The sequence below is a fragment of the Haemorhous mexicanus genome, chromosome 4, assembly GCF_027477595.1.
Source record: "Haemorhous mexicanus isolate bHaeMex1 chromosome 4, bHaeMex1.pri, whole genome shotgun sequence".
In the NCBI taxonomy this organism is placed as follows: Eukaryota; Metazoa; Chordata; class Aves; order Passeriformes; family Fringillidae; genus Haemorhous; species Haemorhous mexicanus.
Window position 1 is genome coordinate 11,454,695 of NC_082344.1, and position 144,179 is coordinate 11,598,873.

Consider the following 144,179-nt stretch of genomic DNA (forward strand, 5'->3'; position numbering starts at 1 on the left):
ACCATCTAGTGGGGATCGCTGGGAGAACCAAAGCAGGGAGGTAGAGAAGAGCAGCTGAGGCGAATCCAGCATCTTCCCAAGTCTGTAACGCACCTGCAATTCGATGAAAAGGCTAAAAAGTCGATTTTAACCCTATTAACCCTTCTCCTGTGGCGAACGGGCAGGTGTTTTCCTCAAAAAAAACCCACACTACCGAAAAAACACTGGCTTATAAGATATCGGCTACTAGTGTTGCCTGTTGCATTGTTGGTTATGATTTTTACAAAAGAGTAGGTTACAAATTAGCAGTCTCACGGTGAATGCTGCTTTTCAGGGAGGTCCCAAACTAAGCAGGAAGACTTGCTGGAAAATATTTTATTTGAGGAAAAAAAAAAGGACAGGACTCTTTAAAAGCAGTCAGGAGTCTGTCATGCACAGGGAGCAAAGGATGATACATGCACTGGTTTTGGACTATGAAAAACAGCCCCATATCTGGAAAAAATTGTATTTCTTATAATTGAGCCTCCCACTGAAATACTATCACTACAATTGCAAATGAAAACAGCAGAAAATCACTTTATTGGTATTTTTAATTTTTTTTTAATTTTTTCCCCTTTTTCTTCTGAATTTGGGTTTTTTTGTGGGGAATTCTGCTTGTTTTTTGTTGTGGAATTCTGAGGATTTTTTTCTAATTGGGTTTTTTAACATAAATAAATAAAACCAGCATTTCTTTTTCCTGAAGTTTCGTTAAACTTCAGGAGGATTTCTGTTCTAGGAGAAATATCTTTTATCTTCAGGCCTCCTGGTCCCTCCCAGTACTAGGATTTAGCACATAAGGAGAAGACACTTTTATAGACAAAAAACACAAAATACTACACTGGTGGGGACTTCTCAGTCAGAAGCCTGTGTATATGTGGCTGCTACAAGCCATAAAATTATGTTGCTCCTCATGGTGGTATAGAATAATCAAAGTGTTGAAACTAGAAAAACATGATATAGGTGTATAAGTGTCCTTGGAGTCTGAAGGCATCATAAACTACTCATGGTTTTATCTTTTTACTACCAGAATCCCATAATGCCTATGTAGTGGTTTCCCATCAGTTTTTCCTCAGTTGGCTTTTTATTGGTAATGGATAAAAAAACTCTCATAGCCATGGCTGTAATATTCCTCTATGTAGCACCAGTAACCAAGAAAGTCTGATTTTATTTCTTTTTCAGGGAAACTGGTGGGTTTTAGTACTTGTTACTCTTTGGCACACATGAATGAGAAGTTAATATTCCTTTCAACAAACTAAAAATTAAAGGTAAACCAAAGAGCTACTTAAATCGTGAAGGATTTCCCCCTGACATGATGATGAATATTCCAAAGAACCCAGTTCTATATAAGTACAGGAATTTTACAGCCATTCAATGACATAAGTGTAAAAACCACTGCGAAAATGAAGGCAAATGAAACTTTGTATATATTTGCTTATCAGACTTCTAAATACTTTTGCCTCTTTTATGCTGCTGTCTTCTTTTTCTTGCTATTGTTTTTTTGTTGTTTCTGTATTTGGCTACTGCCACTAAATCATCTCCTGTTTGTTTTCTAGAACATATTTTCAGTCTGGAGTAGCATAGGCTACTTACATTTAGGTCTTCTGATATTGATTCTTGCTTTGGTTTTGGGGTTTTATTTTCTTACTTGCTCGATGGTTTCCTTATAGCGTTATACTTCAAAACATGCCAGAATCAGACTTTTGCAAATAGATCAAGTTGTTTGCAATTATATGGGTGCATGATACCATATTCTTTACCTTCCACTCCAGGAGAATTAAACAGCCTGTTCTTTTGGTTTCATGGAGTTTTGGTTTGCATTCTCCGAGGATTATGTAAAATATTCATCCAAGTCTAATCTAAATGTGATATCCTGGAATTTTATTGTTCACAAGCACATAAAAGGTCTGATCCTAGCAAAACTCTATCTGAACTTGAGTTTATTCTGAAGTCACATCACCTCCATGATGAAATTTTTTTGTTTGTTTGTTTTTCCAGATATAGAATTTTAAACCAAGTGAAATTGAACTCCCATTCAACCTACCATCAGTGCAGTCACCTGAAACATTTGGAAGCTTAGAATGGTGGAATAAGCATTTATATGTGTGAGCTTTAAGGTAACTTGAATGCCACGCAAAAATAAGTCCCATGGCCCTGGAACATTTCACATTCCAAAAGTCTGAACCACCACAACTGAAGCATCACCTCAATTTACATGTTTCCATTTGTTTGCAAACAGATCACAGGGCTTTTCTGTTAAACCCACCCAGGAGTGGAAATATGGACACATTAACTCTAAGGGCCCCCAATTCCTGCTGATGAAAATCAGCTGATGTCAGTGGAATTGGGTGATTTACACTGTTTGAAAATCCGGCCCTCTGGAATTTTCTACCAAATAGAGCTGGAGTAGCAGTTGAGTAGCTAAGCATAAACTTACAGATAGTGACCATATGTAAAACAGTTGTCCATTTTGTAATTGGGAAAGTAAGAAATAGATTTTTCAGATAAGGCTTAATTCTTCATCTTGCACAAAAGTGCAATCATCTGAAATTTAGATGCTGAAAATACTGGACTACAACTTGCCTTAACACGCAGAACTGCTTCAGGCTGGATACACACAGACCTCCCCAGCACTTAAGCCATGACAAACCCCCTGGAGTGTTCACCAGCAAGTGCTTCCCTCATCACTCAGGGATATGCTGAATTTCTCCTGCTGAAGTGGCTCTGCTTGCAAAAGGGATTCAATGTTAAATCAGTGAGGAACCCAGCTCAGGGAGATAACATCTCTCTCTCTTTCTCAGTAGTGGTAGAAACCAAAATCCCCTTAAGCCCTCAGAAAGCTTAGCCTGACACTGATAACCTCTCCAAGTGAGTCCAGAGGAGGCCCAGGATTGTGATCATTGGCTGGAATATCTCTCTTGTGAATAGAGGCAGGGAGAGCTGGGGGAGTTCTCCCTAGAGAAAAAAAGCACACCAGGGTGTGCTTAAATTACCTTCCAGTACCTAAACTGACCTACAAAAGATCTAAAGAGGTATTTTTTACAAGGGCAGGTAGTGATAGGAAAGGGTGGAAGGGCTTCAAACTGAAAGAAGGAAGGTTTATATCAGATATTAGGAAGAAATTCTTTACTCTGAGAATGATTAGGCACTGGAAGAGGTTGCCCAGACAAGCTGCAGATGCCCCACCCCCAAAAGTGTTCAAGGCTAGGCTGGATGGAGCTCTGTACAATCCAGTCTGTGAAAGCTATCCCTGACATTCTCTGATGCTTTGATTCATAGGATTTTTCTGCTTGTTTGCATTTTCAGAGCAGGGAGGGGTTGGGCAGCTATCACTGCTGTGCATCCTGAACACACACAGAGACCTTTCCCTCTCTTTTCTGAGTGAGGCATCTAAACATTTCCCTTGCTTTCTGCTGGGCAAGCTAAACAGCTTCCTACCCAACATGCTGGTTTTTATAAGCCCCAGTCTTAGGATTTTAAGAGATATTTCCAAATCCAGGTGGTGCTATTCAAGGCAACACAGGTATCAGAAGGGCTCTGGCTGTGTTAACAGATTCCACTGATAACTGGGCTGGGCTCTGTGTGCCCAGGGAGGCTGTTGATCCAACAAAGCCATGCTCCACCCAGTGCTCTACCCAGCCATCTGAGCAATGCAAACTGGCTCTCCCTCTGCATCATCTCCCTGCATTGCAGTACTAAGTCCACTGGAGAATCTAATCTTGTTTTTTTTCTGTGGCTAGAAAAGGTTAATTTGCCTCCTGGTGAGACAATGAATTAACTGGATATTTTTTCTTTTGGGGCAATCTGAATCCAGACATAAAAATTTTTCTCATGTTCCTATCACCCCCTAAAATTTGTTCCATGTGCCTTCTGAAGCTGTTTGTCTCTGCTTCAATCATCACACCAAAATAATATGGTCATTTCCCAAGTGCCAGCTACTGTCATCTCCTCAGCAGGAAAAAAGGGATCTTTGATCTGAGCTAATTATTCATCTTGCCCCACACCTACTACTGCTGTTAAAACACATAACACATCAGAAGTAGATTGTGCTATATTTCATGAACATTCACTGCTGGCACTAAGGGACATACCCATCTGTTATTTGCTCTCAGCTTCGCTTACTGATAAAACAGGAGAGACAGAATGCTGATGGGCTCTTTGAAGCAAAAGGCTTCACTCTTTTACAATTAAAGTCTATAAATTATTTTTTTTCAATAGACAGCATGCAGCCTAGCTCAAGTCAAAATTACTTCTACTAAATTAAAACTAAGTACTCTGTACTTTTTTCTTTTTTTGTGTCATGTAACTTTGAGTGATGGAACCTTACAGCAGTGTGACTTTCTTTAAATTGTATTGGACTTTCTCCCAGCACAATCTGCCTTTCTGTTATCTGGATTTCAAACACCTGCTCTAGTCTGTTTTTCAGCTGTGTCATTGTAGAAAAATCTGTGAGGGGGTTAGTGCACTCTGGCTCAGGGACCCAAGGAGGGAATCAAGGGCAGAAGGCAGAGGGCAGACAGTGCAACTCTCTGTAGGATGGGGGCTTTGACAGATACTGTCCTTTCAGGGGTTCTCGCTGCTAATTTTTGTGGCCATCACTGATCCCAAGAACTTCCCAGTACAGAAGACAGACAGCCTGTAACACACCTGGAGGGAGTCACAACCCACTGGTAAGAGACATGGTGTTAGTTATAAATTTTCACCAGGCTGAACAAAGACACCAGACACGTGTCAGGAGCTCTTCTGTTTTCTTGCACACCACACTTCACTAAGTTTTCAACTCCCACCACAAACTCCTGAAACGTGCTGACTCACAAGCCACAACACACCTCCAGCATCTTAACAGGGATGGTTTTCACCTCCAGAAACACGCAGTAAGGGATAGAGCACAGATTTTGTATAGGTGAATTTTGTTTTCAGAGTGTGAGTCACTCCCTCCTTTTTGTCACTCAGAGCAGTCACCGCACTCCCAATTCCCATCCATCAGTGCATCAGCTCAGATTTAATCCCAAAAGTATTAAAAGTTACCCTGGAAGATCTCCAGTTTTGCCAGACACATAACCTGGCATCAGCTCATCTAATACACGTTGCCTGTGTCACCCCTCGTGCCCCAGCAGTGGATCTCTGGCCAGCCCTGGAGTCCCCTTCATTCAGCACAGGAAAACCTGGCAGTGACCTCTCTGAGGAACAGAAATACTCAATGTAAAGGGACATCAGTGACAGGGGACCTACAGTTTCTCTTGATATGCATCTCAAAGCAACATTTAAAGCTTTCTGGAGGAAAGTTAATTTTCTGATGATAATTAAAATTTCTGCATGCTGGTATTCTACAGGCAGAAAGTGCAGGAAGAGCCATCCTCTGTGATTCACAGTCAATGAGTTCTGAGCTTTCAGGATTCAGATGCACTATCCAATAAAGTGCAACAGTTAACAGCACCTTCTGTGTGCTTCTCACCATATCTGAAAAAAAGTCATTGTTCTGGCAAGGTCATTTCTACTACTTGAACCCATTAAACTGCTTAAGGAGAAAAAAATAGCCTGCTAAGCACAGAAAATTCAGCTCTATGTTCAAAGTACCTGAAGAGTAAATAACCTTGTTAACTTTGGGACAAATTTGCTAACACAAACATCTCTGCACAACCACTGTCATTTTGCTCAGTGGGATCAACATATAGAACACCTACACTGTAGCCTCGTGGGTATGCACTCTCCATAGGACATCCCCAAATAACTTGAACAGCAAACTTTTACTGTTCTTCTTCCCCACACATTGCCCTATTGTCCACAGCAATCTACAACAGGAGCAAAATCTCAGCAGGTCTGTTGACTGGTGAATTCTTACTGCTTTGTGAGGCTGGAGGTCTTCATGAACTGAGTCACTGTGCCACAGACATCATCCTAAAATATCCTAGAAAAACACTTCAGGGAAGAGCATCAGTGCTCCCTGATTACATTATTATTTTATCTTTCCCATACCAACGAGCCTTTAGAGAAGGCTGATGAGTTCTGTCCTACTGTCATGACTTAACTCCATCCATCAATTAAGCACCACACTGATGCTCACTCACTCCCTTCTCCCCACTGTGGGAGGGGAATCAGAAAAAGACAAAAAAGCCTCATGGATTAAGCTAAGAAGAGTTTAATAATAGAAACTAAATAAAATAAATAAATAAATAAATAAAAATAACAAAAACAATTATAGTAATAAGGGGGGGGGGGGGGGGGGGGAAGAGAAAGAAATAAAATCCACAACAGACAAGTTGCACATGATAAAATTGCTTACCACCCACTGACCAATGAGCAGCTCATTCCCAAACAGTGATTGCCCTCTTTTTGGGTGACCCTCCCCAGTTTATACTGACCATGACTTTCTAAGATATGGAATAACCTTTTGGCCAGTTCAATTCAGCTGTCCCAGCCGTGGTCTCTCCCAGATTCTTTTGCACCTTCTCACTGCAGAGCCTGGGACACTGAAAAGTGCTTTATTTAGGGTAGGCCCTACTGAACAGGAGGGTTATCCTGGTTATTCTCATACTAAACCCAAGCCACAGCACTGTACCAGCTGCTAAGATGAACATGAACTCTTTCCCAGTGTAACAACTGCTCACTTTGAAAATTTAAAAAGGATTATTAAACCTTGACAAAAATACAACAAAAGGACTACATAAGGAAAAATTCACAGCACTAGGAACTACTCTCATGGATACCACATGGCCAGCTCATCTTCAAGAGGGATGCTCAGTCTTTTATACCCATGGGGGGGGATGCATCAGCCAGCCCTGGCCCCTCCCAGAGTCTGTCAGTCCGCTCTTCTTTGCCATTTATCAGTGGAGACTGCTTTCTTGTAACTTGATTGGAGGTCAGGTATTGCCATGCCATACCCCCTAAGCACCCCCTGAGCTTTTCCATTCCCAGCTGCCCCAGGTAAGGGACACGTGCAGCCTTCTTTGTACCTGTCCTAGACAACCCCGGCTGTCTGATGGTCACAATACAGGGGGAAAGGGGACTATGGGGGGAACAGAGGACATCTAAACTACAATAACATAACTACACATCACTAAAGCTTCTCTTAATATTCACACAATAGTCATCCCTTAATTGTGAGAGCCAATCATCTCATTATCAGTCCACCAGCCTGAACCAGGACACTTACTAGCACCAGGGGTGTGTTTTGAGATCCTTGAAGGAAAGCATAGCTAAAGTGCAAGCAGCAAGAAGTCTGGGCCAGCAGAGGAGCTGAGCAAGCACAGTCCAGGCACCAGGAGTCTGCCAAGGAGCTGTGCTGTTCTTCATGGAGGGAAAGGCCTCACAGCTGCAGTAAGCAGCTTCATCTGGTTGATCCCTAAAGAGTTAAATTTAAGTTGGAAAGAGCTGAAGGCAAATGCCATGCCAAGTGCAGTCAGCCCCTCATGTGCCTCTGGCTGCAGGACTTGGTCTGCCTGAACACCCTGCTGATGGGTCAGCTGGGTTTATCTGGACTTTGGGGGGCACATTGATGTGTACAAAGTCAGGGTAACCTCACAGTGCAAAAATCTCAACTGCAGTACTGCTTTGCCTGCAGCAATCATTGTTATCTCCTCTGGAAGTATATCTGTCATTGTTGCAGCTGGACATAATTACATACCAATTTGTCTACACTTTGGAAAACAATGTGTAGTTTGCAATAGCCTGACCTCACTCTCACAGAGTGCTCTGACTCCATTGTTCTTCTACACACAGCATGCTTGTCACAGGTTTGGGGTTTTTTCTTCCTCTTGGGCAGAATAAACAAAACACACAACAAAACCTTTCCTCCTCCAGGCAGTGGGTAGCCTCCTCTGGGCACTGTGCTTGTGGTGCACAGTTCCTCTCCCTGGAGGCAGAAAGGGCCACCTCTCTCTACCAGTCCTGCAGCATTTCCCAGCCACTAGAACAGAAAATGGGATTTGGCAGCATCAGGTCATGAACTTTGTGTCATATGGAAAGTGCAAGCTCCTCTGCCCCTTCCCTTGCCTAAGAAAGTTAACAAAGGGAAGCAAGGGAAGTCATGCACAACAGAAGTAAAAAATGCTGGTGAAAAGTAGGCAGGAATACCTACCTTTGTGCATTATTTACAATGGGTTAACAAATGGTTTTCATCTCTGGTCATCTAATACATCCTGTCTTGAAACACTTCTATGTGCATGTCCATTTATACAATGTATATACCCTGGTAAAATTAGCTATGTTTTTAGCCTCTTTTCATGCCAAAAGCCAGCTGGGAGAAATACTAGAGACTTTCTGGGTAGTCTGAACTTTTCATTTCTTCCTTTCAAACAAGGTCTATGGATTCCCTTCAAGTGTGAACACATTCTGTCATTCATTATTGTATGAACATCCTTAGGGACAGCATCGTGCAATTAGAACCCCTTCTGCCACCTTCCTTCCAGGCCTGGAGATATTGTACTATCCAAACATCACCTCATACATAACTCATTCATTTAATTCCTGGCAGTACACTCACTCCTTACCCTTCTTCGCACTTCCTAAAGCGTTTAAATACCATCTTCAAACTATTGTTGTGAGACTAGCCCACAAAAGAGCACACAGGAATTAGACCAGTTTTTGGAGATGCCGTAAAGATGGCTTTTCTTTGACCCATAGCAATGTTTTTCATGGTCTTCTGGCAGCTCAGTCCTTTGAGAAAAGGAGGCTCAAAAACAAGCCTTTCCTAAAAGAGAGCCGCAGTTTATTGCTTTCTCTGCTGCGTTTCAGATGTTTTCAGGGCCTTACTGAGCATCTTGGGTCATATGATTTCCTTTTGCTCAAGTGTGTCAACAGCATATCAGCTCTGTTCTGGTGGTGCTGCACTCAGCATACAAACAGTGCAGGCAATGAATTTCAAAACAGAAATGCTGGGAGCTACAGAGAATATTCTTGGTTTTTGAAGTGTTGTCACAATGCTCAAACCTTGAACACCTACAATGAAACATCTGCTTATGAAAAGAAAGGTTATTGTTTATAACAGCAAGAATTTCTATTGTAAAACAAAACAAAAAAAAAAAAAATCAAACACCTGAGGGAGTAAAATATCAACAAAATATCAATTCCTCCTCAAGCAAACCTCTGGAGAAATCAGCTATTTCCTTACAAGAGGTACCACTTAGGAGGGAAGCAATCTCCACTTTTCTTTCTCAAATGAATTTTGTGCTTAATAAAAGCTTGAGCATGTGATTGCATTATACTTCTTAGACTTGCCAGTGCCTAACTATAGTTAGTCTGCTTCCAAAGCCTGTCAATGTACCTATTTTCTCTGTTGTTAAATAGACTGTTTTGTGCAGTTTCTTCCCTCTGCACAACAATGAGTAGACTGGGGTGTGTCACTCCAGTATTGTCATTAACAGCAGGCAGGAATCAGGCCATGCTTTGCTGGTGCAAAGCCAGACCAGAGAAGTGTCTTAATAAATGCCAACACTTTTTTGAGAGAATACCCCAAACAAAGCAAGCCAGGAAAATTCCAGAAAAATATATTTTTATTGAAATGTGTGGGATTTTACAAACATCAAATATTGGTTTTTATTAATTTTTTTTTTTAAACAAAATCTTGATTTTGGTGAGAGGGGCCAGGAGAAGTACGACTGGTTTCTTGTCAGATGAAGCAACCCTTGGGAACCTAGGGTCTGTTCTGAAAATGTCATTGCTGATGAAAGCCCAGCAATTATTCTATGATTCACAGCCCAGGACCAGGTCCCACTTGCTGGCTGCCGCATATAAGAGGCTATACAAGTTTCTCAAAAAGTTTTTTTCCTCCTACTTTTCCCTAGGTTTTTTTGGGTTTTTTTTTTTTTCGGTCACAGGTTTATCACACATACTTCCCTCCCCATTCCCCCAAAAACTAAAAAATAAAAGCCAAAACAAATATCTCCAAAGCCCCAGGGCTTCTGAATTCCTCAAAACTGCAAAAAGAAATCTCTGTTATCTGCTCACTCTGCTCTCAAATATTGACTTCTCCAGAGAGTTCACAGTAAGTATGAAATGCAGGTCTACACAATGCAACACCCAGGGTGACCATGTGGTTTAAAATGAAATTTCTTTGGTGACCCTACAAGCAGAAGAAAACCCCAATAGTAACTGAGCAATGTTGCCTGCTCTTAGGTATTTCTCTCATTTGTTTCTCTTTTGGTGGAATACACTATAATTTAAATATTGCACTGGAGTCATCAGCAACACTGTACTGCCTCATATGAAATGAATTAGGCTCCTTGGAGAGTTAGTTTGGATTTAATGCTGGGTTTAATGGTCTAGCTAGTGTGGTTCTCTGAATAACCTGACTGTCATTAAAACTCACTCTGTGTGAAAAGATATGAAGATCCAAACCAGATGAATCAGTGCTACGTCTGCAAAATTAGTGTAGTGTTAAATTCTGGCCCTCAAAGAGTGCAATGCAGAGCAACTGCAGGGATGACTTATGAGGCAATTTTTCTGTATTAATTTAGATGACATACTCTGCCCTGCAAACATAACTCAGGCATTCTTCTGTCCATGTCACAAGTACAATCTGCTGAGTCAGCTTTTAGTTGGCTCTTGATTTCAATGCCATAAATTTCAGCAGCTGGTGATAAAATACGTACTTGTTCTTGCTGAGTAGAGCCAGAAGTTAGTTTTACATTTCTCCAAACCTGGAGCTGGATTTGGTATTACAGTGGTGCCTGTAGGTAAAAGTAATTAATTGTTCCTGTCCAAAACTTTTCCATAAAAAACATTCACCTTTTATATACATAAATTTGCAAGTGTTCGTGTTAAAAAAAAAATCAAAATGTTTTAGACAAGCCGAAAATTCAAGAAAATCTGCCTTATAGTTGGGGTGAGCAGGCTGTAGTATTGACAGGCCTATATACAAAGAAAACTATAGTCTCTTTCTGTTTTAAACCCCAATACTTTTGCCTTCTGCATTCCTTCAGCAGTGGCACTTGTTTAATACAGTTACAGAATCACTTTGGTTGAAAAAGTCTTCTAAAACTGAGTCCACCTGCTAACCAAGTACTGCCATTGCAAAACCTTGTCCTTAAGTACCACATTTACTCATCTTTTAAATATCTCTAGGGATGGTGGCTTAAGGGCTTTTCTGGGCAGTCTATTCCAAAGCTTGGTAACCCTTCCTATAAAGAACTTCTTTCTTAATATCCAATCTAAATCTGCCCCAGTGCAAACTTGAAGACATTTCATTTTGTCCTATTTGTTGTTACTTGGGAGAAGGGACTTATGTCACTTATGCATGTCAAATTCTAAAAGTAAAATCTTACCTTACTGTTATTCTCAGTCTAATAGGAGCTTTGGTTGCTCTTTCTGTCATTTCAATGCTTTGATTTGCTGGCACCATGTGTGCTGTCTGCCATGCCGTGAGAGTGGTTTGCTTTCTCTTTGAGAAACCACAAACACTGCCTACAGATTCACAGATCTTTGGTGGTAATAATGTCCAACATCCCCAGTTCCCTCTGCCCTACTCACACACTTAGTATCAGCCTGTAAGCCAAACTCCATTATGGACTGGAGTCCATGCAGTCCATCCATCCCAAATAATCTGTTGAGATCCCTTCCAAGCCAATTTTTCTCATTTGATTCTTGAATACAAATACAAAAGTCCTACAAAGAAATGAAGCAACATACAAAACAACAGATAGAGGTATAAAGAAGGGGAAGAAACCAGGATAGTTTTAATCCTGAGATAAATTTTTCTACCATTTGAGATGGTTAAGTACTTCACAGACATCACTAGAAAAATGTCCACTTCCTAAGGCTCATTTATAAAATGCACTAACATTGAGAGAAGTCTTCCAGAATGACATTCTTCCTCTCCTCACAAAATGTGCTCAGGTTTTTGATGATATTTCATAGAGCCAGCCCTAGAAGAACTGATTAATTGCACTCCCTGTTCAATGGGGTAGGTGAAAAGTTGGAATGCAGGCATCTGGCCTAGCAATACCAATTAGGATTGTAAAGTGACTAATGAGATGAGTAATGGCTTAAAATTTCATCTTTCCCAGAAATGAAAAGTGGAGGGAGTTAGTTGCATTTATGTGTCAATTCCTCCTATACAGAGACCAGGTGGCTTTTAGAACTTGTTCCATTGATTGTCTCTATTTTTTTCAAGTTTTTTTAATTGACATTCCAGAAAGGGAATTCTTCTTTCATACCAGCCGCATAACTTATCTCTGCAAAGTTTTACATTTATTTCTTCCCTTTCCTTTTCCCTGATCTCTTTTTTTATGACTCAGAAGCCAATTTTGCAAAGTTTAACTGTAATATAGCAGCAGAATAACATTGTTCTTTTGCTTAACCTGGTTTGTCATTTATACTAAACAAAAATTTGGCCCTCAGAACAGAGGTTGCAAACAGGAGGTAAATGATGGGTCTGTACAGCAAGTTGAAAATTTTGCCTTCTACTAGACCCTTGATCTGTCCAGGGTCGTGTGTCTAAGTCACACCTGAGGAAGCACTTAAGCACATACCTGTTTACGGGAGGCAGGAGTGGCTTGCTAACTCGTAATGCACTACTCAGCTGGGGACTGCATCTGCAAATTGCACATTTATCAGTAAATCTGAGTTAGTATTTTAAGAGGAACTGTCTGAATAGCACACATGTGGTACAGAAATTGCCATAGCACCAGAAAGAAAAGATACAGCAGGGTGATGATAATCACTATTATTAGTATTTTTATCAATGGAAATGATGAGTAAGTAGTAATAATGTATCCCAGTGTTTTGATTTTTAAGGGTTGTTTTTTTTTTTTCTGGGATTAAGTGTTTCACAAAAGTCTGCATTATATTTTCATATATTAAGGCAATATTTCAAGAAGGAAGGCAGGCTTAATGCATGTTCCACAGAGCTCTTACCATCAGGATATTTCAACACTTCAGCCTCATGCTAGGATAAATTTGCAGAGTGTTCCAAGGTGGCACTGCTAGTAGATACTGTGCCAGGAGGTGTCCTGTTCCCTGCTGAATCCATGAGCAATCCTTGCAGCAGCGCTGACCGTGCTCAGTGTGCCACTAGGAGCTTTTCCAAGTGGAATTAGAGTATTGGAAAAGCAAATATTTTACTCTCTGCTTTACACTTTTTATCCATTGGCAGTTATTATGGTGAATAAATAACTTACCAAAGAATTTAGCATCTCCCTTTCAGGGAGGTTTCTGTTTCTTGTTTTTCTAGAGTTGTAATAAACAAGTTTGTTTCCCTCTGTTGAGGAGACAGCTTGCAAGACTGTAATATCTACAGCATTTAGGAATAGGACAACTATATTAATTCAACCTTATTGCCCAGGCAGGATACTTGCACCCATGGAAATGTGTAACAACTGAGGCACAGCACCAGGGAATCTGAATCCTTTGCTCAAAAAACTAGTTGGTTTTATACACTTCTTGAAGACAGTTTTTCCTTATGTGGTCACGCTGCCATGTGCTTCTCTGTGCTGCCATGTGCATCTGCAGGCATGTCCCACAGCTGTAACTCAATTCTATCCTGTCTGTTCCTACAGGAGTGCTGGGATTGACCATAGGGAGTCATCTCCTGAGTCACTAAGGAACTTTTGAGGTTTTACATATTGGGTCAGGTATTCCATTTCCACCAGTCTTCTTTTGCTGCAGTTGAAACCATGATAAATGTGATCAGTTGTTAATTCACAGTGAAACAGTGGGTGGAGGGAGCCAGTTGCCTGTACTTGGTGACTCAGAGTCTTCAAATCTCTGGACAAGAGGTCTAACTCTCAGTTTGGAAGAAGTTTTAATGTTTTCAATATATTATTCTGAATTATTTTCCGTTGAATGACAGATAGTGTGTTAAATGACTTGACTTTACAGCCGTCTGTTAATAACTTCATCTGACAATGGAGTGCTAATAACAATGGTAAAGACAGAGAGTAGGCTTATAGCAAAACACCTTCTGAAACATTGAGTTCAGGTTAAGCTACTATAGCTATAAATAAAAGGAGCTAATCTATGACTTCTTTACAGAGGAAAAATACCACAGCAGAGCTTCTTCTTATGGCCTTTCTCACTGTTCTTTTTGTGATTGTTCAATGACTTCATGCACTTCAGAGAAGTGCAGCAATGTCTACTTTCCACGTCAGGACTTATAAAAACATTTCAAATTCACCATGAGTGGCTTGCCTGTACAATTTTTTTCTCCTGGTACTGTTGGCCACAGTAGGCACAGTCCTGATCCATGCATTGCCAATGGGAAATGGGGAGTATTTGCCTCATATGAGAGGAAGATGTAAACCCTCAGGTGGGATGAGATTCTGTTTCTATTCCACACTTACAGGTGCTTATGTTTTCACAGGTGGAAGGCAGACTGAAAACCACTAGCAGATCCATTGGAGAAAAGGGGGTTTCTCACAGTCCTGCCCTCCTTATTCCCCTCCACTTATGGGCATTGCCTAACACCTGAAAAAATCCTAGAATAGTTTCTTGAACTATATCAGATTGCTCAGAGCCCCATCCATCAGGTCTTTAATATTTCCAGGGTTGGGGCATCTTCTACCTCTCTGGAAACTTGTTTTATCACTCTTAGTGTAAAAATTTTCTTCCTTATATCTAATCTAAACAGAACCTGTTTTAATTCAAAACTATTACTCCTTGACCTATTGCTATAGGCCCTACTAAAATGTATCATAATGTAAATCACATTGTTTTGAAAAACAAAAATTTCCTGTCACCATTCAACTAAATAGTTGTCATAGGTGATGCCCTTCATTATGAATAGAACTAATCACATTTTCTTGAGAGCAACAGTTCTCCTCATTCTGGAGAAAGCCTTCAAAGACTGTCCTAACTTTCTTACAAGCTCCTTGTAAATACTGAAATGCCTTCAATAAAGTTTCTAAACAACCTTCTCTCATGCTGAACAGTCTGACTTGGTTTATCCTCACAGGAGAGGTGCTACATCCCTCTGACTATTTTTTTGCAGAGAAGAACAAAGAAACCTCCTCCATAACAGTGAGTTATTGCAGTTGATGTTCATCCAGGGTCTAGACCCCACACCTCTCTCCTTCTTCAGCACCCTTGGTCTTCTTTTGGAAGCAAAGCCTTTCACTTGTACAACGCTTTCTGACTTGCAGATGGAACTTTGACTGCAGCTGAACTGAGAAGAGTCTCTGTTGCCCATTGAATTGCCCTTCCCATAGGTATCCTGCAGTTCAGACACCAAAGTCTGACCCAACTACACCATCAGGAGCTGAGGAACCAAGAGGGTTCAATTCCAAAGCATCACACTGGCACCTCTGCTACAAAAATATCTGGGTGTCTGTGTTTGCATGCACGTGTGGGAGAGTGCATGCAGCCCCCAACTGCTAAGTTATACTTTTTTCATAACTTCAGTCTGAGACAAAAGAAATTGTCCCCCAAAAAATGATGAAAGTCAAAATTATGTTCTAAGTGGATCGAAACAAGCTCAACTGAAATAGATGTGGGAGTTTATCAGACCTGATGTAGTAAAACACTATAAGATCACTTCCAATTCATGCATATAAGGCTGAATTTTCAGCACAATTTGATCATATTGCTAGGGATTAATGGGAACTTTTAGTAACAGATTAGGGCTGCAAAGTATTCTTTTTCTAAGAAATAGTAGATTTTCCTCTTACTGCTTGCAAGATTTTCATGCCGTCTTTCTTTTGATCAGAACACTAGATGCTCTCTGAAGTGCTTACTTGTTTCAGGAAATAAACCATCAGTTCATTGTCTGCAGCATTTTGAACTGAATTGGACCAGAGAGAAAGAGTATGGGAACAGAAATCCCTTTTCTGGCCATGACTGTTAAAGCATTCCTCTTGGACCCCTTGTTGCTGCCTCTGCCTGCATTTATCACATAAGGGTTTGGATAAAGTGAAGCAGCCTCAGGAGAAGGGATGGAGAGACCCCAGCAACACTGCTGGGGTGGGAACATCTGAACTCAAGGCCCCCATCGCTGGCACTGACCGCTGTACAGTTGCCACCTTCTCCTTCAAAATTTGTGTTTGAGGTTTACTGAAAAAAAAATTTTAAAAAATAAAAGAAAAAAAGAAAAAAACTCATTTTCCTTAATTCCATGGCTATAAAATCTGCAATAGGTAGGTCACTCCGTCTGCCCCAGTGACAGACACCAACATACTTTTTTGGAGAGGGACTGAAACACCCTTTTTTCTGCATTCTCCCCAAATGTTTTCTTCCCTCTGCACATTATCCTGGCTTCTTACTCAGGCATGTGCACTGCTAATTGGATGGATAGTCTTGGGTTGGGTTTGTCAGTACTGCTTCAAAGAATAGGATTTATTTCTTCTAAACTCTCAGTTGCCTTGGCATCTGATGTGTGACTTAGGTTCTTCTATAGTCTAAGAGTGTTCTTTGTGGTCAGTGGGGAAAAAACAGAGTGCTCCAGAGGGGGTGAAGAGAAAACCCACCACTCTCAAAATGCTGTGAGCTGAGAAGTGTCAAAGGGTGTGAAAGGCAGCCAAGTCCAAAAGTGCTGGAGAGACAAGAAAGTACAACTGCACTACAAGCAGAAGGCAGACAGAGAAAAATTCATCCTTCATACACCAGACTAGCTCACATTGCCTCCTGGGAGGAACAGTTTTTCTCCAGTGACTACAGGGACCTTCCAGTTTTGCACTAAGTACTGAGTTTTCAGGTGGTTAGAGGCAAGTGAAATGAATACATCTTCAAAGATCAAGCATCCACAGCTCCAAAGTTAGCTCTTAATTTGCTCTTATTTTTTTCTGGAAGGCTGATCATGCAGATGGAATATAACTTTTTTGCTGCAGCTTGATCCACTTAAGGGAGGAAAAAAAAAAGAGCAAAGGAAAATATTCTCCTGGCCATTTACACATTTATGTATAAATAAATGTATCCAAAAGGAGACAGTCCTTGCAGAGCTTTACCTTTCTCTGTGGGACTCCTAAAATACAAGAAAACAGAAGCAATTGCCAAGAGAAATCTTGTCCTTTTGGACATGAGGAGAAAAAATAAGACTATAAAGTTATTATAATCATAACATTTTATGAAGACTAAAAAGAAAACTATAAGGTTTGTAGATTAAAAAAAACACATGTTTTGAGTATGTAAAAATTTGGTAATGTGGGGAGGTACTTTGTGTACCATTACACAAAGGTTACAGAGTTTTTTGTAGCCCAGGCTGAAGCTGGTGCATAATCTTTGAAGTGATACCTATTATTTTGATACAGAGACATTCAGCAAGGAATTTAGTGTGTTCTGGGATTACAACTACCAGAGCACTTTTGGCACCACAGTGAAGAGAGCTGAATATTCATATTCTGAGCTATAACATTCAGAACAAGAAACAGAAAAACTTGAGATGAAATTATGACACAGGACAATAACAGGTCTTTCCTAATTTTTTTTGTAAAGCAATATTTAACAGGGTCGCTTCTGCTTTTTAGTTGCAGAACTAGCCATAGTTCATCAAGAAAATGGAATTCCTACATACTTATATTTATAAAAGTATTCTGCTGAGGTACTCATAGAATCATAGACTCATTTGGGTTGGAAGGGACCTCAAAGATCATCTAGTTTCAACCCCTCTGCCACAGGCAGGGATGCTTCCCATCAGAAGGGTGTCCAGAACCTCATCCAACCTGGCCTTGAACACTTTCAGAAATGGGGTTGGGAAAGAGATGGGATGGAGTTGAGCTGTGGGCTGTGGGACCTGCCTGCAGAAGCACATGGGGGCACAGAGAAGCGCATGGGGGCACAGAGAGGCAGTCTCCACCAGACCCTGGCGTGAGGAGGTGTCACACAGCAGAGCCCTGTGGGAGAGGAGCCTGCTGGAAGCTGACAGATTCCCAAACAGTGCATGATCACCCCATAGAAGGACTTTTAGAGGGTGTGTTGCTCACATAGTGAGAATTACCATGTAAGGAAATACTGTGCCTTGTATAAAAGCAGCTAATTTCTTTGAATAAATGATTTAGATTCCCTGCTGGTGTGGGTCCTTGCCTCAGAACTTCACAATGGGGCAACCTCAGCTTCTCTGGGCAGCCTGTGCCAGAGCCTCACCACCCTCACAGGGAAGAATTTCTAACTAATATCTATTGTAAACCTACCCTCTTTCAGCTGGAAGCCATTCCCCCTTGTCCTATCAACAGTTTGTTTGTAAGGAAATCCTGTAGTTGTTTACAAGAAAAAACACTGAGTACCAAGGACAGCAGAATGATGCTGAAGGTTTTGACAGAAAGACAAAAAAAGGGCAGATTGAATTGCAGGACTCAGAGCATTACCAATTATTATAAATAAACTTAATGAAAACCTGAAAGAAATTATGAAAAATAGGATTTTCTGGACTGAAACTTTTAAACATAAATTGTTGTCTTTAAAAAAAGCATATTGAATATGTCATATAATAGATAGGAAAACCAGCTGGAGTCACAATCAAGTTTTGTAACAACAGAAGCATAAATAAAAAAGCAGCAGTGTCATGATACTAACCTAACCATTTTGTTAATGAAGAGCAAAGGATTTCTGCAAAATAGGCTGGTAATGTAAACTCCACAAATCTGCCTAGATTTCAGATAGCTGCTTCTGGAATGCTCCTGGTCTGCTCCCAGCATTGCCAAGAATGTAAGAATATGAACTATGTAGAAAATAAAAGCAAAGCACTTTATTTTAATGAAAAAATCTTTTAGGAATGGACTTGAACTGCTAGCAAAAATTTTAACGTGCTTTTGGAACCCCATGAGCAATATGAACACAGTTAAGAGGAAAAAGAATATTACCTTTTCAAAAAGAGTCTATAACTTCTAAATTATGGCTCTTTAATTTCCTCTTAAATTTGAATACTCAGTTGCTCAGTTTAAAATACATCAAATTAGATGTATTTCCAAAAGAAACCCAAAATCTGTTGCTGTCTTTTAATTTATTATTTTATTACTTCAAAAGTGTAATTGTAACTGAAGTTCTTTGTGCATGCTCTTCCTGTTATCCTTTTAACATAAATGTTTGGAATTGAATCATAAAATAGTTTGGGTTGGCAAAGACCTTAAGGATCACATTATTTCAACCCCCTTGCCATAAGCAGGGTCACCTTTCAATAGATCAGGTTGCTCAAAGCCCCATCAAACCCGGCCTTGAACATTTCCAGGTATGGGACATCCACAACATCAATAGGTGCCTTAGGAGAACAGAAACAATATCATGTGCCTGTCTCAATCAATCAATCACAATTTTTTTATGGATATAATTCCTCAGTTGTAGACTAAAGAATTCAAAACAATATTTCTCAAATACTGTTGAATATGAGTCGACTGTCAAGAAACCACAGTTTATTAGTTGGTTCAATGTCACCCACACTCAAAAGCATTAGTTGCCTGAATGTAAATATGGGGAAAAAAATGGAAGGTAAATCAGATATTTTTAAAGGTTTATATGAACATTCATTCTCTGCTCATACAAACGAATGCCACAACATCTTGGACCTCTTTTCAGCTCAGTACTGGTCATTATAACTCGTCCCAGGCAGTTTCAGCATATGAAACCTTTATGCCCCTAGGTTTCATAAAGCAGCCACCAGTTTCTTCTGGAAGAAGACATGGGTCTGTATCTCTGGCATCCCTCTTTGAGGGGACTTCAAGCCTGTAGTTTCCTCTTTAAGACACCAGGACTTGAAATTCATAGGGGGAAAACTCTGCCCGTTCTCTCCTATAGGTGATGACTCCGTTGGCACACTGTCCTGATCCTCTCAATTCAGCCTGTCTCCCTGCTGTTTCCTTTCTCCTTTTCTCCAGCCTCCTAAAATAACCCAGCTTTCCCAACTGCCTTCATGAGCTGAGCCTTCTTTTTTTATTTTGTATTTCCTGAGATGTTTAGCTCTCCAGGGAGCTGAATTACTTATCCCCCACGGAGACAGGAGCACAATACTGACAGCACCTCTATGTTCACTTTGGAGCTGAATTTCTTTTATACAGTCTATTGGAGCTTGATATAAAAGACTTCCTGCTTTTAGAGCTTCCAGTAACCTACACTTGTCACAAACATGGGCTTCTGGGTATGTTCTCAAAAGCCACCCATTTTTTCCCAGACTTTTTTCTCACTACATTCCACAGTTCCACTGGGTATGGGGCCACCTCTCCACGGGAGCTGATGACTTTCCCAGGTACACTGCACCTTTTCCACCACCCAGACAGGGAAAACCACTCCAGCCAAATTTCTTCACGGTGGCAGCACCTGAAAGATTGATGCTGGAGGTGCTCGGGAGTAGAGACAGAAATATCAGTCCCAAAATTTTGGCAGCACAACTCCCCTCCCCTGAAGCATTCACTCTCCCCAGAGTTTCAGGATTAGTACACAGAACTCTTATGCATTCTCCCACTGCAAAGCTTTATTTCTTCTCTCATGCACACATATTTGTCTGCTTTTATTTGGGAACAAAATGTTGTATATAAATGTGGAGAAATTGTTGGGTTTTTGTTCCTTAAATATTTGCAGTAGTACTTCTGAAGCATCCCTATCATCTGACAAAAAAGGGGAATTTAATGTAAACCCCTATTTCCATCTCTCTCCCAATACTGCTGCTTCCTCTACAGAAACTGTTTGATTTTTTTAAAATGAATTTGGTATTCATGAAAGAGCACAGATTGATAGACTAGACAGTGATGGCCAGATTTCTGCACAGAACTCAGATAAGCAAAACTATCTCAGTTTTAAAAAGGGTTCTGGTGGGATTTTAGTTCTAATCGACAGGGAAATGTTTCCCCCGTGCACAACATGATGCAAGGCAGAGTCCCTACTTCTTCCCAAGTTCATTTTGAAGGCTTGTTGCTTGTTTGGAGTGCTGTAAGATAGCAGGCTCCCCACCTGGTGACTTTGGGAGGCAGCTTCATGAGAGACAGTGGCCAATAATATGGTCAAACAGTGATTTTTATAGCTGATCTAACATTAAAAAGCTGATTTACTGCCTGAGAGATTGAATCTTCTCTTTCATTAGTTTAGTTAGAAAAAAAAATGGAAATTGTTGTATTTTAAGAGCAACACTGAAAAATATGGATTGGATGAAATACAAAAGAAAAACTTTTTAATTTTGAGTATCGGTGAAGAATATCCAGTCTTCCAGTAGTGGTTACACCCTCTGAAGGACTTCAAAGTTTGCAGCAGCTTTTCTACCTACCCAAGGGCTATCTTCACATGATCTGGTATGCACAGTCACTTTGATATGAGTAAACACAGGTGCAGATTTACATCAATCAAAAAAAAATCTGTTTAATGTTTTTCCAACAGCTCCTTTTTTTATTATCTTTTCCTTTTTTATCTAACTTTGTTCCAAGACCAAAATAACAAGCCATCATCCCATGCATGCACAGTTATAGTGTTTGGCAAGCCAGGGGCTGGTCTGATACCTTGACAAAAAGATGTTCCCTTCTTAAGGAAAAGAGGGTCTGTGTTCTTTTGTCTCATTCATATTGGAGAAAAACAGAGTGTGAAGTACTATAGGTTTGCTACAAAGAGCTTGAAAGAACCTCTTGATTATCATTCACTGCTTTATAGATCTTTGTTAAAAGTCTTAATTTCAATTATCTAAATGTTTTTCTGGCTTGTGTGTCATTTGCAGTAAAATTACCAGGGCCAGATTTACTGGTGTGCACCATTTGCTGTGTGCAATTCCAGCCTCAGCTTTATGGCTGCTTTGTGTTGCTGGAGTGGTGCACTAAGCTTTTTAGTGATTCTGGCTTATTGCCTATTCCCCACACATTCCATATCAATTTATTATTCCATGATGGATAGCTGTGTGCTTGCTGCAATTTACTTTAGAAACAGTATTAAAAAAGAAGTTGGCACGCATTAAATAATGCTTCATTGATTGTCTTAAACTTGCAAGACAGGAGCGCAGCTCTGCACCACTAGCCCTAAGGAATACATCCATACATACATGTATATATATATTCACAGAAATTCCTTTGTACTGTAAAAGAGAAAGCCAAATGAATGCCATACAAGCCAAATATAAATGCATCTCAAATAACATCTTGAAAAAGTGTGAGAAAACCCCACACAATGTGCTGCACCACTCTGTAGGTTGTATGCAGGCACATTCATAACACGAATGAACTGCAATTTCTCCATGAGAGCAGCTTCCAGATGAGTTCTAGTCTTATGACAGATGCACAAACCCCTCGCCAGCAAGGCAGAACAGGGAGATAGTCACAAACTGCTGCTCCTTTCTCCCTCTGCCCAGACAAATTTTTGGGTTTCAGGTCCAAAATTGGTGTTCAAGACCAGAGCCTTGGTGCAGACATCCATTGCCAAAAGCCAAACAGCAACCAAATTCAAATTTGTATGACTAGAGAGTTTCTGATACTTGAGTAAACAGTTTTCTCTGAGGTAGGAAGAACATGAGTGTTTGGGAGACCACCTAAACTTTTGACTAACACATAATGATTTCATTTCTAAAAACAACAGTCTTAGTGAGTGCAGAGATGAACTATTTTATTACCCACACGGGTCTGCTTTAGAAAAAGGCTTGATGTTTCCATTTTGGAAAGGTTTTTGAACAATTTTTGTTTAAAATATGGGTAAAGGAATAAAAATGGGGAGGATGGATTCAACACAAGAGAGAATTATTACCATGAGCTACAACCTGGAGCATTTTAGCAGACACATGCCACTAAATAAATGTGACAGTGGTGCAGCACTCTATGCTGTCTTCTAAGCCAGCCTGCTTTTCATCATCCAGATGCCTCTATAGGATCTAAAGTAGAGCTGCATGAGACTTGCAGTCAAATGCAGGGCTGTCAGAAAGGTATGATCAATCATCTCTGCCAACCTGACAGTACAGGATCTGATTTATTCTGCCTCTGACTCCTATATTTATTACAAAATCAAAGGTAGGGCTTAGCATTAGTACAAAGCACTGGAGTTTTGTTCAATAGTAAGCTGTTGCATGTGGAACAAGCATCAAATCCCTTGATGTTTAATGATTCATTTTAAATATAACTGGTACATGAATTAGCAAACAGAGATGGGAAATACTAACAGCAGCCAAAAGTAATTTATGAATATTGAATTGCACTGTGCAGTACATGTAGAGAAAATACAGTGAGAATTCCCTTAAAGCTTCTTTGTCTGCCCCAGCTTTTGAGCAGAGCACCTGAGGGAGCTGTCCTGAATATAATGCTTAAAAACAAAGGAAAGAAATATGAAAAAGAAAAGGAAAAAAACACACAAAAGAAAAAAAAGGGAAAGGGGGGGGGGGAAAGGGAAAAAAAAAAAAAAAAAAAGAAAAAAAACCAAACTCAGGAAACCTGAAATGTCCCTCTAGAACAGCAAAACAGATATTTTTTAATGAAGCTATTGGTAATTGAATATATGCAAGTAATTAAATATACATGGAAGGCTAATCATAAAATTCACTGCTGTGCATGTAGTCTTGCACTTGTCCAAATCTCTCGCTATCCCCACAGAGTTTTCATAACCTTGAGTGGGGTTTATCACATGCCCAAATTTTCTAATTCCAAGTTGGCCAAGTCAGGATCTCTAATCAGGTGTTGGAGTGCAAGTGCAAGGATTCCATTAAAACACCACATCCTTGATACCTGAGAGGAGCTGAGTATTTGCTGTGATAACTTTAAAATCCTCCAGCTGCAATCTGCAAGCAAAACTATATGAGCCTGTTGGGAGGGAGCTGCTTGGAACTGCTGTAGAGCTTTATGTGACCCTAATTTATGACTGTGTTACTTTTCAAAAGTACTGTTACAGCCTGAAAAACCTGTTTTCTATGACATGACAGTTTTCAGGTGAGGAAAAATAGGAAGTTAAAAAAAATCACAAGCAAATTGACAAGCATAGCACCCAGCTTAAAATTAAATACAGATGTTTCAAAAAGCTGGCTTGCAGAAGAGACACTGAATAGAAATGCTCTCAGTGAAAATGTATTTGTAGCCCTCAGTCAGGGTGACTGCAGAAGAAAGCACTGGGGAAATCATCTGCCTAGGAGGTCACGTTTATACCTCTCAGATTTTCCTCACTTTCTCACAGAAATTTTGCCAAATGTGGAAGCATGCACATATATATAGAAGCTAAAACATCTCAGGTTTTGCACTCCTTGCGTGCTGGGCTTTGTCATAAGCCCTTCTGAAAGCCTCCATCCAGTTTAAGCCAGAGATCCTGCCTTGATGCTTTTAAACAGCTTGATAGCCTGAAAGCTCAAGTTCCCAAAAAGAGTTATTCATCTGCACCAGTCTGACTGCCTTGCTATGCATATTCATTGATGGGTATCGTTAGAAATCAGCTGGAAGTCATAATTAAGACAAGCCAGCATTGCTAGCAGCAAATTACAGACGTGCTTTAGATCCAATTACACTGTAATGACAGAGTGGCAAAGAGATATTGGCAGCTGAAGCTGCATCAAACTGCTTTCTTCAGGCAGAACCAAAGGTACAGGGAAAAAATAGAAGATCCCATAACATTTAACTTCTCTTAACTAACAGGGAGGGGGGAAAAATAAAAATCACAAACACATACACCCACAAAACCACATTTAAAAAACAGCACAATAATTCCTATCTAACAGTTTTACAAAACATTTTAAGTACAAATAAGAGAGGTGGTTGCAAAAGACAGCTTCTTTTTAAAACCCAGGGTTCCAACTTCTCTTGAACAGAACAAGCTCTGGGCTCAGCAAAGAGCCTGTCTGGAGCTAAGGTCACCTGCTAAGATCCAGTTCCAGGGGTTGAGTTGCACCACAAAGGAAGGGATGGCATTTCCCTTTCAAAGAAGATGTAGGTGAATTCCTGGATCTGAAAAAGGCCTGTAGAAAAGCTTAGCAGTGGGAACATTTTGTAGCCTGGGTTGGGAGCAGAGAATGAGCTAGAGGAGCATAAAACTGACTCTTGCCACAGCAATTTTAGAACCATGTTGGATCATCACCAATAGCATATTTAGAAAATATCAAAGCTTTGATATATATCACAACACCGTAGACATTCCTGTTACAGGGAATATGAAGAGGATTCAAATTCTCCTGATAAAGTTAATCCTTCATTGGAAGAGGTGTTTTATCCACTTGGTTCTTTGCACTTCAAAGAAAAAATAATTAAAAAGTTTCTTTGAATAAAAAAAGAAATAGGAAAGCAAATGAAAATAAAAATGGTGCCAATTGTTGACAAGTTCCCCAAGAGTTCCTTGGTAAAATTACCATAGAAAACAAATTAAATATGGACTAACACACAGAAGAAAATTCTACAGGCTTCTGAAGGCAACAAAAAATTTCATGGGTTTGCCAAGTCTCAACAAATCCCCAGAGGTGTTTAAGGCATGGAGATTTTCCTCAGGTACTGCAGCACCACCAGGAGGTTCAAAGAATGCAGGGGGAGATTCAGGGGTGAAAGAAAAATCACAAATGATGTTTTCTACGGAAAAGGCCCAGGGATATCTCAGTTTGCCATCTCCCTTTGACAGTGCTAGCCTTCCTTGAGACTTACTTATCCTGCCAGGGGGAGAGCCAGGCTAAAAGGGACTCCACAGCACCTTAGGCAGGACACAAACTGCCACGGGTACAATTAATAAAATATTAATTTTTAGGATGTTTGTCTAGCAGAAGAGTCTCCAGACTTAGGCAGCTGCCCAATAACCATTAGGGGTCATCACACATTGTCCTGCACTTCCTGACCACTCCTGCCTATGGTCAAACACCAGACTTTGTACTTTGCGTCCTTGGCAGACACAAATACAATTTTTGTGTTGGATTTCAGTATATTCATTACCTGCTCCATGCTCTGCTGTCCAAGCTATCTGTGGCCTGTTGGTCATTAAACACAATATTTGATAGGTACAATGAAAAAAAATGAAATATCTAATTCCTCCTAAGAAAGATCAACACCCGTTTCTCGAAGACTTATGCTAATGAAAATCTGTTTGGATCCTGATATATGGCTAATTCTTTAGTCAAAAATTCTGGAGGCACTGAACATAATGGGAAATCCTCTTTATCTTGTTACTTCAACACCATTATGCACCCTGTGGAAATAGGTAACTACTACTTTCTTCTGTAGAAAAATATTTGAATCTTATTCTTAAATCAAAGCTTGATTTTCTCGTGAAAATCAAAAAAGCAGGAGCATACACATTCAGACAAAGAGTTATATTTATATACATATAGTGAAAGGCACATGAACTTTTGGCAAGCAAAGATTTTTGGGTTTTTTTCCATTCCGATTTAAAAATATGGAAGATGCAGTATGGTCAAAAGAAGCCTCTGTTTCAATTTGAATTGAAAAAAATTATTCTTATGGGGGAATTGTGATGCTCCAGATATACAAAGATACAAAGGCATGTCAGCCCCTTCAGAGGCTTCAGGTGCTGAGCAGTTTCTCTTTTCTATTCTAAACCTGACCAGTATTTGCTACTTACATAAGATGCTCATTTCTCTTGCCTTAAGTGACACTTTTACCTATACCCCAGAAAAGTGACAAATTCAAAAAAGAAAAAAACCAGCAACAACTACCTAAACAAAAAGGAAGACATCTTTTGGCACATCCAGTTGATATAAAAGTAGAAAAGGCAAGAAAAATAAGAACCACTGAATATCTCCACAGAAATGGTCTCATTGGCTGACCACCTCAGGCCCTAATAAGAAAAAGTATATATAGATATATAATTCTTCCTTATGCTAGAAGAATTTCCTCTATGACTCTGACAAGAAATACTTGACAACCTTATAAGAAAGCTTAATGCTTTAAGAAAATATGTTTTTCCTCAGTTTTCTGAAGACATGCCTCACTTTCAAGTGTAATAAAAATCCTTAATACTGATTTTCAGCATACAGTGGAAACCTAATCACTTTATTTTGTACTGCATTTGTATGTGCTAAAGAAACTATACCTGAAATTAAAATCCCTGTGCACCTTCAAAAACCCCAGATTTTTATTTTTCATGTAATTTTTTTTTCCTTTCTAAAGTATAAAACTTCACAATCAACAAGTGCTAGGATTTCCCTTGGGATAAATTAACCCTTTACATGAACTAAAGCTGGTAAAGATATGTTCGCTGAATCAGGCTTCAGAAACATTTCTAAACCTTAAAGACCACAACGGGAAAATAAAGCAACATTCAGTTATATTTATGGAGCCCATTTATTTCTACAAGTTAACACTGCCAACAATCCAATTTTCAAGTAATGTGGCACAACAGGAGTGAATACATGGAAACAAAATAGTCAGAGTGAAAAAGTCACATCCGCTGTCACTCTGGAAGTGGTTTGCTCTGGATCCCATGCACTTTGCATTCATTAGGGGAGGGATGGGTTAGGTGCTCTCCTGCAGGGTGCCAGACAGTTTATTTCTGTCAGAGAGGAGCAGAGTTTGTGTACTTTAAAGATGCTCCATGATGACAGAGGCCAACCTCAATGAACGGGGATGGCCTCAAAGGCAGAACTGTGACCCAAAGGTAAGTACTACATAAACACACCTTCTGTCAGCACAAAAAACTCTTTCAAAATGTTTGCCTAAAAAATATTTCAAACAACACTAAATTACTGTAAACAGAAAACATTTGAAGAAAAACACTATTTGCAAAATGCTTTCTGTGTCTTAAATTACTGCTCTTCTCCCGAAGCAGTTACTTGCATTTCCCCACTTTTGTGAAATTCCACCACAGAGATACAAAATCAAAAAACATGTATACATTTAAGACACATTACTGTACACCTTTAAAGCAGTAGATATTCTGAATATATACAACACATATACAATACACAGTCTCCCTTTACTGTAGTGGTCTGGCTACTAGTTGTGCTTTTCTCCCAGTTTAGGAGATTAAATGTTGCTTAGTTCCATAAGAATTTCCATGAAACATGACTTGCTGAAAGCAGGCAGCTCAAATAGTAGTGCGTTCAATAGTTAGGTGTTATGTTCTTAACAGAGTGATAATAAACCTTAACCTTAAGGTTGGGTAGTCATTAAGAATATAAAATTCAATTTCTAAGTATTAAAAAACTTCTTCAGCTACACAATTATCTTTTAAAAAGGGCAAAATTTCAGCTCACATTTGAGCCAAAGTTCAGCTCAAAAATAGCTCTGGAGATTAATTTCATTTCATTTTATCTCTTTTGAAGGCCTTTCTCTGTTTCTGCTGAGATAAAACCCATCAGAACACAGGAAAAGCACATGTTCCAAAAGCACATCTTCAGCATTCCAAAGCCCTGTTAACTGGAGTGTGCTTGAGTGAAAAGCCCACAGATGAGGCACACATCCTACTCAAATCAGCAAATCTACTGTAGCCTGCCTTATATCTTATTCATAAAAAAGTATTGCATTTACTGCCACGTCTTTACCATGTTCCCACCAAGTGACATCTATTTCTGCCCACCAACACTGATATAAAACTTTAAAATCAGGTTTGCCTGACTGATAACTGCAGGACCATATGCTCCCAGAAAGGAAATACTCATACAGCAGCAGAGGTGATCTTCAAATATTTTTACTCACTTGAAGGTCAGTGCTCAACTTGCTGGATTTTGTGTGTGTAGGTACACAAACACTGGTAAAACCAGTGATCAATTCCAGCCTGGTAAAAAAGTTAATGTATAAACGTTAACATGCATAAAATTACTGCTAAAATTCCCATGCTAAAATCTTTCTGCTCCCCTGGCAGAAATATTGAGTCTCAGAAGATGTTTCTGTTGGCTATGGTGTAAGAACTCTGGAATGAAGAAGCCTTGAGTTTGCCATCACAAAGGTCTGAGGTGTGCTTCTGCATCTGTGCACTGAGGCTTCCAGCAAGTCAAAAGAACTCAAATCAGGCTGTCAAACAGAGCGATGGGAAGAATGTAGGATGTGAAACTCAGCAGCTTTGCTCTGGTGAGAGTTGAGATCTCCAGGGACAGAAAGCAAGATCCATTCTTCACAGCACACCCAGATATTACACATCACTTAACCTATCTTCAGTGACAAGGCAAACAAAATCCCAGTATGATGAACTTACAGTTTGTTAAAATAAGACACTGTACCAAATGAAACAGTAACGAGTTCCCTCATAGCACAAGTTCTTGCTTTCTACATATGGACAACCGTGTTTAAAAAAATGTTGCAACAGCATCATAGAAGACAATTCTGGTAAGGGACTTGCTCGGTATCCATTGCAACTGTGGCTTGTTCCTCCAGTTTGCAGCATGTTGGGAAGGGGGATAAATCTCCCTACTCTTTTTGTTTCAGGTAGAAATGAAACACCAAGCCAAAAGCTGTCCATGATGATCATGATTTCTGATTTTCCTCTGCTGGGATGACTTCCAAGAGGATTTGCAATGTTGTGGTTACTCTGCCTGCAAAGATAAAAGCATACACATGGTAAGATTTTGCAGGAGAGATGAAGAAGGAGAAGCAGTCAGGAAAATTATCTTAGCTTCTCTACAGGCAACTTAGACACATAGACTTCACACAGATCATATATATCACATCTACATATATCATTTAAACTTGACATTTTCATATTAACTGTTTTCTGTGCCTCTGATCCAAGGCTATACCCAATAGAAGGGTATGGATGTATAACCTTATTCAATAAAAGTCTGCATGCTTTTAAAGGCTATCTTAAAAAATTACTACTCTGCATAACTGCTTAGCTTTATCAAGATTTTATGTTGAAATAAAAGTCTGGAAGAATTCAAATAACTTAATTTATCTGTGCCAAGACCTCCCTAAGCAAAAAAAAAAAAAAAGTCACCCATCCAAAGTAACTTCATGTTTTCTTTTTTTTCTTTTTTTCACATTTATTTCCTTCTTGTGCTTTTGGTAGTTTTCTTTTTTAGGGTGCTGATGTGTAAATGGCACAGTTAATTCACAGATAGCACATCCAAAATAGTAAAAGAACATTTTCTCCCAATTTCTTTCACTTATCACTCTTCCTCAATATCCTATTTTAAATAAGCAGAAATTGTTGCAAAAGAAAGTCCTCATTTTCCTTGAATGTCTGGCATGAGTGTTGACATTGACACAATGCCAAGAGGGTAAAATAGTGCAACTCACAGAAGATATGAACTGAAACCATTTCTCTGATCTTTCATCTAAGGCAGATTCTACCATCCTTTCCTCTTTTCTCTGGATGTCACCAGTTCAGTGCAAAGCCAGGTTGCCCTTAGACTATAAACTGATAGGGGCAGAGAGGCCAAGAGTCTCCAGGCTTTGCATTTTCCTCCCATCTGCCTTCCCTACCCGCCATGGGGACATCAGAGCTGGGCTGAGTGTAGCAGGGAGGAAAGGCAGCAAAAGGAAAACAGCAGGACTTCGCCCCTGCCATCCCAGCCCTTCCAGTTTTGAGGACAAGCAAAGGGAAAAAGAGAATTTTGCGAAGATGAGCAGTGGCATGACAGCTCTTGGGAAAGGGCACAGCAGCATAGGGAAATCCTGGGCATCTCTAGGAGCTGGCTGTGATTTTGTTCACCAAAGTGGACAGACCCACCAGCAGCAAGACCTTGCCCAGTTCTCCATTTCCATGAAGCAGTTTTTGTATCTCCTGGGATGAAGCCACAGCAGAACAGAAAAGTTGGAGGAGCTGGCATTCTTTGCATTTTTTAGTTGCAATGTACTCAGAATAAATCAGTATCGGGAGCATTTTCCCCTATGAAAATGTTCCAATCTGTTTCCAGCCAGTACCTCTATGTTGTCTGCTTGGAGCAGTACCTAGAGTTACAGGACCAGTTTCACATTTGTGACAAGACAACTTCACATACGATGGCAGTGCAGATAACTTCCCCAGCCCAGTTTAAATCCTAATTTTCCCTTTTTAAGAGAAGAATTCTCTGCAAATGGGTCCCAGGGGACAACACCTATAAAAAAACCCCAGACCTTCTCTCCACACAAGCACCACATAAAGTTTAGGTGAGGAAAGAAAGCAGGAGTTTTATCATATATATATGACTGGACATGAAATCTGTAACAACAAAATGTTGGGAAAATCTCCCATGGATCCCACCACAAACTCGACAGAGAGAAGCAAATTGAGCATATTACATATTACACTTTGTCCTAAGTGAACAAGTGTTATCCTCTGGTGTTGCTAAATAACCCTGGCAGAGATATTTTGTTATGTAAAGAGATCTTATTTCCAGCAAGGGCTCAGCCATAACAAAAAGTAGGATTCAACTTTTTACCTCTTTGCAATTCAACCCACTGTAAAGGAATAGATGTTTTCAAGTGTGAGTCTAAGGTTGGGTTTTCAGCTGAGGAAGTACAGAGAGCAGCATTCTCATGCTGGTGATGCATCCTTTTATACACTGATCTGCTGCTTAAGATTTGCTAGGCTCAACTTTTTTTCATTTCCACATTAGTTTTACAAAAAGAAAGAATGCAGTGGTCAAATGAAACCTGTACTAGCTGAAAATTATTTGTCCCAGCACATCTAGTACTATGGCAGAATTCCTTTGGAAGAGGAGACAACACAATGTTATTCTCACTGCAAAATACCATCCCAGAATCTACAAACCCTACGAGCTGTAAAGATACCTTTTGTAAATTTCATAAAGAGAATGGGCAATGTAAATGCCCTAAGTACAGAACAAAGGCTTTCAGCCTTGGGAGAGGATTCCTTGGGTAATCCATTCCAGGGCTCTGCTGGTGTAATCAGCCTGAAACTCCCTTCAGAAATATATGTATCTTCAGACTGGCTCTTTCATCCCACTACTCATTCTGGCTGCTCTCTATCCCTTTCCTCTGATCCTTACAAAGCCTATTCAGGATATTCCCTCTGGACTGGTCTGTATCCATGGGTATTTGCACCTTATGGGGTTTATGAGCAACATCCATCTCTCTCTGCCAAAGCACAGCTTGGCAGATGAACCAGTCAATGCCTGAAGAAGGTGACTTTTCAAATCCCCACACCAGCTGCCCATGTGCTGATCTGGGCACACGAAACAGCTTGGGAACAGTATTGGTAGCACAGCAGTGTGTTCAGACCAGCAGGCTCCTACTTCCCCTCTGGTACCACAGGAAATGCTTTGGTCAAGTCTAAGTAGATTGGATTCATCACATTTGTAAAAGAAAAAAAAAAAAAAAAAGTCATTTATATTCTTATAGAAAGTTAGCCAGTTACTCTGGGAAAAAAATCTACCTCTTAAATGAAAATCCCATTTTTTTATACTGTCCTTTACCTCATGCCTATGTAAGACATATTGTTTCAAGGTTAGAATATCAAGCTTGCAGCAATTTCTTTTCAATATCTCACAGAGGTACCTTAAGTGAAGTTATCCTCAATCAATACCTTTTGTAAATGTTTTCAGGCTATACAATGTCTCCCAAATAATGCCAGCTTAAGGACTCCACACAGGAGTTTTATTGCTTCTTCTTACGGAAAAGAAAAATCTGTTTGTTTCACAAGTAAATCTCCGCTCTGCTCCAGCTCAAAACTGTCAGCATCAGTTTTCTGTCATTATTGTTGTTATTTTGGGGATAATAATTGCAGAGCAAACAAGCTGTTTCCCTCACTGACTGGCTTCTGCTGCATTCCTCTCTGAGCCAGTACACCATGTCCATCCATAGATATGACACTGGCACACAGACTTCTTTCCAGGAGGAGAATTTTGTCTTATCTCAAAAGTTAGAAATCATTCACCTTCATTGTCACAGCTGGCAGAAAAATCTTCACATCTATCCAGTCTACCTTAAAGAGAATATTCTTTCTCTTGCTCAAGTAATGTAGTTCAACACTGTCATCCCGTGGCCAAAGATTCAAGTAGCTGTATTCCAAAACCTCTGAGACACGACAGAAAATGTCAAAAAAGCTCCTGGATTTGATAAGGGAAAAATTTCTACACCCTAAATGTCAAGACTGAGAGATTATAAATAGACTAAACCCCAACCACTTAATAGAATGTCCTTCTGCATACAACTGCTTTAATTTGTGCTGGAGATTTCTACCCATTCCGGGGACAATGCAAGTAATTTATAACTTTTTGGCTATAAAATTAAGATTTTCCTAGCCTAAACTAACACCCTTTGCTGTAAATACTTTCTGCCCTACTGCCTATGGACTTCCCAGCATGTACTGAGAGGGAAATTCACATATTCTACAGCAGATAGGATATAACTCTATAAATTATTTATATTAAGAAAATACATACAACTGGTTATACTGTAATTACATATAAAAGCACTATTCTTTTCTTGTGAGCAGCTCATTTTAAATAATCACTTAAGACTGAAGCACAGAAGACAATATGCACTTTTAATTCAGCATCTACAGAAATCAACTACTTTCAGTTAAAGATTTCACAGCTTGAGTTTTAGTTTTGCAGTAAAAGAAATTTTCTTTTTATTTTGTTTAATAGATTATACGTCATTCCTGAAATATCTTGCCAATAGTCTTATTTCATGTTTTAAAAATTCCCTTTATTTTAGAAGCCTATTATCCTAGCAACAAAAAATGAGAATGAAGAGCTGTAATAAATGATACTGACTTCTAATTGAAATATTTCAAATAATCCTTCTCTAACTTATCAGAACTTCCACAAATCCTTTCAAAGCTTTTCAGAAACGGTACAGAAAGTATTCTCAGTGTATTTCAGGCATAAAATACTACTAGCCAAGTCACACAGAAGTCATTCTTCATGAAGCACAGAAATAATTTCCATAGAGGCATGTCAGCCATGGTATATGTTGCTATCATCCTGTCAGGAGCCACTGCTAAGGACAGTATCCCCATGCCAAACCTGTCTGAATCTTCCAGACACTTCCAGTCCCATTCCAAACACTCCTCAGTGGTCCACAGATACATGGTGTCAGTACGGAACACCAAGCTCATCCTGATATCACAGCTATTTTGCACAAGATTCCAAACAGATTCCCCAAAGAGTGCAGTACTGTCTTTATTAGCACAGAGGCAGAGTCAGGAGAAGATGATGGGGATTTAAAAGGAATTAGATGTTTGTAGGGGAGGGCATGAAGAAGCATCAGTCATTTAAAGTCAATCACTGGCTGAAGAACAGCCTTGCTGTGAATGAACCTTATTAGTTAGGGGACATTGATTGCCCCTGGCAGAGCAATGCTGGAGCATATGCCCAAAAGCAACTTGTGTTGTCACCCCCCAACTCACAGCAGCTGAGAGTGTCAATCCAAAGGATTTCATAACACAGGGAGAGCACTAAGAAACTCCTGGAGTCAGCGTGAAGGACAGAAGTCTCACACCAGGACTTACCTAGAAGCTTTCTGAACCACTTTGGCTTATTGTCCCATACTATGAAGAGGTAGTAGGCAGGAATGCCAGTCAGGGTTATTGCAAATCCAATCCCTGTGTTCACTGGGTCAGAGTAAAGTGACAGTGCAACCATGAAGAGGCAGGTGAAGGAAAACAACGCTGGAATAAATAAAGGAACCTGAAAAATAACCACACAAAGAAACATTAAATAATGAGGTCTTTGTAAAGTATGAGTAAGGCATTTAATTTTCCATGAAATGCAAATTGGACATTTGTCCTGTCCAGCAGTACAGGACAGTTCTGGAGAAATAAGGGTATCTAGAACAGGCACACAAAATGTCAGTGGCTGCAGAAGCCAGGCCCTGCCAACTGCTATGCAGTGAGTACCACAGATGTGTCTTAATTACACTCTAAAACACTCCAGTGTTTTACTTCCTTTAAAATATAAGGACTGTAAATAAGTTACATTGTAAAAGTCCTTCCTCTAATACCTCAGCATATAAGCAACCAGCTCTAACCACAGCAAAGATATCAGTTTTGATAATTAATTACCCATTAGAAAACATTTTAAAACACAACTAGGAGCTCAAGTCACCTTTTAAAACTATTAAGAGCATATTGATTTTCTTCCTAAGGTAAAAATCAAAATCTAGCAGGAAGAGAGCAAATTAAACAGCAATTTGACTAGTGATAAAGATATTTGATAGTGTTATGCACCTGATAGTGATTGAAAAAGCACTTTCTGACTCTGTGACTGATGGCATTGCCAGCGTCACCCTTGAAAATACACAAAGTAACCATATCAAATTTATTTGCTCAATTTTCAAAAACACCAATACAATCACTCTCTTAGCAAGCCTCTGAAGGAAATGCCTACAGGCATGGCTTTTGAGACACTAAGTGTAATGGAGAATTGGGAATTCCTTGGAGATTGTTCTCTTCCTTACATGCCTCAAAGCATTACTGTTCCTCTTTTGTGTACTGTCAAAGCTTTTTTTTTTTTTTAATCAAAGCAAAATAGGTTGCATTATTTACTAATATACCTCCTTATTTACTAATATACCTACGAGAATGCAACAATACACATTCTTAGTTCTTCACAAAATAGTCTTCTTGGCAGCATCTAAACAGGGATATATTTCCCAAGTTTTTGATGATGGATATTATCTTTCTGGATACACAACGGGACAAGTTACTTTGTATGATGTTACTTAAAACAAGCAAGAAAAATAGCAGAACTAAGGTCAAAATAGATACTATTCAAGGGATTGGATTATTAGCATTTTCTTTCACAATAACTCTGTCTGCCAATCCACTGCAAGTGCCAAATATTACAATAATCACACTAACCACTTATTTGCACAGAAAATTTGCATACTTGATATTGGATATGCAATGACATAAATGCCCTCTCGCAGAAATTCTCGTGCTTGACATGACTTTTTTGATCATGCTATTGTATATTTGGTCATAAAATTATCCAGGCCTTTATCAAAGGAGACATTAAATAGAGGACTGGCTGAAAATCAAGTTGGCACAAGTAACCCCAATATTTGCAGTCTGAGCCCTCTGTGGCTGCAGAGGGCTCAAGGTATTTTCACACAGCTTGCATTACACAGCTCACATCACACAGCCTGAGCACGACAGACAGGCAAAACTGAGAAAATATCTTCATCTCAGCACAGCAGCTTCAGTCTCTTCCCCCCAAGCACAGGGAAGAGGCAAGAATTGAAGAGGATGGAACACAGCTGGGGTAGCACTGGGGACCTTGCAGGAAAACTCTCACTCTTCACAGCAAAGCACTGTTTTCTCTTAAATCAGTTTTTCCTGAGAAAGAGGTTAGCTTGTTACATCAGAAAATTCTCCCTTGCTGTCTGACTGCAGGACAGAGAGGAGGGAGGATTCATGTAAAAGAGTAGAGAGCAGATGTTACCTTGAAAGGACGAGGCATATCAGGACGTTTATATCTGAGATAAATCAACCCAGCAACTACCAGTCCAATAAAAAGCCACCTGGCAAAGCTGAGGAAATTCAAGAGGCTGTAGAGATCCCCGTTGAATAACATTATCATTGTGAGAGGATGCTGCAAAAGAAATTCAGAGCATAAGAAGGGTTTAGTAGATCGATCTCTATTGTTTTACAGCAGTGATGTCAAAGTTTTCCTCAGGGACAAACAGCACAGCCTTACACACACACCTGAGTGCCACAGACTGCAGGCTTGCCTCTGTCATAAAATCAGGTGCATAATCAATGTCTAGCTGTCCCCTGAGACCATTTTGGATCAATATATATCTGTCCTGGGTGGCCACACATAGTCAATACAAATTAGTCCCTTGTGACCCAGCCAAAAATACACAGGCGCACTGCACCACCAAAATGCTGGAGCACCCTGGGCAGCATTTTCCTGGGATATAAGCTCACTGCAGGTTTACTTGCTCATTGCTGATGTAAATAATAAGAACTCTTAAGTTTTGGTCACATATAATCATATGAAAGCAGAAGTTTCTAGGCGATTTGTGGAAAGAAAAATCTTAGTCTCCCAGGCTTCACAGGGAAAGTGAGAAAAGAGGACATGGCAAGGGGCAGTTCCAAACCATGAGATGCCAGCTGGGCACACTGGGTTTGCCTTTGCCCAGACTTGCAGAGTGTAGACGTATTGCACATTGTAAATGCAAATATTTATGAGCAGAAGGAAGAATTTAGCTGTCACTCAGATAGCTACTTAAGAGCAGGAAGGTGAGGAGACTCCAGAATAAATACAGTTCCTCAATAAAAAATTAGTCTGAGATACAAGGCTTCAGTGAGGCAGGCAGAAGGTTATGTATAAACTTGTGTTTTGTTGTGAATTAGATGGTTAGGGAAGTCTACATGGATCTATTACAAAGTAGTGTCTGGAAAAAAAAATGTCCTTGCATTTGGGCATGAAGGATTAAGTCAAACTCACCATATCCCTCATTCTTCAACAGGAGGGAAGACCCTGGATGTGAGAGGTTTATAACAAGGCCACAGGTGAAATCAACTACAGATGCAGTAAAACACTGGGCTAAATTTTTACACAGAGTAACTAACTTGTATTATTTATCTATATTCACAGCCTCACTCTCCTTTTTTTCAAAGGAGTGCAGACAACATGGATTTGAACCAGAAGGATCAATATTTCAAATGTGGGTCTCTGGTCTCCAACCTTAATAGCTTAGAAAGTACTTGGTTCCTTACATATAGATAGTGAGCAAACACCTATGTAAATGTCAAGGGAAATTGTACCACTGAATTATATTGGGCAAGATTTCTTCTCTACAGACTCAAACTCTAAAAGCTTAAAATCTCAGTTATAACTATAATGCAAGCTATATACAATAAAGCAAGTGAAGGAGAGCTATCAAGAGGAAATACAAGAAAGCAGGATTACAATCAGATAGCATGAGTTCTATGTGTTACTACACACATCTATCAAATTCCTCATGTTGGTGAGGAATACTTCTGGTCCAGGTAGCTCAACTTGCAGACTGAGATGAGATTGAAATGCAGATTGAAATGCAGACTGTGTGGAAGCCTGAGACAGGAGGCCATGAATAGCCAGCTTCTGAGGCAACAAAGAGTATGAAAGATTGGTGACTCCAGCCAGAGGAACAGATACTGGGTGACACAGCAGGAGCTGGGAATTGCTGACCCTTTGGATATCAAAGCAAATGAAGACCAGTGAAGCCAGCAAAGTGGATGGACACAGACATGGAGCAGGAACCAAATACTTGGGAGGAAGGTCAAGACTTGTGGGGAGAATGTGGGGTATAAAAGGCAGTAGGATTACTTTGTTGGGGGTCCCTCCTCAGGGGCACCAGCTCAGCTGTTTCTGTGTCTCTGTGCCAAGACTAAGTGGCTTTATGGAATCTGATATTCTGCCATGGAAAACCCAGGTTCAAAGCAGTGGGGAAGCCTGGCCTGAGAGCGGGATGTGCAGGAATCCAGCAGTGACCCATTGAGTCACCAGAGCCACCGCTGGGAAGGGGCTCTGGTCCCAGCAGGGACATACCTGGCACTGGGCATGTGCTTGCCAGGAAGTCTTGTGAATGGTCAGACTGGAAAATTTCTCTAGCAAAATACACATATAAACAGATTTCTTATTTTAAAAGGTGCTGGTTTTTTCTTTTTTTTGTTTTGTTTTGTTTTTAATTTAACAAGCCTCAAACACATGCTCATTTTCTCAGCTTATCCTCAAAAGCTCTTTCCTTTCTTACAGTGTGTAGAACTTGGAAGGAGAAATAAAATAGGGAAATGCTAAAATTACTATTGATGTAGAATATATCCTGCCACTGCTCTATTTGCAGTAAGGTGAGCTAAAAAATTGCAATCTTTGAAGGAAAGCCATCTTCATACAAGAATCTGACTTTTTCAAAGGAAATCAATGCACTGGTGTAACAGGACCATATGCAATAGCAGAAAACGTCTGTCAGAAAAAAAAAAAATAATATATTAATACAATTTGTGCATTTCATTCCACAAAAAACAGTCAATGCAATTTACCCACAAGGTATGACTACACCCAAAGAAATAAAATGCAAACTAAATGTTTATGGAAAATTAATTTCATTAAAACGTCTCACCATAATCACACTGCCTAATTTTCAAAACTTCAAAGCCTATGATTATATGTGTACATATAAAATTCAACAATTCAGCAGTGAGCTTTTAGGCTTCAAGAGCAAAAAACAATTTAAATTCCACAAGCATTTGCTCTTAGTAGCATAGACTCCTAGGTGCATCTTTTGCTTTGGCTGTAAGTCCCTAAATATGACAGAGGCCTATCCAGATACACTGCAATCATTGATCCCAAAAGTGGGGCTGAATGCTCATGATTATGAAGACTGCATGTTAAGTGAAAATCTTCCTGGCACTATGAAAACTAAACCTTGAAGTTGGCATCTTGACATTTAGTCCTAACATTTTACCATAAAAATTAGTCTGCAAAGCTAACACATGGCCAACATTTACCTTTGCTGCTTATTTTAGAAGTCACTCACAGGATATCCACTGAAGCACCAATGGTTTTCCTTAGAAAATCCACAGACTATTTCACAGGCACATGTTCTCTCATTTTTTAATCACCACTATGCTGGACAGCTGAGGGTTCTTCCTCCTTTATCTTAGTTGCAAAATTGCTTACATTTTTTACTATGAGGTAGTATAATGAGCCCTTAGGGTACTCCCAGATGCTGGTGTTCAGTTCAACTTTCAGTTAACTGAATCCCTTTTTTGTTTGTTTAACTGGAATTTGTTTCTCTGAAAAAGAACTAGCTCACCACTAGGAAGTCTTTAGAATTTCAGAGCAATATGATATGAATTAGATTGCAGTGATAGGCAAGAAAGCAAGGAGGAGATGATAGAATAAGAACAAGTCACAAATCTCATTCCTCTTTCTCCTGTCCTCCGCCCTGCCCAAAAGCCATGTTCACATTAATAAATGGACTCAAGCAGTGCCCAAATTCTGTTTGAATCCTCTAGAGCAAGCCCGTAATAAGAATTCTAGTGCAGGAACATTTGTTTGTATGATTTACCAAAACAATGACAGCTGGCAGAGGAGTGTGCTTGCGGACATGAATCATGGAGAGAATTTCTGGAAGGTGACCCTCACGGGATGCAACGAAGAACATCCTGGTGGGAAATAAATGTGGACAGACTTTAAATGTGCTCATTACTGTGAGTACGCAAAGTGGCTCATGAAAGTCACAGAGCAGAGCAGAAATTCTTAGTCTTAGTCTTGTTCTAAATGAAAGCACTGGCAGGAGAAACCCACACACAGAAATCAAAACCATCTCTGAGGGTGTCCCTTGATTGGTGTTTGTAAAGAGTTAATATTTTCCCTCCAATTTTCTTCCTTTATATGAAAAAAGCAGCCATTGATTAAGGGCTAGCTTCAGAGACATTCATTTCCAAACCATTCAAAGGATTTTAAAAACAGTACCCTAAACAAAGTGAGAAAAAGCCCTACACCTGGTCAACATTTATCATATCCTCCTAAAGGAATAAACTCTACTCTCTTCCCCTTGCTTCCATACTTTCAGTGTATCTCCCAAGCCCAGACCCCCAGGAACATCAGCAGTGCTCACCTGGAGACTGCAAAAACGCCACCATTCATAGATCCAAAGCAGGAGAGAGCGACAAACACGGGTACAGCTAAAGAGAAGTTTCCCATCAGTCGTTCAGCAAAGGTCTGTTAGAAAAGAGAGAGAAACACACAATGATTTTTCAGAAAATGGGAAAATAATTGTCCTCTATTAACAAAGTATCATGGTGTTAGTTATTCCCCTCTCTGCACTCCTCACTGAAAATTGTTTGGTACATTTGTTGCCTCTTTTGTGAGAGCACAGCTACTACAGCTGAGCTGTCCTACCCCTTCCCCTGACGGCATGTGGAAGATCTCCAGTTGAAGCAATGATGGGGAGGTGGAATCAGACCCTGACTCATGTCAATTTAAACCATTATGGCTCCAAAGAAGACCAAGTCTGAATGGATTAAGGTCTGATCTGCACATCTAATACCTTTTTTCTACAACCTTCATTGCACTCAGCTGGTGCTACCCAGTGGTATAGTCTATCCATTCAGGCTTTAGTGTTTTAGGTTAGCAGAAGAGCCTTAATTGGAGTTTGGGGTACCACAGGCAACATGCATAATTTTCATCATGTTTATATAATGTTTTCTTTCTAGACCTCCCATCAGCTACAGAATTTGTCATTTTTCAAGACTCACGTCAATTGAAACAGTCACAGGCAGTATCACTACTGGAAAAGAAATGGAATTATTTATTTCCTCATTGTGACTCAGATACCATAAATATAAAAATCAGTGTCATCACCACAATTCAGCAAGGACAATCAAAGCAGTGTTTCCTAGCCAGGTTGCCTTGCAACTCCTTCCCAAATGAGTTCCAGCTGAAGCAAGTACTTCCCAAGTACTCAGGACACACATTGTGCAGAGACAAAGTTACTGTATTCTGCTACACAAAATAGTTCAGAGTTCTCTCTTCCATAAATATCTGTAATTCCTGCTTCCCAGGAGCTGAGCTTACAATTTAGCTCCGAATTTTTCAAACATGGATTTGGCTATGAAATGTAAGTCCTACTGACTTTGTTATAAGAGGTAAATAAAAACAGTCCAATGTTACATTATAAATGCAACCGATGGCCTGAACTGCAACCCCACTCATCAGTCAAAAATCAAATTTCACTGGGATGCTAATAAGTGCTGCCATACTGAAACCTGACTGGATGTGTCCACCCAATCTTTTTCCCCCCTGAAAAAAAGAATTATATCAACAAACATAACTGCAGCAGGAATATATCTTTGTATCTTTCTTCTGTAACTTACCACTGCTACAGCTTTTGAAAGCAGCAATTCCCCAGCACTGATTGTAGTGAAATAAGCCACGTTTGTTAACACATAGCCAACTGTGACGATAATCATTGAAATGCATATTGCGAGGGGTATGTTTCTGAAATACACAAGGTAGCTCATTATATTTGCAATCTGGCTGCTAATCCCCGAACATGAAACAAATAACATGGGAAAAAGCCACTAACGATGGTGAATGCACATTTGGCAATCCCAAAACATCATCACTAGAAACTACCAGTGAATAAAAAGGAATAAACACAACCCTCTAGACAAAGGAAATAGGTTTATAATGAAGAGGTGAGAAACCATTTGAGGGAGGAGTCCTTTGGGGACACCAAGGGGCTTGTGGCCTCCATGCTTCCCACTGGACCCCCACTTCCCATTTAAGTTGCCTACTCAGATTGACCTGCAAGCTGAACCCAAACTCCTGGAGGTGTTTGACATCTTCCCCTGGATATCAAAATATCCAGCATGCAAACTTCTGCCCTTTCCTCCTGGGTGTATTTCTTCCTTTACACACCTTACCACATCCCAGTGACCTCTCTCACTATTCAGGGGAGCATGAGAGCAGAATATGAGACAGAAAGGAAAACAGTACAAATTTGTAAATTTAGCACAGCACAAATGGTACTGAAAAGCACAACCCCCCTGCCATCCTAGCTAAAAGACAGAACAACAAACAAATAAATAATAATGCCAGACTTTTATATAGCATGTCCTTCTAGTCAGAAAAGCAGAATGATTTTTGTTTTTAAAAGGAGGAACAGAGGCACAGTGAATTTGTCCAAAGCCACACTGCAAGCAAATGTTTGAGTCAGGAGAAAATCTTTCTACCCAATATTATCAATATCTACATCACACCAAGAAAAAACTCAGATCTGAAACCAATCCTTTAGTTCCAAGGCTGGTATGTATGGTCCCTCTGAGGAGAGCTGAGAGCTCCTCTTTCATGGCTGGTTCCTTCCAGCTGTCTATATTAAGGCTGCTTTTGGAGGGATGGTGGGGTTGCCATATTTAAGGAAGGTCACCCCAGCAGGTGGCTAAAGGAAAGACAGAACTAGGAATTCTAGTATTCCAGAGGAGATCACAAGCACACTTTTCAAGGACTATTATAATCACTTCAAAGGAAAAGGTATTTTGAAAACCAACACAAAGATCATTCTTTTCTGATATTTTTCTAAAAGAAACATAGCCAGGTAAGAATTTAAGGATCTTCTTCACTTTATTTCTCAAAGAGATCTTTCACATCAGTTTGAGCTGAAAACAAGCTCTAACCTGAGACTAAATAAATAAATGTATTTATAAATAAGTAAAACAGGACAGTATCATTGTTGCACATCTTGCCCACCTCAGAAACCATGGTGTCAAATGCTCCCATTAACCCAGACACACAGGTGGGTAAGAGGATCATGCTGGTAATGTAATACCAAATCAGACATCATGATACTGTATTAAGCCACAGCTACCTCATGCACACATCTCAGGTGAAGAAACTGGAAGAAGGGAAGCCAGTCAACTTGTAGGATGTGTTTGCTGATGTAGAAGATGACAGCAAGGACTAGAGCAAAGAGACCAGAATATAGGTGCTGTGTTGCTGGAAAACCCACAGTTATGGACACAAGAAATACTGCAGCTCTGTGTGGTGATAATTTATGCCAAAAGGGGGTTTGTAAGTCAGATAGATAATATAAGTCAAAATGGAGTCTTTAAGTTACCAGATATATTGCAATCAGTTGGATTAAGCTTCTTACCTGACCTGGGTGCAAATTGAATTCAAATCCTTTTAGCATCTGATTCAAGGTAGGGATACATGGATTTAAAGCCTCTCAGAACAGGTATTTTATCTATATTTTCTGCATCACAGATGAATGCTTCAACCACCAAGATTTTGGAAAAATCAGCCCTGACTCCAACCTTTAAAAGGCTGTTTTCAGCCAAATATAAAAAATTGGACTTTTTTCACAAATACTATTTAAATAACTGAAAGCATAGTGGTGAACCTAACAGATTATCTTAGTTTGTTCTAATTCTTACTAAACACCTCATATACACACCTAATTTAAATCCCAGTTTAACTTCTTATAAAATAAAAATGGCAATTCAAAACGTGGGGGAGGTGGTGGGGTTGGGGGTGGTGGGGCTGCAAGAACCGTGCTTCCAAACGTGACCCTTATCTGAGCACTGCAAGTCCTGCTTTGTTATGCTGACGAGCGCTAACGCCCTAATACCAACAAAGAAACACACTCAGACGAATAAAAGCCCTAAACAAGCCAGAACTAGTCAGGAAGCGGTATTCATGAAAAAGCCTGCAAATCATACCCCAGCGCCTGGAGAAGCATGAGGGATGCTGTGACTTGTAAGCTCCCAAGTCCCTGTTCCTGAAGGAAGCAAGTGCTCAGGCTGCACCGCCTTTTGTCTCCTGGCAGGAGTGAGTTTTCAGAGGGCTGTGGTATGCCTGCACAGCCCTTCCAAGTGCTGCTTATTTCCCACTGCTTCCAGTGACAGATGCTGACAGAAATAAAAGGCAAATTTCAAGATTTCAGGGGTAAGCAATACAGTATGGTTCACTTCTCACTGACACCTCCATTCAGATTTGTGCTGGTCCTCAAAACAACTGAAAACACAGGCAGACAGGCAGGAACCATGTGCAAAACCACTGAGTGAGAGCTTAAATTGTGTCTTTTCTATCCATCCAGTTTAAGAGACAGTTCCCAATTTGCAACAGAATCCCGTTATCAGATTCTCTGTTGTGAACTACAGTCTCCATGCTAGAATACAAGCTATAATGCCATTAGCAATAAAGACTATCTCCTTTTCCTTAGAGGATCATTGTACCAATTTTCTTGGAATATTTTAGATATTCTCCAGACTTCCAAATCTTGTCTCTAAATAAGAAAAATCATACCGAGGTTCTGTTCTCCATTAAACTGCCTCTATTTATGCAGTTTCCACCTTTTCACTTCTGCATTCTATGAATCATACACAACACAGGGTGCCCACAATACTGATAAGCCATATTTCTGATGTAAAACAAATTCACAGCTGCCTCACAGCTAGCTGAGACTTTTGGACTACAGAGAGAAAATTCAATAACTGGTTAGAAGGGGAAACTGCTGCCAGGAAAGTCTTTTTGCGATACTTATGTCTTCTCCCAAAACTTTGAAGAAAATCAGTATCAAAGGGAATCTGAGGAAATCTGAATGAGGACAATGTTGACCCTATAATTAAACAGTATTTTAAAAAGTGTGTGAGAGACAATTAGGATAGCTTCTGTGTAGCTGAATGTAGACTAAAATGGAATTGAATCTCCATACCTTTTAAGACTTACCCATCCCCAGCTGCTATTCAAAGCTAAATCTTCCCCTTCTGCCCTATGTACAGAGCAACTGTAATGAAGAATCACACTTGAATAAAGAGTGCATTTACCTTGTGATTATCAGAAAAAGTCACCAAGGAGCCTACCACCACACAGAAGTTCAGCTTTGGGAATACAGCTAGCCCATCTTGTGCTATACAGGGCTGAAATGGGTTTTGCATTTAACCTTCAGTGCTGCAGAATCGTAGATCTTCTGATAATCTGCTCTAGTACATCTCTACTCCTACCAATATTTTTGCAAGAAAAAAACTGAAAGCAGAGCAAGCAAAAGAAGGGAAAAGGAAGGAAAAAAAAAAAAAAAGGTAAAAGGAAAAAGAGAGAGAAAGCCAAAGCAGGAACCTGAGGATGAGAAAAGCCATGTCAATAAATCAGCTGAGGAGCATTCCTAGAAATGTACAGCACATATTCCAGGTTAATGGCAACTTCTTTAACAGCAGTGAGCACTAAGAGCCATGTCCACTGAGGGCTGTTTTCCCTATGAAATGACAACCACACAGTCAAAGACACCCCTCCAAGCCAGCTGAGTTCCCAACCATGAAGCACCTTCCTGCCACATTCTTTGTCACTTGGAGGTCATACCAAAACCTCTTTCTTGCATCCATATCAAAGCCAGGTTTTACTCATCATAGTCAATTGTCCTGGACAAAGCTGCTCTAGCAGGACCCAGCCAGGAAGCATAAATAAAAAGGTTGAAATAAATAACTTCATTACTGATAAAGTTACATGGAATTACATCTCTACTGTAGTAAGAAAATTGTGGAAGATAATTTTGCATATAAATTTAGAATGACAATAGCAAAGAAGGAGAAAAATCGTAATTCCCTCACATGATTTATGGGCAAGGATTTACTTAGTTTTCATGAGCATGATGCTGTATATTTTCTACTTTCTTAGTTGAAAATTTACCACCAGAGGAGTTTCAAAAGTTCCCTTGTGCAATAATTTTTTCACCATTTGCAATCTGCTAAGCAATTTTTCAAACAAACTCTTTCCAGATTTTGGCAATCTTAAAAGAAATCTAATCATCCATTGCACTGCCCATAGCACCAAAGCTTGGCAGAAAAAGAGCAAATTTATCACGAGAGTAAATTTATCCAAATAACCTGACACTGGGGAAAAAAAAAAAAAAAAGACAAACCAAATACAGAAAGTGGCAAGAGAAATTTAATATTCCCAGGACTTCAGTGCAAGACTAGAAGACATACAGGCTTGCCTTAGTAAGCACTGTGTTCCAGAGTCCAAACTATGTCTCTCACCATTCCCAGGTGGTCATTCCATGAGCTGTGGCAATCCCAAATCCTGGACAGCAAGCAGCACATTTCAATATAAACTCATTTATCCCTGACATGTTTTTCATGTAAAAAGCAGCCTAAAAGGCAAGACATTACACTGAAGGGATCAAATCATCCTCACCATGTCAACAGGTGAAAAAACTACCATCTCATCCATCTGCTAGTAGAAAAGGCAGAAACTTCAAAGGAGGTCACCTCCCAGGGCTGAATCAAAGCCAGGAATAGAGAGACAGAAGGAGTGGGCATCATCACAGCACCTCTCAGATCCACGTATTTCTACATGCTAACCAGTGTCTCAGCAACTGCTGACTTCAGTGACAAGATATTATTATTTTGTTTATTCAAGATTCCCATCAGCAAATCATCTCTTCCCTTCGCTGCCTTCCAATATGTTCCATCCTTACATTCCAGATCAGAGGAACTTGCAGTCTGTGGGCTTGCAGCTTAGACAATATTCAATTACATAACTTCTCTTCATCGTCCTGTGATCTTTTTTCGATTTTGAGAGGAGGAATGAAAGGAAAGCCCAGTCATTAATCTGCACTCTCATTTACACCACCACATACTCCATGGGTGCTACTGCTGGAGTGAAGTTTTAAAGGGCTCCCCATATTCATTTCCATGCTTTGGTTCCATATCTCTCACTTCAGACACACAGCAGCATGACACTGGGATAAAAGAGTGAAAAATCTGGCTACAGTCTGCATTTAAAAGCCTTCTTGCCTTCTACCACCTAGTAGAAGAAGAAAAGAGCTTCTGCTGTGCTAATTACTTATTGTCTTCCCAGCGTTTGGCTTCTCTGGTTCAGATTATAATTGCTTACAGTTTGTAAATAGGGTTTTCCACGACCAACTGACTTTAAAGGGTCATACTGTGTTATCAGTGTACTGCAAATGGCAGGAAATTTCATTAACTTCTCAGATGTTTTCAGCACTTTTTCCAACAGGTTTTCCTCAAAAACTAATCAGCATAAATACTACCTTGTCTTAAGACTTAGGTATTAATTGCACAGGGTAACACTCTTTTCCATAAAATATCTCCTTTCAGGCAAACCCTCCCAGCTTAAGTCTCCAGAGGCAAATCTGTCCACAGCCCTTGAGAAACAGAATAGTTGTTATGCTCACAAGGGGATTGGCTTTATTTTAATAGATGTTTAAAGTTGGCTATGATGTCTTTGTGTACACTCAGGTTGCCAAGCCATATATCTGACCGCAGTGCTCATTTATGTCAAGCCCCACCCTGTCAATTCAATACCTTTTGTGAAACATCTTTCTTGGAAGAGCAGAATGAACTCTGAAACTTGGACTACCAGCCACAGACACTCCTCATGGTCAAGCAGGATCCTGAATCATTTTGCATGGAGTGGATAGCACTACTGGCATTCCCAAAGAAAACTATGCCAACACAGCGGATATCAAAGATGACAGCGAAATACACAAAGAACTTTTGAGATTACAGCATTAAATATTAGTCCCTCTATCTCTGCTCAGCCATTTCTTGTATAGAAGGCATGTGAGCACTCTTAGGGGCCAGAAATTGAGCATAAGAGGCAGCACACAGAGCTACTAGGGGGGCTAATTTTTAAAATCTCTTTAAAAGAAGAAATGGAATACAGACTTGAAACATAAAATATCAATCACCTCCTGTGATTTCTCAGTCAACTCTATTTCCATAAGTACATCAAGTGCCAGGGTGCAACATCTTCATGTTGCAAATTTATTGTACTAAGTTTACAACTGTTTCCAAAAGACGTGTGAATAACCAAATGTGGCTTTTATTTTGCACTGTAACTTGACCCCAAGTTACATCCCTCCTGAGAACCTGAAAGTCCCAAGGAGCTTGCTTTTCTTTCCTGCTGCTACAGTCACATCTGCAGGGAACTAGGCCTACCCTAGGAACTCAAGTGTGCTTACGGTTAGAGTCTGGGAGGCTGAACCAGAGAACAGCCAGGTGCCTGGAAAATGCAGAATGTCTAGCAAAGGCTCTGCATTTTGCATTTCAGAATCTGAAATGGTAGTGAAGAAGGCCAGCAGACAATGGTTATTTATCTAGTGTTTTGCAATAAAAGTGAGGTTTAGGTGTGACCTATTTAAAAAGCTGTCTGCCACTCTCACAAAAGCTTGCCATTTAAAAAGCAGCAGAGTCTAAATTCAGAGGATTCAAATACAAATATACTGTCACTCCTGAGTTTGATGAATGACTTCTATGTTTCTATCTTACATCATCATTTAACATCACCCTCCTTTTATTTCATTTGTGGGAAACCTTAATGTCCTCGAGGAAGTTTGTGACCTTTTCCACCAGAGAGACAAAACCTCAGATTTTACCTTTATTGCCCAGCTCTCTCCCAGCCAGAAGATGAAAGAAGCACCTCTGCTCTCTCAAAGAAAGTTCCAGCACTTTATTTTCTCCTGAGGTCTATTTGTGGAAGTGCTCCCAGTACTGCCAGTAGTGTAGATCATGGTGAGAAGCACAAGTAAATCATGGTGCTTGCTTGGAGGCAAGGCAGCCATAACAACAAACCTGACACAGGGCTGTAAAAACAAAACATCTGCCTGCACCCAGCTCCCGCATGGAAATGAAGGGGAAAAGGGCAGAGGCACAATCCAAAACACTTCCTCCAAGCTGCTTTTTTTAGTGGCTCTAGTGGGTCTGACTTCCTCTTAACTGCTCCATACCATCACATATGTCATTGCCAGACTTAAATAAATGTAAAAGGGAGGAAGTGAAGTGATTGTGTATCAAAAGTAGTTCAATTTATTACAGCGGGCTCTCCTGGGAATTTGAAATTATTAATTCCCTGAGCACCTGATTTATGAACAGTGTCTACTTTCTCCAGACAGGATCACTTTTCTTAGGAAAGATAGACCACTGGCAGTGGTTGGCAGTGGGGGAGTGAGGGATATTTAGAATTATGAACAAGGGAACCTGATCTGGGAATTGTGCCAATCAGGCCACGCAACTGAGAAACCTAACCCATCATGTCCTGCATAACAATATCATGGCCAGGGAAAGAGATCACAGTGGCTGTGGAAGGAATCCCACTAGAAACAGTGCTGCCTGTCACAGTATCCTCCCCACACTCCCACAGGTACCTCAATGTTTGCAGGGAGCAGGGCTGGAGTGGAAGCAGAGCCCTGCCTTGATCTGAGTATTCCTATTGCCTACACCAACAACATATGTTTGTAATTTGGGCCAGGGCAGATGACAGAGCAACACTTTGAGGAATGCAAGGGAGCAGGCTGGCAAGGCTGCTATCATTCCCAAAATGATCCACTCATGCTCACAGCCTGGCAACAAGTAGCCTGAATACAAAACCCCTGGCTCAGTTCCAGTGGAAGGTACAGGAAGGAATGCTATCCCCTTAACCCCTCTAAAAGCTGGACTTTTTGGGAAGCATCCCCGGTAGCATATTAATCACTCCTTACAGGAATAAGGGAAGGTAAATGCTTAGATGCACAGAACACAGAGGGAAGAGCATACATGTCTGTGTGTATGTGCATAAAAGGAGCCAGATTTTTCATACTTGCTAAATTCCTTGACATTTAATTTTGAGCAGGAGAGTGTCCACAATGCCAAGGATCATAAAGGAACAATTTGCTGCTGTATGTTACCATTGATATTTCAGCATGAATGAAAATTGCACTGTTTGGTGATGAAAAGAGCAACTACTTGTAATCAGGAGCGCCATGGAAACTGAAATACCATTTACCAAGACAGGCTCTTCTTCTGAAGGAATTCAAAATGAGAAAAATGGTAAATGCAGGTGCCTTAAAGCATTAGCATTTCTAAAGATATAAAAAGGTGTAAATTAAATTAAAAGGAGATGTCTTAACAATACTGCACTGCCATGAAGGTGGCTCTCTGGCAGATAAATTGTTTTCTCTGCAGAAAGTAGGGAAATTCTGGTCCTGCTAAGGACAGCCCAGCAGAGCACCTACAGATGTGGGACAGCCCATACAGCACACTGAAATAACTCTGTAGGTTCTGACACAGAACAGAAATCCAGAAAACTTCAAATATGAGCTTAAATATGCCTTTGCAGCACACAGTAACTGGAAGCACTTGAATGGAGTTCAAATGGGAATATCAAGTTTTTCTATTTTATTACCTTCTGTGCTTTGAGTAGGAAAATACTAAGCTGAAATCCTCTCTCACTAAACCTTCATAATGCTGAAACTACAATCTCAGGCATAGGAGAAAAGCTTATCCATGTCTTTTTTTGATGAAGTGATATCATGAATCAAAATATGCACAATTTTCAAAATGGTCAGTAAGGCTGAGATTTCCTTTTTCTGTGTTCAAACTGAAAAATCTTAAACACAATCTTAAACATAACCATAGAGAGTTAATCCTGAAACTCTGCTGCAAATCAAGTTCCCTGCAGTTGATAGTGACATGAAATAGCCAGACTTAGGAGCCTATTTCAATTCTTTTGGACAGTATAATCAATGAGACTCAGGATTTTAAGGCTGACTCACCTTTGCAATTGCACATTGTTCAGCATATCCTCTGCAAAAATGCCCTACTCTTCCATGCTAAAATCTTAAAATTAAAGTGATAATGAGGATTTATACAGAATTTACCACACTATCCCTTATCCTGACCCATAGCATCAGCTTAAAAGGACTATGTACTGATGCCATCAAAAATCCCTACATCCTGGCACTCCACAGCACCCTGTCCAGCACCAGCCTCCCTGACTTCTGCCTTTGAAAGTAAACCTAGATAATCATGGAAAGATTTAAGTTGAAAGGGACAATTAAATGTCATGTAGTCCTACTTCCCTGGGAAGAGCACGGACACCTTCCACTGGATCAGACTGCTCAGAACCCCACCCAGCCTGGCCTTGAGCTTTCTCAGGGATGGCTCATCCACCACTGCCCGAGGCAACCCATTCCACTGCTTTACAATCCTTATTGTAAACCCCTTCTTCCATGTAGCTACTCAAAACCTATTCTCCTTTGGTTTAAAATCATTACCCCTTTCTCTATAGAGTGCAACAGATCCCGCTAAAAATTCTGTCTTCATTTTTCTTGCAGGACCCCATTTAAAGGACCAGCTCTGGGGAACAGGACAAATTTATGTGTTAGTTTAGCAATGGAGCTTGCAAGACATTTTTAGTAACCAAAATAAGGACAAAGCAAATGGCAGCTTTTGGGTCTCTGTGGGCAAAATTATGTTCTTAAAAGCAGAGAAAATATGTAATTCACTGCACTCCAGGGTCATTCCAGTACAGCATCTTGACTCTGTTAACACTTAACACCAAGCTGAGGTGCCCTATAGCTTGGATCTGTTCATGTCTGGGATAGCCTGCAACTAAGAAAAAGTCTCTCCTCATGACTTTTACAATCACCAAGCAAGAATCTTAAAGCATTTCTGCTTTTTTTCATATCCATTGAAATATTTCTTCCTTAGACTCACAAGCAGCTTATCCTCTAATGGGAGTTTTGCCCAAGGAAAATTAATTTCATGGTCTTCTATATTCCTTGTGGATTAATCTTTACTTTTATCTAGTTTTGTTTAACAACTGTTTTTTCCTGTAGTAAACAGATACAATAAACTAGAAATGCATGTCATTCCTTTACAGTGTTAGATGACTGAAAACTGTCTTTCCTTTAAAATACCCCCACACAGAAGTTAAGCCTTTTGCCATATCAGAGTGCTCCTATTCATTACCCATTCTCATTATCTATGGAGGAGGTCTCTAAATTGCTGTTAGGTCTTTCCAAATGATGGTATCCAAACTATTCTTGTGAGGGATTTTCCATTCCATCATACTTCAAAAAATTAAATACTATCATTATATAGTCCACTTTTTGTCAATAAACAAAACACAATGAGAAGGTGAATATGCAAATAACAGAACTTGCTCAACAGCAAGTGCTACAAGTTAATGAGGATTGGCATAATAAATCACAGCACTGTTATTTGTAAAATGCAGATTATTCACTTCACAGCACCCCTGGAGCATTAATAATCTTTTAGAAATCCTCTTAGTTTACATTTCATGGATATAGGCTGTACTGCAATTTAAATGACTAAAACCCTAATGGTCACTTAGTTAACAATAGTAGTTCCATAAATAAAATATCACTGTCACTATGTGTTTAAAAATCCAAGATATCCACAGCCAAATATCAATATGTAAGCTGTGAGTAGCCAGAACCATCTCCTAGAACATCTGCATACCCATAAGCACTCACATAAAACAGCCACCCTGCTGCGAAGGGGTGTGCAGAGGAATAACAACCTTAGCATTCACTAGGTAAGATCTATTCTCCCCGATGGAAAATCTACTGTAACACAGGAAATTATGTACTCATCTACAGGAAAGATGTACAAAGCCAGATTGTCTCATTTTTATAGGACTATTGCATATCTTAAATAGAAGCCAGCAATCTCACTACCTATTAAAGATGAACAATCAGATAAGAGAACCCCATCTAATGTCTCACACAAAAAGACTGTGTCAGAGCAAGTTATTGTGCTGGCTGAAGTAAGTGGAACACATTCCTTCTCTAGTGTATGTAACACCATTGCTATTGGAATTCTGACCATGGGAACTACTCATGGTGGCATGGCATGTGTTAATGACTCTTTGTGCATTATAAAACTCCAATCTGATGTGCATGACTGCAATAAAGAGCAGATGGCCCTTGCAATTTTTGTTGCCCATTGCTTTGTTTGTATTTTATTTTCCAATTTTGTATCTTATCCCAGTAAAAAATGCCGTCTTACTTTCTCTGACAGTCATCTCACCACCTCTGTCAGATGGTGCCAGGCAGCATCAGCCTAATGGAATACTCCAATAAAAGATTTACTGTTAATGGCAAGCAAGATGCTGCTACATGTGCTGGTATAACACCCTGCTTACCTAACACTGCTTTAGCACTCTGCTCTTCCTCATTTTTGAGGCCCAGCATTAAAGAGAAAAGGGAATAAAAAGTGGCAGAAGAGGGTCATCCCCTTCTGGCTCCAGGAGAGGATGCACCACACAGAGATCACAACATTGCACTATGAATTAAAGTGGCTGTTGCTGCCCTGCATAACTAACCATAGGAAGTGGGGGTCACTTGCTTTCACAAATACCAGAATAAATGGCTGAGACCTCTTTTTCTATGCCCAGGCTACAAACCAACACTGACAGTACCCATGAGAAAAGGCTGATCTATAATTTCATAAGGAATTTCAGGGTTTTAGCTGGGGTTTACAGTAAAATTTCAGTGCTATTTGAGACACAGATTTAAATCTCAGACCAAAACATTAGGGTGAGTGCTCTGAGTCACCTCCACAAGAGCTAATGTCATTGGTAAACACAGAAATAAGAGCTCAAACATCAGACAAAAACAGATTCCAGTTTTAAAGTGGGAAAGAGAAAATCTGGGAGAGGTTTACCGACAACACAGAGCAGCACCCACACTAGAAGCTCTATAAAACACACTTGCTTTCACAAAGAGTGCAACACCCCTAGGACCCAGGACAGGAGATATGAGCTGCAGTGACTCTTCCAAGCCACCTCAGTTGGACTTGTCACCCTAGTGAATTTACTCCTTTTTCTATCTACCCCTAATACACTGTTGCCCATCACTTTTACAGTAATTTCAGCCAGGCCTCCTGCTTATGAACCACCAAAAGAGAATGAAAATTACTAATGGAACCTTCTCTGTGGCCAAGAGAAGAACTCTCAGCCCTGAGAAGCCCATAATCTCTCCAGTAAAACACACTCTGTTCTACAGCAGAGCATCAGTCTTGCAAGGGATTTTTATTCCCACCATGAATATTCTGCTGAGCAACTCAGGTTCCCCATGAAGAGGAAACTGTCACCCTTCTCTACAGGTACTGCTATGTCCCTCAGTGAAACAGAATTAGATGTTAGAACAGTTTTGCATGCGCTGCAGCTGTGAAAATGAAGGAAAATCCAGGGCAATGGAAACTTCGAAGGTTACAATATTTTATGTTGCATTACCCTGCTGGTAAAGCAGATTGCAATTTTTCCAGCTAGCCAGAGAGACTGTGGATAAACATTTGTTTTACTTCCTTAGGAGAGCTGATTCATAGTTACCATGATTCACATAAACAAACAGAAGTTATTTAAAAAAACAAAAAAGTAAAACCAGCAACAGGAAAGAAAACAAACCTTACACTCAGCAGGTTATCACATTGGCAAACAAAATGAGCCACGAGGGCTAGAAAGGAGCAATATGTAGTGCAGTGGCACAACACCATGCACCACACACTGAATAGCCACTGTGAGGACAGACAGATAGCCATGTGGGGACACACAGGGCCAGTACATGGGCTTGTCACATCCTCCCACCTTGGAGACACCAAAGCTCTGTGAAACAGAGTGGCTGCAGGACCTTCTGCAGCAGCCAGCTCCAGTCTTGGCACCTGGGACACACCTTCTCCACTCTGGAGCAGGAGGGAGGGCAGGAAGCTCCACCTGAGTTCCCTGGACTTTGCTTCCTCAGAAGAGGTGCCACAGGCTTGGCAGAGGAAAACCTGTTTGAGGGCTTGTATCCTAAGTGTGCACTTCTATGTGGATGTTTGCCCCTTCTGTGTACACTGCAAGCAAAACCTCACCCATACCTTCCATTGTCACCTGTGAATTAATGAAAGCAGTCACTTGTAAAAATCAAAAGATTGAAATCATGCAATAATTTTGATTGAAAGGGACTTAAGGACCATCTAGTTCCACCCTCTGCTGTGGACAGGGACACTTTCCCCTTGACCAGTCTGCTCAATCCTCATCCCCTCAGAAGAGATTAGTCCAGACCCTCTTTCTCCACTGGCCCTGGATAAAAAGAGAAATAAGGACAGGCATCACAGCAGCCCAGGCTTTCACATGTCCATTCATCTCGTGGGTTTGCAGGAACCTCTCCCACCCTCCCAGGATCCTGCCCCAGTGATGCATTTTTAGAACTATCAAATAGTTCTAACAAATAATCTTCAAAAAGTTTCAGTTGTCTCCAGAATTCTGAAGGAATTCATCCAGTCATTTTCATTTCAAGTTTGTTCTTTTATCTTAAGCCACAGAGTCTACATAAACAGAAAAAAACATATCAAAGCAATGGCTTCTGAAGTATTGCCTTAATGTAGATCTGCCTTAGAGGAGGACAATCCCTCAGGCAGCATGCACTCCCTCCCTGCTTTACCATCCTCCCTCCCAACAGCACAGAGAACAGAACCACTACTGCCTCTGTGTCCTGGGGTATAGCAGTATGGTATCACACTCTCTGCCCTTGCAATTTATCTTTTTCCTTCCATCCTCCACCTATGTTTGCTGCATAGATTTGATTTTTCAGGTAGCTGACTACCTTCCTGATTTCTGACTGATATTTTGATGATATCCTCATTACATTTTTGAGACATAAAAGGAGTTAGAATCAGGTTCTATATCAGGCAGTTAGGGGGAAAAGAGCAGAGGTAGCACAATTAATTTCAACACACATATCCACAGATAAAACCCAGCACAGCAATACTGTATCTAACCATGCATCTATAGCACTCATTTTTATTCTGCCATTTTCCCACTCACTCTTCTCTAACCCCAACCCTAAGTTAAGTCTGTGTGAAATAATAATTAGGTCTATAAAAATCAAACAAATACATAGAAAAAGACAACTACTGTGTTTCTTTAGTGTGCACAAAACTTTAGGTATGAAAACTGCATTGCCTCGTCCTGAATATTTCCATGGCCTTCAGCTTGACTTTTATGTGAGTAGGAGTGTTTTATACAAGGAATATAAATGTTAGAACAGGCAATTATACAAGTGACCTTGCCTTGTTTCATTCAATAGTGAATTATTAGTCTTCTCAGCTGCAGTTTTATAAGACATCCTTAATGTCTTAATTAATGATCAAGGTACATCTTTGAAATCTTTACAGATACTATAGATTACATCACTCTGTTACCTAATTTTTCTAATTTACACATATTGACTGACACATATCAATTTAAACCCTGCCACAGGTAGCTCTCTTCGCTGCAGTCAATTTCTAAACAGATCACTTTTTTTTTCTTTTTTTTTTTTTTTACATAAAACAGAAAGATAATAAAGTGGAAGTAGGAGTTAGATAGACCTGAAGACAGCTGAACCAAACTGGGGTTTAGAAAGCAGCTGCCAATGACGAAGATACAGCACCTGAGGGTCATCTCTCCCATAGTGTAGAATTTCACCACAGGACTCAACAGCAACATAAACACCCTCAAAAAAATGGGGTAGGGAGAAAAAAAAGCAACTGCACATGGGAGAAGGAAAAATAAATTAAAATATCTGATCATATGTATTGAATGTGTGTCATGTACACATCCCTGAACATCATAGACTGTAACAGCATCCATTAGGTCAGTCCCTAACTAAATGCCTAAGGAAACATGCAGCCTCTGGAAAGCAGCAGGCACACACAGTGCCTGCCTCTGCCTGTCCAGAGGAAAGGAAGAGGAATAGTGCCCAATGACATCTGCAGCCCTTCTGTTATCCCTGCTGCTGAAGCCTTTGCTCCCTCAGATCACCCAGATGACAGGTGAATTCATGCAGTGAGTCATCTCTCCAGACCCTCGGCTGCCTGCATCTCTTGCTCTGGTGAATTCAGAGCACTGCTCAGACACAAGGTGCATCTGTCAAAGACAAGCAGGGGATTTGCAGTGCTTTCTGCAAACATCTGGATCCCTCCAGACTCAGACTGCACAGCACACTGTGCTCTGCAGCCCTGCTCTCTAGTCCCTCTCTCTTGTGACACAGCACTGCTGTGAAGTAGGACCTCATGCACCTATGTGGGGGGACACTCAGGTGTGGCAGGAGGAATTTGCATTCAACAACCAAGAATAAGGAAAATAAGAACAGAAGGATCAAATCTGCCTTCTCAGTTAATTATATATGGTAGCTACTATGTTGAAACTCTCAAAAATTACAGGGCCAAAGAAATGTCTTCACTACAAGACTACAGGATAATCCTCACTATCAAATCCAAAAATCCAGTCCAATATAATTGAAGTTAACGAAGAAAAGAAAGAAACCAATTATTTGGATTTTAGTTTGGGTTACCATCCAATTCCATTCTGACTCTTTCCCCATTTTTACCTCAAGCTGCTAACACATTAAAATCACAGTTTTACTTCTTCCTCTGGTTGGAAATATTTTGTGGATTCAGTGACCCCCAACAAATCCTATCACAGACAGAACCCCAATTAGGGCTCACAAGCAAGTTGCAACCCTTGAATCATTTGCATGTATCACATGTGACTCAATCACATTTTTTGTCAGCAGAGCCAACAGATTGTCAAGGTTAGGGCATTTATGGCACATCTCCTGAGGGGTTCGATGGAGAGTTGTCTTAGGTTACAATGCAAGATGTAACCAAAAGTATGTATTCTGTTACCACCTGTTAAAACCAGGTGAGGCAGTGTTCTTTATCTCTTCCATGTCTCATCCCTGATAACTCCAGGGGATATCTTCTGCTAATGGGCCAGCAAGCTTCACTGAATGACTCTTAAAATTCACCATCCCATTGTGAGATGCTCCACCTAGGAGGAGGAGCCAAGCATTCCTAACTGGATATACTCTGAGAATTGGAACACCACAAGCAGCCTTATCTACTGAATTCCCAGAGGACAAGAGCTACATAACCAACACTGGACATTCAGAGGAAGACCAGGCCTTTCTACAAGGTCACCACTTCAACAGAACCACACCTGTCACTGCAGGAGGGCTGCAGCCACCATTTAATGGGACTGCTACCAACACCCTGACCCATGGTGTCAGGTTGTACTCTGACTCTGTTAAGTTAAGCCTTTTTTTTTTTTTTTTTTTTTGGCATTTATTTTAATTTTCCTATTAAATTGTAGAACTGATGTGGAGTCTCTTACTGATTTGCTTTCAAACTAGTGCAAGAGTGAAGAGAGAAATGTTGGAGCCAGAACCCAGGAGTATGCAAGGCCAGGTTGGATGGGGCCCTGAGAAGCCTGGTCTAAAATCTCCCAAACTAATATCCAAGAAAGAATATAAATAAAGGCAAAGCAACTCAGGATATTTAAGTCCCACTTATAAGAGAATTTCCAACTTCCAGCAAGAGCCTAATCCTCCAACTAAAAAGAATAAAATAAATTTATGAAGGGAGAAAAGTTTGTTCCCATACTGAGATGTCAGAAATCTGACATTAAAACATGCATCCAAGACTGAAACGCTTAGTTTCAGAAATGAATTATTAGTAATTTCTAAAAGAAACAATAATTAATGAGCTGAAGATGTGAGTCATAGTAAGGAGCTAATAAGATTAGGGAGAAAGCAAAAGTAAAGGAAAGATCATTTTATTAAGAACAGCTGGTGAGTCAACTCCCCTGAGAGCTAGTAATTGTCTATTTGTCCCTCTCAAACACACACAGACACTACTGAATTACATTCTTAATTAAATATTTTTCATACATTTTACAAATAGCAAAAACCTTGCTTGACTTTGTGAAAGTACATTTGAGCTGGTAAATTAATTTGTTTTCTGTATTTGGCAGATTCAGCTCCCCATTAATGGATTTTCTAGATCTAAAAACATGATTTTATCACTTACAGAGGGCACAAACAAACTGTAGAAATTGTTGTGGAATTCACCAGGTTTGGACACCTCATTTGAGATGCCTCTCAGATAACTGAAAGAATTTAAGCAGACTGCAATGCTGTTTGATACAGTCAAATTTAGAAAGTATAAAACTTCTATTAAAGAGAATAAAAATAGCTGGGGGGAGGCTAATTAGAGCATCCTCACTCTGTGATGAAGAGTAAGTATTCAAGGGCAAAAAAACTACCAAGACACAAATAATATATAGAGGAAAAAATGCAAATGCTCACTTAACTGACCTGGTTTCCCCTTTAAGGTAATCTGATGGGTTCACATTCACATGAGCAAATGGGCTTTACAAAATCCTGGAAAGATTAGCATTTGTCTCTTTTGATTATCTTCAGGTAAAATATCACAATGTAATCCTATAACTTCTGCCCTGAATATTTGGCACTGTGGCCTGACATGAAGAAAATGAATTGGAGTCAAATGTATCTTTTAGGAATGAGCAGAATGTAATGACATGAGAAAGATTTCAAACTCCAAGAAGATAAACCTTTCTCGTGTCTAAGAGTGCTGTTATTAATATTCCTCTACAGAGTAAATCTTGTCATTAAATTATAAAATAACTACCAAAAAATGTAAGAAGCAGAGAGGCAGAAATATCAAAGGTTTGCATCCTCTCAATTAACACTGAAAAGATTTTTTACTCTTTTGCTTACTGGGAATCTGATCCCTAATCAGTGGCTGGATTGACAATAAGCAACAGTGCAATTCAGGTTTCTGACTGACTTTGGTAGGGGGCTGCATTTTAATGAGAGGTGCCAAAAATCACACGGCTACAAATAAAAAAGGAGCTGGAAGAGTTGTAGCATCTCAGCCACCATTCCCCTCCCATCCATCTGCATCTCTATAATGCTCAGACAGATTGAAGAAAACACCCCTAATATTTTATTTCTCTCACTCAGTCCTCATAGATGCAAAGTTGATTCTATAATTAGAATGAATGGGTGGCACACATTAGCTAGACATGACATTCACATTATTTAAAAACAGTATAAAAATAGATTTTATCAAACATTTTGATATCCTGATTTTATAAAATGTCTGATGATATCAAGCTCTGGTGACTTGCTATACAGTTACTGTTTCTTGGTGCTTTGGAAAAGAAGGAATAAATGAAGTGAGAAGAACACTGGAAAAATCTAATAGACAAACTGACTGATCTCAGACCCCAAGGTCATAGCAAAGCAATTCATTTCTTGGTTTTTCAACAGCACAAGACATGATTTATCCATCTGAGACCACACTTATAAACACTATACATCTAAATAATATGTTCTTTGCACTGTGTAATTTTTTAAACAATGATAGATTGCCTGGGCTGGACCAAAGTTATTTTACAAACAGAAATGAAATATTTGCAAATGAAATGGTTCAATAGGGCTGGGGTGGGAGGGGGTTGGGGAGAGAAATGGAAAAAAAAAAAGAAGAGATAGACAAAAAAGAAAGGATTATGCCAAATAGCAGCTGTACTTAACTGCAACTGCTAAGTAATCTATGCTGTAAAATGTTTTCAGAATCCACATCCTTTTGAATTCTATTATTTTTGTTCACTAAATGAAAAATTTTTCTTAAGTTCAACATCACTAACAAAAACCTACACTGCCAAAAAATAAAATTATTTAGTAAAACAAGGGCTATAAATTAACATCTCTCTCAAGCTGCCCATTTGATGACAGACAGCCTTGAAGTCAGTAAGGAATTTGAGTCTTAGTTTCCCTCCCCTTAAAGTGAAATAATATTTTCTTTCTCTTCCAACACAAGCCTAATCTTCACAACTTGAAGCATTCAGGCCAATCATTTACTCATAGTGAGGATGGAGCACAATTTTTTTAAAGTGAGATTCTCTTTGGCCAGCATCTGACACAGCCTGGCTCTGACTTTGACAGGGCTATGAAGATGTTACTCTGATGTGAAAACACTTCTGTATTCTCGTCTGGAGGTTGCCAAAACTCTTGATGAACTATAGCACTGATCCCATACTCTGCTCAGCCTAGGAAGGCAAGAGGGATGTGCTCTTCAGGCAGGACCTGCTTTCAGAGTCTTGATAGAAAAACCTCAGCCTGTTTCTTGAGAAAAGAAAAGTGGGTGCTCAAGAATACGGATGAGATCAAAGACTATGTACAAGAAATGAATCTGGAAGTTCAACATGCATGATTTTTAGTCCTCTAAATTTCCTGCTCCAGACAACATGGCTCCTGTCAATTTTCAGATCACAAACTCTCTCAGAGACCTGGCTGTTCCTTCATTCACTTATTATTTAACAATAAGACCTCAGTTTGAGACTGATCCTTATAGTGTAAGAGAACCAAAAAGATCAAAGATGCAGGTGATGTGGCTGAACAAGTTTGTTTGGTGAAGTTCTGCCTCAAGGGTTATTTAGGTAGTTTATTTGAAACAACAATTGCTATTGACCTAGCCTGTACATGCAAAGCATAATTTTCAAAAAAAAGGAAAAGAAATATGCTGCCACACTTTAATATTGTTCCACATGTTCTTGATAATAAAATTATTTCAGGCTATTTTTAAAAATTTACATTAAGACTGCAACCACAACTCCTTCTAAAATAAACATTAACTTTGTGTTTCTTCAGGTCCTACTGATAGCTGCATGAGAGAAGCACTTGAACAAAGAGGAATAAAGAAATTAGTTCAGGCTTAAAAATGAGACATCAAAAGGGGGTTTAGCAAGAGACAGAAACAGCTACTTTTACATCTTATTATAATTGGGGTTATAATAATGTCCTTACACAAAAGAAGGAACAGTGGCATTTCCAAAGTGAGAATTCAACACTACTTCCAAAACTCTGTTCAAAAAGTAATGACATTCACTTGAAGATTTTTTTTTTAAGTCTTTCTGTTCTCCCTTCTGTACTGTAAAGGGTGCTTGCTCCCCTTGCTCCTACTTTGCTCATTCCCACTGTCTCTGTTTCTGCTCTCCCTCTCTAGGGTTTCATATTTTCTCGGCACACCAGTGTCTCAGACCCAGAGGATTTATCCTACTTATAGACCTAAGTGTGGAATTTATTGCACCTGAGCAGGCATCTGCACCTCCACAGATTCCCACAGCCTCCAAAGCCCTTCCTGCCTCTACAAACAGCTGCTTGGAGCACAAAGGGGACTGGGCAAGGGCACAAACATCCCCCTTTCCCTGCCCCTCTCCTGCATTCCCAACAACACATGCCATATTCCAAAAGGACTTTCTAGTGCCATACAGCACAGAAAGAAATGCAACCCCTATCTGGGAACCTTAATGTCTAATAGCAGTTGCTTCCTCCTTCCTACACATCTCAGGATATATTCTAGGGCCCACCTCCACAGAATGCTTTGGTTTGGAAGGGAGCTTAAAGATCTTCTTGTTCCAATCTTGTTGCCATAGGTGGGGACACCTTCCACTAGACCAGGCTGCTCAAAGCCCCATCCCCACTCTCTGCTTGTGCATTCCTGCCATCCTGCTGCTGTAAACCTGGCACATCCCCTTGGGACATTCACTGGGGTTTTGCAGCCTGCTGGTTCACATGGGAATGGAGCTGATCTTTCACCTCGGTTACTCCCAAAGCTGTTGCACATCTGGAAATACACAACTGTGACCGATTCCCAGGCAAATATCTACTTAGACAGGTGCAGGGCAGAAGACACTGTGCTCACCTCTTCTGCTGTAAGTAATTTGCATCCTGACCATTGAAAAACATTACAAATTGCACATCTGGAGCTGTTACAAGCTCTAAGTGGTTCAAGCCTGTACTTTCCTCTTCTTTTTTAAAATCAGCAACATCATACCAACAGAGAAGTACAATACAGTAGAATCTCAGAGTAGTTTGGGCTGGGGGGGACCTTAAAGTTGTAGCTCCAAGCCCCCTACCCATGGGCAGGGGCACCTTCCACTAGACCAGGTTGCTCAGTGCAACCTTTAACATAAGGTTCACAGCAAGAATGAAAGACAGCATTTTAAGTTAAAAAATAAAAAATTATAAAAAATAAAAAGGGTAGTTTAGTCTTAATAAATGCCTACAACAGCAGGACAATTAGTGGCTCACCTAATATTTGCATTGGGTTTAGTGGGAGCTGAGACTGAGATTAATCCACACTCTTCCCTTGCCCTGTAGCTTTGGGAACAATGGTGGAACAGCCCTTGGTTCAGGACATCTTTCCAACAGAGTCATTCACAGGTGACAACCAGATAAAAAATATGTTCCAAATGTTTAATTTAATTGCTTATTTCAGCTCAAGGGACTCCAGAATCCCCACTTACAGGTGGTGCAGAGGTCTCTGTCAGCACATACAGTAGCAATCCATTTGCCCCACCATCATCTGCTACTTATTTAGCAATTTTTAATATCCCACTCTCTTCTATTCTATATTATAGAATAGAATCTCCTTTGTATGGAGATTGGGCATTACTCATCCTCTAAAAGTGCAGCCTCAAGAGGAGGAGTGATGAAGGGAAGTTTTAAGAGCCTTGTGATAACATTGTACATGTAATATTGAGCTGGTTTGGTTTTTTTTTTCCAGTGCCATCTTGGGATACACTAAACCAGCCACGTTACATGGTTTGCCCTCCAGTCCTACATCCTCACTAGCAGCACACATAACTTCAGCAGCTCTTCAAGGATAACCTGGAGAACAGAGAAGTTCTCCTGGGAAAAGACAGTCTTCTTCCCTCACATCTTAGCTGCAATGGAAAAAAGTCAGAATTGAACCAGCACCACTTCTCTTAGCTGAGATATATTATGCTTCAAGGGGTTCTTAGCTTCTAGAAGAGAGATGAGCTATGTTTTTCTGTCCTATGCAGCAGAGAGCAAAACGTTCAAAAATAGGCACTTCTCTGACTTAAATCACAAAAACTCAACATATATAAAAATAGCTATAATGAAAATTACCAAGAATTCCAGTTAAAAGAGCTGCAGAGACACAGAAGTGTATGAAAAGTCACAAAGGGTGTAGACATCTGCACATTTAAAAAGATCACACAGTATTGGTGGTAACCACACGATAATTTACAAATTATATTGCTTCTAGCTGAATTTAATTATACCAGACTCTGGCTCCTCACCTATCTCCCCAGAATTTCCTGAAGTACTAGATGTCCTGGACCAGAATTCCTTCACAGCTACATTTAGTTTCACGTTTAAAATCAGTCTGTGACACAACAATTTTTCAAAAGTAAAAAAAATCTGTGGGTTGTCTTTTGGTTTTTGTGTCTGCCTCTTATGATTTTATAAAGAGAACAAATCCTTGGCAGTCAAACCCTAGATCATCCAGCTTGAGTTCATGTGTGTCCCAGGCCTGGGAATCTTTAGCCAGCTGCTCTCCACTGACACAAATTACTTAAAAGCACTGAAGCTTTCAGGTTGGAAAAGAACTCTAAGACCAGTGAGTCCAACCATTAAACCAGCACTGCCAAGTCCACCACTAAACCATGTCCCCAAGTGCCACATCTACACATTTTAAATATATCCAGAGTCATGTTTTACTAAACCACAGCTTCTAAAATGGCATCTTATCAGAACTGAAGATTACCAGTGAAGAACCCATTTGTACATGGATATCTGTCATAACGATTACTCACAAATATCAGTGCAGTATTTTCTACCTGCATTTGTCTGGCCTCAGATTTTGGTCGCAAAATTCTCACTCTACATATCCAGATCACATCAAAGAGTCTCCTAACACACAACACATCCCAAAGTCACTGAAACAATGCAAATCTGCCAGTGCTTCTACCAGCCTCATGTTTTATCATCCATTTTCTTATCATTTCAGGCCTCTGAAATAGCACCAAAACAAAAATCTTCTGCATGCTCCCAGTCAATGGCTTGGGGTTTTCTTTCCATATATGTCTCAGATTCATATTATCTGAGTGTACAGTGTTGGGGGTCCTTTTAAAACAATAAGTAATTTGGTACCCAGCCAGCTATCTTATTTTAAACCTAAGAAAATTTAGCCATTAATTTCTTTATCAAGTAAATAGTTTCTTTTCCTCAAAGAAAAAAGAATTTATCTGGAAAGGCACATTTTTCTCTAACTTTTAGAAGAAGTTAGTAGCCTTTTATTATTGGCCCCATGTACCAAAACATATCTACCAAAATAGATGGGACAAATCAAACTCTCCCTAAAAGGACAACTTTTCATGTTTTCCAAGCAGGTGATGTGGGAATATTCAGCTCTGATTTGAAACAGGCTCCAACCCATATCCCCTGTTCAGTTTAATTAGATTGGATGCTTTGTGACATGTATTCAGGGTCCTGCATTTCAGAGACATCTAAAACAAGTAGAACTAAGTACTTGATTAATACTTAAAGACAGCAAAACTGACAAATATTGCAGCAGATAAGTTTCTTGGGCAAGATTTCCCTGTCAGGATATCAGTAGCTTCCACTGAAAGGAGCCACTGATAGTTACTCGTATCCTGAGGAGGAGAACCAGAGCCCTAAAGATCTACTTAATTTTCCACTTTCAGTGCAGATAAAAGCAGAATACATAATAAGGTCACAACAGACCAAAAATAGCAAATTTTCAAGCAGTTGCAATTCAAATAGACACCAGATCTGCTGGAAGGCAAATAGCTTGACCAGCACACAGAACTTCTGAAGATCACTACTTTTACAACATTTTCAATTTTATGACCATTTCTCAAAAGTCAAGCAAAACATTAAGTACGTACTTTTCAGGGTTTTCCACTTCTTCGGTAACAAAATTGAGGTAAAACCTAGAAAATAGTTATAAAATGTATTATAAGATTTATTCTTATATTTTTATTCTTTCACTAAGAATCAAGAAGATGCTCTTAGTTAAGCACTGCTGTTAACTACAGTAGGCTTTACAGGCCCATGTTCAGATTAAGGAGAGTGATATTTAACCTTCCCTTATCCTCACACTCAGGTGGGGAATTCTCAGAAAAGACAGCAAAGTGGGAAAAGAAAAAGAGAGTGACTATGTAAAGTCAGTGTGTAATTAATTATTTTTTTTTTCCCTGATATACCACACAATTAATGGTTTACCCTAATTCCATACATACATACACACATGCACACTTCAAGCTTTATAATCCACTTGTGTTTGCTGCCTTTTACAGTTTCAGGTTATATTGGCAAAAAGTTTCATCAGAGTACTCAGCGAGGGCTCCTTCACAATACAAACAACTGAAGCCTTAGAAAACCCCTCCTAAACCAAGAACTTTCACACGAGTTTGTAGTACAGAATCTCAAACACAGGCTGATAGCTCTGCATGCTTTTGCACAACCCCCAGTACAGGTTGCACTCTGATCAAATTCCAGCAGCATCCAAGGGAGAGCTCTGTATGGGAATTGATAGGAACTGCTCACCAGGCACAGCCCTGCATACAAAGCAACCATAAGCCTCAAGGCCACTGAACCCTCTGTTCTACATTTATTAGTACTCAGTCTGTGCCTGGCTGGATCACAACTGTGCCTGGCTCAGAGACAAAGTCAGATCTTGTCTAATGAAACAGAGCACTCCACACAGCACCTATGCTGGCCTTCTGCTCTTGTGCAGAAAGACAAATGGCACCTGAGCCAGCAGTGCTGCAGTGAATAAACCACTGGTAACCAACCTGGCAGGAAGTCTGGGAGCTTTGGCCCATCAGATGTCTTGGAGCAGAACTGGGTTAGCAGAATAAGTTAACCCTGGCTCGTGGCTTTTCAAAAATAGTGATTTTGTGACTGCGCATGAAATTCTTTGTCACCTCATGCAAAAACATCAGTACTTGTTTTTAAACTTTGTAGTGCAAGGAGCACAGAAGAAGATTTAGGTTAGTTATATGGAGGAAAGTTTTTACAGTGAGGGTGGTGGAGCACTGGAACTGGTTGCCCAAGGAAGCTGGGGATGTCCCATCCCTGGAAGTGTTCAAGGCCAGGTTGCACGGGGCTTTTAGCATCCTGGTCTAGTGAGAAGTCTCCCTATCCTTGGCAGGGGGATTGGAAAAAAATTATATTTAAGGTCCCTTTCAACACAAACCATTCTGTGATAGCCCAGCATCAGTCCTTTTATTGATGCAAAGGCATGTTTCCTTGCATTCTTTTCTCCACTTTTTCAGCCAACATTTTACATACCACATAGTCTACACTTGCTCTTGGCAGGATGAACCCACACACAGAAGAGATACTGATTTTCTTTTCTTCAAAGCTGTATCTTTAAAAATTTACAATTAGAAGTTAACAGTCTTGTGAGCTATGCATAAAATTCTGCCTGCATCCAAGGACACATCACCAACACTTCCAACACTCCTTCAGATTCAGCTAATTGCATGGATTTAGCCCCACGAAACTGATAGTGCAAGGATATTGCCACTCCATTTAATGGTCTGCTCCTCCGTGATGAGATGATGAATTTTAGCTGATGAGAAAGAAAAATAGACAGCTGGGAAGAACCACTAGCCAAATTAGGTCTTTTTCCTGCTAATTTCTTTTATAAGTAGCAAATAAGGACCTTGAAATAAAAGTCAGAATGTGTAAAGGGGAAAAAAAAGGTAATTTTTATTGCAAGGCTGTGAACCATTATGCGAAAAATGGGAAAGAAGCAACAAAATAACAGTATTTTTGATGAAGCATTTTGCAGGAAAGAAACTCTGAATAATATTAAAGAGCTTTTAAAATTACTTTCATACAAAAACTTAGCTTAATATTTAAAAAGTGAGAAAACATCACATGCATAGACATGAGAGACAGAGTCAGTTATAGGAGAAAGGAGGAAGAAAGTAGAGACTCTCCACATAATCAATTCCATTTCTTTGAGGCTTCAAAATGCCAGGCTCTTTTCTTACATATCTATCCCAGATAAAGGCTTTGGACTCTCTTGGGTTTCTTCCCCCGCTGCCATTTAGTATATAAAGTTCTGTTCATACTTCAGTGTGCACATTTATAAGGCTCCTGCAACCAGAGAGTTACAGACAGGCAGAGAACTCCAATGCTCGGCCCATTGTCCTTTTGTATTAAATAAATAAACCCCTTATCTTGCAGCCCTCGCCTTTTGTGCAAGGTAAGGGACTTAGCTGCCTGTGAGGCTATGGAGAGCAAAGGGAAGACCTGCAGACAAAGCTATCTCAAAATAAGCCCACTCTGTGCACTGTAGTCTGCTTCCTTCCCCCCAGGCTGCTGCTGTGAAAGCCCTTTGGCAGAGCCCTCAGGAGCATGAATAAATTGTAAAGGCAGATTCCAGAAGCAGCAGCACCTTTCAAACTAGCTGCTGTGTACTTTGGAGGGAAAAGAGCGAAAGAACTTGAAAGTTCTAAGCAGGACACCTGAAGGTGGATTCTCGTACCTTTGCTCACACCTGACTTTTGTGGAAGCCAGTTGCACTTCTTTTAAGTATGGTCCAAATCTCTCAGACTAAGAAGTGTAAAAATCTAGAGATTTTTATTCTATTTTGTGGTCCATACCAATCTCATTGTTTCTTACTTGTCAAATACTGCTTTTACAAAGCAAGGCTAAGGGCCACTTTCTAACAGAATCATAGATTTGTTTTTTATATAATTACTGACTTCTTCAAAAAAATTAAAGCTTCATTAGTACTTTTATCCTTTTATTAAAATATTTAATGAAAAAATGAAGATTATTCCTTTCTTGTAGTGTGATTATTGTGGTGGTCAGTGCATGTTTATATATTGTACACTGAAAAAGAAAATCTTTCCTTTGCAGAGCTGCTTGCGCAATGACCACTGAGCATATGGAACAGTGGTGACAACTACCCCAGCTGTATGATGTAGCTTGGCAAAAGATGTAGAATGTGCTACTCATTGCTCCATATAAATAAATAGCTTTGTTAAAGCACATTAGTGTTTGTTTTCAGGACAAATACGTATAAGTTTCATCTACTTACCAGCCTGAATAGGCATACATTCCTGAATAGAAAGCAAGTGGTAATCCCATAACACTGGCATCATTCCCTGCAAAGGCATTTTTAAAGTGCTGTGTTTCTCCTGCAAAATCAACAAAAAAGAAAAAAAGTTGAAAAATAAGCTGTTTGGTCACAACTACTTTAAAAAAAAAATAACACATCATGGAACATTTAATCACCCAACAGTTCACTGACATGAAGTTCTGCCCTTGACTTTAAATTCTGACCCAACCCTTGCAGCCATAATCTGCCAGCAACTGTAAAAGGCTTTGTGGAATCTGTATTCATGCAACAGGAGAATTTGACCTATTCGTTTCTTTAGGATCATGCTGAGCTTGATGACACTCACTGCTCTGTCATTTCCAGCAGTGACTTACATCACCATGAAAGAGCAGAATGAGCTCAGCAGTTTTTGATGTGGAAAATTTCACTTGTTCAACATTTTAATCAGAAGGAACTTTGCTGGCATTTCATTCAGAAGAAACATTTATAAGATAAATAAACCCAAAATCCTAAACATTTCTACCATTGAAAAATTATTTTAGTAACGCCCTACCATGATAATCAATACTGTATTAATATTATATCGAGTAAGAATTATCTACATACCTATAAATGCAAATATGCAACACTTTTGTTATGCTCTCATTCATTTGCAAAGTGCTTTATGGTTTGTAAAGCGTCCCTACCATTTCCTAAATTTCCTGAGAAGCAATGATCCTCCACAGATATGGAGCAGGAAGAAACTTAATTAATTCAGAGCTAAATTAGCAATGAGCTAGCTCTGCCCTTTGCTCTGTTTTTACTAAAATCTCAGTCAAAATTCCCATTGAAGCAGAGGCTTTTTGGTTAAGGGAGGAACTCTGGCCAGAAGAAGGTCCCAGTGAGAATCAGGGACACTAGCTGAGCTAATTCAGGGCAATAACCCCCAAGCAAACCTGGGTTTGACCTGCTCCAAAGGTCTAGGAAAAGTGGGGTGGATGGTAACAGAAAGAAATTTTGCACATTTCATTTGTCATGTGCAACAGGAAACGGCATTGCAAGTGCCAGAAAGAAAGTGAAAAACAAGAAAACAAAAATAGTGAATCAGCGGAATACTACACAGGAAAACCTTTCTTTCAGAGTTTATATTAACCACAGAGAGCCACCTGTCCCTGACAAACTGAGCTCACTGCACAGACTAACACTGTGCTCTTCATTTGGATGGGACATAGCCCAAAACTGTGACAGCTTTTGTTAGATAAAATCTGCCACCAATACACTCAAGAGGGCTCCCTGCTCTGCCCCTGTGTGGTGAATGGCTGCTTGTGCTTGGTGTGGTTGTTGTAGGGAAGGTGACCTGGGGCTTGTCACCATCGCACATCTGCTGCTCAGAGGGCTGGAATGGGAAAGTCTCTACAGGTAGCTGAGCACCTGTCAGTGAAAAGAGGGCCTTTGCAAGGGCATATAGTGACAGGGCAAGGGGAAATAGCTATAAACTGACAGAAGACATGTTTACACTAGTGTCAGGAAAAAATCCGCCCTGTGACAGTGATGAGGCACTGGAACGGATTGTCCAGAGAAGCTGCCCAGGATTCTCTGAAAGTGTTCAAGGCTTTGGGTGGGACTTTGAGAAACATAGCCTGGTGGGAGATATTTCTGCCCACTGCGTGATTTTGTGGTTTTGTGAATTAGGAGTCCCCTCTAGCACCACACACATGTACCATGACTAGGGACTAGGGCAGTCAGAGCAGCCATCCTGCCTGGGCTAGGCATGTGCTCTGGGGAGGTGCATGTGCATCTGCCTTTAAATCCCATCCTGCCCCTTTCACAAAGTTCAGGCCAAAGACAGATTACAGAGAAGAGCAGTCCATTTGCTCCTCGGAAACGCAAGTCTGATTGGAATAGTCTCACTGGCATGCTGAAGGAAATACCAGTTCATCCCAGTGTAGTTCCACTTCTTATCAATGACATGACAGTACAGAGCCTCAGTTAAGCAAGCACAGACTAATTAAGAGATTTTGCTGCTATAAGCATTATGTGGAGGAGGCAAGTGGGGAAAGACAGCTGAGGGTAAAGATAAAAGCTCTTTAAAAGCATTTACTTTTCATTTCATACCTTTAATTAGCTGATTAACTCCAGGGACTATAATTATCAGAATTGCTACAAGCTTACAAAAGGTAAGGAACATCTGAATGCGGGCACTCCAGCTGACACTTGTGCTATTCAGGACCATCACCAGTGCTGTGAGGGGGAAAAAGAAAAGTCAGAAAGAAATAATTGTCACTAAATTCTTTGCCAGCAGAGAGGTCACACAAACAACAGACCCTGATGCGTTAAAGGAAATACACCCTGATAACCCTCTTCAGCTCTTTTCTTCCCTCTTCTCCCATCCCCCTTCAAGGTACCACACCAAAGCCTTGAGCTGAGCCCCTGTGCCTCGCCCACTGCACTGACCATCCCTCTGTCCCTTCTCTGCCTGCCGTCCTTCACACCAAATTGCAGCTTCGTTGACCCAGAACTGTCAGCTGCTGGTGGACAACTGGCTGGCAGGACACTTCTTCAGATGAAAGAAATTAATTGCCCAACTCTTGTCACTCCAGATTTCTTTGTCAGTGTTGCTTTGAGTAGAGATTTGCATTTTTCATAAAACAATAACAATAACCATATTGAACTTTCTCACCCTCATTTAGGCCATACATAAGTTTGTAAATGCTTTACCTCTGGTCCTCTTTTCCACATTCTCCCCCCTTTTGGCTGTACCACCAGAGATGCGGGAGGGCCAGAGTGCAAGTACTGTGCCCACTCTTGCTAGGAATCAGTGGAGAAACAGAGACCTTTTACTTCTTGAAAACAATGCCCAGGTCTGCAGCCCACCAGCATGTGGAGAGATCAGTGAGAAGGGTATTTCCATCCTGCCTGGTCAGCTTGCATCTCCTTCTGTGTCAGGGACAGCATCTTCTAGCATTTCCTACAGCACTGACTGACAGGAGGAGGGCAAGTCCTGTCATTTTAGTGCCACTTATTCTAGTTTACTTAAACTGAAGAAGTTTAGAAATTAAAAACAAAAATCTCCCTAAAGAATGGAAGATGGGAGCCATTTTACTCAGTTTTACAATCTCTTTCCCCTGCTGCTCCAGGTTAACATGGTCAAGCATGCTCCTCTCTTTCTTGCCATCATATGGAGCCAAGGAAGAAGCTCCTCATCTCAATCCTCCTGTAAATCAAGCTCTCTCAAGTGCAACAGTTTGTGTAAATCATCAGCCACATCACACATCTCAAGACACACAAAAGCACAATTTCTTAGTTTGTAGGAGCTAGCATTGTAAATCTGGCATGGTGAAGGTTTTCTGGAAAAAACCCCCACGGATTTATCTCAAGTCTTTTATACAGTTTCTCTTCACCAGCAAGGTTAAAAAATATTTAAAAATCTTCTCATTTCAACTGAAAGTAGTTTGAGTTTAATGGAAAAGGGAGAAAATTCCAAGTAATTTGGATCCCAATGTATTTTTCATATATTTTTAATAAAATAAAAATTCCAAGGGGAAAAAAAAGTATTTTCTAGAATTTTTATTTGGGAAAGAGACAGTTCCACTCTCAAATGAGCAATTTACAAGTCAATATATATTCACAACACCACCTAACACAATTTTTTCACCAGAAAGGGTCTTGGAGATCAAAATATTTACTCAGTTCTGTATCTCACCATATTTCAGAGCTGAAGTGTTCTGAAGTCACAAAAAAATCTCTTAGACCTCCACAACGTTTCACTTGAGACCCAAACACTACTTTTTTTCTTTTGCTACCTATATTGGACAGGCAACAGAAAATCCCAGGGCCCTGATTGATTACTCTGTTGTTCCAAGATTACATTGACATATCTTGACTCATTTAAATTTTGAAAGATCCCTTTAGGTTGCTGACCAATAATAGTGCTGTTTGAGTTTCCCCTTCTTTCCCTGAGGCTTGATTACCAACAAGACTAACAACCGTTATTTAAGCAAAATATATTTAAAATATTCATTTGACCAAAAGTCCTTAAGTTATAAAAAAATCTAGTGCCCTAGTCAAGCACTAGCTTATTTTAATTTTCCTAGAAGACTCAGGATATAATACTTCTGTATTCATGCCAAGCCCAGGCATGGATCAGAGCACAAGAAATATCAAGGAGGAGTTTTTTTGTAAGAGAATCTGCAATTTGATACCCAGTTTACTAAGAGTTCAAGTTGACTGCAGCAATCAGTCTGTCAATCTTACACAGGTCAGAGTAGGTAACATGAGTGAGGAGAGCTCCTCCAGGTCTTCTAATGTGCTGGTTTCACCTTCCTGATACACATATGAGAATGTTACTGGATGCTATGGCCTCAAACACTCAGGAATGGGTCAGCCACAACTTCTCTGGATAACCTGTGCCAGTGTCTTACCAGCCACATCAGAAAAATTTCTTCCATATATCTAATCTAAACCAGCCCTTTTCCAGTATGAAGACATTTCCCCTCATCTTGTTGTTGCAGTTTAAATGGAAATTAAACCTGGCAGCTGCTTGCTCAACTCCCCCCTTTCTCCCTGCACCCACCACTGGAATGAGGAGGAGAATCAAAGTAAAACTTGTGGGTTGAGATAAGAACAGTTTAAGAATTGAAAACAAAGTAAAATACAGTGAGAAAGTAAAGGATAATAATAATAATTATGACAACAAAAAGGAAAAAAACAAGTGCTGCACAATACAATTGCTCACCACTCACTGGACAGTGCCAGAGCCCCCGTTCCCAAACCCAGATCAGATGCCCTTTCATTTAAATCCTCCCACTTCATACACCAGGCATGGTGCTCTATGGTGTGGATTATCCCTTTGGTCAGTTTCAATCACCTGTCCTGGTTGTGCTCCCTCCCAGTTTCTTTTGTGAATCTCCTCACTGGCAGAGCATGGAGGCAGGGAAAAAATGCCCTTGACTATGGTAAACTGGACTTAGCAAAAAACCAAAACATCAGCCTGTTACCAACACCATTCTCATTCCAAATCCAAAACACAGCCCTGTAATAGCTACTGAGAAGAAATTAACTCTAACCTGGTTGAAACCAGGACACCTTACTGTGTCCTTATTTGTAAATAAGTCCCTTGTAAAAGTCCCTTGTAAAAAATCTCTTGATAAAAATGTCCTTTGGTAGTCCTTCACAAGAGCAAGTGCAGACTTGGAGGACTGCAATAGTAATAATTCAGGTTGCAGAGCTGAGAGCTAAGTGCTTACAAGTGCTTAGAAAATTTGAGCCCAGTTTTATTTTTTAAAATTTTATTTTATTGTACTTATTAGGCTGTAAGAGTTTACAGTGTTCTTTATCATATAATACTACATAACATAAATGCATTCTTGCTTATTGTAGAATAATAATAATAGCAGTGGTATTTTATAATAAAATATTCAGTCTTAATGGTTCTTGTGCATGACACTTGTCTAGAAATGTGGGGCTTACACCAGCACCATGTGCCGGCAGCATAGTACTGGTTGTGTTAGCAGCTGGGTAGTGAAAGGCAATGGGGAAGTGGAGTCACGAAGAGAGCTGCCAAAAAGCAAGAAAAGATGATGACAGCTGTGCCAGGGCTCAGGAAGGACATTATATTCTGGGACTATGGCCATTAGTCAACACCCCTCTTCTGAATAGGGCCTGTTAGAGATATTTAGAGAAACTGATTGCAGACACTTTGATAAGGGATCACAGCAAATATCTGAAGGAGCAGCAGTTTCTCAGAAAAGCGGAAGTGAAAGGAGGACTCAGGTCTAACTTTTCTAACTAAAAGTCAGGCATTAAGTGTGGCTGCATTCTCAATGAAGAGACAGTTAGCTCCAGAGGATGAATAACAATAGCTCTGTGAGATGCCTATCCCAGATGAGATAGCTTACCTTCAGGAAGTTCCTTTTTCCTCTTTCTCCTCTGTATGGGGAGCACAGAGGATCACCTAAACTAAACTCGTTGCTAAGATGAATCCTAACCAAGAGTAGTGTGGAGGGAGAACAAAACGAGGTACATGAACAATCAAACACAATGGAAACACCAAGCATGTTTTTCACAATCTCCTTCCTTCCACAGACACAGCTATAGACAGATAACAAAATCTAATGGGAGAAGCAGCAGCAAGCATTACATCCTGGCCTACTTTTCAGAATGTATGTACCATTGCCTCAGCAGGAGACCAAGAAAACTGCTCTCCCATAACTTGTCAAACTTTTAGGGTCAAGGCGTTCAAAAATCGCCAAAAAATACCCTCAATTTGCAGACCCTAATGAGCCAATTAAAAGTCACAGGAAGCACAAGAGCACCTATCAGGGCATATTTGCAAGAGCATATCAGAGCAGATCCCTGCTAGCAAAGAGATGTTTTAATGTAAACTGCTTGTCTGACAACTGTCAGCAGTAGAGAGTGTCATCTGCAACATCTGCCGTGATGAGGGAGAAAAAGGTATCTAATTATAGACTCACCTAGACCAATAAGACTCGGGGCTGAAGCATTTGCCAGCAAGCACTGAAAGACCTACAGCTAACCACAGTTTACAAGCAAAACTTTTACAGCCAAAGTTTGGGGTATTTGAGTTTGCTAGCAGACTTCTCAAAAAAAAAAAAAAAAAAAGAGGGGAAATTATATATTATTGCAGTGTAAAATGCCCAAAATACACTTATGAATTAGTGCAAGAACTCATGTGAGTTGGTAAGTGGTTTTCAGTCTCACAGTTTTTAATGGCTGAAACCTGTTTATCTGCTTTCTGACACAGAGGCCATGTGAAAAGTCTGGAAAAGGCTCAGTTCTATTTGGGCGACATATTGATAGAAGAGTTTGATACCTTTGCACAGTCCTATTTATCCCTTGCTGTTACCATTATATTTAAGCTCACCATTAGGAAAAGAATTAATAGATACAAATAAAGCAATATATTAATATAAGGCCTTTTTTGCAGTGATAGGTATGGTGACAGGATGTTTCTTCATGTCAAGAAACAATAAATATGGAGGACTCTATCATCTTTCACTTCAAGAGAAAAACTAATTTTAAACTCTTTCCCCTAAAAAGACTACCTTCAGCATCAGAACAAAGGTTGACAACATCCCTTTGCTTTGTGTCCTGGAGCTATTTTGACCTGCTGGAACAAAGTGTGGAGTTAGAAGGGCTAGTCTCCTGCTTGCATTTTCTTTAGCTGTCCTTCCCTGTTCTGAAGCACATCCAGCTTCTCTCTCCTCTACCTGGTCATTTATTTTCATAAAATTGTAACAATTAGATTTCCTGCCTCTGGAAGTGTTCAAGGCCAGGTTTGATGGGGCTTTGAGCAACCTGATCTAGTGGAAAATGTCCCTTCCCATGACAGGGTGATCTTGAACATCCTTTCCAACCTAAACCATTCTATGAGTCTAGGAAATGTATAGTGTAATAAAAATCTTTGAGACATCTGCTTCTCTTTCACATACAGTTAAATTAACCAAGTTGAGAAAATGTTTATGGCAGACTGACAAATTGAGATCTGCATATCCAGTATTTGATCTAGGCTTTTCTCCTTGTGAAGATTTGCTTAAGAAACACCAAGTGAATTTAAGTGATAAGTTTGAAAATAACAGGAAGGTTTTGCTCAGAGGTTCACAAAGCTGTGGTATCTGAATAGAGACTCCGCACAAACATCCTTCTCTCTACAGAGGCATTGAATGTTTGGACATTTGGGTTGGTTGGCCATGGTAAAAAGAGAAGAACCATAATAGAGGCAACTAAAAATGAAAGCAGCATATTGTGGGACAGAAAATTTGTTTTTACAGATTGTTCAAGATTGTTCTGAACAGGTGATTTTGAGGGGAATTTTGTGCCCAGCATATGTCTTTTTCCTATAAATAATAAGGTTCACAGTTCAAGAACAGGGGATTTTTTAAATGTCACCATGTCCAGTCGTAGCATTTTAACTTTCACCTGATCTACATCTCCTTTGCTCTGTCTTTCCTTTTCCACTGAAGAGGCACAGAGGTGGGGAGCAGAATGGCTGTAGCCCCTCTATGAGAAATATTTTTTGGCAGCTGGTAGAGAAGCAATATTATTTGCCACTCCCCAGCATAATCCTGGTTGCATCCATCTCAGTCAACCTTTTAATAATAGACTTCAGATGCATCAATAGAGATACAGGTGGGGAGAAAAACAAAAAAGAAAGAGAACAGCTGTATTGTGACAAGGACGGAAAAAACTGGGCTACAATACCAGTGAGAGTTTAAAAATCTCCCATGCTGGAGATTTTAAGGCCAGTTTAGAGAAACATCTGTAAGAAATTGTTCAGATAACACTGACTGTGTTTGGGATCAGGGGATCACCTGAAGATTTTTCAAAATTTCTCCCTCTCCTTTCTAGTACAATGAGAAATGACAAGGTAAAACTCTCAGTCAAGGACAGAGTTCAGTGGTGCATCCCACTGCCTTTCCCTGTGCAATGAAGACATACACACAGTCAGTGCTCTCTCATCAGGCAGGGAAGGAAAAGGACCCAGGCATGGGTGAGACAAAGGCATGTCATTTCACTTTCTGATTAACTTGAAATTTTAAGTGGAAACATGCACTACTTTTTGCACCATTATATTGGATTACAAGATCTCCAGGGCTCCAAAGTGTCTGTTCAGCTCACCACCTTAATCTTACTTATCACTCTGCCCACATGCCCAATACCAAACATTTGTAGCAGCTACCACCACAGCAGCTGATTCTTACCACACAAGGATAACATGCAGACACTCCGGGACCCCAGAGCTTAAGTGTAGCAGAAGTTCTAAGAACAACTACAAATGAAACTCCACTGTAGAGAATACTGCAAAGAATGAAGCCCCAGTCTGGCATATCATTGTTTTTCTCAGTGTCAGTCCATTCACCACCACAAGTTTTCTACAAGAATCCCTTCTTTCAGTGATATGCCAGTTCACCCTAACTATGCTGTACAGACCCACTCTGAACAGGAGCACCTGACCTCCCCTCTCCCTTTAGGCTGTGATTACTTCAGCCTAACTCCACCTCCCTGCAACGCTACTCATTTGTTCCATTATTTTGCCAAGCCCTGGCTTATCACACAGATTTTCACCTAAATTAAAAGTAATAAAAATATATTTCAAATTGTTCACCTATTGTGCTTGAATCACATGCAATTAACAAAACGCTTTGATGGAGTCCTCACTTAATATTCCTTTTGTCTCAGTGACCTTAATGTTACTGAACATCTGTTTCACTCCTATCTTGCACTGAAATGTTTTAGACAGATGTAGCTGAGAAAAGTCATTGACCTCAAAATTCAAACTCCTAATTCAATTATTCCTATGAAACCTATAGGTTTGTGCATAATTAAGTTAGAAAGGAATGCAATCACATACTGATTTTTTAACACTCCCAGCAGAAAGGAAATCTTACGGAGAGAGCTCCCACAAAAAGCCACAGTAACCTGGAGATTGGAAATTTAAATGTCAATTGAACTCCTTGCCCTGAAGAAAAAAAAGTCATCTGAACCTATTATTGTGCAAAACTGATGGGGTCTCCTGTGGGCCTTTGATCATTTTGCATGTCTTAATTCCTTTTTCCAGTCTTTTTGTTTCTGATATGTGCACTGAGCAAATTTAAAGGAACAATCTGTTACTAATTACTCAGGTCTACTCTGCACTCCCTCCCATCACAGCTGAATTCCAGTGTATGCCCACAAGGAGCATTCTCACCTGTGACCAGGCAGACCTGGAAACAAGCCTCTAATGCTACAAGCTCCAGAGTCCCATTCCCATCATCTTTTGTGCCTTCCCATTGCACGCATCCTCCACACCAGCCCAGGTACACTGTAAAGCCTCTGCTCTCAGAGTAGTGCCCCTCTTTCCACTGCAAATACTGGATTTCTGTAACCCTAAATGATCCCTTTGACACTAACTACAAAGTTAGCAAGTGTAGGACAACAAGCCAGCAGCAACCATGCACCAGGCTGTATATTCTGCTCTCAAAATTCAGTTCCTGCTTTCTGAACCCCAAGTGCCTCAAGAAGGATTATTGCCAGGATGGAAAGAGTGGGACTGGGGAAGATGACCTCATGTTGCTGTCTGCACTCAAGAGAACTACATTTCTTGGTGACATCATACTTGGCATTCAGCTGCCTCCTAAAACCAAGGTAGAGCAAAGCACTTAAAGAAGGTAATCATTCTTCCATATCTCTGGCACTGCCTCGTCATCTCTTAGGGACTGAAATTGCTTCTACAAAAAATAATGAAAATTTGGCCATAAATTCAAGTGGCAACAGAATCAGCCTTGACAATAGATTTTCCCTGCCATTGTTAAAGTCTGCTGTTCTTTTTGCTCCCGCGTTTGTTCACAAACACACACACACAGGCAAAATGTCACCCAGGTGCCCCTGGCACTGGGTGCAAAGTAATTAATGATTTACACCAAGCAAGCAACAACCTGCTCAGTGTGCTTTATTTTTTATCAATTTATATAACCTTTTCCTCCCCTGAAAGCTAAAATTGGACACTTACTGATGCCAACAGCTGTAATAAGTTTAATCGCAAGTTCTGGGATTTCACACTGCATAAAGAAAGGCTCCAAGATGTAGCGTCCAAATGCCAGTGATATCACTGCTGTGGCAGCAGGGCTGGAGTGAAACAAAAACAAAGTCACAAAATTAATCTGCAATAGTACATAGTTATTTTTCTTACTGGATCGTGCTGTAACTTCACTATCAGAGAACTGTGAACCTTAATTTTGGTGTTTTTTTGAAGCTTTGCTGACACACACCACAGCTTCTGAATGTAGCACTGCTCAGTGATTCTGGTCTTGACAGCAACAATTCTTACCAGGGTAGCTCTTATAACTTCCATGTTGCAAAGCAGTCATAATCAAAAAGTATCAACAGAAATAACACCTTGGTGACTTGAAGTGAACATAGCCAGTGAGAGGTATAGCAGATTTGTCTTTCCAAACAAGCTGTGGGTCTGCAGGTAGATAAAACTAGCATTGGGAGATAAAAGAAACAATGGGAAGGATTCCACTGATTGATGAATGGAAAAAGATATTTGCTTTTACAAATGAACTTTATGTTTGCTGATAAATGAAATTTGACGTTGCAAGATAAAAGAAACAACGAGGAAGAAAAGCTCCTAAATTCCATAAGAATTAAAAATTGAAAGGGAGGGTTGTGAATTAGAGGGAAATCTTCAGTATCAGGTGTATCAGGAAGTCTGTACCTCTCACGTACCTCAGAAATGGGGAAAGAGAGAAGGGAAATGGGGCCGGGAAATTAGGATAAAAAGGGGACTGTGCCCTCCAAAAATTTGAGAGATCCCAGGGGCATGCCCCATGGCCTGTTCTTTTATTCGAACAAAGCCAAAAAGGAGTCCTCTGTCTCCTTTTTGGACATAAACATCTGGTGTTTTTGGATTAATTTTCCTAACACCAGGATCAGATTATGCGGGCAACACCCTGCTCAAAAGTAGCTGAATTTTAGTGGCCAGATATATCTCACCCCTCAGAGACAAAAGCAAATGGATTTCATTCATAGTGAGAATTCTGGTTTACTAAAATAAGCATCCAATATCTACACAGATCTTTTATTAAATTCTGGGATTGTCCAAATGGGATTTTCTAAAATACAAACAGAATTTTTTCCTTTTATTGACTAACAGTTTCCTGGCACTGCAGGTAAAAGCAAAAATCCCTGTATTATGCCATAGAATACCACAAAACAAAGGAATATGAAGAAAGACATAATGTTTCTTCATTTGGTCAGTTAGTGCTTTTCATAGTAAGAGTTAAGCTCTCCAACACCCCACAGCGTTGTTGCATTTACAAATTTGAAATCCTCATAATATTCATACAGTCTTTCTCTTCAAGGGAAGCTAATTGTTTGACAGAAACCTTAGCCCTGACACACATTAGTAGCAAATTAGCCTGTGCCTGCATGTTACTGTTCATGTTCCATTTGGGAGGACATTTTCACTCTTTTTAGGACAGCTGGTGGCATCTGTGGTTTATCACATACACACCGTAGGACTAAAGGACACATGATTCTCAAAGGATTTCTGAGTTGAACAAGAGTCCATGCAAATTTCTTGTGAAAAAATCTGCAACAACTCACTTCACAGAATTTTGATTAAAATTCTATGGAACGGGGTAAAAATTCTGCAGAGACGTTGTTGTTCTCCATCAAACAATAAAAGAATTTCCCACTAGGGAGCTGCACCATGGAAACAAAACCCACTTTCTTTGTGTTATGACTCAACCCAGAAGTCACACACTGTGTTGGACCAAGCTGCAGAGCAGTACAGAACAGAACAATCTGCCTCAGTAAGTTTCTGCATGGATGAGCAAGGGCTGCTGCATGTGCATCTCCCACGCATGGGGATGTTCTTCTCACTGGCCAAAAAATGGCTTTGCAAATTTTGTCTGGATTTTCACAGACATTTACTGACTTTACCTCAGTGCAATATTTCTATTTCATATCAGATGATCACCAGGCTTCTGGCTTTCAAGTACTGCAGGCAGCCTGCCACAAGTGGTTCTGGAGTACCCTAGATCAGATGAAAGATCAGATCTTTGGAGCTGTCCAAGACTTTTTTCCTCCATCCCAGCTCCTTTCCCCAGAACTTGGATTTTGCCCTCCCATTTCAAGGAAAAGCCTTTTTAAAGAAGCAGTCACTGCTATCTATACCACTACGTTTCTAAATGCATAGCTCCTAAATTACAACTCTAATAAATAGCTCTGACATTCCTGTGCCTTGGGGGAGATGCTGCTGGCAGTGCAGTCAATCAGTGGAGGGGGAAGTTCAAAGAATGGAGCAGTACTTTAAAAACCACACAGATGGGTGTTTAGGGACACAGCTTAGTGGTGGACTCAGCAGTGCTGAGTTAATGGTTGGACTCAATCTTGGAGGTCTTTTCCAACCTTACTGATTCTATGCTTTTCCTGTTGCTACAGTGCTCAACAGCTCTGTGTTCAGGAGCAGGTAGAAAGTGCATGACCAGCTTTCACTGAAGGGCAAGCATACAGGAAGATACCAGATGAGGAACAGGGCAGGGTCCCAGCACATACCACAGGTGAGTCTGGCACCTGGCAGCATACTCTCATCCAGCCTTTGTTTAGCAACTACCACAGTGAAGCTCTACAGTCAATGCATTCACACTGCTGTCTTCTCTTGTTTGAAAAGTAGTCGTTGGTGGTTTTTTAAAGGTACATAAATATGTATAAAATACACATGACCCAGCTTTGGGAGAGAAAAAGGTTCACACTGAGTGCACTGAGTGAGAAGCAGTGCAGCGTAAGGCAGAACTAATTGCTATGTGGGCAGTAAGTGTGTCCTCCACTGTCAAGTAGCAGCTTTAAAGAGATATATGAGAGCAGGAAATGTCTGTTTTGGTTGTGACTCCTCCACCAGCCTATGAGTGTGATAATCCTGTAATTTTTCAGAAGAAAAACCAGTCTAGCTGAGACATGTGTGTGCAACTTCATCTGCTGAAAAAAAAAAAATATACATGTATGAGGTCTCAAGTTCTTTGATGGTAGCAGTCAATTAGTTTCCTGATGCAGGACTCAGATATAAAACTCTACACAGTTTCAGCAGTGCTGCTCTGGTCATTACAAGTTACAACACGTATGGCTTCCTCACAGCCTTTCAGATTGGGTGATTAAAGAATCCACTGATGTTCTCTCCCATGCAACAAGATTATTTTCTGGGTGTGGGGCAGATCACGATGACTAAGAACATTTATACAACACTCCTGGGACACTGTTGTACGTAAAAAAGTAATTATTTTGTGAGGAAAGGAATTTATGATGTCTGGTTTCTCGTGGGTGTTGTGCCTAGGTTAATAAGTTCCCTCTGCCGAACCAGGTGCAGATTAAGAGGAAGATTTTTAACACTGTTCCCTTTTGTTGATTCTCTGATGTGAAACGATATAGCTGTTCACAGCACTGTGAAACATAGGTCTCATTCCACTGCCTGTTTTTTTTCTTGGCAAAAGGTTCATACAGTTGAGGCATCTGCCCTTTCACCACATTGGCTGGAAATTATGCAGTTAATTCAAAGGTTACGTTTTGGTAGGGAGGTTGTGTTGGACCATCTGACATACAAAATTATTTCCTCTGGAAACAACACAAGGATTTACAGAATCATAATGACTCAGCACCATCAGCACTTTTAAACTCAACAGTCTATGCTAGGACTTGTCAGTGTTATGTAAACGTAGCTGTGACTTGAAATCATGCTTGTGGCCTCATTTGTGACTAATCTGCTGATTGCAGAAGAGGGGAAAGAAGCGCTAACCAGCCTGAGGCGAGGGATGGAGCATTCCCAAAGTCATTTTGTATAAGTGAGTTGCCCTGTTCTACATGTAACAAGATCTCTAAACTCAGCAAAACTCTAAAAATAAAAGGAGAGGGTACACGTGAGTTTGATACGTTGATCCATTTACATTATGAAAGTTTATTTTATACTGTTCAACACCTTCATATTGTAATTCTTCTGCACAATGCCAAAGGCTGCATGAGTCACAGCTTACACACCAAGGCAATATATTGGACATTTTAGGTATGTGAAGACAATGTTTCTTTATTTGATCAGTTAGTGTTTTTCAAAGTAAGAGTCAAGTTCTCCAACACCCTACAAAAACAAAAAAGCAGGGCCCAAGCTGACATATAAAGCATACATGGTGCCCCTAACTCTGAAAACTACTGGACAATAGTTTCACCAGGAGTTATTCCTGTATCCATTCCTGCAATTGCTCCAGAAGGTGGTGCCAAGACTGAGAAAAGGTAAAAGTGACTTCTCTCTTTCACTGTACCATATCTAGGTATGGCTAACAACATTATTAGTGACATCAATGGACATAGTAAGTTTACCAAAATTAAGGCAATTAATTGAATTTTTGTGGCAAGGAGTTCTCATTTCCCCCATATATGCACATTTGTCTCCTTGAGCAGTTCAAAGCTGATGAGCAGAATAGCTTTTTTAAACTCTCTGAAGCAATCATAGTGAAAGAACACACTTGCCAAAATATATTTGATTTTTATCTTTTTGCCCAACATATAGAGATTTTTCTTTATGACTGATGAGTGCAGAGTCATGATACACTTACCGAATGATGAGGAGTTCAACCCAGACCCTCACAAAAGCAGGTAATGGGCCAAAGGCCTCCAGGATATAGGTGTAGTGACCACCAGATTTCTTAATGCATGTTCCTAGTTCAGCATAGCAGAGGGCACCTGTGAGAATTCAACAGTGCCAACATGAGAGATATCCAGAAACACCTATCAAAACATTTATAGCCTAAACAACAGAGCTTCTTCCATGGTATCACAACTACTTTTTCTATTTTTAAAATTTTTTCCAATTAATTTTGTAAGTTTTAATTCACTCAGCTAGACATGCAGTAAACCAAACCATTTATCCAGTTATATTTAAAGCCACTGGACCAGCTATTTGCAATTACTACTCTGCTTCTCAATATCTTGTGAAGAGGGACAACAAACTGGAGTGTCACACCAGCCACCCTACTTCCCAGGCAGCCAGAGTGCACCACTAAATGAAAGATTTCTGACCCATTTTCTTGTTATCAAATGATAACAGGCTGATCTATTCCTTTCAGCCTTAGAGATTCCTGGCTCCAGCTCTGAAGGTCTGAAAACTGTATTACCTCTCCTCAGCCATGGGCAAAAGCAACCAAATGGCCAAAATTTGGAAGCAGGATCTGCAGAATAAGAATTTTCCTCAAAAGTACTCCTAACATCCTCCATACAAAACTCAGGGGATGGCTTAGTCACAGCTTTTCAACACTGATGGATTGTTTTTGTGCACTGCAAACAGCAATGAAAGGTCAGGAACCATCAGCCAGCTACAAAGCCGGGGATTCACAGCTCCACAGGTGGACCACATCAATAGTGTTCCACAACCAATAAACACAGGCAGCCCTCTTGGAAGACTCTGAGAAACCAGTAATAAACAGTAATAAAGTTTGTTAGCACTGCATCACACAGAGTTAAGATCAGCAACATAGAGGAACTCATTTCAGCTCTCTTCCCTGCACACCTTTACATCACAACACCTTTAGATAAGAACTACAGTTGTCAAAATCACATCACATATGCAAGCCCATCAAAGTTGTACCACATGATGACAAATCCTCCAGCCTCGTTCATTTGTTTTGTTTGGGACTTTGCAAAAATGTGGCAACTTTTATCTGCTATTCTGTAGCTTACCTGAAGATGCGTTTAAAGGCATCCTTACATTAAAAAAAGGTGTTTCTGCATTTTCTTTTGCCAGCCTCTTCTGCTGAGGTTCAGGATGAAATTAAATTGTGTTTTAATATACGTTCTAAACACAGCCTCAGCAAGACCTTATGTGACCTCTACATGTGATTTAATTATAATTAAGTCATGCAGGGAACTAAAAACCAAAATATTAAATTTAAAAAATTCAAGAACATCCAAAAAACAAACAAACTGTAATAGGTCTATTCTGAGAACAAGACACTATCTTTTGCTGTGCCAATTTACACAGTTCTTCATATCTAGAGGTCTGGAAAAAGACCTAAAAAATCTGTTTGATAAAAGAGAGAGGGTGGTTTTTTTGTTGTTTTGATTTGGGTTTTTTGTGGGTGTTTTTTTGGGTGGTTTTCTGTCTGGGTTTTGTTGGGTTTTTTTTCCGTACAGACTTTATCTCACAGCCAGAAGATTACTACTGCTAAAGTTATAGCAATAAATGCAGTGCTTAAGCAAATTCTGGGTTAAGTAACTCAAAAGACCAAGGTCTTTTGACAGGGTTACAAATAGGATCTGAGGTTTTTCTAGATAGGGGAATTTTGTTGCAGGCAGATCTTCCATATTTTGTACAAGAGATTATGCTGCACATTGTACCCATACATTTATCATTTGGCCCAAATGTGTCCTAACTTACTCGACTGTTTGTTTGGCCTGGGTGGGTTTAGCCTGTGAAGAATATTTCTTTTAAGTTCAGAGCCAATTTACAAGGTGGTATTTGCATGTTCCGCCTATTAAGTAGACACTTAGTCTCTCTTTGTCCTCCTCGCCTCCTGCCAGTAAACAAGCAGTTTCCCTTTTAAATAAAGCCAATATTCATGGTAGTTCTTCAGTTTCTTTGAGATTAACTCATCAAATAGGTCAATGAACCCTCAGTCCCACAGAGGCCAGGGTGGGGTTTTCCACTCTGAATGAGGGTTTTGTATACAGAACAACTTAACTGGACTTCTTCATAATTCAAAACTCTTCAAGAATACAAAGAATTAACAAAAACTCCCACAATATGCAGGCCAGCAATAAAACTCCCAGGGCAGATTTGCTTCCATCACACTATTTTTTGTATCCCAATCTTTCAAAGCAACATCATGAGTGAGGAAGGAAGAGCTGGGAAGAGGGGTTATTAGTATTATTGTTTTGCTCCCCTTCATGCCAATACAGCTTACCTACAGTAGGAATTCATCCTCTCAGACCTTGCTCTAACCTCTGGGGAACTAGTCTGAGCTGTCTAAACATTTCAGTGGTGTTCAAGAAGCGTGCTCATCCAGGTGCCAGGGCTTTACAAGCAAACTATAAATACGTCTTACAGACTAGAGAAAAACATAAAGCACATTCTATAGGGAAAAATGCTCATTTAGTTTTCCTGTTCCTTTAGGGACCCATTAAAAAAATATATAAAATTTATGCTTCCAGCTTTCACCAGCTGGTGCCAGGAGTGGGGGGACAGAGGTTGCAAATCTTTGCACCCTCCACAAACCCATCACGAAGCACAGACCTTCTGTAGTCCCATTGGTGCTCAAGCTCTGCACTCTGACTTCCTATCCAATAGTAAAATCAGAGAAATAATCACAATAATTCACCGGCTGCCCCTCTAGACCAATTAGAAACTTTTCAGAGACTTACCAAAAAGCGAGAGGATACCACATACTGTCCAGACAGTCAAGGACATGCCCACGCTGCCTGTGTTCTTCAGGATGCCTTTGGGAGAGATGAAGATGCCAGCTCCAATGATAGTGCCAATTATGATGGATATCCCCCTCAAAAGCGTCACTTTCTTCTTCAGCACAACTCTCCCCTCCTGGGCTGGCTGTCCGCTGTCCAGAGAGGACAACTTGCCATTAGCTTGTCCCTGCAAGTAGCTTCCATTAGAGACCGTGGGCACAGCAGCTTTCCTAAACATGCTACAGTGCCACCAGCACTCTGCTGGCAAGCACAGGCAGAAAAGTTTTCAGCAGAAACTGAAGGGGGATTTTTCCCTCTCTATGTAGCCAACTACTTTGTTTCTCTTATCTTTCCAGCTGCTCAGTACACACAGGTAACAAGCTCTTAAAGAGTATGTGAGCCCTTCCTGTGATCCAAGCCCAGCTCAGGAACACCTGCGTTTTCACACTGTGGTACTGCCCTATCATTGGAAACCAGCTCAGCTTCCGCATGGACTTGTATTTAAGCTCTTGTCATACCAAGTTACTTTAGCTGAATGATGATGCAAATTCTCCAGGTTTGCATCAGCCATTTGAAAAACCGCTGGCATTACTCAGCATTTCTTTTTTTTTTTTTTCCCTTTTTTTTTTTTTTTTTTTTTTTGTTGTTGTTGTCTTTCCTTTCCCCCCCTTTTTTTTTTTTTTTTTTTCCCTTTTTAAACTGTACGGGCATGTTGTGCAACTGACCTGGGGGTGGTGAGAAGAACAAAGCACTCACAAGAACTCGAGCCAAACCTCACCAATCAATGCGAGCATATCACCCTCGACACCCCGAGACACACTCCCAATTTTTTTAAAGCAGCTCAGAGCCAGAAACAAAAGCCTGCCTAAACATAAAGCTCGTCAGAGCACAAGGGGAAAAGAAATCAAACAGGATACGTCATCCCTGGGTCTAATCCAATTTCATTCTCGAAAAACTCCCAACAAAAGTTCAGTTTGCGGGGGCTGAACTTCTAGTGTCGCAGTTGATCCGCCTCTCCCACGTCCGTGTTACTCATTTGGAAATCTCTGCAGGGACCAGGACACACCGTAAAGGATCCGCAGAGCCCCGGTGTTACCCCAGTTATTTAGCAACAGCCCCCAGTCAGCCGAAGGAGCATACAGGCGTTATTTCCACAGAACAGGCATTTTGGTAGGTGCAGCTGTTTTCCGGGATGTCAGGAAAAGGCACCGTAACACCTCTTTGTTAAAATGCACCGCAAAGGTTCACAGCCACCTCGCAGTGGTGTGAGCAGGCAGCAGCAGGGCAACACCCCCGAGCACAGGATCGCCAACAGCTCAGGAATCAGAATGGCATTTCTGGGTTATCCCTGATAACACAAAAATCCGCAGAGCTCCCCTGACCAGATAAACAGGTAATCAGATCAGATTTGCTTCACCTGCTCCTTTAAATTCAAACGGAGCAATTAAAGTGTTGAAAAGAGGTGCTTTCTCCTAAAACAGAGCAAAAATCAATAGCCTTCAAGCATTTTTGACCTATCAAGGAACAGCCTTTATAACATATGCCAAGGGGGAAAAATTCTTCGTGGTATAACTATAGCAGCTGCTAATAGCTTCAGATTAGATCAGTGTAGTGAGAGGTTATTGCTACAGTTACTGCTCTTACAGGTATTGCTTGATTAGTACCTTGGTTTGGGAGTAAAAAGAAGATCAGTTAAACCATTTTATCCTTCAAAAAGAAGGCACTGAGCTCAGAGCACAACTGTGCTTTCAAATTTATGTGAGAAAGAAGAAATACTGGAGTACCAACATGCTGCAACTGTAAAACTTGAGTGTTTTTAAAGCCTCATATTTTCATTTATAACTCACCTGTAATAGTTGGCAATGAGATAAAAGAAGACATTAAAAAAGCTTATCTGGTTTAAATGCACGCAGGTGAAAAGCAAAGAGATTGCAGCTTTTGACTGCAGAGCAGTCAAGTAGTGCTTGTCCAGTTTTCTGAACATATCCTACTTCTGCCTCCACCTACTGATGTGCCCAGTAGCTGATCCCTCAGCAGTCAGCTGATCCCTGCACAGCAGGCCACATGTGACTGCACAGACTGAGTGCAGACAGGACCTTCCCTGTCACCCCACAGTCCAAACCAAGGCAATTTCCATGGCACTAGTTACAAGTAAAGTCAGGATTAGGCGGCATGCTGTGCCAAGATGTTTTCTCTTGATGCACTTTCCACAGGCTGCCCCCCAAAAAGACCAGGAAACTGGATCAAAACAAGCCAGCAAAAAGCATTAACCAGAGAACTGAGCTGGGCTGGTGACCTTTATTTTCATTTTCAAAGGCTTTTTAATGAAGAAGCACATGACATCTTCAAACATCTGATACTTTAACATAGACATTCTTAACTAATGTTTACCTTTTATTTACACAGGAAGTTGGTTCCAAGATCAAACCAAAAGCTCAATAACCAGACGACCCTGAGGCAGCTCCCAGCAAGCCAGTTGTCTGCAACAACCATCCAGTACAAATCCTGGGCAGTATAATGGCTTTCAAATAACATTTGATTACTAGCCAGGAGAATACATGTTTCCCCTTTGGGCATAGCAATTAACACTCTCCCACGCAGGGAAGAGGGTGCTTGCTCCTTCAGTGGTATGGGGATAGCATGCATGCAAATCTTAGGACTTTGTGAAATTCCCAGGGAAATTTATAAGGTAGGACCAGAGGAAAGCTAGATGCAGAAAACTCCTTTTCGTAACTCCTGGCAGCTTGTTAGTGATCCCATTATTTGAAGCCTTCCCAGGGAGCATGTTTGTGTACTTCTTCACAGCTTCTCAATGCTATCCACTAAAAATAAGAAAAATAGGAGCTTTTCTCCTTTGAGTTCCACCTTACTTCCAATTATTAGTTCCACTCATGGTAAGGAATACTTATTTGGTGTTGGGGGATTATTTGTTATATTCTGGGAATTTCATGAAAATTATCCATCAACTGACCCCAGTTCCAAGGAGGTCACAAAGCTGGAAGAGGGTCATAACTGATTCCTGACCCCACTTACAGAATACTCACAAAATCTCTTCTGATTATTTGTATCTCACCAGCCACTTTTACTTCAATTATTCATCACAGAGCAAGGACCACTATGCAAACACAACAAACAATGCTCAGTGTCTTTTCAAAGAGCTTTTCTGAAAGCACAGGGCTTAACCTGTCCAACACTCAGAACAGCCCCATTCTTCCATAAAAAGCCACTCTAAAAGCAGAACAAAAAGGTATAAGGTGCAATTTTCTTTAGAGTGATGAAATTTTTTGAAGCAGTGTTTCTAAAAAACATGTTCTGAAAATAAACCTCAGCCTCTAATAGCATCTGGCATTGTGCACAGCCTTTTTATTGTTTCTCTCTGGTTGTTTTTTTCCAATTCAAAGACATTTTCTCCTGAACAAACATTTTAAAGCATAACTGAGATCATCACTGTGAAACAGTTTCCTTTTGAATCTCAGTGCCAGCCCTGATCAATCTACACACTGTCTGTTCCAAACAAATCCTTACCAGAAAAGACCACAAGTCCTACACCTACACTCTGCAAAGAGCTAAAGCGTCAGCCAGGAGATTCAGCAACCCAAACTGGTTGTCTGAATGCCATCAGGCCTCTCACAGTGTGAATAACCTTCCTGGCCAGCTGCACTTCTCTTCTCAGTGCTTGAGCACCACAGGGAATAACAACAGCTCAGTACCTCAGGCTGAACACACCTGACACGATGTTAGCCCTGCTTATCGCACTAACAGAGTTTTTGCCAACATCTGGACACAGCTGTATCTTTCCAAAGAAGCTACAATTTTGGTATTTCCCCTGGGGAATGCTACAGCACACACACAAAGCATTCACCTTTATGGTAATGCTACAACAAATGCAGCAAAGTGAAGAACCTAAAGTTCAATCCTGAACTTGACTTCCCAATTCTCAAGCCCACAAAAACTCTACAATTTCTAGATGTAGAGAGCATACCTTGACAATGTTTCCAGGCATTTGTCTATCAGCTTATTGCATCAAACAAATCCAAAGAGTCACAAGTCAAGCCTCCAGCCACACATTGCCATGCTGACTGGAAACAGAGTAATAAAAGAGGAAGTTCAGCAAGACTGAAAAGGCGAGGAAAGCCCCAAACTATTACATGTGGGTGGCATGGCATGAAAAATGTTGTTTGGAAAACTGATCTGAGTCTTCTGTGTATAATGCCAAGTTGTTTGTGAGCTTCAGAAAGCAGCCCTGCAGAAAGGCAGCAGTCTGGTTTCAAATGTCAAAGGATGGCAAAATACCTAAAAGTATTTGTTTCATGTAGATAATCTAGCATTGAGGAGTTTTGACTGGGGATTTCAGCTCCTATTGTAGTGTTGAGAAGGAGTTTAACTAGTACTGGGGGGAGAAAATCTATAAGCGTTTAAAAACTAAGGTATCATTGGGAATAAATCATTATGAAGTAACAAATATCTCAGCAGACTGGGAGAGATTTTTAAAGCTTTAATGAAAATATAGAACTGTGTGAATAACAAAATACTTGGTTATCTCTTCTACAGGTCAAATCTTTAGTTAAAAATGGAACTGCTGAGAATGTTGGGGGGGTTGTTATTTTGTAGTCAGAATCTCACAAATTACTCAATTATTTTGTATTCCACTTTGTGCTGGACACAAACATATTTAGCAGCAAAAGTGAGAAGGAATGAAACACACATCCAACTCACAGATTTTACAAATAAGATAAAACCTCTATAAGAAATCCAAAAGCAATTCAAATATTTTTTTCCTGTATTCTCAGTCAAAAGCTTCCTACAAAATGCAGGAAGCAAATAAAAATCTGATATCAAGAAGACTGCAGGCAACAGCAGTTTAGAAGGCAAATGCTTCTGAAAGTTTCCCTGTGTTCAATTTGCTGATAGCTGCCAGTCAATTTTCAGCTCAAAAATAAGGAAAGAAAAAGGGATTTCAGAAATCCCTCCTATTTTTCCCACTATTAAAGCTCCATTTCAAAAGACATGATGAATTTGGCTGAATGGTTTGACAGTTTAATGGGTCTTTTTTAAGCAGACAGGAATCATTAGCACCTTCTATCAAGCATGAAAGCTCCACATGAGAGAAAGCCAATTCTCACTGAAGCCCTGTGGATGTGAAAATATGAGTGTGCTTTATACCATCCCATTTTTCATATTCGGGATATATGTATTCATAACCTAAGCAATGCTGTACATAAATATTATTCTTGAGGTTTCTGTGTTTGCATTTCTCATTAGCAGAATGAGACAACAATTTTCAGAGTCCCCATGTTATTTTTCCTCAGCTTTTGGATGCAAACACTGAGATACTTCATGGCACTCAAGAAATCAAGACCTCAGGGTAAATTTCCATTAAAACTGCATGTGCCAGATACCTGGCACGATGGCAAGATTGCTGGCAGTTTCAGGGAGTCAGGATTTTATTTCAGATGACTCAGGCTAGGCTGGGCATGTGAAGAGAATTAATTGGCACTTCAGGAAAAAAAAAATCTTTGAAAAACTCAAATAGAGACAGAATTAGCAGTGAGAATGTTTTCTAACCCATTTCCCCATTTTTCCTGGGAGAATCCTTCACAGTAGATAAAAGCTTGTAATGTAAAGAAAACATACAACTGCATAGATTTTCAGATTTAACCTTGGCTCTTCAGCAACTCCATATTTACTTTTATATATTTTTCATAAAATTCATACAGTATCATTTTCCATTTGCATTAATCTTCTATTTGATCAGGTGCTGAACTTTCTGTGAATAATGGTTTTCCACTATAAATCATATTTTTCTTTTTTTTAAAGGGTTAATGATACTTATCCCAGTTCACTGGTGCGACAGGTAGATTCAGCTGCTGAATTCTGTTATGAAAAGAAGCTATCCAAAATCTTGGAGAGGAGAATTCAAAAACTTAAAAAAAGTTTTAATTACTGGCCACTAAGTGGGGAAATCTTTCAGATCCCTTGTCATAATCTGAAGCCCAGTTCCTTACCTCCACCCTCAACAGAAGGTCACCTGTCTGTCCCACCAGATTAGGTGAGCTCCTTCCCCTTCTGCTGCATACAATTTAGACTAGATAGAGAATATATACGAAGTTATTTGATTTTTCTTAAGCAGAAAACTACACTCCTACCCAAGAATAATTGTGATGGGAATTGTCGGTCCCATTTTGTTCTCATTCCTGTCTCAATTGCCATATGCAGCAATACTCACACTTTTTCCCTTTTAATGTAGATTTTTCCCCTTTCTCATTTAATGTAGGGGTTTTTTTGTCTGGAGACCAAAAAAATCTTGGTTGGGGCATTGTGCAGGTCATGAATGCAGCAAGGTCAGGCTTCAGTCAGTGAGCTCTGGGGTGGTCAGGGCTTCTTTAGCAGCAACGGCACAACATCTCCATCAATAGAGATGGACAGAAGCATCTCAGTTAAGGATTGAGGCAGTGACAGAGTTTGCCACAAGAAGGGATTTAACCTGCAGATAAGCAAAAGCACATACATGCCCAGAAATGACTGGCAGTCAATCATTCATACAGTCATAGCAGTTTAGCGTTGAAATGCAGCCTGTGGATCATACAGGGAATCATTTTATTGACATCTAAATACATATACTTTGTCTTCTTGAAGTATTAAAAACTCCACCAGAAAAAGCACTTGCTTGGAGCACTGCCAAGGTGCTTCAGCAGTTTGTACTAGTGCGGCTCCATATATTATTCCCACACTTCAAAAGAGACCTGCATTTTAGTGCTGAGGTCAGCCTCTGTTTTTCCTTTGAAAGTGAAGTTTCTATTTTCCACATTCACAATCTATTCTTCAGAGACACTGTCTACTCAAGCATAGTAATTTTACCATGTTTGGTGACATTTAGGAAGAAGATTAAGAAGCTGATGTAGGCAGATGGACACAGTATGTGGCCTTGATGAAGGTATTTGTGACTTGCCACTTCTAGACTTTAAAATTTTGTGCAAAACAGCTACCATACCAGAAATATGCCCTCTTCCCCCTCCCTATATTTGTGAGGAGGTACAGTTTACCCAGATCCTGAGAAATTCAGTCTCCAGGACAACAAAAAGTACTGACATGGATTTCTAAGCACATTTCAAACTCATGCTTCACATATAAACTTAGAAACAGCAAACAGCTCAACCTTCTCTGTGTATAATGCACCACTTGAAGCATTTCTCCATCCCTTCCACCTTTAATCTAGTTCAAAGATTAAGAGAGGGGGCTTTCCTATCAAATGTTTCTACTCTTATCATAGGCTCTTTTATAAAAAAATGGACACTAACCTCCAGGTTTTATTCTTCTTTGTTGCACTTCAAAGAGGAGAGTTGAGAGGACTCTGTAAGAGAGCACAATTCGAGGGCTCTTGCCTTAAAATAAATTAATATAATCAGTATTTTTCACACTTTTCTAGAGGCTTCAGGGCCCTAACCATCCCCTCACAGGAGATGGTGGCAGAGAGGGATTCAACAGGATAAAAGACTCCCACTCCTCTTTAACACACACACACACACACACACACACACACACACACACACACACAGAGAGCACTGAAATTTGGAGCTAATATACAGAGTAGAAAACTTATCTAGCCACTGTGTCTATAGCTAAAGCCAACCCTTCCCACTGCATAACCTCCCCCACACTGAAGAGGCCCTCCCCTTGAGTATGCAACCCTGAATATACAGATATCTCTTTTACTGAGTATCCATCTGCTGAATCAAAATACAAATTGTACTTCAGTTAAAACAGCACACCAAGTTACTGTGGTCATTTTCAAGTAGAACAACACCTCCCTGTAAAAGATATTCTGTGGTAAACAGAAGGGTTGCAGAGAGGGAGTACAGAAAGATGGTGCACTGTAAATCATGTGAACACTTCCTGCAGAATAGGTCAAAATACCACAGAAATTTAAGTGGGGAAAATTTGAGCTGCTCCTGTATCAATTTCTCTTCAGGTTGCACGATGTAGGCTTTTATTTATTCTTAATTTAAACAAGAAATAAATGGACAGGAGTATAGGTTAAGCAGAGAGATTATGTTAATCATCTGCATACACCTTTCGTTAATAATTATCTTCAATTTATAAAACCCTCCAGAGAAACTAAGGAAAATAGCCCAATTCAGCTTTCTGAAAACAACATACATTTAAAGACCTCTCCTCAGGCATGACAGGAATGAATCTGCTACATAAGGAGTATCTTGCCATTAATTGTTCCTTTATTTTAGTTTTTGATCTTTATTTCTCACCATTTTTTTTCCCACCTAAAGGCACACACTCAGTGAAGTCTGAACTAAAGTAGGAGCCATTCCCGTCTGAATTTCTTCTTACTTTCCATATTTTTTCATGCCCCTTTCCAGGGGGCAGTGAATACCCAAGTCTCAGTGAATCTTCATGAATAATGTAGCATTCACACTTTGATCCAGATATCCATAATTGCTCAACCAAGCAAAGCAGTTTAATCCAGAGCTTTTCACTGTCCTTCCTGCCCCCCAGGCTATGCCAGTTCTGCACACTGGAGGAGGAGGACAGGACAGCCAGCTGAGCCAGCTCTGTGTGTCCACACCAGTGCACAGCCAAGCAGAAATCCTGGTGAGGAGAGAGTGGTTCCCAGATTGCCTTTTGACATTGGTGCCATTCCTGCTTCCACCAGAGCAGAGTCAAGAGTCCGAAGACAGGAATTCCTATTTTTTCTCAAAGCAGAGCAAGAATGAGCAATATCATTAAAATAGGAACTACTCTTTAGAGGCAATTAGGGAGTAATTTCTCTGATTCTCCCCTTCCACTTGTCCTCCCCTTCCAAATGGGAAAGGCTTTGTTGCTTCCTTATCATGAAGGGAGAATAGAAGAGGCACTAATCCAGAAGTTCCAACAAATGCCATAACCAGAGTAGGGAGCTTTTTGAGGTGCTCTTCTCTTTGTTTGGACAGCCTTGATATTCTTCACAAAATGGAGGATATCACCATGGAACACGATGTACAGAACTGAAAGGTCAAAGTAGTAAAGAATTTTATTTTCTATAATGTATTTCTCATTATATTTCCAATACTGCTTCTCCTGACAAGAGCTATTCTGAAAACACTGGGCAACAAAAGAGAAATTCTGCTTCCTGACAATTGTTCTGTCAAAAAACTTGAAATGAGAAACAATGCTCTGAGCCACAGTCGATCTTCCTGACTCTCCTTCATCTCCCCATGAAGGATACAAAGACCAGTTTTTCTCTAAGTGTTCCCTTTCCTCTAGGCTTCTGCATGGCAGCCATGTATTTGGGAACCTATGCAAATTTCAGAGATCCTTTTGTATACGCTGTTTTATTTTTATCTCCTGAGCTTATTCTACCTTACCTATCCAGATATGCAAATCCACTGCTATAAACTTCAGAATCTCCTAATAAGTGAATTCATCTTGGTGTAAAAGACTCATACATTTTTATTTCTACTTGCATGATCTTACATTTAATTTCTCTTCTTCCCTTCTGATAATTAATTACTTGGGAGTGTGGAGAGCAGAGAGAAAGGTGAGGAGAAAAGCCAGGAATTGTGCCAACCTCAGGTTTGAAAAAGTACTTTTCTTCTCTATTTTGGCAGCAAAGTTTCGCATTAGTTGTTTTGCATTCCTTAACTGTAGCTGTTACTACATTTTGTTTAGAAGGAGAAATTGTCAGAGTATGCAAAAGTAATTCCAAAGATAAAAAGCAGGAATGGTTTAGCTTCTATGTTCTGGATTTTCATGTCTGTTGGCAGCTTCTGTAATCGAAGCAGCAGATTCATAGCTCAGCACCACAAAGTACAGAAAGCTGCAACTACTGAAGTTTGCTGGGTTAACAGTAAATCTGCCACTATTTTGTTCAGAAAATAATTCCCAAAAGTAAAGCAAAAAAAAAAAAAAAAATCTGGGAACAAAACCAAACATGCTTTGTTTTGTTTCTCACCCAAAAATAAATGCCTAGGTGCTCAGCTATCACCCAGAGAGCAAAATTTTGGCACACCAGGGATTGTGCAACTGTAAATTAAGGAAATTCTTCTTCCTTCCTCCTGCAACTTGCTGACAGACTAGTCTGTATATTTTAACAGAATATGGATGATGTGCCCGTGTCCCTGTTCAGGAATGGAAAAATCCAGCCATATCTAGATGGCAAAATCCATCACATTGAGAAAAGGATGTTTTTTCCTTGGGACAAGACAGATGTGCAGTTTAAACCCCTCAGTTACTACAATATCCCTCTTACCTAGGTGCCAGCTGAACCAGTCACATTTTCACTGTAGCCTGATAACATGAAGTGCAGCACATCTCTGGTATTTGAAATTGTCGTGTCTTTACAGTCATGCTCAGTACTTAACTTTCTCTGCATGGCTTTTCTACTTCCATGCTCCCCTTCTGATCTCAAATTACAGAAATTTATTTGTATTCAGGGCTTCTCAATATACTCTTGATTCTTTTTTCTGCTCGTCAGAAGGATAATTTCCTCTTCTAGAGTCTGATGCTATCCTGAAGAGCAAACATTAGAAATAGATTACAAGCAGTGTGCATTCAAATAAATTTCATGTTTAAATGTGTCAGTTAAGCTATAATGCTCAATTAGACAGCTAATTATGTTGAAAATGCAGTTGTGTGCATAAATTGATGGCCACGCCCACAGCCTGCCTGGCTGCTTCCATTCACACATTGTCCCTTTGTAAGTTTTATCTTTCATATATCACCCACTTTAAGATTTATCTAAGTGCAGTCAGACACTGCTTTACTGTTATTTCATTTTAAAATATAATTTCAAATACGATTCAACCTTTGCGCTGATTTTTACTACTTGCCATCAAAAATTTAGTGGCAGTAGGATTTGTGGACCAGGTCCCCAGGCTTTTCAAGGTAATATTCCCAAAATGCTTTTCCTCTGTTTATGATGACTCACTATCCAGGATGCTTTTTAATCCTTCTCACTGCAGCATTTTACGAGGCAAAACTAAATTTCTTTTAAATTTACATGCCCATGTGAACTTTAGAGATTGACCTCATAGAGAAGCAGCGCATGAAACTAGAGATGACACACTTACATTTAAGAAACACAGTCTTAAAATTGTCACTGAATTCATTAACTCTAGTTACAACCTGAAAATCAGTTAGGAAGAAGAAAGAGTCTGTCAGCATGAGCTAAAAGGTTTCATTTAAGAGTGATATCTTGGTATGACAAAATACATCCTCGTACTTAATTCCTGACATATCATCTCACAACCATCAGATAAAATAGATATTTTCATATATATTTTCTGTGTTTTACCACTCATTCAGTTTCTGTAGGTTTATCAGTTCTATTGGCAACCAATCTGACTGAAGCATTTATACATAGAAAAACCCAAGCTCTCATAATTGATGAGATCTGAGAAAAGATAAATTATTTGTTTGGTGTTTCCAGACAGCTACATATTTCATTTCTCACAATATGAAAGGAATCATACAACATCAAATTTCATCACTGTGACTGCATTAAAAATTTAGGCAAAATAAAGACAGTATGATAGCACCTAAGGGAAAAAAATGAACTTCACTTGAGTTCAGCATAAAATACTATTTCAAGCAGATAGCTGTTCTCTTGAGTTCTTATGTGTAGCAATGCAGAAAAATTAATGGTGAAATAAAACCCCCAAACCTGACCATTTCCTTTCTTTTCTAGGTGGTTCTTTCCTCTGAATGATGAAAGGTATAAGTTTCATTTTAAGGTCTAAAACTATTGTCATACAGTTAATCCATACAGTTAGACCATATGAGCCATATTATAAGTGTTCTCAGTCAGCCCACATTTCATGGTAATATATTTAAGACCCCACACAATCAAGAAAAACTGAAATAACCCCATGTCTGTAGTTCTGGGTGTACATGGTAGTAAAATCCAGCTCCTCGAAAGAACCAAAATTAATCTGGATAAGTACTGAAAATAACAGTGTATGAGCCTACTCCAACTTTGACAACATAAGAGACAAAATTATCTATTGTATTACACCTTCTTTCATTTTTTTAAATTTGTTACCTCTACAGCCATTTAAGAGGGAAAGCTTTCAGCACTATGTTCTGCTTTGTCCTTTCAGGACTTTTAGTAACTCCTCTGAACTACCTTAACAGCTGAAATCCAGGGTATGTTTTTTTTGGCACACACTACAAATTATTAAATTCCACTTTGAAAATAAAAATTCTGTTCAAGTCTCTTTTCAAAAATGGCATTAAAGTCCACACATCCATTTCTGACATGTCATTTTGAACCAGTAGTCGTGGAACAGACTAACTGATATATATAGAAGCAGGCTTAGTATTTATCATTTGGTCCAAGTCACTGAGCAGGGCTGGTATGCCAGCCTAGAGTCAGAGAGTGACACTGAGAGGGGCTAGAAACTGCTCAGAGATTTTTAAAGGTTCTTATGACTGTCACTAAGCTCGCTGCTTCACAACAGATTGAAAAATGTGAGAGGTTTTCCAGCTGAGGTCACATGTGTCTTAAAGAGGATTAACATGAACAGCCAACTAACAAATGCCAGGTTTTTTTCTTCCCATTTTTTAAATCCTTCTTTCTTTTCTATCCTGTAATAAAACTTTTTTTCTGCCTTCTATTCTATATATCTCCCCCCTTTCTCATAGCACATAAGGAAACTGCAAGTCATTTAATAGATGCACTTAGCACAACAAAACTCTGTGCTACAGACTCCGAGGATACAGAGTGCAAAGTCTCTGAGTGAATCTCTCTCAAAGCAGGGAGTATTAAATCACATAACCAGTGAAACAGTTCAGGATCTCAACTGCTCTTTTACACATTTCAGTTGTGGCATGCTTATCTCTCCATTCTCTACTATCCCCGCTCTGTATATCACTAGAACCTGTTCAGGCATAAAAACACCTTTGGCTTAGCATCCAAAGTCTTTGCAGAAATAAAATAGAAATGCTTTGGATGAATCACACTAAAAGGCAGCCTTCAAAGTGACACCTCCATCAAGGCAGAACGCAGCACCCTTGTGCAGCCTCATCCCATCAGCTGGCCAGCTTTCATCTACATCTCCAAAACATTAAAGACATCATGGTTTGGCCCAGTTCTACAATTATTGTTCACACACAGTAGGTTGGCTGAGTACAGCAAAAAAATCAGAGAAACAAGCACTGTAACTAGCAGATGTCACCATTTTTTCAGATCTGAGTGGTTTAATCAATAGTGTCATACGTATTCATGTTGAAGTCTTTCCACTGTAACCTGATGTTCTCTTGGTGCACTCTCAACTGAAAGCTAAGAGAAAGAAAAAATACCAAACTTTTTTTTTTTGGTGGAGAAAAGTGAGACAAGAGGCTAATACTGAGCTGGTATTGTTAACCTTTCTCTTCTAGGTTCATCTCTTTTCACAACAAAGAAGTAATTTCTTGTTCCCTAATTAACTGCTGTGCACTAGCTTATTGTCATCATAGCATTTCATACTAGTTCTTCAAAGCCTGCCAAATTGGATTTCCCAGCAAATACATCCACCTATAGGACATAGGCTTAACTCCAGCTGCAGTCCCAATAGCTCTTGACATAAAAATTGCATCTGAATTACCCCAATTTTTATTGCCAGAACACTACTCCACCATGAATTTGCATAAGTTCTTTTGAGACATATTTAACTCTGGAAAAAACAAAAAAAAAAAAATCTTTTCCATATTTCTGCTTAAAATATATTTTATTTTAGAGCATCCACTCACATTAAAATGCCACACTATCCTGCTCTTTAATTCATTTCCTTTCAGTTTAGAGGGAAGTTTTCTTAGATGTATTTTTCACCACTTTAAGGAAACATATGAAGAAAGAAAGAGGAAAAAAAACCCCAAATCTTGATTTTCACCAATATCTGTCATAGGACTTCTTCCCCTTGTTAACACTCTTGAATATCCTTCACAAAGCAATTTGACATCTGTATGCACTTAAACTATGAACATCTCAACATTTCCTTTTTAAATTCCTCATGAAATAATGGTCAGGCTTAAATGCTAAAGAAGAGGAAGATAAATTTCTGAATGGGACCTCTGAGAGACAGATTATAGCACATTTCACTATTACAATAAATTTTCTCCTGGCGATAAAAAAAAAAAAAGCCAAAGGTAAAGGAGACCTCTGAGTCTCTCATACTGTTCATTTAGGTCAGTAGACTTTAGTGCTTAAATATTTCAAACTAATTCTTCCAGAAAAATCTTGAACAAATAATATTTCTTTTTTTTCAGTAGAACTCTCTCAAAGTTTGGATGAGCCAATCTGAGCTGTAGACAGGAAGTGGTACATTAGTACAGTGAGAGACTGATCTCACTATAGTTATAAATCAACAGATTAATGCTTTAGTGCAATACCTTCCTCTCAGCAAGTGAACTATATATGGACCAATTCTGTTCTCAGATCAGGCTCCAAAAATTTGGATGTCATAATAAAATTAACAGTATTTTTCTCTACTGTAGTTGTTTCATTTCTTATAATTAATGAATTCTTCATTAATTGCTTACACCAGAGAATCTATCTATTCAGACCTCAATGAGCACACAATACCCTTCAAGAGATACTTGTTGGGTGTGCTTAAAGCTTGAATTCAGTTCTCACAGACATATTCAGCTCCTTTTTCTGGCTGAGGTTTCTACACATAAGAAGCACCATTTAATCAGATTATCAGCCATGAACTTTTTCAGAATATATTCAATAGCAAATTAAACAACAAAAAGACAGATTTTATGGATGAATGTATGTTTAGCAGTTCCTCATTTTGAAGCTAATGATGTGTGTACATTTAAATGGCTAAATCTACTATTACTCCTAATATGTGGCTAAGAACAATTCAGCTTTATGCTCTCTTTGGAGGAGGCAGGGCTCAAGGTCCAAAAGCAGCTTCTTTCATCCAGTTGTTCGTAGGAATGTGCACTGGTTGCATGACAATCTCTGCCATGAACCATCAAGAAAATGCTGAACCTGGTGATAAAAACCACCTCTTCTGCAAAAGTAACTCCACCATCTGGCAGTAGTAACCAGGAACACCACCCATTTATTTATCTATCATACCACCAACTGCATGGAAGGAAGGGGAAGTAGCCACTGTGTTTACTTCAGCACAGCAGTGCAGAAAGAAATACTGCTACAAGATTATGTGATTTAGCTATGCTTACTCCAAAAGTTCATTCAGTGAAATAATCATTGACTAATCCCAGCATATAGCTCCAGAGACACTGATGGCACTGGTCATTGATTTTACATGACTATCAAGTAATTGATTTTAGTTTTAATAGAAAGCAGTCCACCTCCCTTAGTCTGTTGGCTTTGGTTATGCCCATTACCAGTAAGTAAGTTGCTTATACTGCTTTTGTCATAAATTTCATCATGATCTTGTGCTTGTGACATCATTTTTGTTGTGAACATCATTACATCCTAGTGAATTATAAATGGCAAAAGAGTACATGTCAGGTTTTCTAATGCAAAATTGTTGTCATTTTCTCAAAACCTCCCTAATGCTTATTTTAGAGTACATGTCAGGTTTTCTAATGCAAAATTGTTGTCATTTTCTCAAAACCTCCCTAATGCGAGTAACAAGCAAAAGGGAATTTTGCACTCTGCTTTTAAAATTAGGAAAAACTTATTAGCCTCCAAATGACAGTGGACCATAGGAGGAGAATCCTTCAACAACTTCTCTTTCCACCACCTGCCACATCATCTTTCTTGTATTTACAGGAAACATCTCCAGTCCCACTGCCTGCCCAGTGACTCCTATACTTTATTCCACGAGGTATTTTTTTAGGTATTCCACTAGGTATATTTCAGTAGTATTAAGAATCATCAAATTATTTAGGTTGGAAAAGTCCTCTAAGGTCACCAGTCAAACAATACAGCACTGCCATCTTCATCTTTAAACCATGTCACTAAGTGCCACATGTAGATGTTTTTTTAACATTTCCAGGGAGGGTGATTGCACAGTTTCCCTGGGAAATCCTTGACAATCCTTGACAATACTTCCTGTGAAGAAATTTCTCTTAATATCCAATCTAAATATCCCTGGTGTAATTTGAGACCATTTTCTGTTGTCCCATCACTTGTTACCTGAGAGAAAAGACCAATTTCCACCTGGCTACAACTTTCTGTTCCTCTCCCCCAAGCCTCCTTTTCTCCAGACTGAACACCTCACCTCCCTCAGCCACTCCTCATCCATCACGGGCTCCAGACCCTGCCCCAGCTCCATTGCCCCTCCCTGGTCATGCTCTTGCACCTCAATGTCTTTCTTGAGGCAAAGGGCCCAAACCTCAACACAGAATTTGAAGTTTCAAAGACTTTAAGGCAGGGATTGGGTCTTTAATTTACAAATATAAACCAATCAACACAACAGAAATTCCTCAGACCACTCTGTACTCAGGCTCACACAGGCATGCTCTCATCCTGGTTTACACACTCCTGTGGCTGCTCCAGTGCAAGTGCTCATCCCAGCTGTTCACTGATTTGGCAGACATCTCTCCTCCATCTATCACATAAACACACCAACAAGACTTGGTCAGTTCTCTAAACCCAGCTGGACTCAAGGCTATGGAAAACAAAGCCACAAAGTTTCTTGTCCAGCTCTACTGATGGACCCTAACCAAAGACTTCTCCACAGCATCGGAAGCTGAGCAAGACCACCACTTCTTCACTAAAATTGGTGTAATACGCTATGTACAGAGTGGTGACCACTAAAAGCCTGCATCACCTTCTGTCTCTTCCCTCAAATATTTTTCAAAAGGGGCCTTTTAGACCACTGTGATTTCTGTACTTTTGAGAGGAAATACTATTCTTCTGAGAGGATGCTAACTAAGCATACCAACTTAGTTTTCAACTACAACCACATCCATTGGCAGTGGAGAGAACAAATCAGCCCAAGTATGGATGGCAAAATCCCCAGTGTAGAAAGAGATTCACTAAGAGCTGAGTACTTTTGCAGGCTTAGGGTATGTCACTTGTCATTTTTTATGCTATGGAAATACTCGGCACCTCTGCTAGAACACACCTCCACCTCCACCATGTTAACATCATGACATATTCCAACATATGGTACCTTGGCCATTACAGTGGCAAGATCAGCAACTCTGGCATTTTATTTTCTCATTTGCATATTTTTTTAGAAGGAACAGAAATCCTGCCTGGAGAAAGTTGATTCATTACAGTATTTCTCCTTTTCTTCTTTCATGTATGGGTCATTGGAGGCAGACAGAGGTTAGACTGGGTTTATAAAAAGAGGCAGAATATGTAGAGTATGCTCTAAGAACTGTCTTGTTTTCAACTTTTTCCCTGTTCTGAGTTAATATGAAAACTGTGAGTGAGTAATTTTTAAAACTTAGAAAAGATGATGCCTAAGGCATCTCTAATCATTTCACTGGTGAGGCACATATAATTCTGCTGAGTCCTACATGGCAAATAAGTTATGTAGAATTTTAATACAGTAATTACCATCTGCCAATTCAAGATAATGATTAGCTAATGACCCATTTAAGATGCATGTGTATGTTGCAAGCTACAGGAGAAGAGGCAGCAGAATGAGATGTTTGCCAGATGAACTACCCCTTAATGCTTCAAGGAGGGTAAAAATAGAGTGTATGCCCTTCAAAGCTTCAGCATCAGGTACTAGTGACACACAAAAAAAAAAAAAAAAAAAAAAAGAAAAAGAACAACCAACAGATATAAGAACTCCTAGCCTTAAACTGAATCCCTTAGTCTGACAAATAGACTGGCATAGGCATATCTTTGGGCAGAGAAAACATTAATAACCAAAGAAACAAACACAGGGAAAAGTGGAAAGGAGATTTTTGGAGGGCATGAATAATTCAGGAAAAAGAAGAACTGCCATAGCAGAGACTGACAAGACATCTTTTCTTCATGCAGTAATAGCCAATCATTATTGTTCACAGCAATAATGGTTTCCTAAAAGCATAATGTTTAATTTTAATCAGTTAGCAACTTGTTGCTACCCAGTTCATTGGTTAGTAGTTGCTAGTGTATGTTCTCACCAAAGACTTTCTTCCCAAAGATGTTTACATTCTTTTTCACGGGTACAAAATAATTCTCATGGGTACAGAATCTTTTTCTCACGGGTACTTGTAAGGCTTTACTTATGTGCAACAAGGAACTTGAAAACATGTCATCATTTTCCTTTCCTCTACTTGTCTTTCTGACCTGCCCCTTAGCTCCTCGGGTTTTAGGGCATATCCCTATAATCCTGGACCATAAAAGGCTCTCACAACAAAAGGTGATGTAGTTACCCTGCTTATCTAGCATTACACAGCCCAGCTTTAAACCAGATTCAGAAGTCACTGGCTATCTTTAAGCTCCATGTCTCCAGGAAAAGCTTTTCCCATGGTTGCTAACTATCAGAGGAAGCAATTGTGTGTACTCTAGCGTATGTCAAGACATTGTTATGCTAGATCAAATCTATGGCAAGCTTCTCTCTAGCTACACAAAAGTATCACTATGTATTATTATGACACAGTCATGGACAAAATTAGGCAGAAATAATTTTTTAAGGAAAAAAAAATACAAGAAGCTACCCTTGGTGGTGAAGGAAAGCCCAAAACAAAATTACTCATAAAAGCACGGCAAGGCATAATTTGCTCATACTTGGTACTAGTGGACCACGGGAACATAAAAGGAATCACAGAAGAAACAATTGATTGCTGCATGCCTTTGCCCCAGCCAAGGGAGCAGCTTTGAAAAACAGTCCAGCTTTCTAATGGGTTTCACAACAGCACATAGATGTATTCAGAAAAACAGGAGGTGGCAGTGGAAAACATTGAGGTGTATCAGAAAACTGCAGGGTTTTCACATAGGGATAGATGCTGCAATTAATTTCTTGCCATGAATCCGCTCTGTTTTTGTCTTAGAGTATGAACCAAATACGTCCACAAAATTCCATCCAAACTTTCAATCTCTGGTATTTTACATAGGATATATAAGTATATATAAAAACTCAACTCCACACTACTTAAGATTAGTAGGATGACAACCACTGAACCTGTAGACAGAATGAAAATTTCTACATAAGATTTCTCACTACATATTTCTGAACAATTTGTGGTTAAGTGAGAAATGGTATAAAACAGGAAAACTGAAGAGAAGTAGTACAAATTATAAGAAAATTTCCAAAGTCAAAGTAGCACAAAAGTATGAGGCAATCACCCACTAACAGAAGCTGGACAACTTAGCACCTTACTCCTCAGGTTTTTACCAAATGACTTTGCAGAACAGATCTTCTCCTTAAAGCTTGGTTTGTCCTGTGTTTAAGGTCTACTTTAAAACCAAAACATAAAACAGGCCAGTGGTGGAACTCTACAATCCAATGCATACCTTCTGTACTGCTCCTCTGCTGAAAACTCTCTATATGAGTAAGCATGGGAGATGGATTTTTTAGAAGGTTGGAGCATAATGTGATACATTCCTCACTTTCCCATGACAAATGACTTATAGTTGGGTCCTTTTTCTGGAAATTGCCTATCACTGCATGTCAGGTCCAGAAGATTTGTGGTCCAAGAGAGATTAAGCACTTCTACCTCTTCCAGCTTCGTCATTCTTTCTCCATCACACATTCAAACATACTTAAAATCAAACGTGCTACAGGATTCCTCCTCATATTTATGGATAACTAAATAATATTGTACATGCAATTTTTAAGTTTCACCTCCACATCATCTAAAGATCAGTGTTTTCATTTTTGCATAAATCTCTTTGCCAGTTTAAAGAATAGCTGAAGAAGAATCTAAAGCACTGTCATATTCCCTTTTCTGGATTTTTTGGTACTTAAAATTCTCTCCCCAAGCCCAGTACTATACCAAAAGAAGAGTAAGTATTACCAGAATAAAATGTAAAGAAAGAGGATCATCTTATGCTGCAACTGAGGTCAAAACATTCAGCAACTTCTAGAAGTGTAATAATTGCAGCAAGAAAAGATACAGAAAAATCTATTGTACAAGGAAGTCTTTACTCCATGTGAATGACCAGAGCTAAAGGCTAAGCTGACCAGCAGCTTTGCTGCTCTGGCAGGTGATTCCAGGACTAGGGTTTTTGGAACAAAAAACTGTTAAAGCACAGTTTTTTGTTGCCTCACATGACAATGAGGCCATGGCAATGAGGACTTGTAATCTTGTGTCCTGTGGATAGCTTTTGATAGTGAAGTCTCTAAGACATTTGGCCTATTTTTCTTTTTTAATTGTTTTTTTTTTCTATGTCAGGCAGTCAGTTTTTGTGCTAAGAGTAAACTCAAGCAGTAACAGCATCACTATTTCAAGCTGTAGAAAAAGGAAAACCTGTAAAGCTATCTACATTCTGCTTCAATGCAGTGTTAAGATTAGTGCTAGACAGTTGATACCAGCAGCAGTTTTATCAAAGCCAAATAATTATATATTTAGCTTTCCTTCAAAACACACTTCATGGCTGCTGTAACCTGCTAATAAGCTTCTGCAACATATGGAGTTTCTCTGGAAGTCACACACTAGGCAAAATAGGTTTGGTCGCCCTTTAACCCCACTGATAAGTTTTCAAAATTATATTCTAGTTCAATTACATTATTCTTCTGTTAATTTACCAGGACATGAGAGTGGATAGGAAATCATTACTCAAGCTTGCAGTCACATCTCAGGTATAACTCACTTTTTCATCACTGATTCAAGAAAAAGATGGCATCACTTTTCAAACTCAAGAAAGAAAGATGGAAAATTTCCACCCTGTACAGCTAGCTGCTTTTGGAAGACATGACTCACCAGAGAGCCAGCTCTAAGTGTACTCTGGGGTTGAGAGCTCTGGCAACAACTGCCAGCCCTCATCCTCTCCGCTGTTCTACCTCCCTCACCCAGGCAAGGCACTTCTTTCAAAGAGACATGTACAGCCCTGTCTGCCATAGAGACATCTAGATTCCAGTCCTTGAACAGCTACTGGGACATTTTGCCCTTTTCCAGCCTTCAGAGGAACAGACTCGATATCCTGCATTGTTTGCTCTGTATCATTCATCCATAAGCAAAAAAGTAAGAGAAGTAGTGGTGGGTGGCATCCAGCCACACACAGACATCTCCTGATAAGTTTGCTTCTCTTCCTGACTAGCTACTTCCCATGTCATCCCAGCTGTCATTTTGCTGCAGGACCTGAGCTGAAGCTCTCCTGAAGTCACAGAATCACAGAATGGGTCAGGAAGGGACTACAGTGGGTCATCTGGTCCCACCTTCCTGTTCAAGCAGGGTCATCCCAGAGCACATGGCACAGGATTGTGTCCAGACAGTTTTTTAATATGTGTGGAATCTCCCTCCAGTGAGGGAGACTCCACACCCGCTCTGAAAAATCTGTTACTGTGCTTCGTCACTACATAGTGAAGAAGTTCTCCTTCGTGTTCAGGTGGAACTTCCTGCTGCACATCAGTTTCTGCCCATTGCTTCTTGTCTAGTTGCTCAGCACCAACGAGCAGAGCCTGGTCCATCCTCTGACATCTCCCTGCAGACACACACAGACATTGATGAGGGCCCTGCTCAGCCGTCTCTTCTCAAGGCTGAACGGAACCAACTCTACACCTTTCCTCATAAGGGAGATGCTCCAGTCCCTTCATCATCTTCATAGCCTTCTGCTGGATATGATCCAGGAGCTCCATGTCCCTCTTTTACTGGAGGAGCCCAGAACTGGATACAGCATTCCAGATGTGCCTCACTGGGGCTGAGGAGAGGGTCTGGATCACCTCCCTCAACCTGCTGATATTGCTCATTCTAATGCACTCCAGGACACCATTGGCCTTCTTGGCCACAAGGGCACTGCTGGCTCATGGACAGCTTGTTGTCCACCAGGTCCCGAGGTTTTTCTCTGCAGACCTGCTTTCCAGCAGGTCACTCTCAGCCAGTGCTGGTGCAGAGGGTTATTCTTCCCCAGGCGCAGGACCCTGCATTTGCCTTTCTTGAATTTCAGATGGTTCTTCTCTGTCCATCTCTCCAGTCTATCAAGGTCCTTCTGAAGGGCTAACAGCCCTCTGGAGTATTGCTCACTCCCCACAGATTTGTGCCACCAGTGAGCTTACTGACGAGGCGTCTGCCCCTTCACCCAAGTCATTCAATGGCAAAAACCACTACAGATGAGTAAACTCATACGGATCCCAGGATCTGTTCTTTACTGCTCTCCTTCCTCCTTCTTCTCAAGATATTGAAACCCACTGTTTTGGACCCCACTGTAGCTGCGTGGGTGGATGGTAAATTGTCACTACCTTCCCAAAAGTGTCTCCAGGTGAGGGCATTCGGGCAGGTGCTCTGACAATCACTCAGTCACACACGCTCTCACCACAGACAGCTGTCAACAAATGAAAAGGGGAAGGGTCTTTTATATGGAGTTACAAAGGAGGTTTATTGAATCCACATGCCAAAGGGGTCCAGGGAGAGAAGCCAGGGAACAAAGGAGAGACCAGGGTAAGAGGGAGTGGAGCAGAGCATCAGGGAACAATGATCTGAGGGCACATGGATGGTACATAGGCGGGGCATACAGTAACAGCCAATAGGGAATGCCAGGGTGGACAGGCAGGGATACAAGGGCCAATGGGCAAACAAGGAACAAAGAACTTTCTAGAACTGGGGTACAAACGTGGTAAAAAGGGTAGGTAAGGCCAAGGGGCCAATGGGGAGAACAGAACTGGGGATAATTAACATTGTGCTGCAGAGCACCATGGGGAAAACCCCTTTCCTCACCATAACTTGTGGGAATGCCCAGATCCTACAGTCTACCCTTCCAGAGCATTGCCATTGACTTCTCCCTGGAAGACATGACTCACCAGAGAGCCAGCTCTAAGTGTACTCTTGGGTTGAGAGCTCTGGCAACAACTGCCAGCCCTCATCCTCTCCCGGCCTCATGGGTCTCCACACCCCACAGCCATTGTCCAGACAAACTGTGCATGCCTCATCGCTGCTAGTGTTCAAGATCAGGTTGTATGGGGTTTCAAGCAACCTGGTCTAATGAAAAGTGTCCCTGCCCACGGTAGGGGTATTAGAACAAAATGATCTTCAAGGTCCCTTTGATTCCAAACCTGACTGCTTACCACATCCCAAAGCCATGTCTTCCCGGTTAACAATGAGCAGACCTGTCCGTGCATCACCCTAGCTGCTCATTCCAGTGCTTGAAGCAAGAAGTTATTCCTGATGCCCTCCAGAAATCTCCTTGACTGTTTGTGTCCTGCCATTAGGAAAGAAGGTCTCAGGGTGGGTCAAAAAGCTTGCTGGTAAAACTGTGTCATTTAATAATGAAGATAGCAGTGTTAGGTTAATGGTTGAACTCTATGTTCCCAAAGTTCTTTCAAACCCAAATGATTCTATGATTCTTCCGAAGAAACAACAAATTCAGAGTCCAGTTGGGATCAATAAAGATCAGGTAGCAACTTTATAAAATTAACTGTAACTAAATTTCTGTAGCCATAACTAAATTTCTATTCAGATTATGATCAGCAGCTCCTGCACACCCCCTGCTCCCCTATGTCCCTGCCTCCCTCCTTCCCTCCCTTCTTCCCTCCTGTCTCCATTTCCCCTGTGAAACTTGTCAATGCAGCCACACACTCATATTTCACACACTCCTGCATTTCAGGAGCAGCCAAAGTTGACTGCTCAGTCTTTCCATGTGCTGTGGAGACACCGTAAGTTACAAAAAGGACACCAATAGGACATGTTTCTCTCTGAAGGCACCAAAAACACTTAAAGAAATTACTTATTATTTTCAGACTGTCCTGTGCACAGCTGTTCTCTTTCTACATTCAAAGTTTTCAATATAAGGAGCAGAATTCCCAATAAGCCAACTTGCATCAATTTTTACTGTATATTTTTCATATTATTGCCTGACTCATACTACAATTAGCCTTTCTTGGGCTCCATGCAGATGAGCTCATGAGCTCCTAACACATCCCAGATCCAATGGGCTTCCCTAATTATTCATATCTACACACATCCTCCTCTCAACCAACTAGACATCACCACATACATGCTAAAGAAAGACACATTAAAGTGAAAAAGTTTAACTGTAGCACATGAAATCCAGGCTCACTGATACTCTGTTTTTCCGCAGCTGCTTTCTTTTACTGCTGGTTTCTTGGGGTTATATCTATTTTGGTCCACACAAGAAACAAAAGTCCTTTCCTACTTCTTATAAATCCATAGAAATCTGTGTGGACATAGCACCTCCCAGCCTGCAATCAGACTTAGGCAAGAAGTCAGGATTTATAAAACTGGTGGCAAAATTTATGGCAGCACTTAAAAATAATAGAGTTTAATTAAAATGATACATGCTAGGGTGGATTTTCTTTTCTCCTTCTTGTAGTTTCATGGCCAGGCTACTGTGGTAATTCTGGATTCATCATCTTCTTATGACCTTCATTGTAATTATTTTTCTTTGTTTATTGTTCAAACTGAGTTTTGTTTCCATCCTCCAGTTCATTTTACAGATTTTGATCTTATTAGCAGCCTGGACAGCCTTGTTTCATTATTCTACATGTTAGGACCAAAGAAGAGAACTACTTAAAAAGAAAAACTGTGAGCACAAAGAAGGTTCAGGATGGGAGGGTTATGAGGGGTGGAAGCAGCGCAACAACAATAATCACCATTAAACACAAACTTCATCAGCAAGCAGAGTTATTGAGGTATTACTCCAAGGAGAATTCTCTTATCCCAGTAGTTCTGCCTTTCCTTATTCAGTCTGGAAGAGAGTTTCTAATTGTATTTTCAGGATGCACTTGCAGATGTAAATTTCCTGTGTAATAACTTTAGGTCACATTGTGCTCCACAGGAATCCTCACATTACTAATTTGCCTAAAACTAGAAATTACTTATGCCACAAGACTTCCCTTGTTCCCCATTTTCACTGCAAAATTTCACCCAATTTACAGAGTATTATGAGGCTAAATGCTTATGTGCAAAGACAGAAAGTTATGTTGTAACCCAGGAAGCAATAGATTTGCAGGGTTTATTCAACTATGATACAATGAATTTGAAAACCAGCTTAAAGTTACACAGGATTTCTCTGAAAATTAGATGAAGTTGTTTGCTTTACTGCAAAAAGGCACAAATGATCATGTTAGCCATGCACTTAAACTCATTTAAATGGCAGACAGTTGTTCTTGGCCAGTACTTAACTATTGTATAGGTATAAAGGTATAACTATTGCATAGGTCTAAAGGTATAACTATTGTATATGTATATGGTGACTTTTGTCTTTTTTTCTGTACCATAGCTTTTGCATTTTTATCAGCTGTAATAGCTGTCATTTTAATGAAAATACATGTTAAAAGACCTCACATTTAAAGACTTCAGTAGAGAATAAAGAAAATCTAGCAAAACCAGTACAGCTCCAAACTTTCCTGCTATAAAGTTCCCTATAAATAAATATTGAAAAGTAACAAATCACCCTCTAACAGTTTGTAATTAAAATCTTTCAAATGCAAAAAGTTTACTTAACCATTTGAAAGAGGAACTGCTCTTATGTTTGGTTGTGATTTCAAAGGAAAATATTTGTAATTTGTGGCTTCTACAGAAAATGTTTTGCTGATGTTCTCTCTCTGACATTTATGAGATTCATTTCTATCTCCTTTAGGCACTAATGTGTGTAGGATCAATAGTTATTAAGAAAGACTTACTTGTGGATTGTTATTGGGGATCTTTATTTTTTTCTTTTTCAAAAAGTACCTGACATTTGAGGTTAAAATTTAATTGGTGAGCAATAAACAGTACTCTGCATTTGTTTCCACTGCTTAAGGGTGTATCCATTTTCCAATAATATTTTTTGGATGTAACTTTCTGTGAAATCCAACTGCATGTGCTTTAGGGGTGTCACCAAACTATAACAAATTCAATGGCAGTTAAAATCCCTTTAGAAGTTCATGGTTCTTGCAGTTATGTCAAGACTTCCTCAGAAAATTAATTTCATCTCAGTAGTTTCCAAAGCAAGTCTTGATCACTCTGCAAAAAGTACTGCATCTGTCTGTCAGTCCTGTAAGCTTTTCCTTGGGCATCAGAACTCAAACACACAAGTCATGTATTTTGTTCCCAGAACATCACCAAAAAGACAAGGATTGAACATGCTTGTTTTGTCCTGAGGCAGGACACAGTTGTCCTCATTAGGGTCTGACATCACACATCATATAATGCCTGATCCTTCAGATGTCCCTAGGATTGACTACTCCTAAGTGTAAGGATTAAATTTCAAAAAGTAATGAGAAGTGGGGGAGAATAATGGGATTAATTGGAGAACAGGAAAATTAAACTTCCTGCCTATAGCCCACATGCTCAGGTGGGACTAGCTGAATTCTTTACTTTGCTTAGTTTCTTCTGCTCTCACAAGGAGCTGGGGGTGACCACACTTATAGACTTGCACAGTCCCTTCTGGAAGCTTCCCTCCTTCAGCTATTAAATACCATAGCTAAGTATAAGATTTGTTCTGGAAAAAATCCTCACCTGGCAGGAGCAGTAATTTTAATTCCTTATAGACCTCATGACCTTATAATTATCAGAGTTATAGCAAACTAACTACCACCCCACAACACAAGGCAACAAACATTGCTCAGCAAAACACTCTGGGTTCGGAACATTGTAAACAAATAAATGCATAGTCCTATAACAGCTTTATCTCATCTACTTTAGAATTAATCAGATATTACTCATTTGGTTTGCTTCTGCAAACATCACAGGGGGAGAAATTTAAAGAATATCTTCTATAAAAAGTTAAAGTTATTAAAAACCTGAAAATTCTTTTAGATAAGAAATTTCATTTTATTGCAGCTGTTTCACACTTGGGATTTTCTTTCTTACATTAACAATACATGATAGAACAGTTTTCGTAAAGTAAGTAAATCAATTACTTGTATCCATATTCATATACTCTTCTCCATTTCTTTAAAATATGGATGATCAGTCTATGATGTAGTTCAATATGTGCAGCTTTTGGACCATATTTAATAAAAGGATTCATTCAAACCCAGGAAACTTATATTTATTTCTTTCAGTTCCTTCTATCTTAATTTCCTGAACTTATCCCATCTATAAAAGGTGAGAAGCTAGAAATACAGCAGGTGACAATTTGAAATTTTTTATAATTAAAATAGAAATATGCCATAGAAAGTCAAGCATTAAGCACTTTATGGATTTTTCTTTTTCTTTAGGTAATTCCCTTGCTCTGGAGTACAAAGAGGATTTTGGTTTTATTAAGAAGAGCAATTAATTTTGCTGTTTGGTTCACTGATGACATATTCTCAAATTTGATTATTTTGTTATTATTTATATATTTTTTATTGCCCATCAATACCTTCAAGCAAACAGAGTTCAAAAAATTTAACATTTTATTTTAATAGAGAGGAACAAAGTCATTGCCTAATCAGGACTACCTAGATACAAATATCTGAGTGAAAAATTTCCAAACTTCCAAAACAGGGTTAATTTAGTTGAAGGATGATCAGAGTTTTGACATACTTCTCCTTTTACCAATGTGTCCTTATAAGGCACATATCAAGACTACCACCTGGCCAACACATTTTTGAGTTGGGCATGATATCTGCATGCAGAGACAGCTCCCAGTCACTAAGTGACAGCAGATATTGCAGCCACTCATCCTTAAAGAAAACACATTTTCAGTTAGTACCCGCAAGTGCTCTGCTAACAGGAATTTCCAAAATCTGTATTATAATGACTTCAACATGCTTTATTGATCTATTTTATTTCTTTATTGGAACATGGATAGAAGAAGCTGTATGTTTTATATAATGCCCTGACCTTCCCCTGAGCTTGGCAAAATCTCAGGCAAAGCTGAAAGTCTGGATTTCATGTTAAAATAGAGTTTGAAAAGGCTTTTGAAAAATCATTCTCTGGCTAAAGGTCACTGAATACTGTTTAAATTAGATAAAGGGACTGGGAATTAAGATTATTCGCGTTTGACTGTTTTCCTACTTCACAGAATGTGAGGGCAATTAATAATGCCAAGAGCTTATAGTATTTATTGATGCAAAGTGCTTAGCAGAAAGAAATGCATACCCATTTTATTTCCAAGACACCACAGCAGACTGAACAGGTTTGCTGTTCTGCCTGCAAAGGATATCATCTTGTTCCTTCGTGATTTTTGAAAGCACTACATTAACAACTTTCCTGAAGAAAACAAACATAATCCAAATTCCTCCTGCTTAATTATCTTGGAATCATAGAATAGTTTGGGTTAGAAGGGAGTTTTAAAGGTCGCCTAGTCCAACTTCTCAGCAATGAGCTGGGACACCTTTCACTAGACGAGGTTGCTCAATGCCCCATCCAACCTGGCCTTGAACACTTCCAAGAATGGGTCATCCACAACTTCCCTGGGCAACTTGTGCCAATGTTTTCCAGCTCTCATCATAAAAATGTTTTCCATATATCTAATCTAAACCTGTCCTCTTTCAGTTTAAAGCCCAAAGTTGGATGGCTCAATGCACAGTGCCTGGGTCTCACACTCATGTATGTGCTTGTTGGAAAAAGAGAGTCAGGAGCTGCAGAATTCAGTGTTATTGTAATGCTTCCCTGAGGCATACACTCAGAATAAGAGATCAGAATGAGAAAAAGGAGGGACCACAAGAAATAACAAAACTTCAAAGGTGATAATGAAAGCATTTGGTTGGCAAATTCACTTACAGCCCCTCAGTAACAATTCTTACAGAGGAAGCTGAAAAACTATAAAGCTGAATGTGTGAAAACAGTAGTTGGGGAAGACTGGCTAGAAGAAAAGGGATCAGAATAGCCAGGCACTTCAGGACTTTGGAATAGCAATGCCTTCCCTTTTCCCCACTCTCCTTCCAAGGCAGGTCATTGTTATGAGTTTTAATCCCTTGGTATGGTGTAATTAGACACATTGGGACATGCTGCAAAGGTTACGTGGGAAAGAGTCTTGTAGCAGTCTGCTAGGAGTCCAGTCCAAGTCTGTCTGTGGCTGTGTTCCTTTTCCAACCTAGACTCCATGCAAGCCCACAGGAGACACCAGATGTTTTCTGTCTTCATCAAATAATCAGAAACTGAACAATTTAATTGGAAGGAGCGTGGATAAGCATAGCAGCGGAAGAAGTAAGAACACGCCCAGCACCACACCTGACTAATTCACTGTCCAGCACTCATTTCAGAGAGATAGAAACAGATGGAATATCTGATGAGCTTTATTCATAACTTTTGAACCAAATAAAAAACCAGAACACTAAAACAAAATTTGGCACAAATCAAAAAATTAAACATTTTGGAAAATTGGACTTTTTCCTGTGCTACATTAACCTCATCAAATCTTTCTTACACTAGAAGCCAAGTGATTCAATAAATTTGGGATAAAGAAATAATCTAGTTGATAGTTTTAATTAACTGACAACAAACAATCCCTTATTCATTTAGGGGTTCTGCAAAAGAAAGTGAGCAAATGAAATGAGAAGTGGAACATTTATTTCAGAGAACTAGCACAGATTATTCCTATCATGCAAGTGTACTTAGTATACAACTAATCTGAATATAGTCCTGAACTTCTAATTTTCTCATCCTGAGCAGACTAAAAATGAGTGAAGGTACACATCAGGTATACCTCTACTAAAATATATCTCTGATTTGGCATCTTAATAATAATCTTGTAACTTTAAAATATCAGGATATAAATTAGCTGTGAGGAAAGCATGGGGCTTTTGACAGAATAAGGTTTTACAGTATAAGGATGTTTTTCACTGGGACTATTGCTATTTCCCACACTCCCCTCTTGCCTCCATATTCTGCCCATCTGCATCTTCATGCTCAGACTATGCTCAGAATGACGGAATTGAGAGATCCTCTCCAGATTTTACATTATGGCAGAGGTTGAGCACCAGCAGTATTTATTTGGTGTTTGTCACTAACTAATACATATAAAGAAGAGGCAATGACTAGAAAACTGTTTAAAAAATATTAAGAGAACCAAGAAGAAAAATTCGTTTCTGATAAAACATTTCACAATATGGTTTGTCCCATTTACCCTATCTCCTCTATTTTCTGATGTTCTTCCTCATTATTTAGGTTTGCTGAGCATGTACTTCCATGACATCCTACAGCTAGATTCTTTCAGTTCCACTTCCAACACAAGAAACTCCTTCAGCATAAAAGAAAAGAACAAGTGTCTCTCTTTTTAATGGATTTCATACCAGGAGGAAAGGCAATACTATTTACTATTTATTTTGTCGTCATAAGCAGAAACAGAAGTCTGAGCTGTATCTGTATTACCAGGCTTGGCAGGAATGCGTACCCTCTCCCAGTTCTGCGTTCTACATCCCAAGGGATCCTTTACTCCCGAAATCCAATTGCTATACATAAAACCCCTGCATACACCATAGTTGAACCCAGCATGTAGTCTAGATGTATCTTAGAAAATATCCTGAATTATGCAAACAGATAAATTTCATTAAGCAAATCAATTTCTATCTTACTTGAATTTGGGAAGTTGATCAAGACAAATACAAGCATAATTAACAAATGTGAGCAACTTCTTTACCAATGAAGAACTTGGCTGTGACTGAAATTTCTCAGACGCTGGCAAGACTTTTCAGATGATCTGGATTCCTCAGCCTGTAATCTGCAAGACATCAGGAAATCATTCATTTATTATCTTTAATAAAGAAACATAGAGACTCCTACAGATAAAATCAAGCCACCAAACAAACTCAAATTACAACTAAAATTTTTAAGTTAACTATTTTACGTAAAGTGTCCAGGACTGACTGCAAATTTTTGTCCATGACAGCTGATCCTTAGATGGAGAACAACTGGGATACCCTAAAACTGGGTTACCAGGCCAACCTTGTAGCATTTGGAAGGCTCACTGGTGCCTGCAGCTGAATGAGCACTGTCTTTAAGATACAAACAAGGAAAAGATTTCCTGAAACACATTAGAAAACTGCAGTGCCAACCCAGTAAGGTGGGGAAGATGTCAGGAAAACAGAAAAAGCAGGAAGGAAAGGAATTTCAAACTGCAGCCCTCCCCTCTCCATATGCTGAGGGCTGGAGAAAGCATTGCACAGCTCAGGCTCATCAGGTAGGAAGAGTTCACTTTTGCAGTAAGCAAATAGAGCCCGTGGCCATATGTCAAGCAAAGCTAGAACCTTTGATCCTGTAAACCTCAGTCTCACTGAGAACAATGAGCAGCAACTCTGGGTCCAGGAAAGACATTTTAATGAGGGGTAAGCTGTGACCACAGGGCTCTGTCAGACATGCAGGAGCAGGAGAAAATCAGGCAGCTGAAGCTGCTGCCACTCCCTGGCTTCCTCCCCCACCTGCCTAACAGATGTTGCCACCCCGAAGGCAGGGATGTCTGATTCACTCATGAATCAACTCCTAACTCATCCTATTTTAGCATATTAAGGTAACCTGACATCAAAGTTGGTTGACAAAGTTGGTATGGAGCCCATGTAGGCAGTAACAGCTCTAGCCCTGTGATGCTAATTCACCTCTGCATTCCTTACAAAGCCTGGGCTGACAGCTGAAAGAGCAGAATGGCAGTGGTTCATCCTGGAAGCAAGCCCCAGTAGGGGGGTGGTTTGGCTCTCTCTATTTACCTGCAGATTTCCTCCAGGCTTCAAATAGGTCAACAGCTTGGGGGAGAATTCACAAGCACAGGGAGATTTAAGCTCCAGAAAGAGGCTGAGTCCATCATTTAAGCATAAACTCAGCCCTAAACATGTGTCCTTTTATGCTGTAATTCAGTGTTTTGGTGGGTTTCTAAGGCTAATCAGAAAAAATAAATGTAATGCTTACTAATCAATATCCACATGCCACCTAGAGGTCCGATAAGCATCTTCTAGATAAGCTAATTTTGCATAATATTTCAACTATAAATTCACAGATTATTTAAATTGTCATGAGGCCGTTTAAAATAACTGCCTCAGTAAGGGGTTCGTTTTTCAATTTGCATTTATGAGTATGTACATGAGGTCTTCTTTATGCATGGAAGAGCTTGGGCAAAATTTGCATGATAATATGCAAAGTTTCCTCTACCTGTATTGACTACCAACTCCTCCTTCAGCACAGGCTCTTCTTTTAGCCTTTCCTTTCTAATCATTTCCCTAGGGACTATGTTTTTATAAGTAGTTCCCTTCAGAAGCCAGCCTGGACAGTCAGAGAGAGGATCCTGCCAGAAAACTAACCAGTAATACAATTTAATTAAATTGGCACTCAGGGTGCTTTACATTTAAATCTAATGACAAACTAAAAACACAAAGGTTAGGGGATATGAATTTAACAGTGTCCGTATAAATCCTAAACAGATCCAAGTTCAATGTGAGAATATACCAAATTAACAGTAATGTCTAGAAAACAACTAAAGAAGCTGTGCTTCAACTCTGGAAAAGTCTTCCAGAGTGAGTTTTGCAACTTCTTCTCTGAGCCCCTGTGTTGGGTTTTCATGGCCAGGTTTTGGAAGCAGGGGGATACAGGGGTGGCTTTCTGTGAGAAGCTGCAGAGGCTTTCCCTATGTCTGACAAAACCAGTGCCAGCTGACTCCAGGATGACCCCACCACTGGACAAAGCAAAGCCCATCAGAGATGGTAGTAGTGCCTCTGGAATAACATTTGTAAGAAGGAGGTAAAAAAATTATTGAACAAAGAGAGGAGTAAGAAGATGTGAGAGAAACAGCTCTGCAGACACCAAGGTCAGTGCAGAAGGAGGGGCAGGAGGTTTTCCAGGCATCAGAGCTGAGATTCCCCCCTGTGGTGCAGCCATGGTGAAGCAGCTGTGCCCCTGCAGCCCGTGGAGGTCCATGGGGATGCAGAGATCCACCTGCAGCTTGTGGAGGAGACCAGGCTGAAGCAGGTAGATGACCAAAGGATGCTGGTGACCCCATGGGAAGCCTGTGTTGGAGTAGGTTTCTGGCAGGGACCTATGGGCCCATGGAGACAAAAGCCCACATTAGAGCAGATTTCCTGATGGGACTTGTGACTCTGTGGGGGACCCACACTGAGCAGCCTGTTTCTGAAGGACTTCACCCCATGGAAGAGTGACCCACATTGGAGCAGTTAGTGAAGAGCTATGGCCTATGGGAAGAACTCACTTTGGGGAAGTTCATGAAGAACACTTTCTGATGGGAGGGACCCAGGGCAAGGACTTCACTCCCTGAGCAGCAGCTGGAAGAATGTGTGATAGACAGACCATAACCCCCACTACTTGTCTCCCTGCCCAGCTTGTAGGGAAGCAGGTAGAGCATGGGCAGAAAGGAGGGTTGGGTGGAGGTTTTTTTTTAGATTTTATTTCCTATTATCCTGATCTGATTTGCTTGGTAATGACTTGACTTCCCCAAGTCAAGTCTGTGTTGTCTGTCACAGTAATCAGTGATTGATTTCTCCTTGTCCTTATCTCAGCTCATTAATCCTTTATTATATTTTCTCTCCTCTCTCGAGTTGTGGAGAGGACCTGGTGTCCAGCCAAAGTCAACTCGCTACAGTCCTTTGACCCTGTAAGCTCTTGGGAAACCACACTGAGTTAGGTTGACCACTTCAACACCTGAAATGGGTTGCTGTGGAACAAACAACAACTTCTTCACTTCCATCCCACCTGAAAACTCCCTGTGCTTTTAAATGGGTGATCTGGAACCATTTGGAGCAGTAGAATTTCTACTCCCAGGCACAAGGAGGTGGCAAGAGTTCTGGTCTTGGTGGCTATAAAAAAACTCAAGACCCACCTCTGTCTCAGTATGGATCAAACTGAAAAAATAGTTTTGTAGCTATCCCAGGCACTGTATACCTGCTGAGCCCTAAAGGAATAATCTGAAGACAAGATACTGTTCTTTACTCCTATCTATCTGAACAACAGCCAAAAAAAGTAACCCTACAAAAGACAGCCATCCCCACCCCAAAAAGGACATAAATTTTTTTAGTGGGGGAAAAACCAAACACCATTAGGATATTGAAGTATGTGGAACTGATACACAGATAACAAAAACCTGAGCACATTGAACTCAAATTCTGCTCCTTAAAGAGTTCCTGTTCTGTTTATATGGAGGCCAAATGCTAAAGACAAAATTATTTATAACAGGTAATAAAAGCACAACTCAGGTCTTTCTAAAAAGTAAGTGATATTGGTCTTAGGTTCCCTATAGAAGACAGTATCTGTTGTTTTCCTACAATGTTATTCTTTTCCTTCTCTACCAGATCTACTACCAAATAACTCAGTTCCTCTTTTAGTTCTCACTTTCCAAACACTCTTGGCATTTCACACTAAGATCATCAAATTTCTTTGGAAAGATGAGCAGACATCAAAAGTCTGAGAGCACTTACTAGAGTCAACAAGAAACACTGTCTTCCTTTAGACCGGCTCAATATTAAGTTCCAAATATTTATTGCCACTTCTAGTAATCACATGCCAGAGCTTTCAAGAAGTCTTTATAATGAAGTGTTTACTGGAAAGTGGCAACAGTAAATGAGTAAAAATATGTCCAAAGAGAATATTCAATATCCATAGCCTTCTCCTATCTAGGGATTGCTAGAAGAGGAAAACAAGTACTTCTTTCCCTTTTTCCATCTAAGAAAAAGACTCACAAAAGGCTTCAAACAAAGCTCAGGGGAAGCATTAGGAAAGGAACATCATCCAGCAGAGCTAGGATAATCCTGCAATTATTATTCTGATCTGGAATTCCCAGCAGGTTAACAGCTACCTTTCAAGAAACACTGTTTAATCAGGTAGCCATCCACTTCCTATGGAAAATAAAAGCAAATCTCGACAAGCTATGCTTAGATGCAATGGCACAAGAAAATTTCTGGCTGTCATCCCCAAACATTTCTCCAGAGGAAGCTTTTCTGTTTACATTTCTCTGATCCCTTCTTGGATCAAGAAGGGGTTTGTGCTGGTTAGTTGATTGGTTATGGAATCCTGCTCCCACTGTTTCTCTTATATCAGGGACTAGCCTTGTTTGTAATTCTGATGCAAACCACAGCACTATGCCAAAGCTCAACATTTCAGGGATCTGCCTTTAGCCATTATTATATGCTCACCTTTGTGCCCTCCACCTTCAAGGGCAGCAGCTGTTAAAAATTACCACAGATAGAAAAAAAAAAAAAAAAACAAAGTCCCAAAACAACAGCAGCATTCTTGAAGAGGCACCAAATAAGATACAAGTTTGCCCACTGACATTTTCTTCCTGTATAACCCTGACCAGGAGGTAAAAACAATGGCTGGCTAACAAGATAGCATACAGGGAAAAGGTTTCCATGAATAATGCAAGAGAAGGGCAGTGTGTGGACAAGTAATGTAGGAAAAACACACCAAGATGACCATTACGTTACAGGGGTCACGCAAGAAAAGACCAGATGATAGTCAGAGAAATTATTTTCTAAAAAAATGTAATTTTGTTAACTAAGCATCCTTCTGAGTGGTCAATAACTTCTGCTCCCTGTGTATTTCCTTCAGAGGTAGAAAATACAGACCTACTGATGATCTACTTTGTTATTAAAATAAGTGCTTTGATAATATTGCCATGTGACTTTCCTTAAGGGCCTCCAATAAAACAGATAACTAGAGAAAAAGGAAAAGAAAAAAGAAAGGGAAGCACCTGATCCGTGTTGCTCAGGAAGATCAGGAGTAGGGGATTCCCTGTCTGTGGCAACAGCACAAGCAGTGGCAGGTCAGCCTATGGTGCCACCCATCTCATGCAGTATTCCCAAGCATTTTTTCCAGCCTGATTCAATCTTTAGTCTAACAGATAGCTACTGCATGAGACACATGCATATTTACTACCAAAAATATTCATGCAGGAAAATATTAATTCCTGAAGGAAGTTCATGTCCACTGACAAGATCAACTTCAGTGGTAGCTGAGAAAAGACTACATCCCAGCATTTCCAGACCTACAAAGAATTGAGTCCTGTACAAAACAAGTACAATTTCATTCTCATAAGCAATATTGGCACATAACAACTTTGTGTCTAGTTTGGCTGTTAGCTGTAGTGCTTGGTTTCCTTTCTTTGAACACTGATATGGAAGCCTTGGTAGTGGAAATCCAAAAGCTCCTAAAGCAAGCAGTGCAGGCTAAAATAAAAAATGTCTTTTTCAGACACAGCTGCACTTCAGCAGAGACTTGGAAGTTTACCATTTGAATGGTGTGGATTCCTGATTTCTAATACTAATTCCATCAGCAGCATTTTGACCAAGAAAATGCCTTCCTACAAAACACACATAAATTTAAGGTTCTAGGAATGCCAGGCATTAGTAAATTGCAAACCTGTTCCATTTTCTTAAAGCTAATTATTCTCTGACCCTTCCCTTACAGTACTGTAAATCAGGAATAACTTCAGTGAATTCCCATGAGTTGCAGCCATCTAAGACAGAGACAGTGTGAAGGTAATCTTTATTGCTAAACAACCCCATCCTACCCTTGCAAAATAAAAAGCAGTTTCAGGAGTCTTTTGCCTGCTTAACAAAAATATACTCACAAAGAGGCTTTCAATCACTGTCTTCAAGTACAAAAACAATTAAAGCTATTTCAGAACTGCTTTTGGTGAATTAGGTAGGTAGGTAAGTAGATAGGTAGGTAGGTAGGTAGGTAGGTAGGCAGGTAAAGCAGCCTCAGCAGTGTATCCTTCCCTGTGAGCTCTGTGGTACTGAGGGAGATAACAAAAGTTTCCATTTCCTAATATTCTGTCTAATTCTGACCCCAGTCTTGTGATTTCAGTTGATCTCCATTGTAGGCTACTTAATGGGACTTTAAGTGGGGCTTACAAAAAATAGCTGTTACCTACTTCATCAAGAGCTATCATAAAAGATGTATTAGGTCAGAAGCCCATCCGGCTGTAATTGATGCTGACTTGTTGATAATTGAAGAACAAACCAAGTTTCTTCCTTGCAATGTGTCTGAGGTGTAAGCATGAAAGCCTAAGAGAGAAACAGAACATTTTTTAAAAAATTAAACATATTAGAAGTAATTATACTTACTTTAAGGATATAACCCCTTCAAAATTGATAAAAAATTACCATGAATATGAAATTATGCACAAATCAATTGTGTTGCTTTGTACACAAGATCCCCACGTCAACATGCTGAAGAAGCTTTCCTGCGTTTTGTATTACTTCCTTCTTTGAAATGTCAGACATCTTCCTCAAAAGCACAAGGACTATAGAACAGAGGCAGGTAAGATGTTCATACTCAAACCAATTAATTTCTAGCAATATTTCTAGCAATATACCAAGACCTTTGGAACCTCATTGATTTCATACATAGACAAATCCTCTGTATGGTAAGGCACAAACCCAAAATTTTCTGGACTAAGCATTCTCTATCAGTGATGTTCCTACTGCACCCCCTCTTCTGACAGTGCAATATCTGGGGAGAAAAGATGAAGGAAGAGATGGTGCCAGCCAAGGAGCCAATGGACAGTAATCCATCATCCTTCAAGAACAATGAACAGTTTTATATAAAGCTGCGCTTCTTTTTAACCATCCAGGTATTTAATCTCTATATCAGAGCCATACCAATGAGAACAAACCAGGGTACAAAGACAATGAATTTTGCTAGACTTGGCATGTATGAGCTCCAGCTACCTTGGGTTTACAAATCCAAAGCAATGAGGAAGTCAAGCTGAGGGCAAGTAAAAGTGGTTTTCCTGTGACCTAAAGACTCCCTGAAAAGCACACAAAGAAATACGCAAGAGAGCACCCAAAGTTCTGCAAACATGTTGTTATGATCTAGTTTAAACCCAGAAGAGCAAAGAAAATTAGGTCTTTGTGAATAAAATGGAAAGAACTTTGAAGGTTCAAAATATACCCAAAAAATGTTGTTAAAACCAAACAAGGTTAGATACTGGTGCAAAAAAATTATTGATATATTTTATTTAATAGCAAAAGAGGCAGAGATAAATGTCTTGGGGATGTTTATTATCCCACCCTAGTTTTGGGATTTGATCTGTTTTGTTTTGTGCCCAGGTGTGGCAGCTGTCCCCACTCCACTCGCAATCCTCTCTGGTTCTGGGGCTATCAAAATGAGTTGGAGCAAGACTGGCATTCCTGGAGGGAGGTGGGGGCAGGGTGAGAAGCAGCCCCTCTTTTCCGGCACAGATGGTTCTAATGGAGTCACACAGCTGGTACCTGGGACCAGGGACCCTGCTGATCCTGTGAGTTTTGCTGGCTTCTTTTTTGTTGCTGTTGTTGTTCTGTTTTGTTTATTTGGCACTGCGACTTAGCTTGCTGGCTTGCCTTCTTTTGCTGCTCTGCTGTCAGGGAGCCCAGAGCCAGCGTGCGCTCCTCCAGGACCCAGGAACACCTCGCTTTCCTGCCGGGGACTGCCTCCCTCCACACAGCCTGGACCCAGCTACTAGCAGGTGAGAAATCCCCCGCCATACCTCTGCCCCTTGCTCCGAGTTTGTGCTACACTGTAGCACTTCACTGGAGGTCCTGCCCTTCCATTTGCTTCCCCTAAGGTTCCTGCTACAGCTCCTTTTGCAACCCGCAGGGCGCACCAGGATTGGTGCCGGGAGCTACCAGCGCCCCTGCTGGCCGTGACCGGAACTGCACCGGAGGGGAAAGTGCCCAGGGCGCGGGAAGATACTGTTCATGGGGGGTTCTGCTCTTGTTACCATTGCTGTCGTTTGTTGCCTTGTTATGCATACACACACTTGTAAACAACTGTTATTCCTTTTCTCCTGCCTTTGCCTGAAAGCCGGTTTATTTCAAAGTTATAATAATCCAGAGGGAAGGGGGTCATATTCTCCATTCCAAGTGAGTCTCCTACCTTCCCTAGCAGAGAGGAAGGAAGGAAGTGGCTGAAGGCAGTGGCAGAAGGCAGTGGCGGAAGGAAGGAAGGAAGAAAGTGGCGGAAGAAAGTGGCGGAAGAAAGTGGCGGAAGAAAGTGGGGGAAGAAAGTGGGGGAAGGAAGGAAGGAAGGAAGGAAGGAAGGAAGGAAGGAAGGAAGGAAGGAAGGAAGGAAGGAAGGAAGGAAGGAAGGAAGGAAGGAAGGAAGGAAGGAAGGAAGGAAGGAAGGAAGGAAGGAAGGAAGGAAGGAAGGAAGGAAGGAGGGGGGTTGGATGTCCCAACAACGCTCGTTTCTCCCCTCCATCTGGTCTTCTTGGTGGTGAGGGTCCCCTGTTGCAACACCATGCTGTGCCGTGAAGAAGAGTAGAATCCAGTGGATTAACATATTTTTTGGGCAGGTGGAAATGCACACATGCTTCCCTTGCAGGAGGCCGGTTTGGCACTGTCCCTTGCAACACTGTGGATCCATTGCAACATGTGCAGTGCTCTGCTGCAGGGTCTGGGTATCCGCTGGGGGGGCCTTTGATGGGCCATGACATCCCCTCTGCTGTGGGCAAGCTTTTCCCCAGGTGAAGCAGAGAATGGACGTTCACTGCACCTCTCACCAGAGGATCTTCCAACACACACCCAAAGCCTCTCTCTCCCCCACCCACCCTTTGGTATGAGAGTCTGTGCAAACCTGGCAGCTGATAGCCTTGGGGCTGCGGCCTCCACCCTGAAGATGCTAAGCTTGATCCCTGTGTAAATGCATTCTTTTCTCCCCAGACCTGTGTTTATTTTATCTTCTCTCCATCAGCAAGCAGTCCAGGGCCTCAGTCAGAAAGCCTATTCAGGGTGCGGTGGTCCTCTCTGCACATTTTGTAGTACAGTTTTTGCTAGGCAAAAGTCCTTCATGAAAATGTTTAAATCATAAACTATAATATTTCAGTCTCTGACACATGTCAATTTAACACTGGCATGCATTTTGTATTGCTTATTTAATGGATGAGTGAATTCAGGCAGGTGTTAAAGGACACTTTGTATCTTGAATATTCTGTTACACTGTCACATTTTATTCACACCACTTGAGTAATAAAACATACAGAAATCAAAGTTTAGCTGAGCACAAACAAGAAAATGATACAGTGCCATTGAAGAATCACTACAATTTATGCAGTGATTCTAATGGAACCAGTTGTCCATTTTCTCCTCTCACCCAAGCTGACACCCTTAAAAAAGCAAACAAAAGGGGTACAGAAAGGACAGACCAGTGAATGAATACTGATGGACCTACCTTTAAAGCACCTAATCCAGCAAAGAGGGTGACAGGCTACAAAGGAGGCCTGCACTCCTTCACAAGCCCATGTCTCTGCAAGTCGGTGTCAGCAGCTGTTCTGCTCTGGGGAGCAGGGAGTAGTGAGGGCAAATGGGGAAGGGTCTGACAGCAGCCCTTCAGGCTCTTTGCAAAGGAGACAGAGGCCAAGAACAGCCTCATCTACCACCCCAGAACACATCTGTTAGCAATAAGCCCACATCTGGACTACAGTGAAACACACCATAGAATCCTAGAATAGTTCAAGTTGGAAAAGGATCTTGAAGACCATTTCTTTCCAGCACTTTCAACTAGACCAGGTTGCTCAGAGCCCCATCCAACCTGGCCTTAAACATCCAGGTCCCATCTCTCCCAATCTCATGCACACCTACTCAAGTTTTACACACTGATATAAAAGATAAAAGAATCAGAAGATGCCATGGTTTTGATCAAGACTGTTTTACACAATAATCACCCTGAATCAGCTGGGACTCCTGCCAACCTCACATCATGAATTTTCTTTGAACAGCAAATCAAGAAGCTTTGCATAAGTGAATAATTGAAGAGGAACACCAGATTATTGTTTGTATGACACCTTCTTTGGTTAAGGTGATCTCCAAGATGGACTCATAACTTCCTCAGAAGAGCACACTGCTGAGCACCAAATTATTCAGTCTCTAAATGCATCTATTTAATATCTGAAAGATTATCTCAATTTATAACACACAAACAGTGGGAAGATGAGAGTAATTGTCTCACAAGCACAGGAGCTTTCTGTTCCTGTAATCCACTGACCAAGAAAAGCATCTGACCTGCACAGCAAACAGAGAAGATTAAATTGTTAGCAGACACAGGCAAGATAAAAGGGAGAAGTTATTTCTGTGCCTCCAGTTGCACAAGTTCAGTTCCAGCACACAGACAGTCTTGTCAATTCCTGGCCTTATAAATTCATTAGTCAGCCTTTACCCCTCCTGAAACAATCCCTTTCCTCAAATGCCTTTTAAAAACAAATTTTTCTTCTGAAAGATCCCTTTTTATTATATAGTCAAGGCACTAGGGAGGAATAAATCTTATACTTTCAGGCTTTTCCATGCAAAAGGGATGAACCAAAATATCTAAAACACATTCTTATCTTTTTGTAATAGAAATTAGGGTCTTCCCTCCAGAAGTCAGGGCTTCCAGAAAACTGCAAAAGTTTCTCATGAAATGTTGGCACTAGTTAACAGCTCATACTATTCTCAGACATGATGGAGAGAAACCAGTGGTGGAAACTACTTTTGACACAAGATGTCATTATGAATGACATGCAAAATAAGCATTAATTAACTTATAGGTTTTTTAGGTTCTCACATTAATCTATGTTTGAAACACAAGAAATTGCTTGTGTTTCAAACAAGAATTTTATTCTGTATGACAGAGAAATACGTGGAGAACTGAAGAGAATTGCATCCTTAAGGGAGTTTGGCATTAGCCAGTCAGAACCAGCCACAACAAATTTTAGTACCATTCAAAACCTCTCAAGTCAAGCATAAACGATTGGGCTCATTGCTGGCACAAAGAGTAAATTTCTGTGGCCTGAAATACTTGTTTTATAAATACAAAATACTGATTAATATTCATAATTTAGATTAATGCTCAGGAAGTTTCAGTGCTGAGACAGTTTTTTTTCAGTGTTGTCTGATTTACCAGACAACACTGGTAAATTTAAAGATTTTTAAAGATTCCTTTAAAAAAAAAAAGCAATTCTATACCTCACAAATTAACATGCAAGGAAGCTTTGATTGTCCTTACTTGAAACTAAAACATACAGAGCAGCCCTGTTCTTCTGCACTCACTAGAGAATTTCAACCATCCCAACCCAGTTCCATTTTGTAGCTATAGTTTGTATCTGTAGGGTACCCTGAACTTCTGAAATTCTCAGAACCTATACTTTGTAGCTGAGAAAACACAAAAGGAAGACAATCTGGCCAACAGAAACACATAAAAATTGAACTTGTAGGGTTTTACTTTTTATGCTATTTCTGCACGCATTAATGTGTTTGTAAATGTGCCCAGAAGCAGCACTTAATCAAGAAACAGCATAAGCCAAAGTAATAGTGTTTGAAAACTTTGATTTCAAATTAAATTCTAAGGGAAATTTTTGCTTTACCTATGTATTTAGATTATCGCATTTCCTCTAAAACCAGTGTTCTGAGTTCACTCCTCAACTCTGCTTTCCTGTATTAGTGAAAGAAAGCAGTTTGTGAAATATGCAGCACTCTTTAAAAATGTCAATTACTATACAGCAATGCATCATTCCTCTGACAAGATGGATATATCTAAATCTGGTATCCCATATGCTCCTGGACTTTAAAGTTAGAATCAATGGATAGAAACAGAACAGAGAATTGAAGGGGCTGTAAAACAGATCAGGCTAATCACATATTTGTATCAGAGAAGTCCCAGATTCCAGCAATCATAAAGGTATACACAGAGAAGATAAAACAAAGGGGAAAAATCAGAATAACCAGACGGAATACTGTTGCTGAGAGCTCCTAGCTTTGTCAGCTGTCATCTGACTTACAAGATCAATTATTTTTTTTACAAGTGCTGTATTATATTTACAATATATTCAGATTTTAGAGGGACAGATTCCCTCCAAAATTTAATTGAGTTTGTTTCACTTGTTCTCCTGCAGGAAAGATGTCTTTCCTCCATAAATATGTTTATTATTTTCCTCCATTTTTCAATTAAAAGTCATCTAAGCATGTCATTGAAATTCCGTACCCTTATTTTTAAATGAAGGATGTGTGCTATAATTTTTAAGATTTGTACTAAAGTGTGTCCTTAAGAATAATTTTATATGACTAGATATCTCACCAGCAATCTAAAAGATATCTTAAATTGCCTCTCGAAAAATGCACTTCTAACAGAGAAGGGTATATAGTTTATAAATTTTGAGCAGCTACTAAACTGTTATGCAAATGTCTTTGCAGAATGGGGACTTTAAACTATTAAAAAAGAGAGCATTGGTTTTATTCTCCTAGGAATTTGTTCTAAAAAAACCCCAGCACATAATTAGATAATATTCAAGAACTGCATGTTATTCTAAGCTATTCAGAACCCAGGTTTCTCAGGGAATACAGAAAACTTCACATTTGTTTTAATCTCCACTACAGATTCTACTTTCTAATAATTTACCATGAAGAAATGGAAATTAATTAAAGACAACATTTAGTAGTGGGAGAGACAAAAATTTAACAAAAGGTAAGCATTCTGAAAGAACATTGAAAAGAGAACAAACTGTTTTTCAGTTTTAATTTAATTAAAAAGTTCTTTACTTTCTCCTTAAAAAAAAAAAATTAAAGTGGGAAAAATACTTTAAAAAATTATAATATAGCTAATTATAATTAAACAGGCATCCAAAACCCCAATGTATTACTTAGTAAATTGCATTTCAGGTAGTGACTTTAGTTTATCTGGGGATTTATCATATCCTCCATTAACTCACCGAAAATCGACAGTAGAACACATTTTACTGATTTGCCTAGAGTGAAAGGTTAGTTCCAGACCAGTCTTTGTTGTTATCTCATTATAATTCCTGAAGGAAAAATATATAACCCCTTTCTTTCTGTAAAGGTTCCATCCTGTCCTAGGACCTCCATCTCCCATTGCTGGTACTGCTGTTCCCTACTGGAATGTTTTGCTCACAGGTGGTGACAATATCACCATGCACAGATCTGGCAGCAGTTTTCAGTGTAGGGTAAATGTTTCTTATACCTCTCCTTCATTATGAAAGATCTATAATAATATTTTCCCCATACTGTAAATTATGTGATCTACAAAGCCGAGAAGTTTGCATGTAGGTTTGGGATGAAGCAACCACCCATCCTAAATCACTCTTTAAAAGAAAATCTTTATTTTAAAAAGCTTCTCATGGGGCTCTCCAGCTTACTGTTTCAGTCTCACGAAATTCCCATTCCCCCAGTTCCTCTCTCCGGAAATGGAAGAACATATAAACCCAATTTTAGCATATGAAATAGCCCAGCTATTTTATATTTACCAGGAGTTGAGTCTGTTTTCCACCATTCAAAGCCCATCCTGATGAAGACCCAGCTCTCTGGGAGATGAGGCCCAAATATGCCCATCACAGCTGTCATTCACCCAGGTACTCAGCGTGTACCATCCCCCAGGACAGGTCCAGGTCATGAAGGAATAGTACAGAGATCAGCCTACAAGTGCCAATTAGTGTTCAGATTCAGGCCGATTCAATGGCAGCGAAGAGGCATAATCCTCATTTTCTGTGTATTAGCAATTTTCTGCTTTCTTGTGCCTAACCTGTAGCTATTACCATGCTTCACAATTAAGACCAGGGTTTTTTTCCCTCAACTCCAAATATAATTACTGTTTCCTTAGGCTCCTGTCTTTTCTTACTTTTTGTTTTACAGGCTAATGATCTGTCAACTAATATTAAGTTATTTGCTCTCCTAATTGCCTATTTTCAAGTAATAGATTGTGGAAGAAGGTGGCTACCTTAGCACTTTCTCTGTATATTTCAAAAGAAGAAAGAATTGCTACCTTAGAAATGAAAGGCTCAAATCCCAACACAGCTCTAGTCCTACTTATAACTCACATATATATTTCATCCACAATATTAAAATATTTAACAAAATTTCTGCAGTATTTATTTTTTCATTTCCCTTCCAGTATCAGTTACTTTCATTCCAAAGCCTATGAGTTTTTCTCATTTTCAGATCAAACATTCAAAGCATCCTGAAAATTTAATACTGCCATAATGCTGCATTAAAAAAAAAAAAAAAAAAAAAAAAAAAAAGGGAAAAAATTATTGAATACACTGATATTTTTTCCACCTTGTAAGAATTCTTCCTGTATGCCAATAAAAAACAGGAAATCACAACCACAGACAGCTGACTAGGTTACCAGTTTGAGATGAGTTCAGCTGTGTGACACAGGGGCTACATAGTTTATATACTTCAGAGCATAAGCTTTCCAAATGTTAAAGTGACTCTTCTGCTGAGATTCTCCCTGGAGAGTTTTTTGTGAAGTTAGACATTAAACATGTAAATGTATTATGCATAGCATATTCATTTAGGCCTAACATTTATTTATCAAGATGGGCAGAAAAATAAAGAACAAAATAACTAGTAAGACTTTAAGACAACCTGAAATCTTTAATAACAAATTTTAAAATCTTAAAATAACTTTCATGTTTTAAAAATAAAGAACTTAAAACGTACAACTTTAAATTTTCTTTCATATGACAGTTAATTGCTAACAAAAATATAATCTGTCAGCAATTAACAGTAAGTGAATGTAACTTCCCACAAACTTAATTACATGTTTCATCTCTAACCTTATAACCTAATCTAAAGGTGACAGAGAAACACTTGCAATGCTTCCATCAGCGCCTTTGTCCTTTAATCCATCAGCGTGATAAATGATCACTGAATAATCATCTTTTTATGCCTTCATTCCCAGCAGCATATAGCACTTTCCCAATCACAGGAAGTGCCCTGTAATCACATTTCATGATCAGTCTGAATCATGGGCTTAAGACTCTTCCACGGTACTTACTGTCAGGGAAACTCCTAGTGAAAAATAAGCACTTTTTTAGGCAATGCCTTGCTCGTATACTTAGACTCCTATTTTCCAAAACCAGATAACATTAATATTTCACACATTACCTGCTAAACTCAGAAAAGCACATCCCATTCTCTTAGAAACTCCAAATTTGCTGTAGTTACTGGGGGTCCCAAAATCAGAGGTAGCAATGAAAAATATGTTCCTTGTCCATCTCCTCATGCTCCCTTAATTTAGGTTTTCAAGGGGTTTTGAATGGATTCCTTTCCTCCACACAAGCATTCTTGGAACACAAAAATGTTCTACAGTTTTTATGGACTGCCACTTTAGAGCACATTTCCTTCAAAGAAGGAAAGAGCTTGAAGCTATAGTTCTTCCAAACAGAGGCAGGTACTGCACAAAGGCAATGGATAATAATTACTTTAAAAAATTATTCCACTCAAGCCTCAGTGAATGAGACAAAATTTCACTAAGAGTTAAGTGATTCCAATATGAATTCAAATTTGGGCAGAGCATCAGGTAATCACCAAAAGCAGGAGGTCATCATGCTCTGCCCTTACATTTCTGTAACAAGTTTTCAATTCTCATCACCCCTTCCCTTTGAGCCAAAGCCAGATGTAATTCTGTTTCTACTGCCGTGGCAAATAATAAAAGAGAGGCCATTAGTCTTTAATTTAAGGCTTATGACAGAGAAAATTTTAACGGAAATTAAATTAACTATTGACATTTATCACAATAATTTCTTCCATAGCCTCTGACTTGCAAGACAATAGCAGGATAATAAAGACTTCAGGGCATGACTGAGCTGGGAGAAGAATCCAAGTAAGCAGCCTGTCAAATATGAGACTTCTTGTTTTACAGACACAGAAAATCCAGTAGTGACTATTTTATCTTTGAGATATATTCACACACAAGCAATCCAAACAACATTCATATCTGTTCATTTCATGAGCATATGCAAAATGAGGTCCTGAAAAGTCTTTTTAAAGGAAGAAAGTGGATTGCTACTGACCATTACAGCATACAAAACAGCCAGAATGATTTTTATGAGAAAATGCTCAAAAACTTTCAAGTTCTAAGCTTAACTTCAAAAATACTCTACCATGTGAAGGATTTAAGTTTTAAACACTAGGCAGGATATTATAAAGGAGATCTGAGCTAATAAGAGACAATCTTTTTGATTTAATGCTTTGTTCCAGTTATATTGAGAAAAACTGGAATTTTGCATATTTCCTTTCAAAATAATTTTTTAACACTAGCTATTAATAACACATTGCAGGCAGGCAGGTCTATATTCATCCAATGTAATTTCACTGTATTTTGCATCAGATAATCATAAATGCATTTTTTATATTAATAAAAGTATAATACCAGAGCATATAATTGCTAAAAGTCTCCACTCCAGAATTTTTTAATTAAAATGCCGGTACCATATCAACATGACAGAGCTTGTGCAGCCCAGGAGCAAAAATATGCTAATAAATATTTTTGGTCTACCATACAAATCCTGTGGCTTTGCATTCCTGCAGGAGGCCTCATCTAGTAGCAGGAATCAGCTCTAGATTTTATAACCAGATCCTTGCCCAAAACTGTTCTGAAGCCATGAGTGTAAATTGGCTTTAACATCACAGGGCAGGATAACTCCAGCACGTCAAGCCAAACATTAGCTGACTTTTTCATAGAAATATTTTCCTAAGTAAAGGAAGCAAAAGAGGTGGATTAAAACCAAACCCTGTGTTTAGGCACCGAGCAGCATTTATTTAAATATACCCATTTTTGCAATTATGCCATCCTGTGGAGAGGGTGGGACAATGAAGCCAATCATACAGGCTTTAATTAGAGCAAATTCTAGTGAATTTAAGAGAAGCTTTGTTTCTTTAAAACTCAAAGCTCAGATAGTTCCAACACCCAGCAGATGATAACTGTTTCTCCTTTGAATCTTCATTAATTGCTCATATAATGTAACTTTTTTCCTGACTTGTGTAACAACTCCTTTTCACGTGTGTCTCTTCTTTTTTTTTACCTAAATCAGGCTATTGGCAACAGCATTGTCCTGCCCTGGCAACTTCTATAGATTAAATAAATGTTGCATGAAAATGTGTTTCTCTTTATCTGTTTTAAATTCGTTGCCTTTAATTTCAATATCCCTTTGTACTTTTATAATGAGACAGAGCAAAAAGTGAAGCATCTGACTGAGCTCCTCCACCCCAGCTCATCTTTCATACAGCACTAACATATTTTACTTCATCCATCTTCTTTAAATAGGTCAGGCAAGCCTTAGAAATATCTCTCTTGGTGGCCCCTCAGTCTCTCATAATTTCCATCTGTGAGGGTCATATTTACCTCTTTTCCACAATTTTGATCTATCTGTTCCTATGCTTTGGTCTTTTTGAATCACTTCCTAAGGCGTTGGTCATGTTTTTTTATGGGTGACCATTTCTCTTATAGATAGGTTAATTTTTTTACACCAATAAGGCAAAGATATAGCCAGAGATTACAGCTTCTCTGCCAAAAGTTACTTATCAGTGTTAAGAGCCTGTTGGCTTTGGGGTTATTAAAAAAGTCTTGTTTACCTAATGAAGGAGCAGCTTATGTCATGTCAGTAGTTTTCAACACAGATTTAATTTTTAAAACTCCAATACTTTAACAGTATTTGCTGTTCTCTGTTAAAGACAATATGGTATTGTATTTACATTTAGTACACCACTGCCCTTAAACCTGCTCCAGAGTTCAAGGCATAGCCTAAGAGATCAGTAAGGTGAGTCTAGCAGTGAGCCCAGCAATGAACTTCAGGGTGGAACTGGTGTCAGCAGTAGCAGCTGTCCTTGGCCTGACCACTAGTGTCATGGCTGCTCATGGTTGATCTGTGTGGATCTGAAGTTCCTTGGCACTGGCCAGTTTTCAAAATACCAGAAGACTTCTCAAGCAATATTACAATAAAACTATTAAATACAATTTTTTTTTTTTTAATTTTAAAACTTTTTTTTTTTTATTCCCCTACTCAGGAGTGGTTTAGAAGGGGAGGTTACTCTGGTATTTTTGAATCAGCCAATCCAGACACACAATCACACATCTTAGAGATCCCACAGCTGGAGAATATCAGATGTTCATCATCTGATGACAGGCCACTTGTAAAAACAGAACCTTAGCTATGGAACAATCTGCCAAGATCTCACTGGGCTCTATGACACTTCATTCTCAGAGACCAAACTCCACATAACAAGCAAAATATAGCATTTTATAAAAAGGAAATGAAAGATGTTGACCTCATTATACTGTTAGTACTCATGGCCCTTTCTCACTCCTAGTTGTGTAACATAGCAAGAAATTCTTTTGAAATATCATGGACTGGATTAGATTTGCAATAGGCAATGATGAAAGGTAGGTGCCTGAAGAGAAAAAAATAATTGGACACAGGTGCCCAGCATCTGCCTGAGGTCTGAGGGCCTATATTACTGGGGCAGCAGACAGCAAGGCAACATCCCAACACCTCCATAAGGATGAGATGTGTATGACTTACTGTACCAAAACCATTTTTCTTCTCTCATGCCTCCTCACTTTGTTCAGGTTTCAGGGGCAGAAAATCAGGACTCTCGGATTAGGAATAAGCAGTGGCACCCCCTGGCCAGTTTGACTGTGCACATCATGAGGAAAGAGAGTGCACCAGGGATGTTTTAAAGTATTTTTAAATGCACTTCTTGAACTCATAGAATATTTTTTTCTTTGTGGAAAAAAAAAGTATGTTGGTCAGCTAGGAAGAAGTTGTTTTGTGATTTCTTACCTGCTGACAGTTACTTGGGTTTTTTTCATAAATATTCATAAACCTTTAAGATCTCTTTGTAGATCTAAGAGACGAATTCTGGGATTTGTATATGAAAAACAGATTTGGACTCTACAGAAAACAGAAAAGACCTATCAGAGTGCTGTCTGTGGCAGCTGTCATCTTCATTTTTGTTTCTAGAAAAGAAAAAAGGCATCTGCCGTTTGTGAAAATAAATTGCCATTTAGAAACAAAGAGATATCAAAGTAATGAAACTTGGCTTTCTGGGGCAAGTCCACACTGACACAGCAAGGTGTGTGTAGAGGTTTCCTTTAAATCTTATAGGCACAGTGAAATGGTGGTGATGAGCTGAGCTAATTAACTCTGGTTAAACAATAGGCATCTATACACACGGTGCATTGCATGAGGCAATCACTTCCCAGAAAAAATGTTCTGGGGAGAAACTGCATTAGGATTATTTACCAGGCAGTTTACCTGTTTTTGTCAGTGCCCCTGTGGGAGCTCAATCACTGGTTTTGGTGGGAGCCAGTTTATGCCAATACCTGAAACTTCTAATCAGCGGGACCTAAAAACATATCCACTAAACATACAAAACTCCAAGAGAACACTAACGATCTCGTAATCACTTCTGCACAAACAGCACCATAACAAAATGGATAAATCTATATTATTTGTTTGGACTACTGAAAATGAAGAATTTCTTACCATCTCTCCTTGCCTTGCAACAAATAACTGTTTTGTTTTATTTTTTATGAACAGGCTGGAAAATTACTTTGTGGCAACATTCTTTTATTTACATCTCACCTTTTAGAAACACTCTATTGACCAAATTTTACATGTAAATATTGATTTTAGATGAAAAAAAAAAAAAAGAAAAACAACAAAACAACAGAATAACCATGGTCATTAAAGCCATCCAACCTGGGGAGGAGAAACGGACTTCTTGAGAAAGAGTTACTTTAATGAAGAAGGGTGTGACAGGGAAAAAAATATTTTGTAGAGTTAAAGCATGCTTGCTGCTAAATAAACTCTTTGTACAATTAGGACTTGCAAAGTGGCAAAATGCAATCCAAATAAGTGAGTTAGGTTCATGTGATTAACACCAATCTGGCAGTATTGCTCTCATAGTTCAGCAGCAGCTTTACTAATTAGGACTTCGCTGAGTAGAGGCATCTGACCTTGATGTAGCCAGTTCAGGTTATTGTTTACCCTTATGAACTCTCACTGCTTGCTTCTTTCCTTCCTTTCCTTTCTGGTGGACCTCTTCCTGTGACATTCTGCTCCATCTGAAATCATTTCTAGCAACCATCAACATCAAACTGTTAGCGCCTCTCTGCTCACTTACTGACGAACACAAAAAGAAAATAAAAAAGGTGAAAGCACTTTCAACAGGTATATTTTTCTCCTCATACTTTAAATTCTCTACAATACCAAAATCAGTGCAGGATGCATAGAAAAGCAGCCAGGAAGTAATTATAAGTTCCAAGTAGAAAAAATGGAAATTATCTTTGCTACCCAAATACTAACAAGGGAGAACAGTGTTGAGTGGAAACAGTGTCCCAAATGTTGCTCAAAATAACAGAAGATTTTCTAGATACTATCTTTACAGCTCTGTGGTTAAGTGCCTTTAAAATGACAACTAACAGAATAAAAGAGTATGGCAAGTACACACGAATTTGTGATGGTGATGAAGCAGCAACTAATAAGCATAATATAGGAGTTCTAAGTATCAAGAGAAAATATTATAAATTTAAATTTTTTTCAAAAGCAATTCATCAAACAGAATTGCTTCATAAGATGTAGAATTTGCAGAGCACAAAGAACTCGTATATTAATAATTTTTTCCATTTGACATCAGAATTCTTTTCTTTACATCTCCTAGCAATAACTGCCATGCTACAGAAATAAAAATTATGAATAAAAATTAACCATAGATCTCTGAGGATAAACCCCATCAGCCTGATGCAGTTACAGCAAAAATGTATCTATGATATTAAAAAGACATTAATAAATGTATTAGGGACAGGGATACACAGTGAATTAAGCAAATTAGTGGGAAAAGGAAATTTCTAAATACAAAAGAATGTTAATTATAGTATTAGAAAGAACTAAGTGACAGAGCCTGTGGTGACAGGGAACTTTACTTCATAGTCCTTGAGATCTCCTTTTGTACTGCATTTCTAATCTTTCTAGGAAATCAAGTTTCACTGCTGTATAAATCTCTCAGTGATCTGTTTAGTTTATAATCTAACCAAACTGGTTTACAGCTGATGTAAATAATTTTCAAAAGAAAATACAAGCATTACACTTTGCTCACCACTCCATTCCTTCCTCTGATTTATCTTGTGGTTTCCTCTTCTACTTGATCTATGTCACTTTAGCTGCTAGAAATGCAAATACCAAGGATGCCTACTAAACCTTCCATGGACCTTGTAGCTTAGTTCCCAACCAGCTTGGTGTCAATGAGTTAATCTTCACTTGTTCCCTAGATCAAGGCATATTTTCAGATACGACGCCCATGTCTGAGAATATTGTTGCAGTAGTGAAGCTTGGTGTGGATCTCCGCAGGAAAAAGATTTTTTTTAAAAACCATACCCACTGCTCTCCAATAATATCCAAAAAGCACAATAAACAATAATTCTAATTCTAGCAAACAACTGGATACAGAACTCAAGTGCAACAAGCTGTACTTCATTCACATTTCAGTGATAAAGAAATCACTTAATCTAAAATGCTTCACTTGCACTCTATCAGTTTCTCTAATAAATAACTCAGAACAAACCACTCTCCTTTTCAGACACTTGAGTATACATTTTTAGAGTATTCAACAGATTAATTTCTAGTGGGGGAAAGGTTTCCTAAACTGTATACCCACAAACAAATATCTGCAAATGTATCTTGTGATAATGATGAAAAGAAAATTAAATGCAGACTGGAGATAGAATGATAGAATGGTTTGGCTTGAAAGGAACCTTAAAAATTATCTAATTCCACTCCCCCTGCCTAGGCAGTGACACCTTCATCTAGACTAGGTCACTCAGAGCCACATCCAACCTGGCCTTGAACATCTCCAGGGATGGATGAAGAGACGGGCATATGGTAATATGGTATACAAAACTACTTACTATTCAGAGTGGGGATTTTTAAAACATGATCAGTGCTCTATATACCATCTCATGCTTATTGTCCTGATTGCTGTCAGGTGAAGCTCTTGGGTGAGTGAATGATCCAGAAGCTTCCCTTTCCACAGAGACCCATGCACAGGTGTTACTGGGCAACTGTTTTATATTGCTTCTTTGATTGCAAGTTCCTTAAAGGATTGCAGCACTTGCTGTATGACAAGCATATTGTGGCTACTCCATTTGCCCCCAAAAAGCAGAATTAAGGTTATGGGTAGTACCTTTTAACCTCAGATTAAGTACCTTTAAAGGCATTTGTAGTACCTTTTAACCTCAGATTTCATTTCAGTTACACCTGAAGTTGCATCATTTAAACTTGCATCTATATAATTTATGATGGATTTTGTTTAGAATACATAAACCTAGACATACAACTTTGTTTTAAATCTTAGAGTTGATTTAGGACATAAGCCAAACTAAGAAGTTTTGAACTGGTATTTCTAAGATACTGATTGTAAGCCTATTGACCCACCTCATTTGCAAGAGGCTTCAGGTCAGGATTACAGCTATCAGTATTTCAATAACTTCACCAGAGACAGCTCAGGAAATAAAGGATTTGAAGGCTGCCAGGGATCTAGCTTTGGCTGAGGAAATTGTACACACAGATTCAAGCCAGCTCAGGTGGGCCTTCATAAAAGAGAAGATGGGAAATAGCAGTAGGAAAAAAAGTGACTACCTTTCAAGAGACATCCTTACAACCAACTGAACCGAAGCAGGATAAAAGACCCCTTGCTTGTATCTGAAAATATGGATGTAATTCGATTAGACATAATACAACCAAGTTTTAGATTATCAAGGCAATTTAACCCCTCAGTTGGGATCCAGATAAATCAGTCCTTCCTGTACTTTATCCCTGGGATTTTTCTGTTTCTGCCCTTCTGAGCACAGTGGTGACTCCTCACCTTCTGCTTCTTTCCTTTATGCTCACATTATCCATGATTTTTTTGCTGTAACTTTTTCTCCTTCTATAGAGAGCAGGATTTTGAAAGTTTTCTGGAAAGAGTCTAGTCCCTCTTTGTCCCCTAGTGTCCCACTGCCATGTTTGACCCAGTGTAACCACATGCCATCATGAGTGATCACCACACACCACCACCTTCCCACTCTTACCCGGCCATGGAAAGATACTTGGCATGGACTGGAAACTCTGGTGAGAATTACAGGTTCCAGGAATCCAATTGCACCAAATCTCCCATAACCCTTCTTGAAAAGAGCTCCAGAAAGAGAGGGCATTGCCAGAAAGACAAAAGAAAAAAAAAAAAACCAGAACTGCTAGTAACCCTAACCATGTGCAGTTTTCTGGGTGACACTAATAAATAAGGATTTGCATCTGAATATTAACTATTCAGGTAATTTTCACAAAATACAGTGCCTAGTGCAGACACCCCTGACCTTTCACCAGGATATAACTTCACAGAGAAATAGTTCTTTGATGCCATATCTTGATGTAACAGAGAAAATCTCTTATTTTTCTTGTCATATTGTCTATTGAAATTTTTTGCCCAGAAATGCAACTCATATCTATAGATCTTGTGGGAAATAAGTGAATGTGTCTTTATTGTCAGAAAAAAGCCATTTCAAAGTATGTTAAGTGGTTTATATGGATTACAAGAAATCATTTATTGTATTCCTCAAATTCAGATGACCTAGATAAAAAAAACAGTCTTACTTTAATGAAAAATCAGCTCACTGAAAATGTTTTAAGTGAAGATGCATAAACTAAATCTTTACCTTGATTTTATCCAGTGACACTACATTACTTCATGCATGCAAATTTAATCTATGCTACTTTACAGTATGTGCACATGACACATTTCAGATTTGTCCCAAGGCACTTCCTGTGTTATTATGGAATACATATTCCTTTGTCGTTTATGGTATACAAGTCATTAATTATAGGGTAAGAATTATTATTTTTTTGAATGGACATTTATTTTAATATTTTCCCAGTGAAAAGGATAAAGAGATCATTTTCATAACAAACATTTAGTAATAGAAATCTTCAGCATTTTACAAGCCGAAAATACTCTTTCTTGGAGAAATATGTAGTGCTTCTGAATCTGTAGTGAATCTGTCTCATTCCACTGAGGGAAAATGTGAGGTGTTCTTTTAGAATCAGATGGTCAGGAAAAAAATTAAGTCAAACAAGGCAAACCTTGTCCATAGGTTGGAGACAGATTCACGGCTCAATTCACCAGAATCATGCAAGAGCAGCATGTTTGATTGTTTAGAACCTTCTCATACAGGGATTTCGAAACTCCCAGGTCTAGACAACTGATTTGTTGAGGTCTCAGCACCACCCAGCTCCTTGAGCAGTGATATCTCCGCATTCTGGATTGACCATGATCAGATGAGGTCTCTGTTTAAGTTTAAATCTATCCTATGATTGCTCACCCAGAGATTTGCGTATTTCTGAACTAGGTGAGCCAAATTGGATTTATGTTATGGTTACATTTATCTTGTCCAGCTACAGAATAGCTGTACTGTGACATCTGAGAATCATTTATTGGTAACAAAAAAAGAAAAAGGAGTTGCCCAAAAGAAAGAGGACTGGAAAGAACAGAAAAAAAGAAGGAAAATGGAAAAGGAATACAGGATCAGGGAGTGCCATCAATATCCATGCAACAGGGGGTGTGCACACAGCTCCTGGAGAGGTCACGGCTCCCCAGGCGACGGGTGACTGAACATGCAGTGAGTGAGTGGGCGCTCAAGCAGAAGCAGGTCCAGGACCCTGGGCGCAGTCGTGGCACGGATTGCAGCAGTGGGCTGGATCAGAGGTGGGCAGGGTTGGACACAGAGACAGGACAGGCACAGGGGTGAGCAGGAGCTGGCGAGGGCAGGAGAGCCAAAAGACAGGCTGGGGCCATGGCAAAGGAACGAGCGAGCCAACAATCAAGAAGCAGTAAGTTTTTATACCCTCTAGCCCCTACCAAATTCCACCTGCTGACAGGAGACCATTGGCCCAGTCCAACATTTCACTGCAGACCATTGGTGGAGACCTTTTGCTATCTGACTGGAGAAGCCCCTCTGAGGAGTACAGTGTCTTCTTCTGACAGCCTGTCCTATGTGAGGTGTTGTTGAGGCGAAGCCTCCCCAGAGACAAGGCTTTCTCACATCTTCTAATTGGCTCCTGTACATGGCACATGTGCGCTCCCTCCCCACCTGCCTCTGACAATCAGTATTGAGACAAACCAAAACTAAATTGGCTCCTCACAAGCATTTAGAACAAGATACAACCACCAGTGTATCTGATTTAGTATCATCTCAAATAACAAAAAAAAAAAAAAAAAAAAAAAAAAAAAAACAGACCAAAAAATAAAAAATAAAACAACCCACATTCTTCTTGGTTTTGCCCAAATGGTTGCAAACTCTTTACCTTTTTATAGAGCCTTCTGTTTCAAAAAGTTAAAAATATTCGCAGAAGAAAGAAGATGAAAGTCTTTTTTTCTCTCCTGCTTTCCCTTCCCCTTTTTATGACTATTTTATACACAGTTCTGATGAAAAAAGTCAAGGTTCACCTAAAATATTTTTTTAATGAAGCTCAGGAGAAAACACATTCATGTTTTCAGCTCTGTGAGAAGTATTTCACATAACAATTTCACAATTAGTTTAACACACATTTAACTTATATTTATCTTTCTGGAGAAACCACAACTTGCCTTTTTTATTGTTATTGTTGTTAAATATTCATTCCACAGCAACAGATCCCACTCATCAAGGAGTTTAGAAAAGATCATCAAGGTCCCTTGAAGTAGGGAATTTCACATTGTGTTAGTATAACACCCAGAAGAATGCCTTCCTAATATTTATTAGAGACTCTGCTGAGCAAATAAAAGTGATATATAGAGAGAACCATAGAAGCAATTTTAAAAGTCATCTAGTTGCAGCTGCCATTCCATGGTCAGGAATGCCACTCACTAGATCAGGTTGCTCAGGACCCCAGACAACCTGGCCTTGAACACTTCCACATATTGGGCATAATATATATCTCCCACTAGTGGCAGAAATATATATTTTTTTTTGTTATTATTAAAGATATCTTCCACTATATTTTTCTACGTATCCATAGATATATAGACCTTGATCATATATTTTAACATATATAAAACTCATTTGAGTTAAGCTCCCTGTATTTAAGTGAATGCAATGTAAAGCGCATCATGTGCTTTACTCTTCCACTTGGAGAATAATACAACATAAGTGAGTGTAATGTCATGGATTACACCCAATCCCTGCATTGTGCCAGAGGTAGATCACACTTGCTATTAATAGCAGCAATCTGGCTTTTATAATGCCTTTCATAGAGAAGAAATCTAAATGCTGTCAGTTTTAGAGCGATAACAGCAGCCAAGCCCAGTGTGTTGGACTCGCTCTGTTCAGGGTTGTAATGTGAGGAGGCAAAGGCACCAGCCATGCCTAACAACCTTACACAACCAGAGCATTCTTTATGCAACTGGTGTATTGTGCACAGTACTGGCCAAGGAGTAAGAACAAATAATTCTTTTTCCTCTGGACAGTTATTCCTGCAACAGAAGGATCCTGTCATCAAGCAGAATTTGCTTACAATGCCCTTGAAAAGGCATTAGGAGCTAAAGCCAGGACCAAAAATAAATGCCAGCACCTCAACTGATGCTAGCCCCTCTATTGCCCCTCTACCTATAAGTAGGTTTGTTTTCCATAAAAAAGATTCAGAATCCACCCAAGGGAAGGAATAGGACAGATATCTCATTCTGAAAACCTTTTGGTGAATGATCATTTTTGGAAAATGTACATGCTACAGAACCCTGTCCTGTCTGTGAGCAAGAACAAAACCTCTAGGCAGTTCATCAGGAAAGGAAAAATATTCGCTATGCAGTTACCATTAGTAAATGTACAATCTGGTACTAAGGTTTTCCAGTGACTCTCAGGAGAATGTGTCAGACAAGGGATTCTTTTCCACTCTTGCTTTCTCTCAACCCTCTAGAAAAATTATGTCTGTAATTCCTTATCCAGCCCCCTGTCTATGAATATCTGCCCATGGTACTAAAGGAGTT

At 39.7% G+C, this 144,179-nt stretch overlaps 1 protein-coding gene across 1 annotated transcript; it reads right to left on the reverse strand.

Moving 5' to 3' along the window:
• Window positions 1-27,064: 27,064 nt before the first annotated feature.
• SLC7A11 (solute carrier family 7 member 11) lies at window positions 27,065-87,082 on the reverse strand. Its single transcript, XM_059843793.1, has 12 exons — window positions 86,548-87,082; window positions 83,748-83,874; window positions 79,154-79,269; window positions 70,762-70,887; window positions 68,647-68,746; window positions 65,474-65,518; window positions 41,497-41,620; window positions 40,239-40,342; window positions 39,687-39,783; window positions 36,068-36,217; window positions 34,135-34,312; window positions 27,065-29,269 (listed from the first exon to the last, which is right to left on the reverse strand). Exons 1-12 carry the CDS (start codon window positions 86,822-86,824, stop codon window positions 29,202-29,204), a joined length of 1,512 nt encoding a protein of 503 aa, XP_059699776.1. The 5' UTR covers window positions 86,825-87,082; the 3' UTR covers window positions 27,065-29,201.
• Between the last annotated feature and the right edge of the window lie 57,097 nt (window positions 87,083-144,179).

Excerpts from the sequence above, each read along its gene's own strand:
- SLC7A11 (XM_059843793.1), bottom strand. The coding sequence starts at position 86,824 with ATGTTTAGGAAAGCTGCTGTGCCCACGGTCTCTAATGGAAGCTACTTG. Across the intron at positions 70,888-79,153 it reads TATTACAGCTGTTGGCATCA|CACTGGTGATGGTCCTGAAT; the intron begins GTAAGTGTCCAA and ends TCCCCCTCACAG. Across the intron at positions 68,747-70,761 it reads AGTTAATCAGCTAATTAAAG|GAGAAACACAGCACTTTAAA; the intron begins GTATGAAATGAA and ends TTGATTTTGCAG.